Source organism: Elephas maximus, chromosome 20 (genome assembly GCF_024166365.1).
Source record: "Elephas maximus indicus isolate mEleMax1 chromosome 20, mEleMax1 primary haplotype, whole genome shotgun sequence".
NCBI classification, from domain to species: domain Eukaryota; kingdom Metazoa; phylum Chordata; class Mammalia; order Proboscidea; family Elephantidae; genus Elephas; species Elephas maximus.
Genome location: NC_064838.1, coordinates 44222119 through 44354203, shown reverse-complemented (window position 1 = coordinate 44354203; position 132085 = coordinate 44222119). Strand labels below are relative to the sequence as shown.

Here is a 132085-nt window from a genome sequence, read left to right as displayed (position 1 = left end):
AGTTTAAGAGATTAGACAGGAACCATAGGGGGCACTGAATTTATGTTACTGGGGGAGGGACAACTCAGAAAAGAAGGGTAAAAATGGTTGCACTACTCAAACAATGTGGGAACCTTGGTGGTATAGTGGTTAAGAGCTGTAGCTGCTAACCAAAAGGTTGGCAGTTCAGATCCACCAGGCGCTCCTTGGAAACCCTATGGGGCAGCTCTACTCGATGGTAACAGGTTTGTTTTTTGGTTTACTCAAAGAATGTAATCAATGTCACTGAACAGTACATGTAGAAACTGTTGAATTGGTGTATGTTTCGCTCTGTATGTTCTCAACAACAACTAACTAAATAATTTTTTTTTAATAAATAAGATAAAAAGGTGGGCAGTTCAAGTCCACCCAGAGATGCCTCAGAAGTAAGGCCTGGCGATCTGCTTCCAAAAGGTCACAGCCTTGAAAACTATGGCGTGCAGATCTACTCTGCACACGTTTGATCGATATCATCTCCACGGCAACTAACGACATCAACCTTCTCTTAAAGCCTCCTCCTGGCTCTGCACTGTTCTTCGGCCCTGCATGGTGCGGCCCTGCATGGTGCCCTGCATGGTGCGGCCCTGCCCCTCTCTGCCCTCACCTCCACCCTCTCCCTACAATCCCACTGCCCACCCTCCTCCAACAGACCAAGCTAGTTCCAGCCTCAGAGACTGGATAGCTGGTCTCTGCCTCATCTGGGAGGCCTCCACTAAGCTTTGTTGTAGGGCAAAAAACATTGCAAAGTTCAGTAAAACAAAAAGAAAATTTTATTCGGCATCTATTCAAAAAGACAAAAGTTGAGAAGCAGACAAGCGTGTTGCTAGAGCCATGTCTGCCCGAGTCCAAGGAAATACGACAGAATAAGCAAGAATGGGAAAATGGACAAACATTCTGCCACAGCCATGTCTGCCTGAGTCCAAAAAACATTACAGAGTCATCAGTATATATTAACACTACAAAATGGGTAAAACCATTGAAAGCTTCACCTTTTCACAGGCTGGCTAGCAACTGTGATCCTACATTTTGAATCATCTTTCTTAACAATCATTGGTGCAGGTTTCTGTAACAGACAGTCAGGAGGGTCTTCACTGGTCCAACAAATTTTCTATCCACTAAATGCTAATAGAAAAAGATAAGAGTGGAAAGTATTTTGTGTTCTGTTTGATTGGCTTTATGTGAAAAGCTCCCTAAAAAATATTTTTCTTCCCTAAAAGATAACTTCTTAAAGATTGTCTCCTCTATTGCCTTTATCTCAGGGCTCAGTTGATGTGTCCCTGTGAGTCCTTGTGAGCCCAGCTCTAGCTGGATCACATTCTTTATGCTCAAGGACAGGGAATAATGACTCCAATATTATCTTCTGATTCAAAGTAGACCCTTACAGAGCTCCCTTATTCTCCACCTCCTCTCTTGTATGTTTCCTTTTATAGCTCTCATCATGCAATTGTTTTATTTGCTCCTTTCCCCGATAATTCATTATCTGTCTCTCCCTCTAGTGTGTAGGCTCTTCAAGGAGAGGAATTGTGTCTGTCTCATTCACCACTGTATCCCCAGAGCCTAGCAGGAAAGACTTTCAATAAATATTTATTGAATAGATGAATGCTGTATTATTATTAAAATTATTTTTTAAAGAATAAGGTATATCAATAATATCAAATAGAACCAACCAACAACCAACTAGTTACCATCAAGTCTGACTCATGGTGACTCATGGTGACTTCATGTGTGCCAGAGTAGACCTGTGCTCCATAGGGTTTTCAATGGCTAATTTTTCAGAAGCAGATCACCAAGAACAGGATACGCCTATGACAGATAGATAGATGAATTTATGCCAAAAATATGTTGTTCCAATACCATTCAATGGAGAAAGAATAGTCTTTTCAACAAACTGTGCTGAGACAACTGTATATGTACATGCAAAAGAATGAAGTTGAATCCCTACCTCACACTATATATAAAAATTATCTCAAAATTGACCAAAGACCTAAATGTAAGAGTTAAAACTATTCGAAGAAAACATAAGGACAAACATTCACGACCTTGTATTTGGCAATGGTTTCTTAGGTATGACATTAAAACACAAGCAACAAAGGAAAAAATTGATAAACTGGACTTCATCAAAATTAAAACTTGTGTGTGTCAAAGGGCACTATCAAGAATGTGAAACTCAACTCACAGAATGGTAGAAAAATTTACAAATTAAATGTCCAATAAGGGTTTCGTATCCAAAATGTATATATGTTTAGAACTCTTAAAACGCAACAACAGCAAAAAAACCAGTTTAAAAATGGTCAAAGGACTTGAATAGATATTTCTCCAAATGATCAGTTTACAAATGATATACAAATGGCCAATGGGCGAATTAAAAGATTCTCAGCATCATTAGTCATTGTTGCTGTTGTTGCTGTGTGCCAACGAGTCAATTCTGATTCATAAGTCATCAAAAAAAAGAAGTTGCCATCGAGTCGATTATGACTCATAGCAACCACATAGAACAGAGCAGAACTGCCCCACAGGGTTTCCAAGGCTGTAATCTTTACAGAAGCAGACTGCCACATCTTTCTCCTGAGGAGCCACTGGTGGGGTCGAAACACCAACCTTTCGGTTAGCAGCCAAGCGCTTAACAACTACACCACCAGGGCTCCTCCATAAGTCATTAAAAACTCATCGCCGTCGGAGTTGATTCAGACTCATAATGACCCTATAGGACAGAATAGAACTGCCCCTTAGGGTTTCCAAGTAGTAGCTGGTGGATTTGAACTGCCAACCTTTGGGTTAGCAGTTGCGCTCTTAACTACTAAGTGACCAGAGCTCTTTATAAGTCGTTAAACCAAAAACCAAACCCATTGCCATCAAGTTGATTTTGACATTGTGACCCTATAGGTCAGAGTAGAACTGCCCCATACGGTTTCCAAGGAGCACCTGGTGGACTTGAACTCCCGTCCTTTTGGTTAGCAGCCTTAGCTCTTAACCTCTAGGCCACCAGGGTTTCCAACATAGTAGAACTGCCCTATAGGGTTTCCAAGGAGCAGCTGGTGGATTGGAACTGCTGACCTTTTGGCTTTAAGTTTCAAGTTGCCGAATCCAGGGATTGAATCCAGGGATTGAAACGGGGATCTTTAGATCTTCAGTCTAACGCTCTCCCAACTGAGCTATTTCGGCAACTGTATGTCATTGGGTAGTAGTTAAGTGCTTCGGCTGCTAACCAAAAGGTCGGCTGCTTGAATCCACCAGGCGCTCCTTGGAAACTCTGTGGGGCAGTTCTACTGTGTCCTACATGGTCGCTATGAGTGGGAATCAACTCGATGGCAGTGGGTTTGGTTTTTGGTTTATAAGTCATTAGGGAAATGCAAATCAAAACCACAATGAGATACCACTTCACACCCACTAATTTAAAAACAAACAAACAAACAGAAAATAACAAGCATCAGTGAAGATGCAGAGAAATTGGAACCCTCAGCCATTGCTAGTTGAGGAGTCCAGCTCCTGCTAAAAAACTGTGTGTGATTTTTCCGGCTCCACCATAGGAAATTATAGAGGCTCTGCCTGAAAAGCCTCAGGGGAAAAGCTGCCTTCCCCTCTCCCTACTTGGTGGCTAGCCAATGCACTGTAGTGTCTGAAGCGAATTGCAGTCAAGAACTAAGGTCTCGGGTCTAGGCCATGCTCTTATGCATATCTGCATTCCTAGCCCAGGCACCTCCATTTGGAGACCTCTTTATGGGGGGAAGAGGGGGTAATCTTTGGTAGCGGCCTTCCCCAGATACCTCTGCTGAAGCCTCATTATGGTGGGAAGGAAGGGGGAGGCCTTAAAGACACTTCTCCACTTTGACACAGTACTCAGTACTTTTCCACTCCTGCCCCTTCCCTTTCTCCTTCCCCCGCCCTCGTGGACTGATGAGGTGTAAGCACTTTTTCCCAGTCAGCCTCTTGCTTTTACCATGGTAGTTAAGTGACTAAAGACTTGGCTGTTGCTTTCATTTTGGCTGTTGTCTTAATTGACAGCTTAATTCTCAGCTCAGCTCAGCCCTTAACACTGTTGGGAATATAAAATGGTACCTCCGCTGTGGAAAACAATCTGGCAGTTCCTCAAAAAGTTAAACATAGAGTTACCACATGACCCACAATTCTACTCCTAGATATATACCCAAGAAAAACGAAAACATGTCCACACGAAAACTGGTAAACGAACGCTCACAGCAGCACTATTCATAATAGCCAAGAAGTGGGAACACCCCAGTGGCCACCAACTGATGAATGAATAACAAAATGTGGTATATATGTACAAAGGAAAATTATGTGGCCATAAAAAGGAATGCAGTACTGATACAGGCAACAACATGGATGAGCTTTGAAAACATACTGAGTAAAAGAAGCCAGGCACAAAAGTTCACATTTTGTATGAATCCATTTATATGAAATGGCCAGAATAGGCAAATCTATAGAGACATAAAGTAGATTAGTAGTTCCCAGGGACTGTGGGTAGGGGGAAATGCGGAATAATTGCTAATGGGTCCAGAGTTTCTTTTGGGGGATGGAAATGTTCTGGAATTAGATAGTGGTGATGGTGGCATGCCATATGAATACACTAAAAACTACTGAATTGTACATTTTAAAATGGTGAGTTTTATGTTATGCCATGTCTCAGTTACCGCCACATGTCTGTCAGTTTGTCGTACTGTGGGGGCTTTCGTGTTGCTATGATGCTGGAAGCTATACCACTGGTATTCAAATACCTGCAGGGTCACGCATGGTGGACAGGTTTCAGCTGAGCTTCCAGACTAAAACAGACTAGGAAGAAGGACCTGTTGGTCTACTTCTGAAAAACACTAGCCAGTGAATACCTTATTAATAGCAGCAGAACACTGTCTGATATAGTGCCAGAAGATGAGCCCCCACGTTGGAAGACATTCGAAATACGACTGGGGAAGAGCTGCCTCCTCAAAGTAGAGTTGACCTTAATGACATGGATGGACTCAAGCTTTTGGGACCTTCATTTGCTGATGTGGCATGACTCAAAATGTATAACACTATCAGTGATAGAGATAACACCCACAAGCCTACAGGAAAGACCACTTAATACGATTATTACTCATATTTACGCACCAACCACTAAGGCCACAGATGAAGAAATGGAAGATTTTTACCAACTTCTGCAGTCTGAAATTGATCAAACATGCAATCAGAATGCATCGATAATTATTGGTGATTGGAATGTGAAAGTTAGAAACGAAGAAGGATTGGTAATTGGAAAATATGGCCTTGTGATAAAAATGATGCCAGAGATAACATGATACAAATTTGTGAGACCAACGACTTCTTCATTGCAAATACCTTTTTTCACCCACATAAATGGTGACTATATATATTTTTTATACATATGGACCTCACCAGATGGAATACATAGGAATAAAGTCAAATACATCTGTGGAAAAAAGACTATGGAAAAGCTCAATATCATCAGTCAGAACAAGGCCAGGGGCCTACTGAGGAACAGACCATCAATTGCTCATATGCAAGTTAAAGTTGAAGCTGAAGAAAATTAGAACAAGTCCATGAGAGCCAAAGTATGACCTTGGGTATATCCCACCTAAATCTAAAGACCATCTCAAGAACAGATTTGACGCATTGAACACTAATGACCAAAGACCAGACAAGTTGTGGGATAACATCAAGGACATCACACATGAAGACGGCAAGAGGTTATTAAAGAGGCAGAAAAGAAAGAAAAGACCAAAACGAATGTCAGAAGAGACTCTGAAGCTTGCTCTTGAACATTGAGTAGCTATAGTGAGTGGAAGAGATGATGAAGTAAAAGAGTTGAACAGATTTCAAAGGGCAGCTCCAGAAAACAAGGTATTATAATGACATGTGCAAAGACCTGGAGTTCGAAAACCAAAAGGGAAGAACATGCTTGGCATTTCTCAAGCTGAAAGAACTGAAGAAAAAATTCAAGCCTTGAGTTGCAATAGTGAAGGATTCTATGGGCAAAATACTGAATGACGCAGGAAGCATCAAAAGAAGATGAAAGGAACACACAGAGTCACTGTACCAAAAAGAATTGGTCGACGTTCAATCATTTCAGGAGGTAGCATATGATCAAGAACCAATGATAGTAAAGGAAGAAGTCCAAGCTGCACTGAAGGCACTGGCAGAAAACAAGGCTCCAGGAATTGACAGAATACCAATTGAGATGTTTCAACAAATGGATGCAGTACTGAAAGTGCTCACTTGCCTAGGCCAAGAAATTTGAAAGACAGCTACCTGGCCTACCGACTGGAAGAGATCCATATTTATGCCCATTCCAAAGAAAGTGATCCCACCAAATACAGAAATTATTGAACAATATCATTAATATCACACTCAAACAAAATTTTGCTGAATATGATTCAAAAGAGGTTGCAGTGGTGCATCTACAGGGAACAGCAGGAAACTCAGACAGGATTTAGACGAGGACGTGGACCCATCTGGTGTCAGATGGGTCCTGGCTGAAAGCAGAGAATACCAGAAAGATGTTTACCTGTGATTAATTGGCTTTGCAAAGGCATTCGACTGTGTGGATCATAACAAATTACGGATAACATTGTGAAGAATCTGAATTCCAGAATACTTAATTGTGCTCACGAGGAGCCTGTACATGAATCAAGAGGCAGTTGTTCGAATAGAACAAGGAGATACTGCATGGCTTAATGCCAGCAAAGGTGTGTATCAGGGTTATTTAATCTGTATGCTGAGCAAATAATCCGAGAAGCTCCACTATATGAAGAAGAATGCATCATCAGGATTAGGAAGACTCGTTAACAACCTGCGATACATAGATGATACAACCTTGCTTGCTGACAGTGAAGAGTACTTGAAGCACTTACTACTGATGAAGATCAAAGATTACAGCCTTCAGTATGGATTGATTACACCGCAACATAAAGAAAACAGAAATCCTCACAACTAGACCAATAAGCAACATCATGATAGAGAAAAGATTGAAGTTGTCAAGGATTTCATTTTACTTGGATCCACAACACCACCCACAGAAGCAGCAGTCAAGAAATCAAAGGACTCGTTGAATTTGGCAAATCTGCTGTGAAAGACTTCTTTCAAGTGTTAAAAAGCAAAGATGTCACCTTGAAGACTAAGGTGTGCCTGATTCAAACCAAGGTGTTTTTAATAGCCTGATATACATGTGAAAGCTGGACAATGAATAAGGAAGACCAAAGAAGAATTGATGCCTTTCAATTATGGTGTTGGTGAAGAATATTGAATATACTATGAACTGCTAAAAGAAGGAACAAATCTGTCTTGGAAGAAATACAGCCCGAATGCTCCTTAGAGTCAAGAATGGGGAGACATAGTTAGGAACACTGGTGCTGTAGTGGTTAAGAGCTACGGTTGCTAACCAAAAGTTCCGCAGTTCGAATCCACCAGGCACTCCTTGGAAACCGTATGGGGCAGTTCTACTCTGTCCTATAGGGTTGCTATGAGTCGGAATCAACTCGACGGCAACAGATTTTCTCACATACTTTGGACATGTTATCAGGAGGGATCAATCCCTAGAGAAAGACATCGTACTTGGCGAAGTAGAGGATCGACGAAAAATACGAAGACCCTCAGGGAGGTGGATTGACACAGTGGCTGCAAAAATAGGCAAAGGCATAACAGCATCATGAGGATGGCACAGGACCCGGCAGTGTTTCATTCTGTTGTATACAGACAGGGTCACTATGAGTTGCAACCGACTCAACAGCACCTAACAACAAATATCTCAATTAAGAAAATATATTGTTAAAAAAATCAAACTGTAGAACTTTGTATAGGAGGATCCCATTTGTGTAAGAGGGAAAATAACACGTGTGCAAGTGTTTGCATATCCTTAGAAAATGTCTAGAAAGATACACAAGAAACTGTTAGTACCTGTGACTACTTCTGAAGTGGGGTAGAGAAAAGGACTTTCACTTCACACGTCACTCCCTTTGACACTATTTGATTTTGTTTTAAATCATGAGCAGGTGATTATTTTAATAATTAAAAATATTTTTTAAAAAAAGTTGGTGGCAGTATGGATGAGTTTCCCCTCTCCCGTTTTTCTGGCTTTTCAAAAATGACAGTGTTTTAAAAACATTTTAAAATGGGTAAAATAAACATTATTAAACTTTTTGAAAGGACTTTCCTCAGTCCTTTACAACAATCTACAGCCTCCTGTGGGGCTCCCTCTTCTTCCTGGGCTTTCTGAGTGCTTCAGCTCCAGGTTTTCCTCCCACTGCTGTCTAGCCTTCTCTGCCTCCAAGAAGCCATTCCTCCTCTGCCATCCCTCCCCTGTGGGGGTCCTTGGGCTCCAACCAAGGCCCTCTGCTCCCCAGCTGCACCTGTAGCTCACACATTCCTTCCTTCCAGGGTCTTAAGGGCATTCCAGAAACACATGGGCTCCTCAAAAGCAACACAAAGCCTAACTCTGACTCCCTGAACCCCTTCTTTCCTGATTACCTGCACCTCCTAAGCTGATGAATATCATCTCCAGGAACCTGGACACCATCCCAACTTCTCTCTCTCCCTCCTCCCAAGTGTGCAACCAGCCACCAAGTGCTGGAGAGTACAGCTCCCAGGTTGCTCCTATATCCATTCATGGTTGGCCTTCCCTGCTGGTATCTCTCTAATCCAAGCCCCTTGGAAGGGTTGCAGTGGCCTCCTGTGGTCCCCTCCTCCCTCTCACCCTTCCAATCTGTTCTCTGAGCAGCACGCAGTTTATCCATGTAAAACTGAAATACAATCCAGGATGCTTAGCCCTTCCTGATCTGGTCCTTGCTGGCATATCCAACTTCATCTCCTGTGGAGTCAGTAACCCACCCCCTCATTTTAGAGGTAGGAACATTAGGACTCACAGATAGAATTAGGACAGTTCCAGTCATAGGCCAGAGCCAAGCTGAGACTCAAACCTAGGTGTCTTAGTTATCTAGTGCTGCTGTAACAGAAACACCATAAGCAGATGGCTTTAACTAAGAGTAATTTATTCTTTCATAGTTTAGGAGGTTAGAAGTCCAAATTCAGGGTGCCAGCTCTAGGGAGGGCTCTCTCTCTCTCTCTGTCAGTTCTGGGGGAAGGTCCTGGTCATCAATCTTCCCCTGGTCTAGGAGCTTCTCAGCACAGGAACCTCAGGTCCAGAGGACACGCTCTGCTCCCAGTGCTGGTTTCTTGGTGGTATGAGGGCCCCTCCTCTCCATCTCTCTGTTCACTTCTCTCTTTTCTATCTCAAAAGAGATTGACTTAAAATCTAATCTTGTAGATTGAGTCCTGCCGCATAACTGCCTCTAATCCTGTCTCATTAACATCATAAAGGTAGGATTTACAACACATTGGAAAATCACATCAGATGACAAAATGGCAGACAATCACACAATACTTGTAATCACGGCCTAGCCAAGTTGACACACATTTTTGGGGGACACAATTCAATCCATGACACCATGCCTACTGCCTTCCAGGCCATACTCTGAAGAGGGTGGAGGAAGGCAGAGGCCTAGGCATCACCAGGACCTCAAAGTTGTTCATTTGAAACGAAACTCCTGACTGAAGCCTGTTTTGTCACTACTTGCCCCATTCCAAAATGGAGAAACAACAGCCAACCAGGCACTTGGTTTATCCCGGTATGTATGGTCCTTGTATGTCCTTACCTCTGCAGATTAACCATGAGTTTGGGTCTGGAAGCCAATTATTTCACCTCGTGGCTCTCACCCTCTGTACAGCCAGACACAGAAGGGGGCAGATGGAATCTCTTTGGCCCTGAAGAGATCCTTGTCTGACCATGAGCCAGCACAGGACAGGGGCGCGGGTGTTGGAAAGGAGGGGGCCCTGGAAGCCCTGTGCACAGTAGAGAGGACAGGAGGTTCTTAGGCAGAGGTGTGACATGCGTGTAGGTGGTCTCCCTCTGTGCAGAGCAGCAAGCAGAGAGAACTGGGATGAGAAGGAAGGCAGGGAGATTGGGTAGGAGGCCTGCACAGGAGTCTTGTGCTATCCATACTGAAAATGCCTAAAAAAGGGCTGTTTAATTAATTTTAGTTTAAGTTAAATTTATATTAAGTATAATTAAATTAAAATAAATTAAAAGTATTTTTAATTCAGTTACTCACTCTCACTAGCCACATGTCAAGTGCTGACTCTGCCACATGGGGCTGGTGGCTACCCTCCTGGACAGCACAAATATAGGACATTTCCACCTTCTCAGAAAGTCACGTAGCCGGCAGTTGCTGGGTATCGACAAGGGATCAGCTGGGGCTGTTGGCGGCACATCCTGGTTCTGCACACAGCTTACCCAGGTTTCTCCCAGCAGGAGCCAGGCTCTGAGAGGGAGCACTGGGAATGTGTGGCAGGAGACTGTGTGTCAGTTAGGGTCCTGGCACAGCATCCTTTCTGCCACATTCTACCAATCAAAGCGAGTCCCAAGACCAGGTCAGATCCATCTCTCAAAGGGGGTGTTGGAAAGAACCTGTAGCCATCTTTAATCTACCACAACCTCTCTGTGCCTCAGTTTCCCTATCTGTAAAATGAAGAGGGCTGAGAAAGAAGCAAGAGCAGCAGCCCCTGACATGGGAGGCTGCCTGGCGCTCACAGCTGGGCCCTGCTATTCTCTGGCGGAGCGTAAACAATCTCACAGAACACCAACCTCAGACAAGGTCACCCTGAGATTCATCATAAAGTGAGACAAAGCAAGGCCACTGCATAATTTTGTCCAAGCCCAGACAAAACAAGGTCCCTGTGCCACCACAAAACACCCATCACCCCTCTCTTGGCCAGAACCAGTGATCGAGCAACTTTACCAATCACACTCATCCTGGTGCCCATCTCCCTCACTATACACAAGATGTATGGAGACAGGAATCACCTCGCTTCCTGACAGCCTCGAATCCAGTGGACCTACTTCCTCTGACCTCCCCAGTCACCCAACCAAAGCCCCAGTCCTATTGAGGGCTCTTTCTAACACCCTCTACTGAGATGGTTTAAGTTCTCCCTGCTGCCATGAGTAAGGATTAAATGTGCTGAGTCATTCGATGCACCTGAATATTTGTTGTTGTTATCTTTCAGTTATCATCCAGGAGAGACATGAACTCAATATTCTAAAAAGATCTCATCAAAATTATGAAGATTAAAAAGCATTGCTGGTCCATCCTCAGTAACCCAGAACCTGCATTCTCCAAGCAGCTGCCGTATAGAAAGGTTGGAAGAGAAAGGGGAAGAGAAAAGGGTGATACATGTGAGCTTGGTAACGTTTTCTGCATTTGGAAAGAAACCCCACCCCCTCGGATATCTCTGGGTGCTTAGCACACTGGGCTGGCTGGAAGGCATCAGTGGGGACTTTGAGAAGGCCAGCATTAGTGTGCAGGACTTTTCAAGTTCTGGGAGGAGAGGGGGAATGGGCAAGGTTGGGAGTTAAAGGAAACTTCTACATCAAGGGTCACAAACTCAGATCACAACAGAGGCCATGAAGGTAACGTAATGAATGAAGCGCTCGGGTATAGGGAATACAGAAGCTCACACCCAAGGATAAACAACAAACATACGGCCTCCCTATTGGGGAGCCATAGGGATTGGTAGAAGGAGCCCTGGTGGCACAATGGTTAAGCACTTGGCTACTAACCAAAAGGTTTGCAGTTCGAACCTTTCCAGTGGCTCCTGGGGAGAAAGGCCTGGCTATCAGCTCCCATAAAGATTGTTGTTGTTGTTGTTAGGTGCTGTCGAGTCGGTTCCGACTCATAGCGACCCCATGCACAACAGAACGAAACACTGCCCGGTCCTGTGCCATCCTTACAATCGTTGTTATGCTCGAGCTCATTGTTGTAGCCACTTGTCAATCCACCTCGCTGAGGGTCTTCCTCTTTTCTGCTGACCCTGTACTCTGCCAAGCATGATGTCCTTCTCCAGGACTGATCCCTCCTGACAACATGTCCAAAGTATATAAGACGCAGTTTCGCCATCCTTGCCTCTAAGGAGCATTCTGGCCACACTTCTTCCAAGACAGATTTGTTCGTGCTTTTGGCAGTCCATGGTATATTCAATATTCTTCGCCAACACCACAATTCAAAGGCGTCAACTCTTCTTTGGTCTTCCTTATTCATTGTCCAGCTTTCACGTGCATATGATGTGATTGAAAATACCATGGCTTGGGTCAGGCACACCTTAGACTTCAGGGTGACATCTTTGCTCATCAACCCTTTGAAGAGGTCCTTTGCAACAGATTTACCCAATGTAATGCATCTTTTGATATCTTGACTGCTGCTTCCATGGCTGTTGATTGTGGATCCAAGTAAAATGAAATCCTTCACAACTTCAATCTTTTCTCTGTTTATCATGATGTTGCTCATTGGTCCAGTTGTGAGGATTTTTGTTTTCTTTATGTTGAGGTGTAATCCATACTGAAGACTGTGGTCTTTGATCTTCATTAATAAGTGCTTCAGGTCCTCTTCACTTTCAGCAAGCAAGGTTGTGTCATCTGCATAACGCAGGTTGTTAATGAGTCTTCCTCCAATCCTGATGCCCTGTTCTTCTTCATACAGTCCAGCTTCTCGTATTATCTGTTCAGCATACAGATTGAATAGGTATGGTGAAAGAATACAACGCTGACACACACCTTTCCTGACTTTAAACCAGTCAGTATCCCCTTGTTCTGTCCGAACAACTGCCTCTTGATATATGTAAAGGTTCCTTACGAGCACTATTAAGTGTTCTGGAATTCTCATTCTTTGCAGTGTTATCCATAGTTTGTTATGATCCACACAGCCGAATGCCTTTGCATAGTCAATAAAACAGAGGTAAACATCCTCCTGGTATTCTCTGCTTTCAGCCAGGATCCATCTGATATCAGCAATGATATCCCTGGTTCCACATCCTTTTCTGAAACCAGCCTGAATTTCTGGCAGTTCCTTGTCGATACACTGCTACAGCCGTTTTTGAACGATCTTCAGCAAAATTTTGCTTGCGTGTGATATTGATGATATTGTTCTATAATTTCTACATTCGGATGAATCACCTTTCTTGGGAATAGGCATAAATATGGATCTCTTCCAGTCAGTTGGCCAGGAAGCTGTCTTCCATATTTCTTGGTATAGACAAGTGAGCACCTCCAGCGCTGCATCTGTTTGTCGAAACATCTCAATTGTTATTCCATCAATTCCTGGAGGCTTGTTTTTCACCAAAGCCTTCAGAGCAGCTTGGACTTCTTCCCTCAGTAACATTGGTTCCTGATCATATGCCACCTCTTGAAATGGTTGAACACCGACTAATTCTTTTTGGTATAATAACTCTGTGTATTCCTTCCATCTTCTTTTTTTTTTTTTATAACTTTTATTAAGCTTCAAGTGAACGTTTACAAATCCAATCAGTCTGTCACATATAAGTTTACATACATCTCACTCCCTACTCCCACTTGCTCTCCCCCTCTTGAGTCAGCCCTTTCAGTTTCTCCTTCCTTGACAATTTTGCCGGCTTCCCTCTCTCTCTATCCTCCCATCCCCCCTCCAGACAAGAGTTGCCAACACACTCTCAAGTGTCCACCTGATATAATTAGTTCACTCTTTATCAGCATCTCTCTCCCCCCCGCTGACCAGTCCCTTTCATGTCTGATGAGTTGTCTTCGGGGATGGTTCCTGTCCTGTGCCAACAGAAGGTCTGGGGACCATGGCCACCAGGATTCCTCTAGTCTCAGTCAGACCATTAAGTTTGGTCTTTTTATGAGAATTTGGGGTCTGTATCCCACTGATCTCCTGCTCCCTCAGGGGTCCTCTGCTGTGCTCCCTGTCAGGGCAGTCATCGATTGTGGCCGGGCACCAACTAGTTCTTCTGGTCTCAGGATGATGTAGGTCTCTGGTTCATGTGGCCCTTTCTGTCTCTTGGGCTCTTAGTTATCATGTGGCCTTGGTGTTCTTCATTCTCCTTTGATCCAGGTGGGTTGAGACCAACTGAGGCATCTTAGATGGCCGCTTGTTAGCATTTAAGACCCCAGACGCCACATTTCAAAGTGGGATGCAGAATGATTTCATAATAGAATTATTTTGCCAGTTGACTTAGAAGTCCCCGCAAACCATGTTCCCCAGACCCCCGCGCTTGCTCCGCTGACCTTTGAAGCATTCATTTTATCCCGGAAACTTCTTTGCTTTTGGTCCAGTCCAATTGAGCTGACCTTCCATGTATTGAGTGTTGTCTTTCCCTTCACCTAAAGCAGTTCTTATCTACTGATTAATCAATAAAAAAACCCTCTCCCACCCTCCCTCCCTCCCCCCGTCGTAACCACAAAAGTATGTGTTCTTCTCAGGTTTACTATTTCTCACGATCTTATAATAGTGGTCTTATACAATATTTGTCCTTTTGCCTCTGACTAATTTCGCTCAGCATAATGCCTTCCAGGTTCCTCCATGTTATGAAATGTTTCACAGATTCGTCACTGTTCTTTATCGATGCGTAGTATTCCATTGTGTGAATATACCACAATTTATTTACCCATTCATCCGTTGATGGACACCTTGGTTGCTTCCAACTTTTTGCTATTGTATACAGAGTTGCAATAAACATGGGTGTGCATATATCTGTTTGTATGAAGGCTCTTGTATCTCTAGGGTATATTCCCAGGAGTGGGATTTCTGAGTTGTATGGTAGTTCTATTTCTAACTGTTTAAGATAACGCCAGATAGATTTCCAAAGTGGTTGTACCATTTTACATTCCCACCAGCAGTGTATGAGAGTTCCAATCTCTCCGCAGCCTCTCCAACATTTATTATTTTGTGTTTTTTGGATTAATGCCAGCCTTACTGGTGTGAGATGGAATCTCATCGTAGTTTTAATTTGCATTTCTCTAATGGCTAATGATCGAGAGCATTTTCTCATGTATCTGTTGGCTGCCTGAATATCTTCTTTAGTGAAATGTGTGTTCATATCCTTTGCCCACTTCTTGATTGGGTTGTTTGTCTTTTTGTGGTTGAGTTTTGACAGAATCATGTAGATTTTAGAGATCAGGTGCTGGTCTGAGATGTCATAGCTGAAAATTCTTTCCCAATCTGTAGATGGTCTTTTTACTCTTTCGGTGAAGTCTTTAGATGAGCATAGGTGTTTGATTTTTAGGAGCTCCCAGTTATCGGGTTTCTCTTCATCATTTTTGGTAATGTTTTGTATTCTGTTTATGCCTTGTATTAGGGCTCCTAGGGTTGTCCCAATTTTTTCTTCCATGATCTTTATCGTTTTAGTCTTTATGTTTAGGTCTTTGATCCACTTGGAGTTAGTTTTTGTGCATGGTGTGAGGAATGGGTCCTGTTTCATTTTTTTGCAAATGGATATCCAGTTATGCCAGCACCATTTGTTAAAAAGGCTATCTTTTCCCCAGTTAATTGACACTGGTCCTTTGTCAAATATCAGCTGCTCATACGTGGATGGATCTATGTCTGGGTTCTCAATTCTGTTCCATTGGTCTATGTGTCTGTTGTTGTACCAATACCAGGCTGTTTTGACTACTGTGGCTGTATAGTAGGTTCTGAAGTCAGGTAAGGTGAGGCCTCCCACTTTCTTCTTCTTTTTCAGTAGTGCTTTGCTTATCCGGGGCTTCTTTCCCTTCCATATGAAATTGGTGATTTGTTTCTCTATCCCCTTAAAATATGACATTGGAATTTGGATCGGAAGTGCGTTAAATGTATAGATGGCTTTTGGTAGAATAGACATTTTTACTATGTTAAGTCTTCCTATCCATGAGCAGGGTATGTTTTTCCACTTAAGTATGTCCTTTTGAATTTCTTGTAGTAGAGCTTTGTAGTTTTCTTTGTATAGGTCTTTTACATCCTTGGTAAGATTTACTCCTAAGTATCTTATCTTCCTGGGGGCTACTGTGAATGGTATTGATTTGGTGATTTCCTCTTCGGTGTTCTTTTTGTTGATGTAGAGGAATCCAAGTGATTTTTGTATGTTTATTTTATAACCTGAGACTCTGCCAAACTCTTCTATTAGTTTCAGTAGTTTTCTGGAGAATTCCTTAGGGTTTTCTGTGTATATAATCATGTCATCTGCAAACAGTGATAACTTTACTTCTTCCTTGCCAATCCGGATACCTTTTATTTCTTTGTCTAGCCTAATTGCCCTGGCTAGGACTTCTAGCACGATGTTGAATAAGAGCAGTGATAAAGAGCATCCTTGTCTGGTTCCCGTTCTCAAGGGAAATGCTTTGAGGTTCTCTCCATTTAGAGTGATATTGGCTGTTGGCTTTGCATAGATGCCCTTTATTATGTTGAGGAATTTTCCTTCAATTCCTATTTTGGTAAGAGTTTTTATCATGAATGGGTGTTGGACTTTGTCAAATGCCTTTTCTGCATCAATTGATAAGATCATGTGGTTTTTGTCTTTTGTTTTATTTATGTGATGGATTACATTAATGGTTTTTCTGATATTAAACCAGCCTTGCATACCTGGTATAAATCCCACTTGATCAGGGTGAATTATTTTTTTGATGTGTTGTTGGATTCTATTGGCTAGAATTTTGTTGAGGATTTTTGCATCAATGTTCGTGAGGGATATAGGTCTATAATTTTCTTTTTTTGTAATGTCTTTACCTGGTTTTGGTATCAGGGAGATGGTGGCTTCATAGAATGAGTTGGGTAGTATTCCGTCATTTTCTATGCTTTGGAATACCTTTAGTAGTAGTGGTGTTAACTCTTCTCTGAAAGTTTGGTAGAACTCTGCAGTGAAGCCATCTGGGTCAGGGCTTTTTTTTGTTGGGAGTTTTTTGATTACCGTTTCAATCTCTTTTTTTGTTATGGGTCTATTTAGTTGTTCTACTTCTGAATGTGTTAGTTTAGGTAGGTAGTGTTTTTCCAGGAATTCATCCATTTCTTCTAGGTTTTCAAATTTGTTAGAGTACAATTTTTCATAATAATCTGAAATGATTCTTTTAATTTCATTTGGTTCTGTTGTGATGTGGTCCTTCTCATTTCTTATTCGGGTTATTTGTTTCCTTTCCTGTATTTCTTTAGTCAGTCTAGCCAATGGTTTATCAATTTTGTTAATTTTTTCAAAGAACCAGCTTTTGGCTTTGTTAATTCTTTCAATTGTTTTTCTGTTCTCTAATTCATTTAGTTCAGCTCTAATTTTTATTATTTGTTTTCTTCTGGTGCCTGATGGGTTCTTTTGTTGCTCACTTTCTATTTGTTCAAGTTGGAGGGACAGTTCTCTGATTTTGGCTCTTTCTTCTTTTTGTATGTGTGCATTTATCGATACAAATTGGCCTCTGAGCACTGCTTTTGCTGTGTCCCAGAGGTTTTGATAGGAAGTATTTTCATTCTCGTTGCTTTCTACGAATTTCCTTATTCCCTCCTTGATGTCTTCTATAACCCAGTCTTTTTTCAGGAGGGTATTGTTCATTTTCCAAGTATTTGATTTTTTTCCCTAGTTTTTCTGTTATTGATCTCTAGTTTTATTGCCTTGTGGTCTGAGAAGATGCTTTGTAATATTTCGATGTTTTAGACTCTGCAAAGGTTTGTTTTATGACCTAATATGTGGTCTATTCTAGAGAATGTTCCATGTGCGCTAGAAAAAAAAGTATATTTTGCAGCAGTTGGGTGGAGAGTTCTGTATAAGTCAATGAGGTCAAGTTGGTTGATTGTTGTAATTAGATCTTCCGTGTCTCTGTTGAGCTTCTTACTGGATGTCCTGTCCTTCTCCGAAAGTGGTGTGTTGAAGTCTCCTACTACAATTGTGGAGGTATCTATCTCGCTTTTCAATTCTGTTACAATTTGATTTATGTATCTTGCAGCCCTGTCATTGGGTGCATAAATATTTAATATGGTTATGTCTTCCTGATCAATTGTCCCTTTTATCCTTATATAGTGTCCTTCTTTATCCTTTGTGGTGGATTTAAGTCTAAAGTCTATTTTGTCAGAAATTAATATTGCTACTCCTCTTCTTTTTTGCTTATTGTTTGCTTGATATACTTTGTTCCATCCTTTGAGTTTTAGTTTGTTTGTGTCTCTAAGTCTAAGGTGTGTCTCTTGTAGGCAGCATATAGATGGATCGTGTTTCTTTATCCAGTCTGTGACTCTCTGTCTCTTTATTGGTGCATTTAGTCCATTTACATTCAGGGTAATTATAGATAAATAAGTTTTTAGTGCTGTCATTTTGATGCCCTTTTATGTGTGTTGTTGACAATTTCATTTTCCACATACTTTTTTGTGCTGAGGCGTTTTTCTTAGTAAATTGTGAGATCCTCATTATCATAGTGTTTGACTTTATGTTAGTTGAGTCGTTACGTTTTTCTTGGCTTTTATCTTGAGTTATAGAGTTGTTATACCTTTTTGTGGTTACCTTATTATTTACCCCTATTTTTCTAAGTAAAAACCTAACTTGTATTGTTCTATATCGCCTTGTATCACTCTCCATATGGCAGTTCAATGCCTCCTGTATTTAGTCCCTCTTTTTGATTATTGTGATCTTTTACCTATTGAGTTCCATGATTCCCTGTTATGTGTATTTTTTTTTTTAATTAATCTTAATTTGTTTGTTTTTGTGATTTCCCTATTTGAGTTGATATCAGGACATTCTGTTTTGTGACCTTGTGTTGTGTTGATATCTGATATTATTGGTTCTCTGACCAAACAGTATCCTTCAGTATTTCCTGTAGCTTTGGTTTGGTTTTTGCAAATTCTCTAAACTTGTGTTTGTCTGTAAATATCTTAATTTCGCCTTCATATTTCAGAGAGAGTTTTGCTGGATATATGATCCTTGGCTGGCAGTTTTTCTCCTTCAGTGCTCTGTATACGTCGTCCCGTTCCCTTCTTGCCTGCATGGTTTCTGCTGAGTAGTCTAAACTTATTCTTATTGATTCTCCCTTGAAGGAAACCTTTCTTTTCTCCCTGGCTGCTTTTAAAATTTTCTCTTTATCTTTGGTTTTGGTGAGTTTGATGATAATATGTCTTGGTGTTTTTCTCTTTGGATCAATCTTAAATGGGGTTCGATGAGCATCTTGGATAGATATCCTTTCATCTTTCATGATGTCAGGGAAGTTTTCTGTCAGGAGTTCTTCAACTATTTTCTCTGTGTTTTCTGGGACTCCAATCACCCGCAGGTTATCCTTCTTGATAGAGTCCCACATAATTCTTAGGGTTTTTTCATTTTTTTTAATTCTTTTATCTGATTTTTTTTCAGCTATGTTGGTATTGATTCCCTGGTCCTCCAGATGTCCCAGTCTGCATTCTAATTGCTCAAGTCTGCTCCTCTGACTTCCTATTGCATTGTCTAATTCTGTAATTTTATTGTTAATCTTTTGGATTTCTACATGTTGTCTCTCTATGGATTCTTGCAACTTATTAATTTTTCCACTATGTTCTTGAATAATCTTTTTGAGTTCTTCAACAGTTTTATCAGTGTGTTCCTTGGCTTTTTCTGCAGTTATCCTAATTTCATTTGTGATATCTTTAAGCATTCTGTAAATTAGTTTTTTATATTCTGTATCTGATAATTCCAGGATTGTATCTTCATTTGGGAAAGATTTTGATTCTTTTGTTTGGGGGGTTGGAGAAGCTGTCATGGTCTGCTTCTTTAAGTGGTTTGATATGGATTGTTGTCTCCGAGCCATCATTGGGAAACTAGTTTTTCCAGAAAATCCGCTAAAAAAAAAATGCAGTCAGATCCCTATCAGAGTTCTCCCTCTGGCTCAGGCTATTCGGATGTTAATGAAGCCGCCTGGGGAGGGTGGGGGAGGGAACAGAGAGATAGGAGAGTAGCACCTCAGAATATAGCCAGAGTTGCTTGTCTTGCTTGGAATGACTATTATATCTGAGATTCCCGCGGGCGCGTTGCCTATGTGTACTGGCTGTGTGGAGATTGCCCCTGGGGGGTCTGGCCCCCTGGAGTCACGGTCAGATCCTCCGCTTCCAGCCGCACGCCCAGCGTCAAGGCTCCCCTACTGGGACGGTGCACTCTCGACTCCAAAATCAGTCGCTGCCTCCCGGGGACTTCTCGTCCCTCCAGCCGCGTGGCCGTGCCGCCTCCGCGAACCAGTTGGGCCGCCTCCCGGGGTTAGTTCAGATGGGTGGAGCAGCTCCCCGTGCTTGTGCCGTGACCGAGTGTCCCGGCTGGGACGCTGATCTCCCCGCTCCAATACCGGTCGCTGCCTCCCGGGGACTTCTCCTATGGGCTGCGTCCCACGCCGCCCACGCGACCCGGCTGGGCCCCTTCCCAGGGTTAGTTCAGGGGGGTGGAGCAGTTCTCCGTGTTTATGCCGTACCTGTGTCCAGTCCAAATCCCGGCGGGACGGTTGCCCGGCTGGGACACTGCTCTTCCTGCTCCGAGACCAGTCACTGCCTCCGGGGACTTCTCCTACCGGCTGCGTCCCCCTCCCGGGGTTAGTTCATGGGGGTGGAGCAGCTCTCTGTGCTCGTGCCATACCTGACTGGTGCGCTGGCTCCAGGCTCTGGAAACAATCGCTGCTTCCCCGTATTAGTTCGTTCTCCGTCTCTAAATCTGTGTTTGTTGTTCAGGGTTCGTAGATTGTTATGTATGTGATCGAGTCACTTGTTTTTCCGTGTCTTTGTTGTAAGAGGCGTCCGAGGTAGCGTCTGCCTAGTCCGCCATCTTGGCTCCGCCCCCTCCTTCCATCTTCTTTTGATGCTTCCTGGGTCATTTAATATTTTCCCCATGGAATCCTTCACTACCCATAAAGATTACAGCCTAGAAAACTCTATAGGGCAGTTCTGTCACATGGGGTCGCTATGAGTCACAATCAACTGGATGGTGCCTAACAACAGGGATTGGTGGGGACTGTGGCAAACTGGAAAGAACAAGCCCTGCCTGAAGGAGGCTCCAACTGGTTGTTGCCTTACGGACAGAGGGGGCACATTATTGTCTGATCTCTTGAGTTCTCTGAATAACCTCAAAATCTGGATTTTTTAAGTAAAAGCCCCCAATTTGTAAAAATTGGTGACTAAGTGAAAATTTTTTTTAAAACAGGGCAGGCCAAACAAAACACAACTGCCTCCAGTCAATTCCAGACCACTGGCCCTGAGTTGTGAAACTACTCTGGAAAAACCAAGGATGAGAGAGGAGATTACTCAGGCGGAACCCCTGTAACTGGCTGAGGCTCACCAGCAAGGCAAGGAATGGGTTCCCAGAGAGTGTCAGGTTCACAGAGAGCAGAGGCTGCCCACACAAAAGGCCCCAAGGCTAGAGTGCGAAGGTCTGCATCATTTCACAACCTTGAATTTTCAGGACAATGAAGCCTATATATCCTTAATGGCCAAATGGCCTCTATTTTAACTGTTTTGATGAAGATCTAAGTGGAGTACACTTCCCTGCCTCCTTAAACGGCAGGCTGAACTGAACATCTCAGCAGCCACACTGCTGCTGAACCTGTGCCCACTGCCCAGCTCTATAATGACTCCTTTGGTGCCCCCTCTCTTGATGTCAGCTGTCACCTCTCTCTGCTGGTGGCTGGCAGCAGGCTAGGGAAGTCACTTTGCTTACCAGCATTCTTGACATGGAGCCAAGAAGGGGCCTGAGGACCTTGCTGTGGCTGAAAGCCACCTGAGACCTTGGCCCAAGCTGACCATGGAAACTTTCCTGTCCTTGGAGATAGGAGGAGGGGAGGGCCTGGTCTTCAAACTGAACATACTTCCTTGTTGCTCCCTAGCCAGTTGCCATCAAATCAATTTTAACTCATGGCAACCTCAAGTGTCAGAGTATTAGTGTGCTCTGTAGAGTTTTCAGTGGCTGATTTTCTGGCAGTAGATGGCCAGGCCTCTCTCCGAGGCATCTCTGGATAGACTTGAACATCCCAACTTTTCAGCTGGCAGATGAGGGCATTAACTCTTTACACCACCCAAGGACCCCTTGTTTTTACCTAGGAGCAGGAAATGTCCACACAGATACATGGAGACTTGTTAATAGACCATTTATCAGTTAGTGCTTGCTGCATGGAACAGGACCCTGCTAGGGTGGCTTTAACAAGCAAGGACCGAGGAGCCAGAGATGGACACTGCAGGGCTGATATGGGTGCCGCTACTTCACCACTCCCATCTTCCATGTGCCCCTCTAGTCCTCCTGGTCACAAGATGGCTGCTGGACTTACAGGTGTCACATCTATGGTCTGGCAGGAAGTAGGGGGTAAGGCAAAAAGCAATCCAGCTGAGTCTGTCTGTTTTTATTAGAAAAACTGCAGCTTTCCCAGATGTCCTACCCAGTTGACTGCCACCTCATCTCATCGACCAGAACAAGATCACTAGTCAATGGGAGATCAAATATCTTTCTGGGTATACTGCTGCCCAGGACAAAATCAGGATTTGTTAGTCAAGATAAAGGGGAGGCTGGGTATTGGAGAGGAGACGAACAGTGTTGAGTGGTTGAGGACCCTGGACCCAGCCAGACTGGCCCTTCTCTAGTCTGCAGACATGGGTTGGGCGTCAAGTTTTCTGTGGCCCCTCAGAGACTCGGGAGAAGGAGGACTTCTGCTCCATCCCCCAATCTCTTTCCTACATCTTCGTTTAGAGGCACCAAAGTCAGTCATTTTAAGTCTGCCGTGGGCGGGGCCTGGGGCAGACTGAAGGCGCAGAATGATGAAAATGAGACGGGAGTCAAGGCTGCCCCTGCTTCTCACAGCTCACCTAGGGCAGTGAGGTCACGGTGGGCCAGGGCTCCACATGTAGACGGCCCAAGGCTCAGCCTCTGCCTGATCCCCTGAGTGCCCAGCACCTGGAACAGAGCCTGGCACAGAACAGGAGCTTGACACACACACCTGTTGGATGACAGCAGTGGGAGCATGTTCACAGGGCTGGCGTGGGGTGGAAAGGCTGGACACAGAAGAGGGCAGGGACTCTTCTTTCCATTCGGCCCTTGTTTACAATTGGGTAAGAATGAAGGAAACCATCTTCCCCTCTGGACTGTGATCCAGGTGTTATTATTCCATTATACAGGTTATAGAATGGAGACTCAGCGAGGCCAAGGCCCCCCAGGTTCTAGAAGGCAGAATTAGGAGAAAGTGATGACTGTCTGGCCTCAAATTCAGTCCTAATACAGAAGAAATTCTTATTTTGTAAGAAAATCACACTCTGACACACTGAGATTCCAGAAAGTAGGCTTTGGTCTCTCTAATTCTTCTCCATTAGTACATTAGTTACAAAGGGAAGGGCCTATCTCATTGGTTCTAAGGAAGGTGGGGCAGTGACCCCATCACCCATCCCCATCTCCCAGGCCTCGTCTCCTAACAGGCTGTTACCATGATCTCTCCTGTGTAGAGCAGGGCAGGCCATAGGTGGGCACCAGGCCCTTCTGAGTTGTCTGGAACTTGTCTTGACTCCCCAAAGGGGTCTGTTTTGGAGAAGGTGAAGGGTTTGGCCTGGCACCCCCAGTGTGAGCCAAACCAGACAAGTGTCCTCACCCAGCCACTCTGTCTTTGGGCCAGATGCCACTGCTCTCTTTGGGGTATCTTTCTCCCTACTCTCCCCCACTGCTGCCCTGTGTTTTCCTCCTATCCCTGGCTCAGCCCCAGATGATGGGTGGTCACATCCAAACCTGCAGCTCCCTGCCCCAGAGGGGCACAAAATGGAGGTGGGAGTGACACTGCACCTACAGGGCAGCCCAGTTCCCAAAAGGGCTTTGAAATGAACTTCTAAATGCCTTTGTAATGACTCAAGGTGCGTTGGCTCACGTTCCATGCTGTGCCAGCCCCCTGGATTGCCGTACGCTCTCCTTCTTTCCCATCAAATTATCAGTGACCTTTAGGGCAGAGCTAGGTTGCACCTGTTTTATGAAGACTTTCCTGCCCTCAGAAACACCGGTGGCATAGTGGTTAAGAGCTACATCTGCTAACCGAAAGGTCAGCAGTTTGAATCCATCAGGCGCTCCTTAGAAAATGTATGGGGCAGTTCTACTCTGTCCTATAGGGTTGCTATGAGTTGGAATTGACTTGATGGCAACATTTTTGATTTTCGTTGCCTGCCCTCATCCCACCTCCTGCTTCCCCTTCTGCCCCACAGCACCTTATACAGGCTCTACTTCAGCATGTGTTGCGTTGCATTTTATTTGCTTATTTCCCATCTATCTTACTCCCCAAACTCCCCCAGGGCAAGAGTGTGATGTCATGCATTTGTGTTCCCCCCACCAGCCTGGGGCACTGAGGTACAGGAAGCACTTGGATAAGCAAACACATGGACAAGCGAGTGGCTGGACGGATGCAGGAGGTATGGTGAGGCACTGAAACGCTGGAAGAAAGCCTGCCCGTGCATAGGAGGAGGAGGCGCAAGGCTCAGAGGAAACCTGTATACGATAGCTCAGTGATATCCATCCACATTAAACAGTACCACTGGAGTACGGGCCACGGTGGCCATGCAGTTATCACAAGTAGCTTCACCTAGCCATGCCTTGCTGGCCCTCCAGGGTGGCTGTGAGGCCAAGGAGAGACGACAGAACGCTACCTCAGGCTGGAGGTTTGTCCTTAGCCATAGATGACCTGCTTCTTTCCTGCTGCGTGCAAAGCAAGGGGAGGAAGGTGTGCAGCAGAAGGGGGAGGGCTGTGTGGCTCTGTGTTGAGGCCCAGGACCAAGGGTGAGGGTGACTGAAGGGGCCACGGCCAGCTCTCTGGCCACTCAGAGCTGCAGGGCCTTCTGGAGCAGGTGCTCATCAGGCACCTCGTGTGGGAGTGTCACCACCAAGCCCTTGTTCTCTCGCATCGTCTGGCAGATGATCTCATAGGCCTTCCGGTTTCCAGACCAGCAGCGCCGGGCCACCTAACAACACGGCCATGTTGGGAGAGAGAGAGAGTGGTGCAGCAGTTGGTGTCAGCGTCACTTCCCAGCAAGATACCTGGACACTGTAGCTGGGTCCCAAACTCCCTGCCCTTCTCCACTTCCAGGACCCTCTGTTGATATCTGTGGGGCCAGTGGTCTTTTGCACCTGCCCCCGCCCCCAGCTCAGATGTCCCCCTCTCTTCATTGGACTTTAAACTCATCTCAGATCTAAAACTGAGCCATCTTTCCACCCATCCTGAACTCCCCCACCTCCCCCACCTGCAAGAGTGATAGTACCTTCACCAGGTGCACCGGCCCCAACCAAGGAGTCATTCTCCACACTCCTCTCCATCCACGTGGAATCCACTTCCACCTGTCAGTTTTGCCTTCACAATCTGCCTCCAATCCCTTCCTTCTCTCTATCATCCTAACTAGGGTCCAGCCGCCATCATCTCTTCACTGGAGGATGGCCACAGCCTTCCTCACCCCCAGATCTCCCTGCTACCACCCCCAAGCACACCTCCCCTCATCTCTTCTCCCACCCATCCAGTCTCCACACCACAGCCAGTGATCTCCTAAAGGGAAAACTCAACCGTGGCTCTCCTGATCCTGACGGCCTGTACTGCCTATCAGTTCTAGGCAACCTCACCACACACGAAACCCTGGGCCATCTGCTTGGAGTCAACCTCTTCAACACCTCCCACTGCTCCGCTCACCCTCAGCACCCAGCCTGGCAGGCCCTTTTGTCACCAAACACCAAGCTTGCTCTCACCTCTGGAGCCTAGCGCTTGGTTGGATCCCCAAGCCCCCACACCTCCCCACTTCGCTGGCATCTACCCCCTGCCCTCCCGTGTGTGGTGCTTCCCCTTCTCCGTTGTCCATAATGTGGTCATGGAGAGGGACAAATCTCCCCACTCCCAACCCGCTCTGCAAAGAGAGGACTCAGTATTAGAGCAAAGGTGAACTACAGGTGCCAACCGAGGGCTGACATCTCTTAAGCGTCTGCATTCTTCTGACCTTAGTACGATAGGACCTTTAAAGATGTGGAAAGAGAATTCTTTACTATGGCAGCCCTCAATGCAGCAGTGGATGGGAGGACTGGGACTGCTAGGGGCCAGTCTGTATGGATACAGGATGGCCTGGAGGATCAGGCCAGATGCAGGAGACCAAAAGGGGGCAATCGGATGAGGAGGGCCACCCTGGCAGTAGGGATGCGGAGCTGGAGAGGGGATACGTGGATAAGTGTGAAGGGTGGGACTCACTCCAAAAGGTTCTGATGGGGAGGAAGAAGCAGTGCTCTGTCTCGGGTTTGCAGTATGAGGAAGCAGAGCTGCAGATAGAAATGAGAAGAGGGGTGACTCACCCCATTGGAGACATCCCAGCTGAGCATCGCCTTGGCTTTCTGCTCAGCCTCTTCGGTCCCGTCCAGCACGAGGCCAAACCCACCATTGATCACCTCACCCCTGCAAGAAGAGCAAGCACACACACAGTTGCAGAAGTGTTCCATGTTGAGGCACAGAGTGGCCACCTTCTCGGCAGCCTGGTGCTCTCTCCACACTCTACTTCTGAATGCAAGAGGTGCTTGGGGGTTGGCAAGTTGGTGGCCTACAGAGTCTGCCACATGTGCACTTCTCTGCCCATTGGTGCCTTGGGACTTTATACCCTGACCTCTCACTGCCTATGTGAAGACTGCTTTGACTTCCTGAGTGCAACATACCCCCTCTCTTCTCAGTTCACCAACTGCTTCCCTAGAAACTTCTTTGCACTTAAAAGTATACTTCATTGGGGTCTCTTGGACTACTGAATACCATTGTCATTATTTCCGATTCTATATTATTTTTACCTTCCTTATTCCTTCTTTCTACTTACCTTGATTTGAAGGCTGAGTTCCTTTATTTTCAATATTTCTTGTTTTCTAATGAATGTATTTCTCTGAGTATTGTTTTGACTACATCTAACAGATTTGTTCTTGTTCTCGCTCAGTTCTTTACAGGTGTAATTTGAATCTTATTTAATTGTAGTGCTATTTTAGGAGTGGCATAGCGGTTAAGAGCTATGACTCCTAACCAAAAGGTGGCGCAGTGGTTAAACAGCCTGAGCTATTAAGCACTGCGCCACCAGGGCTCAGTGGTTAAGGTTGGCGGTTCGAATCTACCAGCCTGTCCTTGGAAACCCTATGGGGCAGCTCTGCTCTGTCCTACAGGGTCGCTATGAGTCAGGCAGCAACGGGTTTTAGTGCTAGTTTACTTTCTGGGCATGTTTCCACTGTGGCTCTCATCCGTCAACGTCTGTGAGTGTCCTCCCTTTCCTGAAGCCCTTGGGTCTCTGTCCTCTTCCTCAGAAGTCATTATCAAATTTGACAAGTGCTCTGAGACATTGTTTAGTTAGAAAAAAAAAAGTCAGCATCCAGGTAAACATGGTCGGGTAAATGCATGCATTTATCCCTGCTCCCTCCCAAGATTCCACTAAAATGACTGTAACCAAATTTTTTACTTTTATTTTGTAACCAAAATTTTTAACCCACAAGGACAAAGAGAAAGGGAGAGGAGAATCAGCAATGCAATTTTGAAAGCTGGAGAAAAAAAAAAAAAAAATTTTTTTTTTTTTTTTTGGAGAGCAGACACAAGGAAGATGATATATGAGTCAACTGTGGGATAAAGCCTAAGGTAAACCCCTTAGCTGCCTCCCACCCCCAGGGCCCAGAATACCTCAGCAATTGGTGGCACAAGTACCTCTGGAAGTGGGAGAGACAGAACAAGCTAAACACAGGGAGACTGGTGGACGCCTGCTGAACACGCGGTGAGCCCCACATGCCTGCCTTGCAACAAGACGCCAAGAAGCTGCCTGTGCCAAGACCACAAGACGCCAGAGGCTGACCCCTACCATGCTGACTCAGGGCCCCTGGATCTGGGTGCAAGGACAGAGGCACATGAAGAAGAGACTGAGAGGGACTGACCCCTGAGCTCTCCTCTGCAGCCAGGTAGCCCCTGATCCAAAGATCCCACTGAACACACAGGGCCCCAGCCAGCCAGGTGGCACCCCTCTAAACATAAGCAGACAGCAAGGACCCCTGGACAGACAGCCAAAGACAGAGACCAAAACAAGGCATCAGAAAGAAGGGCTCCGAGGAGGCCGAGGCAACCAGCCGAGGGAGCAGAAGAAAGCAGCTGCTGTTGCTGGTCTCGGAAAGTAAGAACACCAACACAGGGAGCCAGTAGACGACAGAAGAAAAGGAGAAAAAAAACAGAAGTAGCACTATAAGCATATAACTTAAAGAGGTGGATTTAAGTACAAACAAAAAATGCAGCTAAAGAGTTGAACATGATTTCCTCTTGGAGTAGGAATGACTGAGGACAGATTTTTTTCCTGCTGGTTTTTGAAAAAAGCCTTAGAGAAGTATCTGATTTCTTAAGTTATATACACATAAGTTTATGGATTCCAAAGTGAATTTGAAGCACTGCCCAAAAGAGTCCTCAAGAAAAGCAGAATAAAGTTTCTTGGTTCTAGCATCTCGCCAGCCTACGTCCCTTTCCATAGAACCTGGGGGGCAGTTCTGGGGGTGGTCGCAACTCAGGAATTTGCAGGGGCATTCCTGAGAGATGGTGGGAGTTCTCTTGGGAAGCCCCTGCCTGAACTAATCCTCCTGTCCCCTGCCCCAGGCCCTTGTGTCATGGCTCTCTCAGGCCTGCTCTGCCCTGTCCCTTCTTGCCCTCTTTTGTTCTAAACACTGGGGCGGTGCATCCTAGGAGAGATGTGAGGGCAGACCTCAGCTCCACCACCAGCCCTGTGGCTCTGGGGCAAGTTACTTAACAGTGTTAGAGCCACTCTTTTTTCTCTTAATCAAGGGCAGAGATACCAGATACCCAATAACCAGTCATCCGTCCTAGCTTTCTCCAGCCTGCTTATCGGAAAGGACATGTGTGTGGGTCATATTTTCCACTAATTAAAGCCACCTGACGGGCTGCGGCCCTGAATTCTGAGCCAGCCCATGCGCATGCTCTGGAGAGCTTGGCTGCTAATGGACTTGGCTCCAAGGCCAAGGGACTACACGATCTGGCCAAACGGGCTCAGACGTCACTTCAGAGATAGCCCCTGGAGCCAGCCTGGGGGCTGTCCTCCTTCCCAATGCCACAGTCCCTCCAGCTGTTTCAAGTAGCCAGAAGCCAGCATTTCCCCCACCTTGGTTTTTTTTTTTTTGAGGTGGGTCTCAAAGGGCAGCTCCTGTGAGGTTACAGGGCTTGCATTCCAGGTGAGCTTCTTTGGTCTGAATCCTATCCCCAGGGCTTGCTGACTCTGTGACGTTGGGAAAAGCATTTGATCTCTCTGTGCCTCAGTTCCTCATCTGTAAAATGTACTTTCTTCCTAAGACTCAGTAAGATAGTGGATTCAAAGAGTTTAGCAAATGCTTGACATATGGTCAGTGTTCAGTAAAAAACAAAACAAAACAAAAAAACCAAACCCTGTTGCCATTCAGTTGATTCTGACTCATGGCAACCCCATGTGTGACAGAGTAGAACTGCTCTATAGGGTTTTCTTAGCTGCAATCTTTACAGAAACAGATCACCCAGGCCTTTCTTCGTGATGCGTCTGAGAGGCTTTGAACCACCAACCTTTGGTCAAAACCAAAACCGAACCCGTTGCCATCGAGTCGATTTTGGCTAGTAGTCAAGCACAAACCGTGTGCGCCATCCAGGGACCTTTGTGCATTCAAAGAGTTTAGCAAATGTTTGACATATGGTCAGTATTCAGTAAATGTTAGTAACTCATTATTCTTAGCAGTGACATCTTCATGATGGAACTGTGAATGCCAGCAGGAGTCTCCAACTAGAGCCTCCCATAGGCCTCCATCCCCGCATCTTGCAGATTGGGAACAGCCTGTGAGAGGCAGAGCTGTGGGTAAGTCAGGGACAGAGGTGAGGCCAGAGCCTAGGAATCCCAGTTCCTGGCTCCGGCCGCCTGGGAAGCCACTGCTCTCTCAAGTGAGACTATGAGATTTGGAATAAAAAGACCTTGGCCAGGAAAGCACTAGGAAAATTTCATGATAAACACCTGTGAGATCACTTGAAAACTGAAATGAAAATGGTGTTGCAGTTTATACTGAATACATATCCACACCAGGACTTAGTCTCCTGGATGATGGACGAGACCAAAGAGACAGAGTAGCTTGGTCAAGATCCTTCCCTACATATTCCTCCCAGCTCACATAAAGAGCACATTTACAACAAAGCCATTAGCAGAAGTGGTAGAGGCTGTACGGTGGGGCTGGTAGGCTCCTGGACTTCAGCTGCCCAAGCCTGGCCTGCCATGCAGGACTTCCACATCAGTCCACACCCCCGGTTTGAACATTCTCCAAAACCGTCTTACCAGCCCACGCCACCTCCGTTGTGAAGTGCTACCCAGGTGGCTCCTCGAAAGGCATCTCCCACGAAGTTCTGCACAGCCATGTCTGTGGAAACAGAGGCCACCCCCATTATTCCCTGAATGAGATGGGCCTGGAGGCCAGCCAAGCTTGGGCCAGGGGCAAAAATGGGGATCCCTAGGCTCCATCTCTGCTCAGGCCTGGAAGGATAGAGCAACAACTGGGCAAATTGGTGGCTGTTGTTGATGTGTGCCGTCAAGTCGATTCCAACTCAGAGATTCTATATGACAGAGCAGACCTGCCCCATAGGATTTCCTAGGCTGTAATCTTTATGAGAGCAGATCACCAGGTCTTTTCTCCCAAGAAGCCACTGGTTCAACCTTTCAGTTAGCAGCTGAGCACTTAACCATTGCCCCACCAGGGTTCCAGTAACAGCAATAATTTATATTTGAAGAGCCCATGCAGATGCAGAATAAATTGACAAATGCCTCCCCAATTACTCACTGTTGTTCCCTTCTATAGTTAGATAAAGTGCCTTAGAAACAGAAAGAGCAAAGAAATTAAAAGGGACATGGTACCAACTTTAGCTCAGAGATGTAGAAAGCCAAAGAGGATCACTCTCACCCTTAAAACAACAAATAAAGGAAAAACAAGCTGCAAATTAATGACTTTTCTTGACCCCATCAGAGAACTTAGGACCCAGGGCAATCAACTAACCTGTAATCTGGAGGTAAACAGGCACCTACATATAGAAATGAAACCCAAGCTTGTCACCTTGTAAGTCTCTAACAAATTGCCGTAGGATGAGCATGGGCTACTCTGAGGCTCACACCTTCTTGCAGGCTTTTCTTCCAAGAACCCCACTGAGTGCTCACAGGGACGATCAGGGAGAACCTGAGAAAGTATTCCTCCTGGGTCTGGGCTGGGGAAACTCTACCCAGACCCATCTCCCCTATCTCTCTTTTGGAGTGAAAGCCTTGATCTGCAGGGGGATGAGCAGAACAAAACAAAAACAAACAAAAAACCTATCACTTAGGGTGCTTACAGAAATGCACTGCATCTGGGGGAAGAGAACAGAAAAAAGAATGTACTTGCTCTGGGGAAGGACAGGAGCATTTGTGACTACCATACCCCTGGGACCCAGGGACACAGTGGCTGCCTAAGATGAAGGCTCAACTAGAACATCAGAGAACACCAAGCTAACAAGCATTGAGTAAAAATACAAGCGGAATACAGCTGGGAGAGATGTAAGGCCAGTTTTCTCTGTGGCACAGTGCAAAAGGAAGCTAATGGAGGAACAGACATTGAGAAAATAATTTCTGGTAAACCAGCCCACACCCTAAACACAAGGTATCACTAGAGGAATTTGAAGCCTGTGGCACACTAAGGGAAACTATAGCAACAACATACACCAAACCCAGCCCAACTCCTGATGTGATTAACTAAAGGCCTAGCAGAAAAAAAACCGGGCTCAATTCTAAGCATAAACATCCTTACCTCAGTAGAACCAGACTCAGTTATGACACAGATGTTGGAACAGAGAATTTTAAATAACAATGATTAATATGGTAAAGGCTCTGATGGACTAGGTAAACAACTACAAGATCAGATGGGTAGTATTTTGCAGAAATAATCAAATGGGAAGTCTACAAATAAAACATAATCATAGAGATAAAGTATGCCTTCAAGAGACTCATCAGTAGACTTGACATAGCAAGGAAAGAATCAGTGAACTTGAAGATTGGTCAGTAGAAATTACCCAAACTGAAACACAAAGAAAAGAAAAATAATAAATAAATAAAACCAGCATAGAGCAGCTAAGAGTTGTAGGACAATATCAAACAATTTAGCATGTGTGTAATTAGAATCCAGAAGGAGAAGAAAGAGAGAATGGGATGAAATAAATATTTGTAGAAATAATGACACAGAATCTTTGAAAATCAATGGCAGATGCCAAACCACAGATCCAAGAAGCTCAGAGACCATTAAGCAGGATAAATAGATAAGTTAAATAATCACACCTAGGTGTATCATATCAAATTGATGAAAGACAGACAAAGAGTAAATCTTAAAGGCAGCCAGAAAATAAGATGCATTACCCACAGAGGAACAAGGATAAAAATTACAGCTTTCTTCTCAACAAAAATGATGCAAGTAAGAAGATAATGGAATGACACCTTAAAAGTGCTTAAAGAAAAAAAAAACTGTGAACACAGAATTCTAGTGAAAATATCCTTTGAAAATGAAGCCAACATGAAAACTTTCCCTGACAAACAAAAACTGAAAAAATGCATTGCTAGCAGGCCTATTCTATAAGAAATATTAAAGGAAGTTTTCAGGCAGAAGGAATATATCACATGTAAATGTGGATCTACATAAAGAAATGAAGAGCATTTGAAATGGAATAAATGAAATTAAAATAAAATTAAAAAATATTTTTTCATATTTTAACTGCTCTAAAAAATGGCTGTCTAAAGCAAAAATGTTAACAATGTATTGTGTTTATAGCAAATATGAAAGTAAAATATATGAAAATAACACAGAGGATGGGAAGGAAGAATTAAGACTATACTGTTTTAAGTTCCTAATACTATATGAGAAGTGCTATAATGCTTTTTTTTTTTTGAAGGTATGCTCGGATTGTTTGAAAATGTATATTGTCAACACTAGAATGACCACCAAAATTTGTTTTAAAAAGAGGTACAAACAACAACTCAATAGAGGAGATAAAATTTACTCATAAGAAATGCTCAATTAATTCAAGAGAAGGCAGAAAAAGAGGAAAACATAAAAGAAGAGTAAACAAATAGAAAACAGCTAGCAAGATGGTATATTTTAATCCAACCATATCAATAATCACTTTAAATGTGTGTAGTCTGAATACATCAGTTAAAAGACAGAGCTTGTTAGATTTGACTGGAGAAAAAAAAAGCAAGATCTGACTAACGACGATATGCCATCTACAGGAAAGCTACTTTAAAAATAAAGACGTAGGTCAGAAGTCAAAGAATGGAAAATACGTACCATAAAAACACTAACCAAAAGAAAGTTGGAGCAGCTATATGGTAGGATGAATAATGGCCCCCAAAGATATCCAGGTCCTAATCCCTGGAACCTGTGAATGTTACCTTTTACGGCAAAAGGGACTTTGTAGATATGATTAAGTTAAGGATTTGGGGATGGGAAGATTATCATGGATTATCCAGGTGGACCCTAATGCAACCATAAACGTCCTCATAAAAGGCAAGCAGAGGGAGGAATAAGGCCACGTGACAGAAGCAACAGGAAGCAGAAGGAAGCAGAGTCAGAGAAAGATGTTACACCCCTGGCTTTGAAGCGGGAGGAAGGGGCCATTAGCCAAGAAGCGCAGCTCTAGAATCTGGAAAAGGCAAGGAAATGGATTCTCCCCTAGAGCCTCCTGAGGGAGCATGACCCTGTCAATACTTCGACTTTAGCTCAGCAAAGTTGATTTCAGATTTCTGAGCTTCAGACCTGTAACAGAACAAATTTTTGTTATTTTGAGTCACTAAAATTAATGGTAATTTTTTTACAGCAGCCATAGGAAATGAGCACAAGCCTTGTTAATATCAGATAAAGCAGATTTCAGAACAAGGAATATTACCAGGGATAAAGAGGAACATTACAATAATGATAAAGGGAACAATTCTCCAAGAAGACATAATAACCCTAAATGAGTATGTGCCTAATAATAGGGCTTCAAGATTGGAGGCGAAAATGGATAGAACTGAAAGGAGAAACAGAAAAATTCACAAAGACAGTTCGACACTTTAACACTTCTCTTTCAATAATTGATAGAACAAGTAAGCAGAAAATCAGTAAGAAACCAGATTACCTGAATAAAACCATCAACCAACTTGTCCAAATTGACAATTACGGACACTTGACCAAATAGTAACCGAAGAATACATATTCTTCTCATCTGCATATAGAACATTCACCAAGATAAATCATATTGTGGGCTATAAAACAAACTTTAACTAATTTAAAAGACTATAAATCAAACGAAGTAAGTTCTTAGACCATATGGAATTAAACCAGAAAAGGTAATAGAAAGTTATCTGGAAAAAAAACCCAAAACTTAGAAATTAAAATGCACTTCTAAATAACTCACGGGTGAAAGAGGAAACCTCAAGGGTCATTAAAAATATTTTGAACTGAATGAAAATACAACATATTAAAAATTATGGAATGCAGCTAAAGCAGTGCTTAGAGGCAAATTTATAACATTTAAGGCTTATATTAGAAAACCAGAAAGTAACTTCAACTCCTACCTATTTAAGAAACCAGAAAAAACAGAGCAAATTAAATCCAAAGCAGGAAGAAGGAAGGAAATTCTAAAGATTAGGGCAGAAATCAATGGATTCAAATACAGAAATTCAATAGGAAAAAAAAAAAATCAATGAAACTAAAAGTTTCTTCTTTGAAAAGCTCAATAAAATTGATAAACTTCTAGCCAGAGTGAGGAAACTCTGGTGGCATAGTGTTTAAGAGCTATGGCTGCCCACCAAGAGGTCGGCAGTTTGAATCCACCAGGCACTCCTTGGAAACCATATGGGGCAGTTCTACTCTGTCCTATAGGGTCGGTATGAGTCGGAATCGACTCAGTGGCGACGGGTCTGGTTTCAGGTTTAGCCAGAATGACCAAGCAAAAATAGAGAAGACACAAATTACTAATATAGGGAACATTAAAGCAGACATGAGGGCTGACCCCTCACAGACATTAAAAAGATAATAAGGGAATAACAGCTTTATACTCATAAATTACATAACTTAAAGGGAATGGACCTAAGTCCTTGAAAAAAATGATGCAGGTGGTATTTCTGAGTGTCCACCTTGTTCCCTTGGGGTCTCCTCCTTAATGTAAGGAGGCCTCAAGCGCTAGGAATGAGAGAGCTAATGAGAATTAGAATCCGGTAGCCTCTGTAATAATTATAATATTTATAGTGGTAGTAGCAGCAGCAGCAGCTAACACTCACACAGATCCAAGTGCTGCATACGTACTCACTCATTTACACCTTTGCAACAACCCTTAGAGGTAGTACTATTACTTGCATTTTACAGATGAGGAGATCGAGGCTCAGAAACTTGAAGCACCTCCTGATCACCTGGCAAGGCACACACCCAAGTCTAGGGTTTACCTGGCACTGACCCAGTTTTACAAGAGGAACCCTTCGGACCTGAGACAGTCACCCTACATTAAGTCTCTCGGACCCCAGAATATTTTCCACAACATCATGAATGACTGAATGAATCCACTGATTTTTAATTAAAATCCAAATACAATATTAAAACCCTTTTTAAAATGTTTTTGTCTTTCTCACCCGCACAGAAAGCAGAGCCGTCGTAAATGTTGGAAGTCTCCCTAAAAGGGCTGTCTGTGCCGCTCACGTCATGGTGGTCTCGGCTCAGGACCACCGGTGCCTGTAGCATGGAAGAATGTGAGATGTCAGCCAACACTATCCAGCTGCCCTGTGGAGGGTGGAGGTCAGGCGTCAGGCCAACCAGAGGCCCTTCAGGTCCCTCCCCCTGAAAATAGACCTCTGTCAGCAAGACACCAGAGTGCTGCCATCCGTGTGAGAAAGGGTCCACATAGCTATATGTTTATAGATGCACCCAAGGAAAGGGGGGCTGCCCGCTGTCTGTGGGGCAGGTGGGAATTCCCTGAATTTTCGTTTGTGCTTGGAACTTTTTATTAATCACATGAGGCATTATCTATTTAAAAGCACTAGATTAAAAGTCAGAGGATGGCTTCTAACACCAGGGAGTGAACACCCTGGCCCCTCACTTAAAAATCACAGGCACGGTTTCCAAGAACCTGTTGACTGATGGGCAAGACTTCAAATTGTTTTTCTTTTTTTCAAGAAATGAGGAAACATCAGATGAAACAGGCCTCTCCCAAGCTGGACGAGGGTTATTCTTTTGGAAGTTACCAGAATCTTCCAGACTACAGCCCCCCACACAAACCTTTACCATGCCATCCTGCAACTAATAATAGATTCAATCGATTTTGCAGCTTTCTATATGCCTGGCATCACTCATGTCCTTCACACCCAGGTGCTCATTCAATTTTCACAGCAACCCTGTCCAGGTAGGTACTACTATCATGGCCCACTTTCACACATGAGAAAACTGAGGCACAGAGAGTATAAGGAACTCGTCCAAAGTCATAGAGCAGGTGAATGGAGGAGCTGGGATTTAAACGCATGAGTGTGGGCTCCGCCGTTGTTCTACACACCCCAGGCAGCCTTGCTCCTGAGCCTGCACTATGTAAAAGGGGCCAGCAGGTCACCCCAGGAAGAGCAACTTGCTGTTGGTGGGCATGGCTGGCACTACCTCCCTATGTGACCTTGGGCATGACCTTGGGTTATGCAGTGTAAGCACTCATGTTGACTTTGGAACACATGCGTTGACAGCTCTCCTTGCTCCCCAGAGGACCTCAGGCAGCTTGGGGACCTGTGAGATGTGACAGGCAGCTTTGCCACTTTCCACCCACGTGGCGGGACACCACGCGGGAAGGTACAGTGAGCGAGATCTAAGGACAGGCAAACTCAGCTCCCTGTACTGGACCATGTACTGCTTTTTTAAAAGGAGATTACAGATCACTGTGAACTGGGAGGTTGCACTATAAAAATAAGTTCTACCTGGAACAACTGAAAGCCACAGCTGAAGGAATGGGCACGGTGGAACTTACGCTAGGAAGATGGCGGAAAGGAGAGTGTGGGCCATGAGGTTGCACCACCCTGAGAAAGGGAGAGCTCTGGTCTGGCTCTCCACCCCTCGGACAACAGGAGGGAAAAGCAGATCAGGGATGTGGGCCAGAGCCTACACTGAGAGCCACACTCCAATGCACAGCTATTCCCACCAAGAGCCATGCAGGCCTTTCCTCCCTACCACCGGGCCATGGGGTGGTCTTTCCAACCCTCCACAGGTGGTCACGGAGTGTCGCAGGCTGCCTCTTACCCCTCCCCACAAGGACTACGAGGATGTACCCTGCTGAAAGGCTGAAAGCCCCCAGTGTTCCTGAATTCAGAGGCCCTTTGGACCCTCCCCCTCAGCACCTACTACTCTATCTTGGCTGGCTACCTCCCTCGGGGCCCCCTCCCTCTCCTCAGACAGGTCAAGCTTGTCCATCCCTGCGCTCCTCCTCCACACACACACCTCCTCACCTTTGCACGTACAGGTCCCTCTGCCTGGAAGGGCCCCTCCCAGAAATTTTGGTACATTCTTGCCGTTCATCTTCAACTCCAAAAAGCCTGTCCTGACCACCCACTAAAGTCACAACTCCCTCACCTCTCCCCTCCTCATCGCCTGACTCAGTGCCCTCGCCATCTGAAATCATCTTCTCATTTGCGTATTAGTTGCGCCTCATCAGTCTGCCTTCATCAGACCATGATGGCAGGGCTGTGTCCCTATGCCCAGAACAGGGCCTGGTGCAGAGAGGAGGAGGCGCTCCGTCAAGTGTTGCTCAACGAGGGGATGATTAAAATGGCAGTCTCCTTGCTGACAGGATAACCCCAGCCTGGAAGTGAGTGAGCCTGGAGGGTGGCTGGGGTGCTCCCTGAGAAGGGTGGGGCCACATCTCTGCTGCCAAGGCCCCCAGGCTCCCACAGGTGGCCTTCATGCACCTGTGTCTTGATTTCTCTTTCATGGCTGACTGTCAATGCTCCAGGCTCTTCCAAGCAGAGAGGCACAGACAGAACCGAAGCACGAGCCCACGCAAGACAGGGACAAGGCCTCCACTTCATGCTGGGTTCTATACCCTGGAGGGTGTCAAGTGGACCCAAAGGAAGATGAAGAACGCCGGTGATGTTTGCCATGATTTATAAAAGGTAATTTTAAAAAGATGTATTGAAAGCTGGCACACTTAATCCTCATGGCCGCACTTTGAGGTTTAGATTTTTCCTTTCACGAAAGAGAAAGACTGAGGCTCAGAGGGGGCACCCAACTTGCCCAAGTGACAGTGTCAGGGCCTGGATTTGAGGTCGGGCCTCACCACCCGGAGAACACTAGTCCCACTCCCAGCCCCAGTCACCTACCCACATATGGACACACACGCAGAGCCAGGGGCCCCCAGGAGGACCTCTGCCCCTTCACTGTCTCCTTCCCACCTCCTCACAGGTCACCTCACACCCTTCCCAAGTAGAGCCTGGTACGAGATGGCTCATCTCTGAGTCGCTGTCAGGGGTGGTCCACAGGGACCAAAGCTGTAAGTGAAACCTGGATCCCTAAAATGGTGGGAGTTTAGTGCTCACCACTGGTCCTGAGGTGTGACGTGGGTAGGGACATGGGCAGGAGCCCCATGTCCTGAGTCAGGACAGGCTGTGCTGTGGGAAGAGCTGAGGGAAGCCTCTCAGGGCAGCACAGGACACCTCACCTTGATCTTCCCCTGGGAGATGGCATGGTTGATGGCCACAGCAATGGCCACGCGGCCCTTCTGGTCAGAGTACAGGATCCTCGCCTGTGAGCCCACCACCTGCCGAGAGAGGCCGAGAGTGGTGCCTGGGGAGAGGCGGGCAGCACCTGGGCCAGGCCCAGAGTCCCAATAGCAGCCAGATGGCCCTGAGGAGGGTCCTGGAGGATACCGCAGGGGCGTTATAGCTCTAAGACCTAGAGGCTTGAGACAGCCCTGGCACCAGCCCACCAGACAGCCTTACCAGCATCCCCGAGTGTCCATATGCAGTCTGGGTCCCCCAAGAACCCCAAAATCTGTCACCTACGGGTACACCCTGAAGGGGCCTCCAAGACCCTGACTCCGTCTGGCTGTGAGGATACCTCATATAACGAGCATTGCCCCAAGTCCTTCCCTCGATAATAGTATCAGTACCCAGCGCTACTTCTGGGTGGTGCTTAGCACAGCTTCCGGTGCCTTACAGGCAGCCCCTCGTCTGTGAGAGTGCTAGAGGGAGACGCTGTTGCTATCATCACAGCTCTACTTCACAGAGAGGCTGAGCAGGCCTCCCCCCAGTCACCCAGGGGCCGGTGGCACAGCTGGGACTCAGTGGCTGTCCTCAGAGCTCCACTCTTGGCCACTATCCTATAGTACCTCTAGGGGGTGACAGGTGGCTGTTGTTCCCAGGAAATGAAGGCTTCAGGAAAAGAAAATGAGTCACTGTTTAGCCCAGTGGTTCTCAACCAAGGATATTTGGCAATGGCTGAAGACACTTTGGGTCTGCTGTCATGGGTAGAGGCCAGGGGTGCTGCTAAACACCCTACAACGGCCCCACAAAGAAGAATGATTCGGCCCCAGATGTCAGCGGTGTCGAGGATGAGAAGCCCCGGTTTTCCCAAACAGGATGCAGAGTGCCCGCTCCTGCTGCCCAGCGAGCTCATCCCGGGAGAGAGAACAAGGTGGCAGGAGACCAACAATAGCACTGACCTCCCACCTCACCTTGAACAACACAGAGCTTGCCCTGGCCCGCCCTCAGTCTAGACAGCTGGTCTACTTGCTTCTTCCTTTCTCAAGGCTTCTGTCGAGCATCCTTATTTTACCCACGTCAGCTGCCTCAAATCCATCTCGGCAAAACTATAGTATAAATCAGTGTTGCAGATATTTTCAGATTTCTTGTATCCAGAAGAAAATTGGGGACGCGCTAATATAGGACTGCCAACTTTCTCAAGTGTGTACATTTGAAGGAGCTAAGTTGAATGTTTGAAAAGGGGCTACCTCCTGCGATGGCCATCATTTCACAGGCACCTGCTCCGTCAGGCTGGTGCCCCTCCCTCAAAGCTCTGCTACTCTCACCTCACACCTCACTCCCAGGGCCCCTCGTCCACTCAATGCTGACCCTGAATACGCCTGTACCTCCAGCCCCAGCCTTCCGCTGACCCAGTGGAGTTGGGCATCTTGACCTTGACACAGCCAGAGAGACCTATGTTGGCACAAGGGCTTTTGTGTCTAAACCTCACTTGTGAACCACTGCTCAAGGACAAGGCAGAAGTTTGAGTGCGTGGTGTGAGCACAGAAGCCTGCACAGGCGTGGGCAGTCCTCTCCTAGCCTCTGGCCACCAGAGTCTGGGGATGAAGTCCTGAGAATTACATATCCTCTCTTCTTTTTGTTCCTCTATACGTCCGTCCCCACCTCAGTGCCTTTCCATCTGCTGCTCCCTTTGCCTCCCCCCGATGGTCATGTGGCTGCCCCCTCAGCATCTAGAGCTTAACTCAAATGTCGACACCTCAGAGACCTGTCCTGGCCACCCTACATAAAGCAGCCCCCATGCCCACTTCTCCCTGACTGATTTTCCTCATCACACTCCTACAAAAATGAGGCAGGGACACACCCGTCTCTGCCACAGGACACTTGGCACAGTGCCTGGTGCACAGGAAGTGCCATCAAAGGCCCCATTCGATCCCGCCCAAAGCCTCTGGTGCAAGGACTGTCACATCGTCGCCTCCTCTCGGAGAACATGTGGGCTCAGAGGGGCTCAGCCACTTGTCCAAGGTCACACAGCTGGGAACATGGTAGAGCTGTCTGAGCACAGGCTGCCTGGCCCCAGAACCCCCTCCTCTCCCTGCACGAGGCTGCCTTTTGAGGGGCTATTTGCGGAATGACAGAACGAAGCACTACCTGGCTGGCCTAGCCTGCCCCAGAGCCCCATCACCTTCTGAGGGCCTTGGATGAGATGCTGCTACAGCTCTTTAGAGTGGCCACCATGGAAGGGGCCACTGTGAACAGTCACTTAAGGTCCAGCGTACAACCCTCTCAGGGCTTGGGACTCACATCTGCCAGCTTGGGTTGCTGGCAAGCTCAACTGAGAGTCAGATGCAGGCAGCAGTAACCAGGCAGCTGTGACCTCCTCCAGTCACCCGAAGCCCACCCCTGCCACCAGTCAGAACCCGAGCCCCTCACCAGCTGGTGCTTGGCGGCCTCACGGATCCAGCGGATGTTGTCCATATACTGCAGCTTCACGGACGAGTTCACTGCAGGTAGAGAAGGTGGGGACTCTCAGGGCCCCCCGAGCCCCTGTTCCCACCTCCACTCTCTCACGTAGGCTGAGTCCAGGACAGGGGTCAGCGGATGCCTATGCCCAGCGCTACACCAGGCCACCCCCGTCATCCTTCCCTAACTTCACCTGTGCAGGAGGAGAGGGCTTACAGGGGGACTTGAGGGGGGTGCTGCACCTCACCCCACAGGGCTGTAAGGCAAGCAGAGGGCTCCTGGGAGACCCCCTCAGAAGAGATGGGACTCATGCACCTTGGTGATGGCCCAGGGCTGGCTGGGGCCTCTGGTCCTGGGGTGTGCCTTGAGGAATCGCCAGCAGAGCATGGGGGGCTGGGCACTTAAGTGTGTGTGGGGGGTGGTGGGGAGGCAACAGCAGCTCTGCAGCAGGCCAGCTGCGGGCTCAGAAAAAAGAGAGAAGACATCAAGGCAGAAGCAGCAGGGGGGTGGCCCACACTGTGAGACCTGAAAAGTCACTCAGCACTGCGGTGGGCAGTAGGAAGACTGGGCCTTTCACATGCTTGGCTACAGGGTGGATCGGCCCCCTGAATCAGAGTTTGGGCACACTCTATTCCAGCCCTGCAGCAGAGATTCTGGGGGCGTAGGCCTGGGCAGTTGCAGGGGTCTACCTGTGGATCAGATCCCCTGCCTAAGGCTCTGCACAGTCCTCCCAACTCTGGGAACCAGCAAGGTCAGTGATCATAGGATAGAATGCACAGACCTGTGTAGCCCAGTGCCCAATACATTCGTTTCCTCAGCAAATGCTTAGGAAGAGCCAACTGTATGCAGACACCATGCTGGGCACTGGGAAGCAAAGAGTACTACGTGGTATGAGGACAATAAGAATGGGGTGAGACAATGACTAGGTGGGAGGTTCAGGGGACCAAGGAGGCCTCTCTGAGAGGGTGACACTCAAGCAGAATTCTAAATGCTAAGGAGGAACCAGCTATGTGAATGCCTGAGGGAACGGGGTTCTAGGCAGAACAAGTGCGAAGGCCCTGAGGTGGAACAGCTTGGTCCACCCAGTAATAGCAGAGACCAATGCGGAGGAGGTGGCTGCCGTGGTGCACCAGGGCGGACTGTGCTCATAAGAGCAGACGGCTAAATCATCAGGAATTTTATGAGCTGGTTGTTAAACACAGACACCATTAAACACTTAATTAAGTGAACTTAGAGCTAAATAAATTGTATTAAAAGCGAAGGCAATCCTTGCAGCCCTCGCCTCCTGACTGACTGCACTGTGCTATGTATATGCCCTCACAGCTGGTTCCATCTACGCGTGCGTAGTGGAGACGTGTGTGATGGTGGCCACACATGTCCCCTCCAGCTCCACATCCAGTGATATCACAGCGACATCATGCACACCAGCAAGCACAACAAACCAGGGCTTCTTTCTGAGAGCTGGCTATAAAATATCCACCAGCGCCCACTGGAGGCAGGAGCAGGGCCAGTAGGGCAGGGCTCACCCCCTGGAGGGGTGTGGAGCTATTCTTGAGCCAGAGGAGTCCTCAGAAGGCATCTGATGAGGTTCAAACAGAGAAGGCCCTCAACCTCGCCTATTCCTCCACCCTCAGCTTTGCCCCAGCCTGTGTCCTCCCACATAGGTGGTCCTCCAACACCTAGCCTGGTTCCCTGCCCTAGGTCCATGCACCTGGGACCAGTCACCTACACAGGATGCTGGCAGCAAGAGTAAAATGGCCCCTGGGAATTTAGAGCAACGAGCAAAGGCCCAACAACCCACACCAAGGTGCAGGAGATGTAAAAAAGGCCCGCCTGGACTTGCCAAAAACCTTCAGAGAAGCTTCGGGAGAAGAGCTGGACAGATGAGGATGTTTCATAAACTAACTGCCTCCTCCTCCCCAGGTAACAAACTACAACATCAAACCCATTCAACAAGAACAGACTGTGATGAGAAAAGGGGATGGGCATGCAGACATGGGGAGACCACAATCACCCTGGTAAAAGGGCAAGACCAACACTTTGTGTCAGCAAAATCAAAGATAAACCTGAGAAACTCTGACATAAAAACATGAGCGTGGAAGGTAGAACAGGGAAGCCCCTGCACTGGCAGGCGGTCTCACAAAAGCTTGCACCTGAGGTCCCAAGCTCATGTGCCTGCAGGGGCATAGTGGGGTGTGATGGGGACTGAATAGGGCTGTGATAGGGACATGACGGGGGTCGTGATGGGTCCCTAGTGGGGCTGTGATGGGGACCATGATGGGAGCGTGATGGGATGTGATGGGGCCATGATGAGACTGTGAATGGGGTCTGTGATGGGGCCCTGATAGGGGTATGATAGGGCCATGAAGGGGCTCTGATCAGAGCTGTGATGGGAGCGTGATGGAAGCTATGATGATGCCGTGATGGTGGGGTTGTGATGGGGGCAAGATGGGGCTATGGTGGGGCCATGAGGGGGGCATGATGGGGTTGTGATGGGTCTATGATGGGGCCATGAGGGGGACATGATGGCAGCCGTGATTGGGGTGTGATGAGGCCATGATGGGAGCATGATGTGGTGCGATGGGGCCATGATAAGACTGTGAATGGGGGCTGTGATGGGGCCATGATGGGACTGTGATAGGGCCATGAAAGGGCTCTGATTAGGGTTGTGATGGGGATATGATGAAAGCTAAGATGGCACCATGACGGTGGGGTGTGACAGGGGCAAGATGGGGCTATGATGGGATCATGAGGGGGGCATGTTGGGGCTGTGATGAGGCCATGATGGAGACATGATAGTCGTCGTGATTGGGGCTTGATGAGGCCATGATGGGAGCTGTAATGGGGCTGTGATGAGACCGTAACGAGGGCTGTGATGAGGACATGATGTGGGTTTGATGGGAACATAATTCGGGTTTGATGGTGGTGTAATGGGAGCGGTGATGGAGCCATGACGGGAGCATGATGCGGGCTGTGATGGGAGGGTGATGAGGGCCATGATGGGGGTGTGATGGCGGCATGATGGGGGAATGATGAGGTCTGTGATGGGGGCGTGATGTGAGCATTATGGGGGTTGTGATGGGATGGTGATGAGGGCTGTGATAGGGTGTGATGGGGATGTGATGGGAACGTGATGAAGGCTGTGATTGGGGCATGATGGGACCATGATGGGGGCATGATGGGGGGAGTGATGAGGCCTGCATGGAGGTATGATGAAGTATGATGGGGCCGTGAGAGGGCATGATGGGGGCCACGATGAAGGAAGTTGGGCCTGAGAGCAACCATGGCCAGGGAACACTGTATATTGGGTCTGTGACCACTCAGAGCCAGGTGTCCAGCAAGCCCTGCATGTGACTTCTCAGTAACCCGAGTCCGTAAGCTGCTCTGAGTGCTTTCTGTCCCTTGCAACCAAGGGTCCTGACTAGACAGAGCTGGGCACACAGAGGCTGGGCTGGAATGCGGGCCTGTGCTCCTCACAGCACCACAACACTGTGATAACAAAGAGGCCAGGGCCTGCTTCAGAATAATATTTGGGGATCAAGATCTTCCACACTTCCCTTACTATTATTACCGTTCTTTTGCATAGCCCACTGAGTGCCCCCCAGATGTTCAAAACCATCTGGGTCTGGGGTCCAGGGCAGAATCTGCCACAGCTGCCAGGCGGGTGTATGGTGAGAGTCTCACCCAACGGAGGCAGGACTAAGGGACCACCCCACCCATAAGTATCCCCGACTGCATTACCTCCACCAGCAATGGCCTCCTCCAGCACAGACGTGGCCAGCTGGTCTGTGACAGCCAGGTCCTGGGGGTCCCCCGACGTGCACACCCAGCGGAAAGGCCCGAAACCCTGGGAGAAGATGTCCCTGCAAGGGCAAATGGCCTATCACACTGGGCATGCCTGGCCGGCATCATGACCCCAGAGCTCAGGGTGAAGGCCGAGTACAGGCTGGGGTAGAGGACACAGCGTGTGAGCATCTGTAGTGAGGTGGGGCTTCCGCCTCTGGACTTCTTGCCGAAGACCCTTGCCCCTAAATTGGACAGGAAGCTTCAGAGCCACAGGTTAGGAACAAGAGGCCCAATTTAGCCCAGGGCAGCCTGGCTAGTGGGGCAGCTCTGTCCCTCCTCCCTCTCCTCCCGTTCTGTGCCCCTTCCAGGGGTCCTGAATCACCACACGAGCCCCTGCAGGTCCCCCAGGCCAGGCCTGGCTGCTCCACACCTGTTTCTGCCACCCTGCCCTGGACACCTGCCCTGCCCTCCCAGTGAGCCTGAGGCTAGGGATGGGAGCACCTACAGGACTGAGGAGGAATGGGTATGGGTGCTTGTCAATGTACTTTCTTTGGGACGTTCCTGCACGTTTTACATTCAAAGAAAGACTGCCTCATATATTTGCCCTCTCCTTATCCTTCCACCCCCTCAGTCCCCTCTCTCCTGCACCATCTCTAGCTGTAGCCACAGGGAGCTGCAGCACAGACAAGCAGAAATTTCCTTAAATTGCTTTACAAAGACAACCTGGAAATCTGACAACTAAACACAAATATTTGGGAGAAACAAGAAAATACAGGGACTTGGCCTTCTGCAAATTTGCTTTAGGTGAACTGACCTTCCTAGGTGACCAATCTTGATGTCCACTGTATGGCCTCTGTGACCTTCAGCCACCACTCTCCCCAGCACCAGTCAGTGCCTCCTCTCGTGGGCTACCCTTGGGTCCTTCTCCTCAGAGAGACCCCAGGTGTCTCCAGCCCACAGCCTGGTGGCCCACCCCACCCCTGGTCCTGCTCCCACACCACAAGGAACTCCAGAATGCAGAGTTTGGTCTTCTTACCTCCATCCTTCTCCATCCCCTCTCTCTGCACATCAAAGACTGGTGAATCTTCCAAAACATATTGACACCTCCCTTCCTCTCCACCCCCATCACTGGCTGGAAGTCTTCAGCAGCTCCCCCAGCCTACAGGAGAAGGTCCAACTCCCTCGTCTTGTCTTTCGAAGCCTCCACCTGTGACCCCACGTCACCTTTCCCGGTTACCTCCCCTCCTCCCTGCTTGTCCTGGTGTGTGCTTCAGAAGGTGCATGGACTGCTGGCACTCGTGCATCAGACCATCACTGCCATCACTGCCTTGTCCCAAGGCCCCAGGGGCGGGCACCTCCTCGAGGCCCCATTTAGGACTGGGATGTGCACCTCAGGAGTGGCCTTGCTGCTGACTCCTGTGGCCTTGTCCTGGAGGCCCTAGAAAGGTCTCTCACATGTTTCAGCCCCTCTTCCCCTGAGTTTTATGGTGGAAATCCTCTTGACTCCCTGAAGCCCCATGTAGGTCTCAGGGCATGCCCTTGGTGATGGTTAAAGGATTAGGCTTCCCAATCTAATGTCCAGAGCCCAGGCCTGGATGGGATGGAGTGGCACTGGGCACTGTAGACCTGGCAGCCCCCCTTCACCTACCCCATAATATGCTGGACATAGGAGGGGTAGCGAAATTCCATCCTATTGGCCTCTTTCTTCTCCACGTCAGCTCCTGCAGACAGAGCACCCCAGCTGACTCACCTGGGCGCTGTAGATGGCAGGCGGGGGCAGGGGCATCAGGAAGGGCACGGGGCTGTACACTGTGAGGACACACATGGTCATCATACAACCCCATAGGAGCCATATGTGAGAAACAGCTTCTGTATCCAACAGAGGGCAGAGGGGGCTGAGGAAGCTCTTCTGGTCCTGATAGGGAGGACCCTGCAGTCTTTTTCAAGTACAAGAAGAACCGCAGAACGCCAGTGCAGAACCCTGTGCAGTATGCTGCCATTTGCGTGTGACAGTGGGGGATCGGCGGTACATGCTTTCCCGAGATGCAAACCCATCTCACGATGGATGCTTGGGAGCCCTCTCAGAGGGAGCGGGGTGCAGGAGACAGGCTGAAGGGAGACTTCTCCCTGTGCATCTGTCTGTAACTTTTGAATGCTATACTCTGTGAACAAATCGTCTGTTTTACAGAAAGAAATTACTGTTGTAAAAAAACTTTTGCACACTGGAGCTTGGCCTGAGACTCGAACTTGCTCTCTTCAGGGTACCTTATGTTGTTCATGTAAACGAAGAAACTGAGGCCAGAGAGGCCAAGCCACCTGTCAGGACTGGCTTCTAGAAGACCTGGATAGAGGCATGTGAAGCCAGCAGGCTCGTCACCCTGGCCCTGGACATTGACAGGGCTTCCCTGACTGAGAGAGAGGAGGCCCAGAGCTGGTGTGTCTGTGACCCTGGCCGCCTGCCCCTCTCACCTGCTCGCTGGGCCTCCAAGAGGAAGGCATTGCCGTAGTCCCAAAAGAAGAAGCTCTCCTGTGCCAACCTGTTGATGGCTGTGACCTGCCTCCTCAGGCTGCAAGGAGAAACCTGTCAGCTCAATGCCCCCATGCCTTCCTGCCTCCTCCCTGGGCTTGCTCCTCCAAGCTCACTTCTGCCTCCATGCTCTCCCGTCCTGGCATCCCCTTAAATTCTCAATGGCTTTCCAGACCAGCTGGCAACCCCCAAGCACACATTTACTGACAAACGCCCTTCTCAAAAGCTTTCTCAGGCTGGTGGCTCACAACTTTACCAGTGTTCGCTGAGCACCAACTGTGTCAGAAGCGGCACTGGGCATTTTACAAATACCTTTCGTTTTGCTCCCAATATTCCCACGAGGCCTATATTTTCATGACTTCCCTCTGACATATGAGCAGACAGAGGCTCAGAGAGGTTAAGGGTTTTGCCCAAGACCACGCAGCTGTTGACTGGAGAACCAGGCTCACGCCAGAGCAAGACGAGAAAGGCTACCCCATCCCACTGCATGTGTATACACCATGCACATACGTGCACATGTGCACACACACAGACACACCTCTCCTGCACCAGGCCCTTGAATGCTTCAGGGTTGGAGGCCAGGAGGTTCTGGGCCTCCAAGAAGCCAAGCTGTACAGGGTAGTAGCCACCATTGAAGGGGTTGTGACAAGATGTCTGGTCTGACCCCAGGTCCACCAGGAGCTCCCCTGTTGTGTCCAGCTCATGTACCAGGCGCTCCCTGGGTAAGACATGGGCACTTAGTACAGGGCAGGGGACAGTCTGGGCCTCAGGTGAGGGGTTGGTGAAGAAAGGGCTGTAGCACATTTGCCAGCCAAAGGTCAATACCCAGGGATGGAGTCTAATTGGGCTTTCCCCCAGAAAGAGTGCTGGCAAGAAGGCAGCTGAGGCCGACAGAGAGGGCGGCTGTGAGCTCAGGCAAGAAGCCTTGGCTCTGAGAGGCAGGAGCACCTGGCCAGCATCAGGACCTGCACCGGAGAGGGTCACCTGGGGTCCCTGAGGCTGCCACTCCCTCTCCTTACCCCTGCTCACCAAAGATTCACCACGTTGCCATGGTAGCCAAGGCTGAGCACCTCCTTCTTTTTCTTTGCTTCCCTAAAAGGACACAAAGTTGGACCAAGATGGCCCTGTCACATCTGTCCACAACTGCCCTGTGACAAACCTCTACTTCCACCAATACGTGTTGAGCACAAAGTGACAAAAATATGAAAGGCCCAATCCAAAAACAAAAACCAAACCCACCACCATTGAGTTGGTTCCTATTCCTAGCAACCCTATGGGACAGAGTAGAACTGCTCCATAGGGTTTCCAAGGCTGTAAATCCTTATGGAAGCAGATTGCCACATCTTTTTCCCACAGAGCAGCTGGTGGGTTCAAACAGACCTTTCAGCTGGTGGCTGAGCGGTTTAACCACTGCACCACTAGGACTCCTTGAAAGGCCCATGTGACCCTCCAAAGTCTTGTGTGTGAGTGTAGGGCCTGTGTCAAGAGGCATAACACATATGGGGAGCATGGTGACAGTTGGGAGCATGAACATGACAATGGTATCGATTATCCCAAACATGACTTATGGAATTAGAGTTATTGCTACAAGAACTCAAGTGCGGGACTTTTCTAGAACTCACTAAAAGTGATCCTGAAAATTAGAGAATTCACTAAGATGATTTTAAAAATTATTTGGAAAAATAAAGGACAAGGAAAATCAAAGCATATTTTGGAGGAAGGAAGATTTGAATAAATAACAGCCCTTACAGGTATTAGAAGGTATCACAAAGCAACAATAAGTAGAACAGTGTGGCACCAGCTCAGAAATGGAGGTTTTGCCATCGAAAAATGCCATGCACAGCTGAGCAGGTACCAGAGGGGACCAATGTGCTCTTCTCTTCCCAGTGCTCAAAGTTAATAAAGCAGGAAAACAAACAAACAACACGTAATCACAAAGCAGTGAGGGAGGCCATTCTGAACCTTGAAGTGTTTGGGGGAAGGAGAATTGAATTCCCACTGCAGCACCAGGGAAGGAATCGCGAGCCCCTGGGAGGCTCATTCCATTCTCAGCTGTGTCTTCCCTAGCTCAGGGATAAGAAACTTGACAAGAGAGGTTGCTTAGGCAGTTGCTTAAATCGATTTGAACTGATTTTGTTCTCTCTCTGAGTGTATGTACACATGCAGGTGTGTGCATATTTATGTCTGTGAATGTATATGTATGTGTGCATGCATTATGTGTGTATGGTATGCACACCTGTGTGCATGCATACACATGTGTGCATATGTGTGTGAGTGTGCATATGCACGTGTGTGTGTGTCAGCAGGAATCAACATGGTCCAAACTTTATATGAGCAACAAGAGGAAGAGGCAGATAAAAGGGGATGACAAAAATATCCGAGTGGGTGGAAATGGGTGCATGCATGCCGGGGCGGGAGGAGTGCAGTCAGGATGCTAAACTGCCTGAATGCAAACAAAAGCCCACATGGCAAGGCCTTCAGTGCCACACACGGAGTCTGGAATTTCTCCTACAGTTAATGGAGCATTATCTGAGAGTTTTAAACAAGTTTTGGTGCGATGTGACCAAATTGATACTTTAGAAAGATCTATGTGAAAATAGTACCCAATCTGGGTAGTGGGGCTACTTGGGAGTTCATTGTATTATTTTCTCAACTATTGTGTATAATTGAAAATGTGCATATAAAACCAGGTTTAAGGCCCCTCGGTCATTCTAACCATAGGCGGGGTTGAGAACCATGGCGTTAACGCATGTTCCCCAAACAGGCTTCTGCTCTTCAAAATAAAGCAATTGTGAAAATGCTTCAAACACAGCATCAGATTAGCAGCACCCAGGGCTGTTTTTCCAAGTTTCCACTAAAATGCCCAGGAAGGTGTTAAATAGGAAGGGACACACTACCCTGAAGCCAAACAGACAACCTAAGAACCTAACTGGAGAGGAGGGACAACTTGTCTAAGCCTGGCAGGGGCACACTGAGGAAAAACGCCACGCTGAGCACCTCCTCTGTCCTAGGCTTGGGCTGGGCACTGAGCCCATAGCAGTGAGGAAAGGGGGCACATTCTTTGCAAAAGTTGGGGCTGACTCTCGGGAACACCAAGAAAACTGAGAATCTATTAGACCCAGTGTCTGACTACCAAATAAACAAAATCCAGTGGCTTTCTGCACACTAGCAATTATAAAGAACAAGAAATAGGATTTTTCAAAGATCCTTCCTGTGATATTTCTACTGTAGACCTCTGAGTCGCTTGGCTTGGGGCCTGCGATCAGGTGCCAGGCATCATTCAGGCCCCCTCAGAGCAGCCCGGCACCCAGCCCTCCTCCGGGATGGACACGCTCAGGTGTCTGTACTTTGGGTGGAGCCTGGCGCTGTACCTGAGCCTCTGGATGCAATGCTCCAGGCTGTCAGTCACCTCCATCAGCCAGCCTTGCTTGTGGCGCTTCTCGAGGGCTGCTTTATCCACCTGGGACCGCGAGACACACAGTGGCCGATTACACACCCCCTGGGAGTCTCCCTTTCACCTAAGAAGGTGACATCCCCCACATCCATAGCCCACTTTCATAGTACAGCGTCAGGGCGCACAATGAGCTGTCTTCACAGTTTTTATGCCCTCTCCTGCCTTCCTTATCAACAAAACCGAGATTTTGTCAGCAGACACTGTGCTAAGCCCCAGGAGATGAACCACACGGAAAAAAATCACAACAATTCTGCCCACTGCTTTCAGCCTTCCTTGCAGGTAAGACTCATAACAACCCTATAAGACAGAGTAGAACTGCCCCATAGGGTTACCAAGGAGCAGCTGGTGGATTCGAACTGCTGATCTTTTGGTCAGCAGCCAAATTTAACCACCGTGCCACTATACAGTTGCTATGATTCGGAATCAACTTGATAGCAAAGGGTTTGGTTTGGTTTTTGCAGATAAGAACATCCATTTGATCCAGTACTGATCAATAAGGTAAAAGAAGGTGTTGACTGAAGGAGTTTCTGAGACAGTTCCTTCCTGTCAATATAGAGCCAGTCATAGCTGGTCCTTCCCTTCTCCCTTCTTCCTGCGTTGAATGTGGATGGGATGGCTAGGGCTGGCGCAGCCATTTTGTTCCATGAGGAAAGCCCAACAGTCTCTAGAGATGTTGGCCCTGACACTGCTGGTTGCATAAGAAAAGTAGCACCCTGTTTGTGTAAGCCACTGGAATTAGGTGTTCTGTCACCTGCAACCAAATGCACGTCTAACAAATACAGGTAAGTAATGGCAGGCTTAGTGTCAACTAAGTACAAATCGCGCTGGTGTGCATCACTGTGGCTGGTCTCAAAGCTCCTCACCTCCTCTACCCTCTACTTCTGTTCCTTTCCTTGGGGAAAGCTCCCTGCCTCTGAAGAAGGTACATGTCTGCCTCCCTGACTTGACTGTGAGCCGTTTGAGTTGGGGTGGGGTGGGGTCACAAGTATTTATTATCTCCCTTCCACGTTCCAGGCACAGTGCTAGGTTTGGGGATAATGTGCGATACTGGGAAGTAGTCCAGCCCACAGAAGGTCACAGTTTGCTGGGAGACCAGCCAATGGGTATAGACAATCTCAGGTAATGGGAATTTTGAAAGCAAGAAGCTATGCTGCCAGGGGAATCCAGACAATGAAGTCAGGGAGGTTTTGTGGAGAAGGGGAGTGAGGGCCAGGAGAGAAGACAGTTGAGTGTGGTGGGTGGGGGCGGGGGGGGCGGGGGAAGAGGGGTAGGTGTGAGGGTGAGGGGCAGAGAGAAGAGGGGTAGGTGTGGGGGGGGAGAGAAGAGGGGTGGGTGTAAGGGTGAGGGGGGAGAGAAGAGGGGTGGGTGTGAGGGTGAGGGGGGAGAGAAGAGGGGTGGGTGTGAGGGTGAGGGGCAGAGAGAAGAGGGGTAGGTGTGGGGGGGAGAGAAGAGGGGTGGGTGTAAGGGTGAGGGGGGAGAGAAGAGGGGTGGGTGTGAGGGTGAGGGGGGAGAGAAGAGGGGTGGGTGTGAGGCTGAGAGGGGAGAGAAGAGAGGTGGGGGTGAGGGTGAGGGAGAGAAGAAAAGTGGGTGCACAGTGAGAGGGAGGACAGAAGTGAGAGGCAGGTGTAAGGTGCTGGGAGAGAAGAGAGGCAGATGTGGGGTGAATATGAGGGGAGAAGAGAGGCAGGTATGGGGATGAGTCGGGGGACAGAAGAGAGAGGCAGGGTATAGGGTGTTGGGAAAGACCAGAGAGGTGAGTGTGGGGGTGAGCATCCCTCACACAGAGGCAAGAGGGAGGCAGGCAAGGAACAAAGATCAGGAACTCTGGCCAGGCTTACCTCTGCTATCACCCCAATGCACCCCACGATGACTGCAGCCTTGGCCTGGGCCCCACTCATGCCACCGAGTCCAGAGGTGACGAAGACCTTCCCAGCCAAGTCCTCGATGCCCAGGTACCGGCGCCCGGCGTTCAACAGGGTGAGCTAAGGAAAGAGGAGGCTGGGGGTGCCCACCTCCCACCCCAGCGGCCAGGGCCCACCCTAGCAGCAAGGCGTGGCCCCTGCCTCTCACCACTGTGCCGTGGACGATTCCTTGGGGACCGATGTAGCAGTAGCTGCCTGCTGTCATCTGGCCATACCTGCTCCCCACAGAGAGGGCAAAGGGAAAGTGAGTGAGCCCTGCACCAAAGGCACCAAACCACAGCCACCCACTTTATGTTTTTACAATTAATTTTTAATCATCCAAAAACACATTACTATAGTCTCCTTTATTTAAAAAAAAAAAAAAAAAAGCCAGATAAAGCTATAGTCTCCCAGTCTCGTTTCCCACCAGACCTTTTACAAACAGATTGTTTTTTCTCTTAAACACTGTAGTATAATTGGTAAAAATCCATTTGGGAAATACTTGGCCCTAGCTTCTAAAGCTGAACATGTACAAACGCCCCAACACTGCAATTCCACGTTACACTTGTGTACTCATATAGGAAAAGAGATAAGTAAATGTGGTTTATAAACACAGTGTGTACTGTGAACATGGTACGCAGCCATGAAGACAGCAAGCTCCTGGTACATGTGATGCGGGTGGGGAATGAAGAAGCTAGGCATGAAGGAGTATGCTCTGTGTGATGTCGTCTGTATGACACACAAACACGCTCCATTTTTGGGTCTACCTACTGCAGGGGAGTCTCTGGTGGTGCAAAGTTAATATGCTTGCCTGCTAACCCAAAGGTTAGAGATTTGAGTCCACCCAGAGACACCTTGGAAGAAAGCCCTGGCGATCTACTTCCGGAAAACCAGCCACTGAAGACCCTGTGGAGCCCTGGTGGTGCAGTGGTTAAGAAGTCGGCTACTAACCAAAGGGTTGGCAGTTCAAATCCACCAGCCACTCCTTGGAAACCATATGGGGCAGTTCTACTGTGTCCTATAGGGTCGCTATGAGTCAGAATCAACTTAACAGCAACAGGTTTGGTTTTTGGCAACTCCTTGGCAACTGTATTTTTTTGCTTGTTTACCTACTGCAGGGGGTCAAGAGAGAGTATGGGAGACAGGGGAGGTAGGTGGTGGCTGCATGGGTGTACACAGTTGTCACAACTCACGGAGATGTACACTTAAGATCTGTGTATTTTGTGTATGTAGAGTCAGAATTCTGCTTCAGTGAACCAACTCTAGGGTATTGTTTTGTGATGGGGGTCCTTCTCCTTCTTCTTCTTCTTTACATAAACGTCCTCACACTTGAGGTACTGTTTCCACAGCCATTTTCCCCCTGAACATAATGTCTGTGGCGTCCTTTCCACCTCAGAACGTACAGATTCTACTCACTCCTGTCCCTGGCTACGCAGGATACAATGTCAAAAGCCACTCCTCCACCAACGACAAACAACACAACGCTCCTAACTGCTTCCCTTCAGGGCAGATGCCAAGAATGCAGGGCTCCGGAGACACCAGTGAAAACATTTTAAGTATTGATAGGTGTCATCAAATTCCAAAGTGACTGAAACCAGCAGTACCTGGCATGATTGTTTCCAGCACTCAGTACTGACCAAACACTCTAATTTTTGACAGTCTTGTGGGGAAACAAGACATTTTGCTGTTGCCTTAACTTTATTCTTCCCTAAGGACTATTGAGTTCAGGAGCTTCTCGGGGGTTTACTGCCTCTTGCTTTTCTCTCTTATAAATTTCAAATTCATATCCATTTTCCTTTGGGTTCCTGCCCCCGGCGGCTCTCCCAAGTCTCTCTCTTCTGGGTCAAGGGTGAACTCTGGATTCTCACAGACTGTGCCTGAATGCCAGTCCTATCCCATAACTTAAGCAAGGCACTGGACCACTAGGAGCCTCCGTTTGCTCCTGTAAAAAATGGGGACTCGCCTTTAACTTGAAAGGTTGTGTGACTATTATTCCATAACATAAGAGAATAGTGATAATTGCCATCTGCTCAGGCAGACAGGTGAACCCATTATACCCCACCAGGCAGGCAGGGACCCCCGTGGGGTATGTGCTTTCCTGGGGTATGCTCCCCGGTGGGGCCCACATCCATTCGAGAATACTGCCCAGTGGCTAACCTAACCCTTCCTGTGCCGGGGTGAGAAGGTCTTACCTCTATCATTTCACTTAATTCTCACACAGCTCTATGAGACAGGAACCAGTATTATCATCCCCTCTTCACAGACGAGGACGCTGAGGCCCCAGTTCCAAGGTTACACAAGGAATAAGTTGCAGAGCTGGGAACTGATTTTTAGTCTTTCTAACTCGGGTTCTCTGTGCTGAAACGATACGCCGCGTGCCACCCCCGTGATAACTCTTGGAAGTAAAAGTGTGGGGTCAAAAGTTCATACAGTAAAACCTGCAAAAGCCGGAACCTGTCCGAGAAGGAAACCTCAAATATTTTCCACTAAAATGAGTGACAGACAAGTGGTAAGACTGCACCCCATCAAAGGCATAACTCTTGTGAGACCTGGAAAAACAAGGCAGTCTTGTCAAGTTCCAGGTCTCACAGGTTTCACTATACATCTAAAACTTTGACACCAATTGCCAGGTCATACCTCTCCCAGCCACCCCCATCCTTGTCCTGACTGAGACCCCACCGATCATCTGTGACTGCCTGCCTCCCCATGTCCTCACCAGCATTTTCATTTTTATCAGCCTGAGAGCCAAAAGGTCTTGTTTTAATTAATATTTTTCAGACCGCTTATAAATCTAAACCTTTTCCTCTCTCCACTGGCAATTTGTATCTTCTCTTTAGTTGATTGCCACCCCCCCTCCCCCCAAAAAAAACCCTTGGGTTCTGCAGCCAGACTTGGTCTGATTCCTGCAGCTCCGCCCTCTTTAAACCCTCGTGATCCCTTATCTGGGAAACAGGAGCACTGAGTTGCAGTTAGGAGGTGGGTGCTGGAACTTAAACCACGTCCCTCTGACCCCATGGGTGCTCTCACTGCTGGACATACAGAAGAGGTCCCCAGGCTTCTTCTTTGTCATCATCATCATAGTAATAACAATAATAAATAATAACAGCAACAGTATCTACTTATCACCAACCAAAACAGTCATTGAGTTTCTGAGTCTCAGCTTCTTCCTCCACAAAATGGGTCAAGGGTACTATCTCAGAGGATTGTAGAGAGGAGTAAACAAGATGGCCTCTACGAATCCTAAAACAACAAACGGCGGTGACCATTATCATTATTACGTTATAAAGTATTATCCTAGTTAATTGGCCTGGTTAATTGGTTTCCAACACCACAACCTTGATCACATTTAAAATGGTTATTATCCTTGAGTTAGATGCCAAAGATGTGTGAATCAAAACATTGACTGCAGCGTTACTTATAATTGCAAAAAACTGGAAACAACCCAGATCAGTAGGTGAGTGGATTATATGATGCAATTGAACACTGCAGTAAGTTAGACCCGCGTTTTCTGAAATGGAACAATCTGCAAGCTATATTGTTAAAGTGGGAAAGGTAAGGTACAGAGGTGTTTATACTGGTCTACTCACATAGGCTCACATGCAGAAAAATGTTTGGATGGATACAGAAGACCATTAACTGGGGACCTACTCTGGGAGAGGGACTTCCTTTCCGTTGTAGCTCCTTTCATAATCTTTTTCAGTTTGGAGCTTGTATTAATTTTACAACAACTACAAATCGATAATATCCTGGGAAGGGGCATGATGGAACTTTCTGGGGCAATGGTAGTGCCCTGTATCTTGACAGAGGTTCTGATTACACAGGTTTGCATTTGTCAAAACCCCATCAGCTGGTACACTGAAGATTTGTGCATTTCATTACATGTCCCTTCTACCTCAAAAGACAAAAAAAAAAAAATTCTCCATAAACAAATTTTGAATTAAAGTCCATAATATTTGCAACGGACCTTCCAGTGCATCAAAAATAAGCTGTATCCATGGAAGAAAGTGGATGGATGGATGGATGGATGGATGGATGGATGGATGGATGGATGGATGGATGGATGGATGGATGGATGGATGGATGGGTGGGTGGGTGGGTAGACATGTGATAAAGCAAGTATAAGCCAAGCCAAAAACCAAACCCACTGCCATCGACTTAATTCCGACTCATAGCAACCTTACAGGAGAGGAGAACTGCCCCATAGGGTTTCCAAGGAGCCGCTGGTGGATTCGAACTGCCAACCTCTTGGTTAGCAGCCAAATACTTAACCACAGTTCCACCACGGCTCCGTAAAGCATGTATCAAACCAAAACCAAACTCATTGCCATCAAGTTGATTCTGACTCATAGCAACCCTATAGGATAGAGTAAAACTGCCCCATAGGGTTTCCAAGGAGAGGCTGGTGGATTCGAACTGCCGACCTTTGGTTAGCAGCCAAGCTCTTAACCACTGCATCACCAGGGCTCCAAAGCAAGTATACCAAACCAAACCCATTGCCATCGGGTAGATTTTAACTCATAGCAACCCAAAAGCAAGTATAAACCAAAAAAACCAAACCCATTGCCATCAAGTCGATTCCAACTCATAGCAATCCTACAGGCCAGAGCAGAACTGCCCCGTAGAGTTTCCAAGCAGCACCTGATGGATTCGAACTGCCAACTCTTTGTTAGCAGCCAGAGCTCTTAACCACTGCCCACTGGGGTTTCCAAAGCTAGTACAGTAGTGTGTTAATCACAGAGTCCTGGTGGTGAGTACACAGGTGTTCACTGCAAATTTTTTCAGTTTTCTGCTTGAAATTATTCATAATGTTGGAAAAAAAAGCAGGCTCCAAAATTGTATGTTCACTTGTTTACAAGTATACAAAAATTATAGGCATAAACATAAAAACCACTAGGGAATAAGTAAAAAAGAAATTAATTATGCTGCAGTGATACAACTGCAAGCATTTTTCAAAACTGTACTTAATATTGCTGCATTGCTGTTATAATAAAACATGATCAAGGAGAAAACACTACAATATAAATTGAAATAGTGACTTACATTGTGACCCCCAATGCAAAGAGCTTCTCATACACTGTCCTGGAGGAGTAGTTGGGAATGACCTGGAAAAGCGGGATGTGAGCAGGCAGGGGGTTGTGTGGGGGCAGCTGGCCCTCCTCCCTGCCCAAGCATCTCCTTGCTGCCAAGCCCAGCTACAGCCATAGGAGCCAGGTCAGCCCACTGCCTCTGGACCCACCATTCCATTGGTGATGACCAGCCGTGGGGCATCAGGGTTGCTAGGGAAGAGGCCCAGAGGATGTCCACTGTACATGACCAAGGTCTGCTCCTCTGTCATCTCTGACAAGTAGGACATGACTAGCCAGAACTAGAGGGGATCAAAGACGGAGCCTCTGTGAGTGTATGCACCAGGCCCAGGTCTCCCCAATAACCACTCCAGCCCAGCGAGCTCCTTGCAGGCCCCTCCCATGCCCCACCCCTCCAGCTCCCCAGAGACTTTCCATCAGCTCCTGGTGCCTCCAGTTACACGGCTCCCGCCCATTCTTATAACCTTGAGCATCCCAAAATACGCTCTAATGGTGGAACTTCAGGCAGCAGGGAGGTGGCGAGCCAGGTTGCAAAGCCATGGATAAGCTCCTTCTAGGCCAGAGGAATGGAGGAGAGGTAAGGCTGACAGAGCTGGGGGAGGCCACATAGTCACCTTACCTGAGCCCAGTTGTTGAACACCTGCCCGTTCCCTCCATAGGTCACGAGCTCCTGGGGAAACTGGAGAAGATACATGTCCTCTGAGATGGAGCCGTGGGAGGGGAGAGGATGGTCCAGTCTGTGACTGGGTGAAGGGCTCAGGTCAGGGTCAGGATTAGGGAGCTGGGGCTGGGGTCAGCTTGGGATCTCGGCCTGGGGTCAGAGCCAGGGGTCAGTCTGAGGATCTGGAGCCAGGGCCAGCACCAAGGAAGTTCTCACCAGTGGATGAAGTGGTCACAATCTCTGAACATATCACCCTCAAGGAACTTGGGGAGCTACCCCGCAAAGGTTCCCCTTTCTCCAATACTGGCATTTGATTTGTAGCTGGGCTTTCGAAGGATGCCTGTGGCAGGCCTGCAAGGGCAGACCTCACAGTTCAGCTTGGTGGCACTTGCCAGTGGGCCCACCAAGCTCATGGACCGAGGCTGGCCAAATCGAGCCTGTCTAAGTGTAAAGTACCCCCAGACTTTAGAGACGTAGTGTGAAAAAAGAATGTATGGTGTCTCATTAATAGTTTTTACATTACTACACGTTAAAACGATCATATTTTAGAAACACTGGGTTACATAAAATATATTTCTATGATTAATTTCATCTGTTTCATTTTACTTGCCATGTGGCTACTAGAAAATTTTCAGTTGCATCCATGGACCAATGTCAAGTTTCCGGTTTTTATGTTGTACCCTAATCACAGAACCTGTAACCATTGGGGAAACAGCAAGAAGGATGCACGGAAGCTCTCTGACCTATCTTTGCAACTTCCTGTGAATCCATCAATTTTTAAAAATAAAAAGCTAAGAAAAACAACATGTTTCTCATGTTTTTATCAGACAGTGCTGGGCTGGGTGCTGGCCCAGGGCCAGCCATAGGCTGGATTCAGGGCTGTTACCTGGGCCACTGCCGGGTCCAGGTTGTTCATGATCATGTGCATGATGGCTGCAGCCGCCTTGGTCCGGCACGGGTACCGCTCAATAGGGTAGGCCCTGGAATCAGAGTCCACCACAGGCATGACAGCAGGAAGGCTCCAAGCTCCTTCCTTCCTCACCCTCAGGGCCCACCCTGACCTCATCTTACCATGTGACCACAAAAGTGTGGGGGGAAGAACTCACTCAGGACCCCACGGCTGGAGGGATCTGGAGCCACTAAGGCCAACCCCACTGGTGCTCAGGTGATTTCTTTGAGCTCCAGCACTTCCAGGGGTGAGGAGCTAAGCCTGCCCCAGCCACCCCTCCCTCCCTCTCCATTGACAGGAGTCAACCACGAGAAACCTGATTTCAAGTATAGCTGAGGTCTGCTTTCCCAGAGCTTCTACGTCTGGATGGAAACCCTAGTGGCGCAATGGTTATGAGGTAAGGTTAACCAAAATGCAGGCAGTTCAAATCCACCAGGTGCTCCTTGGGAACCCTACGGGGCAGCTCTATAGGGTTGCTATGAATTGGAATCAACTTGACGTCAACGGGTTTGGGTTTTACGTCTGGATGGAGTTTATTCATTTGTTCTTTCACTCACTCAACAAACGCTTCTTAGGCACCAATTCTACAGCAGGTGCCAGGTGTGAAGCACAGACATGAATGAGAGGCATGGCTTCTCCTTTATTGGAAGAATAATGTTCTCCGGGACTCTCCAAAGCCATTCTGAGCTTCTAGCATATTCGAAGAAGAGAATTCACCAGGTGAGGTTCTGGGACCACCCACATCATCCAGGAACTGGTGGAAATGCAATCTCAAGCCCCACCCAGCCCTACTGAATCAGAAATGGTGGGACGTGGGGCGGCGGGTGGGGGGTACCCCGCAGTGCTGATGCAATGGGCAGATACTCGAAGACGCTGACAGAGGTCTCTAAAGCTTTCCTCTGCCTTGCCCAGGACTACAAAGCATTGGTGGTTAGAAATGGATTTTATATACAATTTGGCCTGATGATTGCATGAGACTGATTGCCCAGAAGAGGTGGGTCAGGCCAGAGAGATGCATCTGAGAAGGTTTACCCCCATCTTCTGGCCAGGCCTGAGGGCCACTGTCAGCTCTCAGCTCCAGAATCCAGCAACTGACAACATAACACTCCCTCCACCCCCGTGAGGGTTATCTACTCAGTACTCCACCTCCACACTCCTCCAGGGGCCGCCAAACTGGCTCTCCCTCTCGCTGCTGACCCTCCAGGCTCCCGGGCTGCCGCTGAGGGCTCTCCCAGCGGTTTTCCAATGCCCGCTCCAAAGCTGCACCCCCAGCACTCACCTCATTTCAATGCTGGGGCAGAACCGGTACATGTAGATGTGCCCATACAGACGCAGTTCCTGGGCGAACTCAGGGGCCAGCAGCTCCTGGACATCCACAGGGAAGTAGCGAAGGGCATTCCTCAGTGCCAGCTGGGGGAAGAGAGGGATGAGAGAAGCGGGGGCTCCCAAGTAAGCATGATGCCCCAAGCATCCTCCTTCCCAACCTGGATTTGCCTCTGCTCCATCCAGAACCCAATCTGCCCCACCCAGAGACCCCTGGTTCTCACCGCAGGCCCATCATCACAACCCGCCTACAGGAAGACTTCTCTGATTGCTCCTCCCTCTTTACTCATCTCCTGTCCCAGGCACCAGGCTGCTTAGCACCAGATGAGGACACAAGAGGCACAACCTGGTGGAGTGCGGGCTATAATGGGAGTGCCCTTGGGCTGCAAACCCAAGGGGAGAGGGAGCAGAAATGCCTCAAGACTACGTGGCACTTATGTGGAAATGCAGAGAAGCTTCCCTCCCTCCAGGCAAAAATAAGTATGCCAGGCAACAAGCTTGGCAAGTGGAGGGTAGGTTGCATTTCAGCTGGGCAGCCTCAGGCCTTGCCCACTGCACATTTGCACTGTTGGGAGAGAGATCCAACCAGATCTGGGGAGGCCTGGCACAGACCCTAAAGCCAGGGACAGGAGGCCAAGAGAAAGGAAAAACCTTCTGAGGGCTTCTTATCCAACTAGGACAAACAACTCGGACTTAAGCCTCTCTGGTCACTCTTCTCCAGACAATCTTTAATTTTCTGGACTGTGCCAAGCCTGGTCCTGCCTCAGGGCCTTTGCACTCATTCTTCCCTGTGCCTAAGCCCCCAACCCTTCTCTCGGAGGGCCCCTTCACCTTACTCAGGCCTCCTCTCAGACACCCATCCACAGCTCTGACCCCTCTTTCTAAAGTGGCAACAGCCCACTCACTCTCTCTCGATTTGTTTCCTTTCAGAGCTTGTCCCCTCTGATATTAAGTTATTTATTTCTGTCCTCTGAGCTCCAGGAGGGCAGGAGCCCTGGAGGATCTCTTGACAGTGGTCTTCCTTCCCAAACGCTGAATGAAGCCAGGAGTGGGGCAAGCAAGGTGGAGGAGGGGCCCAATGTGCTGCCTAGTTTTCTGGGAGGACATTGAGGTCATTTATCCAACCAAATAACCCTGGAGAACAAACCTCTTTGAGGGTCAAGGGTAATGAAGAGTTGAGTATGATGAATTCACTCATTTATTCAGTAAATGCTTATTGAGGGGAGAGCTGGTGTAAGGCTTGGAGGAGACATGTGGGCTGGGCCCTGAGGCCATAACACTTAATAGGGGGTCGGGGGGCACAGGTGCCAGCCAAGGACACAGAAACTCGGGAGCCCAACAGGGAGCAGAGGGAAAGGGGCCCTGGGAGAGGGAGGAAAAGGACACCCTAGAGGATCTACTGCACCCAGAAGCCAGCCAGCATGTGGACTAGGACAGGCCCCAGGGTTGAGTGACAAGGACATCACTCTCCAAGGGCATTGGCATGGTTCAATAGGGAGAGGTAAGAAAGTGAGCAGGCCTGCTCAGGATGAGGCCCTGAGTGTGATGTGGAAGTGGGATGAGATTTTGGAGACGCCCTGGTGGCACAGTGATTAAGTGCTCAATGGCTAACCAAAAAGTCAGTGGTTCGAACCCACCAGCCGCTCCGCTGGAGAAAGATGTGGCAGTCTGCTTCCATAAAGATTTACAGCCTTGGAAACCCTACGGGGCAGTTCTACTCAGTCCCATAGGGCCAGGATGAGTCGGAATTGACTTGATGGCAATGGGTTTGGTTTTGGTTTTTTGGTTTCTCTCATTTAATCTTCACACAATAGCACCACCAGGAAAGCAAAGCACATGATTCCTTCTCTCTTGGAAGAAAACTGGTCAGAAATATGAGTTTCTCTCTAAGAACGGTGGCCAGGAACCTGCCTCGGCAAGATCCTCAGACTCACAGGCATGGGCCAACCTGTCCCAGAAGGTCTGGGAGGCAAGAATGAGCTCTTCTCCCAAGCTCCCAGGCGATGCTGATGCTAAGGCCCTGGGCTGCTCCCTCCCCCGACCCCGGCCCCGCCTCTGAGAACTGCTGTACCCTGAGACCAGTGATAAGAAAGAACAACCCACAGCAACACGGAGCAACCCGCCAGCATTAAAACAGGATGACAGAAGCCAGACACCCAGGAGTTCAAAAGCAGAAGACTCAGGAGAGGCAGCAGGTGCCCTAATTGGGGGTTCACATCCCCGGGTGGTCAGGGAGCACGTACACGCATGTGCACCGTGTTTGTGCTGATTTCTCTGAATGGGCCATACCCCAAGGCGAAAGGCCTCCAAGGGTGTACAGCTGCTACTCGGAGCTTATAGCAAGACTGAACACTAAAGAGAAAAGTTTTGATGGTGAGCCACGGTAAGCAATACTTGTGGCAGCAAAGGACCCCAGGACACACATACAACTGCCCTCCACAGGTATAGATGTACAAGACTCAGCCTTTCTACCTGGGTTCTCATATAGTCTCTCTCCTATTCTCGCTTCAGAAGCCCTGGTGGCATCGTGGTTAGGAGCTACAGCTGCTAACCCAAAGGTCAGCAGTTTGAATCCACCAGGCGCTCCTTGCAAACCCTGTGGGGCAGTTCTACTCTGTCCTTTAGGGTCTCTATGAGCCAGAATCAACTCGACGGCAATGAGTTTGGTTTGGCTTTATTCTAGCTTCTTCTATTTCACTCTCTGATAAATACTGATCGCAACCCCTAAACGGATTTCACAACAGGCTAGAAGAGGGCAGCTGCAGTTTGAAAACCACTGTACTCACTGTTCCCAAAGGCAAGGCCTCTTCCATTACTGGTGCCAAGTTGACATCTCACTAATGGACTAGATAAGGAAGGCCTGGCTCATCACTCAGGTGTGTCAACTGCTTTTGAAACATTGTTCAGCTAATTACATAACTCAAAAAATACAACAGGTTGGTGTGAAAATTAAGAATTGTGAAATTGTGTCAGTTGATAGAAATGACTCTATTCTTAAAGGTGAAGTCTCTTCAAGGCTGTAATTAGCTCAATTTGATCCAAAACCAAGACTGAGCCTGTGCCAGAAACACAGAGAGGATTCTTGCCGCTTTTCTGAACCCCGAAGCTCCGTCTGCTGACTTGGATTCAATGCTCCAACTCTCTGATTGGGGCAGTTTTCATGACCGAGATGAGAAAGTGGTGCTCGGAGAGGTTGTGTCACGCTCCATATTTAAACACAGAAAGAAAAGCACAAAATTAAGCACATTTTAGTGCAGCCATTTTAGCATTTTAGTGCAGTGGGTTTTTTTTTTTTTTTTTTTTAAATAATGAAATACTATGTAACTCTAAAAAGATTGAGGCAACTCTAAATGCACCGATGAGGAACAATCTCAAAAAATCTACACGTAGAGAATGCATCCACTTGCTTCTTTACAAAGAAAAAACATGCTCACAAATGGCCAACAGACACATGAAAAGACACTCAACGTCATTAGCTATCAGAGAAATGCAAATCAAAACCACAATGAGATACCACTTCGCTCCCACTAGGATGGCCAAGATTCAAAACAAATAAGAAAAAAAAATTGAAAATAACAAGCATCAGAGGGCACATGGAGAAACTGGAACCCTCATTCATTGTTGGTGGGAATGCAAAATGGTATAGCCATTGTGGAAACCAGTCTGGTGGTTCCTCAAAAAACTAGAGGTAGAGCTGCCATATGACCCAGCAATTCCTCTCCTAGGTATATACCCTACTAGGGAGGTAACAGAGCTGACATGAACAGACATATGCACACCTAGGTTCACTACAGCACTATTCACGATAGCAAAAAGGAAACAACCTAAATGCCCATCCTTAATGGATAAGTAGAATGTGATACACATACACAATGAAATACTTCTCAGCAATAAAGAGAAATGAGTTTCCAAATCATGTTGGAACGTAGATGAACCTAGATGACGTTATGTTGAGTGAAATAAGTCAATCAAAAAAAACAAGTATTACATGTTCTCACTTTTATGAAACATTAACAAGTAAATATAAAGAAATTAATGTTCAATCATGGTTACCAGAGGTGGGGGCCAAGGGGGGTTCACTCTCTAGATAGTAGACACGTGTTATTTTTGGTGATGGGAAGGTAACATTAAATGAGGGTGAAGTACACAGCTTGACAAAGGTAAACTATGTCACTAAAAAGCACACGAGGAAAAAGGACCTGTTGGTAATTGCTATGGTATATATAATTTTGAAACAACAAAAACAACTAAAAAATATACATCCAAGTATATATACAGGCATATATGTGTATCCCCCCTCCCCACAGACTGCTGTCGAGTCATTCCTACTAATAGCGACCCCATAGGGTTTCCAAGGCTGCCAATCTCTAGGGAGGCAGACTGCCATATCTTTCTCCCGTGGAGTGGCTGGTGGGCTCGAACGACCAGCCTTTGGTAAGCAGCCAAGCTCTTTAACCACTGAGTCACCAGGGCTCCTTTTTTTTTAAACTTTTATTGCACTTTATGGGAAAGTTTACAAATCAAGTTAGTCTCTCATACAAAAATTTATATACACCTTTTGCTCTCCCCCTAATGAGACAGCACACTCCTCTCCACCTTCTATTTTTGTGTCCATTCAGCCAGCTTCTGACCCCCTCTGCCTTCTCATCTGCCCTCCAGGCAAGAGCTGCCCACATAGAAGCTCACCCCTCTCCAGTATCATTTTCTGTCCTATAGTCCAATCCAATCCCTGTCTGAAGAGTTGGCTTTGGGAATGGTTCCTGTCTTGGGCAAACAGAAGGTCTGGAGACCATGACCTCCAGGGTCCTTCTAGTCTCAGTCAGACCATTAAGTCTGGTCTTTTTATGAGAACTTGAGGTCTGCATCCCACTGCTCTCCTGCTCCCTCAGAGGTTCTCTGTTGTATTCACCAGAGCTCCCTTTTATCTTATAAAGTCACTTTCAAATTTTTGTGTCAAAAGTCAAAAAAGTATATTTAAATAAAGAGTGAAAAATGAGCCAAAGGAAAAGCAAGTCAGCCACCATTGGGTTTTGGGGACAGGCTGATGGTGGCTGACCCTGGCCCCCAGAGGGAGGAAGACTGAGCCTCTTCAGCAGCTCACACTCCCCAGACGCACAAGGGGGGACAATCTGCAAGGCAGGAGACCGTGGCCAGGACTTCGTGTACTTCAAGCAAATGGCTGCATCCACAAGCAAAGCACTTACTCCTGGGCACCCCTTCACAGCTCCAAACCCCATTGACACCATGACCTTTATGATGCAGCAAAAGGGTGTCAGGGGGCGGGGCGGGATGGCTCCAGAGCCTGTTGACACCCAGCAGGAAGGTTAGCCAAGGCAGAGAAAACATTAACTACTCTGACATCACCACGAGCCAGCCGGTAGATAAGCAGATACACTGAGCACTAGGGAGGAGGAATGACCCTCCTCCGCAGCCACCCTCAGCCCCTGCCACCCCCTCACCACAGCCGCCTTGCCCACCTCCCCCCTCCCCTCATGCCCTCTGTGGGGGCCCTCAAGGAAAAATCAAGGGGGGCAGCTGTGGGAAGACCAGAATCAGCGCAATCTGAGTATGGGGGTGGGAGTCCTCGTCTGTTCTTTGTGCTTATTTGTATTTTCTACCTTTCCTCCAATGCTCCTGAAATTCTTTAGTAATTTTTAGTACAGAAATCTCACTTGGTGGCCTCCAATCCCCAGTTTACGAATGAGTAGAGTGAGGTTCCCAGGTGGCATATGTCGTGTCTGGGGTGTTAAGGGGCTCAGGAGGGCACAGGCGCCTGTCTGCTCGTCTGTAAGGGGGCAGGAATGTGGTGTGAGGGCCTTCAGGGTTGTTCGCTCACACCGACAGCTCTCCCTAGCCCCACCATCCACAAGTACGGTTCTACCCAGCAGCACCAAACTCACTTGAAGGTTTCTGGGAAGGCACTCATAAACTGGAGTCCCTGGGTGGTGCAGATGGTTAAGAGCTCAGCTGCTAACCAAAAGGTTGGAGGTTCGAGTCCACCTGGAGGCACCTCAGAAGAAAGACCTAGTCATCTGCTTCCAAAAAACCAGTCACTGAAAACCCCATGGAGCACAGTTCTACTCTGACGCATATGGAGGCACCATGAGTCTCAGCTGACATGACGCTTGACGGCAACTGTTTTGTTATTATTATTATTACTCATAAAATAAAACAAGAGCTGCCCTATGATAGACCAGGAAACCAAAGTCATGTGTGCATTTAAGACAAAACCCAAATGCTGAACTTGGAGGTACATGCTTGCTTGGCTGTGCATTCGGGCGCTTCCCAAGCCCCCTGCCCCTTCGCCTGGGAGGCAGCTGCAGCTCCACCCCTTATTGAGTGGGTGACCTTGAGCCTTGGAGCCTTATCTGTAAATGGGGGCTGTAATTCCAACCCCAAGGTGGCTGTTGGGGTAATAATGAAAGACACCAGCAGTGACAAGACCCTGGCGCGTACCAGTGTCCCAAGAAGTAGGGGGCACTCACTATGGACCACCCAGAGGCACTCAGGGGCAAAGGCCCCCGGAGGAATGGGGCAGATGAGTCAGAGTACAACTTCTTACCTGCTCCTCTGCAGGGCTGCAGCCAGGGGTCCTGACTGGGGCATGGGGCACTCCAGCCCAGCGTCCCCGGTTCTCTGGGAGGGGCCGCAGGGGCAGGCCAGAGCACAGTGCCTGGAGGCTGGACATGTCTGGCTGAGATGGAGCAGAGGCTGGTACTGGGGGGGAGGCCAGGGAGACCCAGCCACCAGGGCCTGGCTGGGCGGGGACCTCAGACCCAAGGCCACCTCCCCCACCCCTCATTGGGCCAGGGTACTGGGGAAGGAGCCATTCAAAGGTCACAGAGTCCCTGGCCCCCAGGCTGGCCGCTGACAGTGTTGACTTAGGGGAAGGGCCATGCTCTGAGCAGTGGACAGGTCTGTGCACTGTGGAAGGCAGGGCTGGTGCTGAGAAGGCTGGGCTATATGGTGCTCCTTTGTCCTTTAAGTGGGGTACTAGTCTCCAGAGTTTGTGTTTTCTAGGCTATGACTTTGGGGAGGTGACAGGCTCTGATGTTGGGGGTTGCTCTGGCAGTCTTTTGGGGGAGTTACCCCAGGTGGCAGTGTCGGGGTTCATGGGTTCATGTCTTGATTATGGGGAACCAAGTGATGTTGAACTGGTAGGGAGTCGTATGCTCCTTGGGGGTGGTACAGGTGGTGCGGGGAGCACAGAGCGCTGGGGCCTGTGCAGAAAGCAGGCAGTGCCCTTTGGAGCCCCTCCTTCTACCATCTATGGAGAGAAGCACTCATGGGGAGGTGGGCAGAAACCCACCCAGCCACAGGTGTGTCCTCCTCTGGTGCCCATGGCCCTCATCTCCAATCCCATTAACAGCTCTGTAAGAAAGTACTCCTTATCAGCCTGGGAAACAGGTCCAGGTCTCACTCACCCAGCCTGGAAGTTGCCCATTCAACCAAGAGATTCCCATTGCCTTCGAGTAGATGGCAACATATAGCGACCCTGTAGGACAGAGTAAAACTGCCCCATAGGGTTTCCAAGGCTATAGATCTTTACAGAAGCAGACTGTCACATCTTTCTCCTGAACCAAGTGATAGGATTACCCTAATAGCTCACACCCTACCTCTCCTTCCTTCTACCCAAAGAGGAGGGTCTGCCTCCAGCAGAGGCAACAAACCCAGGAGTGAGTTCACCTCGGCTCTTGAGCAGCGGCAGTTTGGGCTTCTCCCAATTCATAAATGTGGGTGGCAATTAACTGCTCCAGCTGCCAAGGACAGAAAAAGATTATGTGAGTGCCCAGTCCAGGGACTTGCTGAGTCAGTCCTATGGGGGTTGTCTTAGCCACCTAGCACTGCTATAACAGAAATACCACAAGTGGATGGCTTTAACAAAGAGAAATTTATTCTCTCATAGTCTAGGACGCTAGAAGTCTGAGTTCAGGGTGCTAGCTCCAGGGGAAGGCTTTCTCTTTGATCAGCTCTGGAGGGAGGTCTTTGTCATCAATCTTCCCTGGTCGAGGGGCTTCTCAGCACAGGGACCTCGGGTCCAAAAGACGCACTATTCTCCTGGCTCTTGTTTCTTGTTGGTATGAGGTGACCTTGTCTCTCTGCTCACTTCTCTCTTTTGTATCTCAAAAGAACTTAACTTAAAACACAACCTAATCTTGTAGATTGAGTCCTGCCTCATTAACATAACTGTCTCTAACCCTGCCTCATTAACGTCATAGAGGCAGTATAGTATTTACAACACAGAAGAAAATCACATCGGATGACCAAATGGTGGACAATCACACAATACTGGGAATCATGGCCTAGCCAAGTTGATACATATTTTGGGGGGACACAATTCAATCTACGACAGAGACCAATGTCCCATCTTATGGATGAGAAAACTGAGGCCGAGAGAGGTGATGGGACGTGCTTGAGGTCACACACTGGTCATGGGTGGAGCTGGGATTTGAACCCCCAAACCCAGAGGTCTGGCTGCAGACACCCTTTTGGCCACGCCTGCTTTTCTGCTGGCTCAGTGAGGCACCGTCATCAAGGTCTGGGCAGCTCTGCCCCCATCGTCAGGGACTCAGTTGTGCCCTCTGCATTCACCCACCTTCCAAGCAGGACTGACTGTGCCCCTTCTTGTGCCAGGCCTTGTCCTAGGCCCTGGAGACCGAGCAGACAAGATAGAGACGTCTGGGTATTATCTCAAAATAAATAATTAAAAAAACTGTATAAGCAATTTAGAAGAATGAAGGTCTCATAGAGACTAAATATGGCAAAGTGCTGAGTTCAAACCATAGCTATCTCACTCATTAGCTGTGTGACTTTGGGTAAGTTACTTAACCAATCTATGCCTCAATTTCCTTATCTGTAAAATGAAGGCAGTAAGAGTGCCTATCTCACAGGATGAATCTGAGGATTAAGCGAGATAATGCATGTGGAAGGCTTAGAACAGCGCCTGGCACAAAATTAGTACTGCACGTTGTTGTCATATGCCATCAAGTCGATTTTTACTCAGAGTGACCCTACAGGGAGGGTTTCCTGCTGTAACCTTTATAGGAGATTGCCAGGTCTTTTCTTGTGCTGAGTGGCCGGTGAATTTGAATTACTGACCTTCTGGTTAGCAGCCGAGTGCTTAACCATTGTGCCGCCAGGGCTCTTTTAACATTATATAAGATATGGTTATCATTTTAATTTCTGCCTTTATGGAAAAGAGCAAACTACTCTGATATCAGGGAACAAAAAGGGTATGTACATATGGCGCTATACAGGTAGTCCCTGACTTAGCAGGTCTGCTCTACAATGTAGTCAGTGTTGCCAGTCCTACAGGACAGAAAGTTGGGCAATGCGCCACTCTAACAACATACGACAAGTGAACTATGCACACGCCCGACAGCCGTTAGGACTCCATCTTCATTGTTATGACACTGATGCTGACTTCATTGCAGAGTAGGCCTATAGCGTGACCCTCTTCAGCGTTTTGTACCGTATGAAGCATCGCTTGTTCATCTGAAACAAGGTATTCGACTTACATCAGAACTGACTGACTACAGAGTCGTTGAAACGGAGCTCCGTCCTAAGTCGGGGGACCACCTGAATGGAGCTATGTACACAGGCTCCCTGATGGAGACTCAGGAATGGGGTGAGAGGAATAGGCTGACTGGGGGCGGACTTTTCCCTATAAACCTCTCCGATGCTGTTTAAATTTGACCCCATGGGCATGTGGTAACTGGACAAACAAAATGACTAAATTGTTAAAACTAATAAGAGAGGCAGGCGGGCACAACAGGCCCTTAGGCTGCACCCTTCCTGCACCTCAGCCCTCAGATTCCTGATGCCTGGTGTTGCCTGCTGCTGTCTAGCCAGGAGGCGCCTGCCTTGGTGTCCCCTCCCGCCACCCCAGTAGCTGCTCCTGTCCTAACCCAGCCTCTCCTGCCAGCATAGCTAGCAGCTGGCTCCATATAGCACAGCCCGCCCAGGACGATCATTTCCAATGTGTCAGCAACCTTCCTGAGCAAGCAGCATCACTGTCCCCGTCCCAACTTCTCCTTCCTCTTCTCCAGCCACTCTGCCCCCTGGCCCCCACACGCCTCTCCAGAACTCCGACCCCTGGCCCCTCTACCTTTAAAATCCAGCCAGGACCCAGGACACAGTGGAGACACCCTGGTCCATGCTCCAGCCCCTCTCCAGCCACTACACTAGCTGCTTACAGCCACCTCCTCCCTGATGTCCTCCAACCACTTTCAACACAGCACCAGAAGGGTCTCACACAACACCCATCTGCTTCCAGCCCACCTCGGCGTCCCACTGTTCTTATAATCAACCCTAGCCACCGCCCATGCAGATAGACTACATGATCTGAGCCCCCCTGCCTACCTCTCTGACTTATCACCCACTCTAGAGTCTCCTTTCTGCTCCTGGAATAGCTTGTTCCCACCTGGCATGGTATGGTGACATAAGTTCCTTTACCTGGCCCTTTGTCTTGGTTTTTTTTGAAAAACAGCTTGAGAGATTTTTCCCCTAAGCCCTGAGGAGTTACCTTTGCCCTAGTCTTCTACCCAGAGGGTTTGTTACTTTTCTCCAGGTTGATTGACATTTCCCGGGTAAACTGTAAATAACTTGAGGTTTGATACTTTTTGTCTGGCCCTGGGCTGCAGCCTGCCCTGTGATTGGTATGCACCTTGCAGGGACTGGTTAATATATTTTATGCAAATGAAATGACTATAGCTTACTATGCAAATAAAACATCTGTGGCCTACCCAGTAGGGATTGGTCAGTTCTTGGCCCTGGTGGGAGGGCCATACCTTGAAACTGACCAGGAGTTGGCTTATACCTACTCCTTCTTATTGACTATCTCATTATCCAATATTTCACATTTACAATCGTAAAAAATCTACTATCTATTTTGCACATTAACAATGTAGATATATGTCTGGCAGTAGCAAACACTGAGGTGTGAGGTGAGAGTAACAATGGCTTTGATGGTTAAGGTTATGTGCCAACTTGGCTGGGCCATGATTCTCAGTGGTTTGGCAGTTATGCAATGCTGTAATTTGGCAGTTAGGTAATGATGCAGTTGTCCTCCATTTTGTGATCTGATATGTTATCATGTAACACTGATTTTCAAATAGTGGTCTGGTCTCTGGAACTTAACCATGTCGGTAAGTGAGGAGTGGCTGTATATGCAGCCAACCTCACAGAGATAGACAGAAACAGGCAGGAAGAAAGAAGAGAGAGGAGAGAAGAAGCAGAGAGAGGGAGGAGGCAAGGAACCTCCTAAAATAGCTGTAAAATGGGTTGAGGGCTGTAACACTGAAGACACTGAGAAGCCCAGAAGGGGCCCTGTGGCAGAGCTGGTGGTGAGAGCAGAAACCTGCTGCTAGGAACGCAGCTAAGAGAGCTGAACAAAACTGCTACACCGACTATGAGCTGCGTCAGTTAGCAGCGGGGAGGCCAAAGGCAGAGATGTCGGTCCTCAGAGGGCTGAGAAGAAGCCTGTCCTCAGGAGGCTGAGAGGAGCCTGTCCTGAGAAGGCCTGTGTGGCCAAGAGGGGGTATGCATGGCAGAGAGAAGGGTCTGTTTGCTTACACGGCTGAGAGAGGCTGAGAGCCATCCTGCAAGGAAGAAGGGACGGATGTGCTCTCTTCTCCGGGGGAGGCTTCCAGACTTTGCCTGCGTGCTTCCTGGTCCCAATCCTGAGCTGTTACCTGTTCCTTCCTTAATGAACCACTTAACTGTAATTACGGTCCGTGAGATCTGTGTGGCCATTGCAATGGCTCATGGAACCCAGAATACAAGTAGAGAGTGCCGTGGAAGGGACGGCTGGTGTCAGAATTGGTTAAAAAAAAAAAAAAAAGGGTTGGAGAGTGGAGGTATGTCTGACCTCCACCTCCCAGGAATGAGCTTTGGGCTGATCCTGGTCATTATCTCCCCTGAAGTTAGATGCTACTACTCCTGCCATTTTACAAGCAGTTTCAAAACATGTCACAAATCCTCTGGCACTTCCCCAAGGGAGTCTAGGGTAATTGACAGGAAGCCACAGATGTGTGGCTATGGGGCCTCTGTGGCCAGGCCAGAGGGAGGCCCTACAGCCAGGCTCCAGGGAGGAGTCTGCTGCTCTGGGACTTCCCCCCCACCACTCCGGGCTGCAGAGGGCCCCTGCAAGTGCTCTAGCTGAGCCAACATCCACTGCCCACCTCCTACGTGAGGGAGCAGCCGGGTCAATCGCAGTCCCAGATAAATGCTGCCCAGATGGCTGCAACCCCATGAGACCCCCAGTGAGAAGCATCCCACCGGGCCCTGTAAGTATTAAAAAATGGCTGTTTTAAACCACTACATTTTAGGGTGATATGTGACTTACTGGTAGCAACGGGAACATCATGTTATGGCCTGGGCTTGGAAGTTCCTCCTCAGATACCCAAGTGGCTCACTCCTCACTTCGCTCATGCCTCTCCAGGACCATTGCCTCTTCCCCAGGCCTGCCTTACAACACTTGTTACATGTGAACCGCACACTCCTCATCCCCTTACCTGTTTTATCTTCTTCATGGCACCACTGACTATTTGTTGCCATCGAGTCGATTCCAACTCACAGAGACCCTGTAGAACAGGGTAAAACTGCCCTATAGGGTTTCCAAGGCTATCATCGTTATGGAAGCAGATTGCCACATCTTTCTCCCACAGAGAGGCTGGTAAGTTGAACCACCCAACTTTCAGTTAGCAGCTACGCACTTAACCACTGCGCTGCGAGGGCTCCTTACCTGATCTCATAAAAAAATAAAACCTATTGCTTTCAGTTGATTCCGACTCATAGTCACCCTATAGGACAGGGTAGAACTGCCCCAAAGGGTTTCCAGGGAGTGACTGGTGGATTTGAACTGCCGGCCTTTTGGTTACCAGCCAAGCTCTTAACCACTGCTCCACCAGGGCTCCTTACCTGGCCTCATAAAAAAAAAAAAAAAAGGTCTCATAGTACACATTTATTCCTATTTCCTCCCCAGAGACAGAAGCTGCATCTGTCCTGTTCATCCCAAGAGAGCCTCAGCACAGAGTAGGTTGAATGAATGAATACGAGTCCCTGCGAGAGGACACAGGGGGGCAGAGGGCGTCTTTTCAGGAAAGGGAAAGGCCCTGGACCTCTGGCAAGCATCGCAACCTTCCACCTTCCCCTAACAAACTTTCCCCAGCAGCCTCCAGGGGCCAAGGCTCTAGCATCTCTGACCCATGGCCCGGGACAGGCTGGGATGTTATTTTAAACTTTGGTCACCAGATGGCAGCCCAAGGGCTAGGGCTGCATATAGGAAACTCAAATCTGGGGGAAACGCAAGTTTAGGTGAGACTTGGGGCTGCTAGGGGTGGGGGTGGTCCTGGTTCTAGAGTAGCAGCAGCCCTGCCTCTGGGCCAGGTGAGGCAGGGGGTGGTGACTTTTGAGCAAGAGGCTCGAGCTCCAGCAGAGTCAGGATAAGGAGGTTTCCCGCCCACGTTCCATTTGAGAGCTATCCATCACCACCTGGGGCGTATCTTTAAGCCAGTGGAACCATTATTTACTAAATAGTCTTCCTTAAATAACCCTTTTAAAATTTAAATAATGCGATAGAAAGAAATTTTTATATCACCACCATAACAGAAACCGGGGCCATGAATGGCAGTAACGATGAAATAACAATATCAAGTACTTATACCACTGAGTGCCAGGTGTCAAACATCTAATCTAGTCTCCCAACACCCTACGGGGTGAGTACCAGTATTACCCTGTCATACAGACAAGGGGACGGGACACAGCTAGTGAGTGGCACCAGCGGTATTTGGATTCACTCGGTGTTGTAAGAGCAAGTAGAAAACTGAAGTTTAACGCAGTGTCCTATGCCACACACTTGCAGTGCTAAATGTGGCCTCAAATAAACGCGCACACATGCTCATATGCATCATATACATGCATGTACATGCACACACACACGCCTGTGCACGCACACACATGAATACATGAACGTGTGCACATGTGCCAACTGCTGTTTGCACCCTCTGGTCACCTGACTCCTGGGCAACACAGCCATGTGCCCACAAGGGTCCTGGATGCCTTTATCTTTCAAAGGACCGACTGTACTCTCCCCCACCCTAACCCCTCCACACACACACAGGTGTCCTCAGGGAGTTCTGGGTACTCCCCTGGTGCCTGGGGCAGTTCTGGGTGAGAGGATGAGGTACAGTAGGCCTTAGGCCCTTAAAAGAGGGGCATGGGCTGAGACCCTACTTCTCCTCCTTGCAGGGCTCAGGATTCAGGTAGGATCTGGAGACTCAGGAAAGTAAGCGCTCCGGGGGCACTCTAATGCTGGATAGTGGGAGTTGGGCCGGGCTTCTTTGCCTATCCCAGACAAGTCCTTGGGCTCGGGCATGTAAGCGGCAAAAAGGCAAGGGAATACCGTGCCCATCCGGGAGGGGGCTGTGCCTGGAAGGGTATGCTTTCCCCAGCGCCCGTTCTGACAGGGCTTCTTAGCCGTGGGGGGTGCCCAGGGCAAACTGAAGAGGGCGGCCGGATTCGTCGCCCGGACCGCAAGGCGCACCCCCTCCGTCCACGCGCCGTCCCCTGCACCCAGTCTCCGCCCTTCGAGCCCAGGGCGACAGCCCCACTTGATCGGGCGGCTGAGCGCGCAGAGGACAAGGCCCGCCCGACCAGCCGTCGCTCACCGCCCCAGTTCCCAGCCGGCTCCACTCGCAAGAGTTCGTGGGCCGAGGTCCGTCCTTCGCGCCCCCTCCGCGCTCGGGCCGTCGCACCCCCGCGCCTTGGTACGCGCCGCGGGTCGGGCTGGGCCGGTCCCGGGGCGGGTCCCGGGGCGGATCCTGGGGCCCGCACCAGCCCGCGGTCCCGGACGGACGGCAGCCCGGCCCAGCATGAGGAGGCACTGCTGGCGGCGGCGCCTGCTGGCGGCCGCGTGTCTGGGCGCCGCGCTCCTGCTCCTGTGCTGCGCGCGCCGCGCCCTGCGCTCCGGTGAGTGTCTGGGGCGCCCTCGAACAGCTGAAATGAGCAAACAGGACCTCCCATCCCACCCTCGACTTAGACGGCCAGCGGCCTGCCCCTACGACCCGGCAGGAGGAGAGCCGGGGCTGGGGGTGGGGGCGGGGTCGCCGGTGCGGCCCAGGCAGGCTCCAGACGCCCCCGCAAGTACCCCAGCCCGGACTGGTAGAGGGAACCGTTCGGGTCTCGCAACCTGTGCCTGGAGACTCTGGTCAGATGTGGGTGGCAGGGGGCATTTGTCCAACCCTGGAAGGAGGCCCTATTTACCTTCGCCCCCACCCCCTCAGCTTCCCACGCCCCTCGTGTTAGCGCCGTGGGGTGGGGGGTGCTGGCCTCTCCTGTATCCTAGAGAACTGTCCATCTGCCGTTAGTGCAGCTGTCTCCCATCCTGCTTGCGTGCCTTGGAACTCCTGGCTCCACCCTGAAGTCCACATTGGGAAGGACTTGGGGCTCCCTTGCACCCTCTTCATAGTCTGATTGGGGAAACTGAGGTAGCCAAGCATGACTCCTTAGACCAGGCAGGCATGGTGCTGAATTGTCACTCAGGCCCTCCTCAAACCCTCCCACCAATCCTGTGTGTGGGAGATACTGTTACTAGTCTCTACCTTTCCCAGATGAGGAGCTGAGGCCAGCAGCGAGGGATGGTGTGGATGGCAAAAGTGCTGCCCACATGATCTGCCTGGGGCTCACGCCCAGCCCACCTCTGGATTCCTGACCTCTGGAGCTCCGTTTGCCTTTCCTTGTATGTGTGTGGGGTGGGGGTGGTTAGGAGGGGTGTCCTCGCTCTTCTCCTATCCCCAGCCTTGGGCAGTGTGTGCGCCTGGGCTCCTTGCAGACCTGTTGGGGGCAGTAAGCAACTAACCCTAGTGTGGGCAGGTACTGGGGAAGTGGTATGGGGGTGGCTGAAGAGATGAGGCTGTCTCAGGCTGTCTCTGCCCACACCCAACCCCCCTACTTGCCCACTGAAGGATCTGACTGGGTCCAGGTTGGTGGGTTGAGGGTGTCCTGGGCAGGGTTAGAGGCGTGGGTGGGACATAAGGGTCAATCTATAGACCTTGGGTTCAAATTTCAGCTGTACCATTTACCTGCTAGGTGTCCTCTTTCTTCCCCTCTCAGGGCCTCAGTACTCCCGTCTATAAAATGGGGATGCTTAAAAGTTCTTTCTCCCAGGGCTAAGGTGAAATTCAGTGAGGTAGTGGACAGAAAAAAGAGCCTTTTCATCATACTGGCAGTTGTGATTAGGAGTGATGCTGTGCCCACCCTAGGGTGAGGGGCTTCCTTCCCCTGCACCCAATCACACTCACCCTGGCTGCCTCTGGGATGGAGGCCAGGTTTGGGCCAAAGACCAGGTAAGCAGGCTTGGGGAGGCCTTGTCAGTGCTCACTCACCCTGCCACTCACACTGTCCCCTCCATGTCTGGACACAGCCGGCCTGACCTGGACACCTCCCCACGCCCACGGAGTGTGCTGCAGTCACCGTTTCCACCCTCACGACTCTGCCTGTGAGCTGAAGAGGGTGACGGGATGTGGCTCAGGGCCTCTGGCCTTGGCTTGAGAACTTGGGAAGAAATTTGAGCTGCTCTCCCAGGTGGTGGGTCCGGCACTGTCCCTGCCTTCTCCAAAGCAGGAGGTGTTGCCACAAGTTGGGTGTGGAAACCTTGAAGGGCTGCCAATTCAGGCCTGAGGCTCCTGCTGCCCCAAGGGGCTTAGGACCTTTACTAGTGGGGAGGTCTGGAGCAACCCACCTGGCACTTCTCAGCTGCCAGGACTCCATTGTCAATGCTGACTTAGTAGCCAGGGTTCTGAGGATGAGGAAGACCCCAGGGAGAGGCTGGACAGCTTCCTGGGACCCTCCTGCCCTTACACCTGACCTCAAGGTCCCAATACATGGTCACTGCCCTGCGCCCCTTCAACCTCTTTCCTCTCTCTCTATCCCTGCCTGGGGGTGGCAACTGCTCTTCCCTGGATCTGCGAACTTGCCCTTTCTAGGTTTGGGGTGATACCCTTGATCAAGTATCCACCTACCAGGGTCTACACAGGGAGGGCCAGGTGGTCGCCTCCACCAAGTACCCAGCTCCTAGGGTCTGTACACAGGGCTGGGTGGTACCTAGAACCAAGTACTGGCCTCCCAGAGTCTTGAACAGAGCGCCAGGTTGTTCCCTCAACCCAAGAGCTCACTGAATGCCTGCTTGTTGTACCAGACCTCTTTCCAGGCACTGGGAGACAACAGGGAACAAAATTCACATTTACCCCTCTCCTCGTGGAGCTTACATTTTATACTGAATACCAAACTCAACACTCTGAAATCTCTGCTTTCAGGGCACAGCCAGGGAGAGACAGGATGCTGCATTAAATCCCACACTGGTTCACAGGGACTTTGTGGAAAATACCCACCACACCCGCCCTAGAGACCTTTTGAGGGTCTGTTCCTGTCTGCAGGGGTTGAGCATCTTCCCTGATGTTTAGAAGTCATTGGTATTTCTTCAGAGCCAGTGGGTCCTAGAACTGGGGGTGGGATGGGCAGGTATGGAAGGAGGGTGAGTGGAGGGGGAGAGAAGGGAAGGCCTTTCCACTCCTGAAGCTTCACCACCTACTTCCCTTCCTGGCTGCAGGCTGCCCTCCCTTGTCTCCAGGCCACACTTCTTTCTTAGAGCCCAGCTCCTGCCCAAGGGTGTGTGCTAACCCAGCATCTTCTCCAGCATCACCCTTTCTAGAGAATCTCCACGGGAAAGATTCAGGAACCTTCGGTGGGGACCCTGGCTCACATGGTCTCTCTCTCCCTTTGACGCAATGGCATCTGGGCACCCAGGGCCACAGGGACACCTGTGCTGCTGTGCTCAGGGCCCGTGATGGCCAGTGTAGCAGCCCCGTGGGCACTCATGGTGCTTGATAAGACAGTATTTAGTCCTGGGAAGATCAGTGCAGAAGTGCCCAGTGACCACTGAGAAGCTGAGTTGCTAGGGCTGAGGCAGGTTGGTCAGGACTGATGGGCTTGGCCTTGGAGCTGAGCAGGGCCTCGTGAGGACTCCTCCAGTGCAGAGGCCAGAGGCCATGGCTGGGCGGCCAGAAAAGGCCTGAGCAGGTAGACTGTCCCAGTCCTGCTGTCCCGTGTCACTGTCTCCCACTCAGCCCCCTACAGGCCTAGCCTAAGCTGCTGACCCCACCCTGTAGCCTGCCCTTCAGTTCTCTTGCCCTGTGCTGCATACCCTTGTTCTCTCCCCAGTCCTGGCCCTTGGTCACTCACAGGCAAGTGAGGAGTCAGAACCTGGAAGGCATCCTGTCTCAGAGGACAAATCCAACTCAGACTCACTTAAGCCAGAAATGGAATTTATCTGGCTTTCCTGTGCATATAACTGAAAAGTCCAGGTGTAGCTGCTTTCAGGCATGGTTGCATTTTGGATCCAGGGCCACAAACCATGTCTCCCACTTGAGGTTCAGCTTTTGCCTGTGGTGGCTTCGCTCTTGGGCAGGCCACCAGTTTAGCAATCCCAGCCGTTACCATTAGTTCCAGCCAAAGTCCCAAGGATGCATTCCATTGGCCTGGATTAGGTCACATGGTACCTACCTCTGAGCCAGTTGCTGTGGCAGGAAGGGAAAGAATGCTTTGGTTGGCCAGGCCTGGGTCACATGCCTACCCCAGCAGCTCTGGGAGGGAGTAGGGCAACTACCAGAACCACATGACAGTGTAAGGCAGGTTTGCTGCTCAAGGGAAATCAAGAGTGGGGTTAGTGAAAGGAGGGGGAGTGGCTGCGGGGACAGAATCAATAAACATGCACCATGCCACTGTCCCATTGTGCAGAGGGAGAAACTGAAATCAAGAGAAAAAAAGTGACTTGCTCAAGGTCACCCACCTAGGAAGTGTGGGGATCAGGATTTAAATCCCAAACTCCTTATTCTTTCCACTCTACAGGGCAGGGGCATTTAGGCTGGGCTCTGAAGGCTACATAGGAGTTTACCAGGTGAGAAAATGAGGAAAGGTAGTTGCAAGACAGAGGGAATGGCGCAGACAAGGCATGAAGGAGTGAAATAGCCTGGTGTGTAAAGAGGTATACTATGGGCAGAGCTGGAGGTTCATTAGAGGGAGTGGTGGGGTGAAAGCTAGAAAGGTAGTATAAGTTGGGGACCATTCATGAATGGCTTTGAATCATAGGCTACAAGTTGGGGTGCTCTCCTGGTAGCTGTGGGCAGAACCAGTCTTTAAACATTTATTGACACTGGGTGAGGTACAGAGCTGCCCTTACAGACCATCAGTCTACAACACCTCCGGTGTATGATTTCAGCAGTCATTAGTGCTGTGGTAATTAAAGGGGACACTGGGAAAGATTGTGGTGTAGGGGCTGTTGGAGACTGTGATTGGGAAAGCTCTCTTTCGGGGGAGACTCTGTTTGAGATTTGAAGGCTAAGAAGCAGCTACTCAGGTAAAAGTTCCTGGTGGGGGCGTCCCAGGCAGAGGGAGCAGCCAGTGTAAAGGCTTGAGGTGGGAAGGCCAGATGCGGGCCTGGGGTGCCAAGAATGATTGATTCTGCTCTTCTGTTTCTGTGTGGGGTGGGAGTGTGGCTGGAGGAGCCCTGGGAAAGAATGGGAATGTGTTGTTAGCCGGTGGGAGCCATGTGGGTTTTAAGATCACCAAGCTGGGGGGATGGGCTCTCTGGGAGGAGGCGATTGGTTGGTTGGTTGGCCAGGCTTGGGTAAGAAGGTGCCTATGACTGTCCTGTGGGGAGCCTGGGGGAGGGGGCTTCCCCTGGGGGAGGCCATGGGGGACGCAGAGTGGTGGGTTCCTGACATGTATCGGAGGAAGAACTAACAGGGGTATACCCAGGAATGATCTGATCCCATCGTGGTTTCATTCCAGATGGCCTGTGGAGCTCAGGAAATAGAGTAGTGTGAATTCTAAATAAAAGTAGGAAGACCTCTGTTTCTCTCACAGAATTACTTCTTACTTCTGAAGGTCTTGCGCAACTTATTCTTCTGTTGGCCATAGCCTGAACACCTGGGAAAGCCCCTCAGGGCAGACCCCAGAAGCAAGGCCTGTGGTGGCTGTGTGGGGACCCGTGCCCACAGCCCACTGGTTGGGAGGCGGGGCCAGCAGGAGCAGGCTCACCGTGGGGCCCGGTGTCCTTCAGGCCTGGCTGCCCTGATTGTCTGGTCTCGCAACACCAACCAGGTAGAACTTATTAACCAGAAACTGTGTGTCGTAATCTTTGATCACTAGATGTGGCAGCCACCAAATGGTTTTCCACTAAATGGTGACGATTCAAACTGCCCACAACGTGATTAGTGGCCCTCACCCCTAAAACGGGCTGCAGTGGGCTGAGGATGCCAAGAAATGACTTGCTACCATCCTTTTGTTTCTTTGTGGGGGGTTTCACCTGATACCATATTTGGCACAGGAGGCCAAATGGTGTAATGTTTACAGGTGTCCAGTCCCTGCACTGCCATCCTGTGACCTTCAGCAACTCACTCCCCCTCCCTGACTCATGTCTTCGTTAGTCAATAAAACGAAGACCACCTGCCTGGGGGCTGCTGTACAGACACTGGGGGCCGTGGGCAGGGTGTGCTGGCAGCAAGCGTGGCTCCGAGTGCATGCCTGAGAGGCAGGACAGCATGGGTACTGAAGACACAGACACTGGCGCTGAGGGCCTGGGTTCAAATCTTGCTTCCGGCACTTGCTGGAAGACCTTGGGCAAGTGTCTTTGCCTCTCAGAGCCTCGGTTTCACTGTTAAATGGGGAAAATAATAGTTTCCACGTGATAAGAGCAAAATGTGCCAACGTATGCAAAGCACTTAACACAGTGCCGGGAGGTCAGGAAGCAGCTGGAAGGGCCCGTCCACCTCAGGAGCCCGTGAATCCTGGCTGGGCCACAGGTGGCTTCCTACACTGCACCTCCATGCCAGTTTGCTGACTGCTGGCTTCAGCTTAAGAGCTTCCCCTTCCCTTCAGGGCATCATGCACACCAGGGTCCTCATGCTGCCCACTGCTGGAGAGTCAGGGCTCAGGCGGTTTCCATGGCTGGACCCTGGGTGATGCTCAGGCAGGGCCCTGGGCTTTCCTAGATGGTGGGCAGGTCATCCCCTAGAGCAAACCCAGCCAGTTTATTTGGGCTATTTCAGAATCTTTGGTCGCCGTGTCTCTCTCTGATTCTGTGTCTGTCCATGTCACTCTGTGTGGCTCTCTGTCTCTATATTTCTTGGTCCCCAGTCCTTCCTACCCTGCCTCATGTCTCCCTTTCCCCCTTCTCTCTCCTTTTCTCTACAACCTTTTGCGGTTTTTCTTTTCCTTTTTAAACCAGAAGCCAATCCCTGAGTGGCTTTCTCACGGCCCCTCTGGGCTCTTCAGTTTGGGCCCAGGCCCCCTCACTGGCCTCACAGACTGGCTATCCCTGGCAAGAGGCTGGGAGTGAGGGGGGCGAGGATGCAGATCAAGGGGGGCTTGAAGAAGTAGCGTGGCCCTGTATTTGGGGCCAGCCCTTACCCCCAGAGCCTAGCCTCTGGCTGTCCAGAGTGGGGACTGTACCCAGGGGTCTTCCATTCTCTTCTCTTTTGACCCTCCCGAGCCCATACACCACCCTCCATGGCCAGCTGCCCCTCCTGCTGGGACAGGGTTTCTCTGGTCTGTGATTACTGGGTGAGGCCTGCAGTGGGCAGGGATGGGGCTGGGTGGAGGCGGCCCAGCCCTATAATTGCCAGCCACAAAGGGGCTGCTATTCTAGGCCTCTCTCTGGTACTTGCTTCCCCTCTCCCTCCATCATTGGGCCCTTGAGGTCTGCGGTGGGCACTCACTTTCCTGCAGGCTGTGGTCTGGCAGGAAATGAAAAGCCCTAAGCAAAGGCTGATATTTCCGGAAGGCTGGGTGCCTCAAGTCATGGCCCTGGGGTTAGAGCAGGCCCTAGTCACTCTGGGCTTCTCCTCCGATCCCTGCCCAGAATCCTGGACTGTTGGGCACCAGCCCTTCCTTAGCCCCCCAGCTGTGGCCCCCAAGAGAGCCCGCACTGGGTGACCTCCCACCCCTGGGCCAGCTGCGGAAACACCTCTCGGAGCCTCCCCTTCTCATCTGCAAAATGGTCAGAAGGATTCGTTCCCTTTCATGGCTGGGGTGGGGGCTGTGCTAAAACATGGTACCCATGCAGGAGAGTTGGCTGCTTCTATAACCAGACCAGCAGCAGGTCACCAGACCCACTACAACCCACCTGGGGCCTCACACATGCATCCAGGGGGCCGGCCAACATTTTTACACCTTCTTGGGAGCACATCTTTTAATGACAGTGGTGTCCCAGGAAGGTAGCCATGTGTGCCACAGAAAGCCCTGCACCCCGAGTTTGGGGTTGAGGTTTAAGTCCTGGGAGGTCCTCACCTTTGTCCAACTGCCCTGCTCATGAGAGCCCTGCCCCTTGTTCCAGCCCTGCCCTTGTTTCGGGTTGTCAGCCTGGAGTGTGGAGAGGCCTGAGGCAGGCAGAGGGGCCAAGGGCCCTGGAGTCCAGGGCAAGGACAACCTGGCTGTTAAACTCATTCTTTTATTCAACCATTCATTCATTCAATCAATCTCTATTTGTCAAGCACATACCATGGGCTAGGCGTTGCTGCCATGCAGCGATTCTTAGACTGGGGTTCCGGACCAGCAGCCTCACACTACCTGGGAACTGTTAGAAATGCAGATCCTTGGGTCCAGTCCAGCCAACTGGACCACCATCTGTGTTCTAACAGGCCCCATGCATGCTAGAGCTGGAGAACCACTGCACTAGGTCAACTTACCAACAGATCAGCTCATCAAATTTCCCAAGTTTGTTTACCAAAACTTGTCTTAAGGAAAATTCTTGAATCTTTTCAGTTCTTCTTAGCAGCACTTTAAAGACTCCTCATATTGTTGAAAGCCAAAGGTCATAGAAACGTTCAACTTTCTTATGACTATATTCTTTTTCTCACATATTCATGAATTATTGAATATATGCTTATGAATATTTAGTTATTACAAATTCAAGAATATGTTTAGAGAGTCACTGAATATATTTAAATTTCTAAATCAGATTTATGTTAAATGTTCTTGAATATATTTTTATAATCAATGTTTTTATTTTTTATTGAGATATAATTCTCATGTCAGAAAACTCACTCTTTTAAAGCATGTAATTCACTAATTTTTAACTTATTCACAAAGTTGTGCAACCATCACCACTATATATTAGCTTTAGAACATTAGTCTTTAACAACCGCCCCTCATTTTTCCCCTAATAGCCCCTGTTGCTGTTGTTATTAGGTACCGTCGCATCAGTTCGAACTCACAGCGACCCCATGTAGAACAGAATGAAATACTGTCAGGTCCTGCACCTTCCTCAAAATTTTTGCTGTGGGAAATCGATTTGGTGCTTCCTTAAAAAGCTAGAAATAGAACTACCGTACGATCCAACAATCCCACTCCTTGGAATATATCCTGGAGAAATAAGAGCCTTTACATGAATAGATGTATGCACCCCCATGTTCATTGCAGCACTGTTTATAATAGCAAAAAGATGGAATCAACCAAGGTGCCCATCAACAGATGAATGGATAAATAAATTATGGTATAGTCACACAATGGAATACTACGTTTGATAAAGAACAGTGATGAATCTGTGAAACATTTCATAACATGGAGGAATCTGGAAGGCATTATGCTGAGTGAAATTAGTCAGTTGCAAAAGGGCAAATATTGCATAAGACCACTATTATAAGAACTCGAGAAATAGTTTAAACAAAAAAGAAAATATTCTTTGATGGTTACAGGAGGGAGGGAGGGAGGGAGGGGGTATTCACTGGATAGTAGATAAGAACTACTTTAGGTGATGGGAAAGACAACACACAATACAGGCGAGGTCAGCACAACTGGACTAAACCAAAAGCAAAGAAGTTTCCTGAAGAAACTGAATGCTTCAAAGGCCAGTGTAGCAGGGGCAAGAGTTTGGGGACCGTGGTTTCAGGGGACATCTAAGTCAACTGGCATAATAAAATCTATTAAGAAAACATTCTGCATCCCACTTCGGAGAGTGGCGTCTGGGGTCCTAAATGCTAGCAAGCAGCCACCTGAGACGTATCAATTGGTCTCAACCCACCTGGATCAAAGGAGAAAGAAGAACGCCAAGGACACAAGGTAATTATGAGCCCAAGAGACAGAAAGGGCCACATAAACCAGAGACTACATCAGCCTGAGACCAGAAGAACTAGATGGTGCCTGGCTACAACCAATGACTGCCCTGACAGGGAGCACAACAGAGAACCCCTGAGGGAGCAGGAGAGCAGTGGGATAAAAAAAAATGCAGACCCTAAATTCTTGTAAAAAGACCAGACTTAATGGTCTGACCAAGACTGGAAGGACCCCGGTGATCACGGCTCCCAGACCTTCTGTTGGCCCAAGATAGGAACCATTCCCAAAGCCAACACTTCAGACAGGGATTGGACTGGACAATGCGGTAAAAAAAAAAATACTGGTGAAGAATGAGCTTCTTGGATCAAGTAGACACTTGAGACTATGTTGACATCTCCTATCTGGAGGAGAGATGAGAGGGCAGAGGGGGTCAAGTTGGTAGAATGAACACAAAAAGAGAGAGTGAAGGGAAGGAGCAGGCTGTCTCATTAGGGGGAGAGCAATTAGGAGTATATAGCAAGGTGTATACAACTTTTTATATGAGAGACTGACTTGATTTGTAAACTTTCACTTAAAGCACAATAAAAATTAAAAAAAAAAATTATTGCTGTGTTTGAGCCCATCGTCATAGCCATTGTGTCAGTCCATCTCCTTGAGGGTCTTCCTATTTTTTGCTGACCCTCTGCTTTACCAAGCATGATGTCCTTCTCCAAAGACCGGTCCTTCCTGATAACATGTCCAAAGTACATGAGACAAAGTCTTGCCAACCTTGCTTCTAAGGAACATTCTGGTTGTACTTCTTCCAAAACAAATGTGTTCATTCTTCTGGCAGTCCATGGTATATTCAGTATTCTTTGCCATCAACATAATTCAAATGCATCAATTTTTCTTTGGTCTTCCTTATTTATTGTCCAACTTCTGCATGCATATGAAGTGCTTGAAAATATGGTGGCTTGCTTAATATACCATGAAAATACCATGATGTTGTGTATTGGTCCAGTTGTGAGGATTTGCAGATGATACAACCTTAGTTGCTGAACGTAAAGAGGACTTGCAGCACTTACTGACGAAGATCAAAGACTACAGCCTTCGGTATGGATTACACCTCAACATAAAACAAAAATCCTCACAATTGTACCAATTAGCAACACCATGATAAACAGAAAAGATTGAAGTTGTCAAGAATTTCATTTTACTTGAATCCACAATCAACTCCCACGGAAGGAGCAGTCAAAAAATCAAACAACATATTGCATTGGGCAAATCTGTTGCAGAAGACCTCTTTGAAGTGTTAACAAGCAAAGATGTCACCTTGAGGACTAAGGTTCTCCTGACCCAAGCCATAGTATTTTTAAAAATAATTTTTATTGTGCTTTAAGTGAAAGTTTACAAATCAAGTCAGTCTCTCACATATAAACTTATATAAACCTTACTACGTACTCCCATTTACTCTCCCCCTCATGAGTCAGCCCGCTCCCTCCTTCCAGTCTCTCCTTTCGTGACCATTTTGCCAGTTTCTAACTAGCCACAGTATTTTCAATTGCTTCACATGCATGTGAAAGGAAGACAGAAGAAGAATTGATGCCTTTAAATTAAGGTGTTGGCAAAGAATACTGAATAACCATGGGCTGCCAGAAGAATGAACAAATCTGTCTTGGAAGAAGTACAGCCAGAATGCTCCTTAGAAGGGAGGATGGTGAGACTTTGTCACATGTACTTTGCATATGTTATCAGGAGGGATCAGTCCCTGTAGGAGGACATCATGCTTGGTAAAGTACAAGGTCAGTGAAAAAGAGGAAGACCCTTAAGGAGATGGACTGACACAGTGGCTTCAACAGTGGGCTCAAACATAGCAACAATAGTGAGGATGGCACAGGACCAGGCAGTGTTTCGTTTTGTTGTACGCAGGGTCGCTATGAGTCGGAACCAACACCACGGCTCCTGACAACAACAATAACATGGTAACTTTAACTTTTTGAGGAACTGCCAGAATGTTTTCCATAGCAACTGCGCTATTTTACATCCCCACCAGCAATGGATGAGGGTTCCAATTTCTCTACATCCTCTGCGTGTCTTTTTTATTATAGCCATCCTAGTGAGTGTAGTTGTATCTTATTGTGGTATCTCTGATTGTGAATGGTGTGGAGAATTTTTTCATGTACTTATTGCCCATTTGTGTATCTTCTTTGAAGAAATCTCTTCAAATCCTTTTCCCATTTTTAAATTGGGTTATTTGTCTTTTTATTGTTCAGTTATAAGAGGTCTTTATATTCTGGTTACTAGTCCCTTATCAGATATACGATTTGCAAATACTTTCTCCCAGTTTGCAGGCTGTGTCTTTACCTTTTTGATAGTATCCTTTGAAGCACAAAAGTTCTTAATTTTTATGAAGTCACGTTTACCTACTTTCTCCTTTTGCTGCTTGTGCTTTTGGTGTCATATCCAAGGACCATCCTCTAACCCAAGATAATGGAGATTTATGTCTGCGTTGTCCTCTAAGCGTTTTATAGTTTTAGCTCTTATATTTAGGTCTATGATCTGTTTTGAGTTACTTTTTAATGTGGTAGTTTCACTCTTTTACATGTGGATTTCCAGTTGTCTCGGCATTCTTTGTTCTAAAGACTGTTCTTTCCCCAAGGAGCCCTGGTGGTGCAACGTTAAATGCCTGACTGCTAATGGAAAGAGCTGGAACCCACTCGGTGGGTCCGTGGGAGAAAGAACTGGCAATTTGCTCCTGTAAAGATTATAAAGATTAAAAAAAAACCCTGCGGGGCAGTTCTGCTCTGTCACATGGGATCACTATGAGTCAAAACTGACTCCACGACACCCAACAGCAACATTCTTTCCCTATTGATTTGCCTTGGCATTCTCATTGAGAATCAGTTGACCATAAATGTAAGGGTTTATTTCTGAACTCAGTTCCATTTAACCTCTTGATCTATATGTCTGTCCTTCTGCTGGTCTTGATCACAGCTTGATTGCTGAAACTGTGAAGTAAGTTCTGAAACTCGTAAATGTGAGTCTTCTAACTCTGTTCTTTTTCAATATTGCTTTGTATATTCTGGATCTCTTAATTTCCGCATATATTTTAGGATCAGTTGTCAATTTCTGCAAAAAAAAAAAAAAAGGCAGCTGTGATTTTGATGTGGATTACACTGAATTGTTAGATCAATTTGGAGAGTATTGCCATCTTAATTGCAAGTCTTCTAATCCATGAACATGAATTGTATTTCTGCCTACTGCTTACTTCGGTCTTCTTTAATTCCTTTCAATGATTTCTTGTAGTTTTCAGTGTACATGTCTTGTACTTCTTTTGTTAAAGTTACTCTTTTTTTTTTTCTTTTTGTTGATGTTGTGAATAGAATTGTTTTCTTAATTTCATTTTTGGATCAATCTTTGCTGTTGCTGTGTGCCATTGAGTGGTTTCAACTCATATCAACCCTATAGGACAGTGTAGGTTACACAGAGTTTCCTAGGCTGTAATCTTTACAGGAGCAGATCAAAGGTCTTTCCTCTCACGGAGCAGCTGTCAGGTTGAAACCGCCAACCTTTCGGTTAGCAATTGAGCATTTAACCATTGCGTACCAGGGCTCCTTTACTCATTGTTAGTATATAGGAATATAATTGATATTTGTATACTCATCTTATATTATTGCCATCTTCAGGAACTTGTTTATTAATTTTAATAGCTTTCTTAGTGGATTTCTTAGGATTCTCTATACGCAAGATCATATCCTCTGTGAACAGAGATAATGTTCTCTCTTCCCTTCCAAACTGGACACCTTTTTTTTTTTCCTTGCCTAATTGCTCTAGCTAGAACCTCCATGAGGTTATAAAAAAAGATAAAATAAAAGTGGCATGAGCATTCTTCTTTTGATCCTGATCAAAGGGAAAGAACTTTCAGTCTTTCACGTTAAGTATCATAAAAAAAAAAAAAAAATTCTTTTTATGATGTTAGCTGTGAATTTTTTGTAGATACCCTTTATCAGTTGGATGAAATTCCCTTCTGTTCCTAGTTTGTTTAGTGTTTTTATCATGAAAGTGTGCTGGATTTTTGTGAAAAGCTTTTTCTGCAGCTATTGAAATGATCATATGATTTTTTTTTTCCTTTATTAATATGGTGCATTATATTGATTAGTTTTCATATGGTAAACCAACCTTGCATTCCTGGGATAAATCCCACTTGGCCCTGGTGTATAATCCTTTTTATATGTTGTTGAGTTTGGTTTGCAAGTACTTTGTTGAAGATTTTTGACTCCCTGTTCATACAGGGTATTGGTCTATAGTTTTATTTATTTATTTTATGATGTCTTTATTTGGGATGTCTTGAATTGGGAAGTTTTCTCTCCTGTTTTTTTGAAGAGTTTGTGAAGGATTGGTGTTAATTCTTCACGAAACACTCCCCCCTGAAGCTATCTGGTCCTGGGCTTTTCCTTGTTGGAAGTTTTTGTTTTGTTTTTCACAAATTCAATTTCTTTGTTATAGATCTATTCAGACTTTGTATTTCTTCTTGAGTCAATTTAGGCAATTTTTGTCTTTATAAAGGAGCCCTGCTGGCACAGTGAATAAGTGCTTAGCTGCAAACTGATAGGTCAGCAGTTCGAACCCACCAGCTGCTTCACAGTAGAGAGATGTGGCAGTCTGCTTCCGTAAAGACTACTGCCTTTGAAACTCTACGGGGCAGTTCTGCTCTGTCATATAGGGTCACTATGGGTTAGAATCAACTCAGCGGGAATGGGTTTTACAAGTGTCTTTATAGGAATGTGTCTATCGCATCTACGTTACCTAATTTGCTGGTTTACAATTGTTCACAGTATTCCCATATAATCTTTTGTTTTTGTAAGGTCAGTAGTAATGTCCCTTCTTTCATTCCTGAATCTAGAAATTTGAATCTTTTCTCTTTTTTTCTTGGTCAGTCTAGCTAAAGGTTTGTCAATTTTGATGATCTTTTCAAAGACTGAATTATAATTAGAATATTAATTTATTAATAGATATAATCATATTCAAGAAAAATATCCAGAAGCATTTGATCATGAACATATCCTTAACTATAGTGACTGTATTACTAAGAATATATTCATATTAATATGTTTAAGAAAATATTCCTTATAATACATTTTAGGTAAAAGAACAAATTTAGCAAACTATTTTTCAGTGTATTTAAAAAAAACTGGGGAATGCAGCAAGAAGACAGATAAATAGGTTCCCACCCCCAGAGGCTTCCAGTCTGGCAGAGAATTAAACCTGCACTTACCACGTGGCAGCATAGCACTGATAGGGTAAACACAGGCTGCCATAGGAACCCACCATAGGTCACTTAACCTGGGGAGCTGTCACCCCTGAAAGCTTGCAGCCTGACCACGCTGCCTCTACTGCCACCCAGCCCTTTCTGGATACCCACCCCAGATTCTGGGAAGATTGGACAGATAGCCAACCTGGGGAGCCCCTCAGGGCTCCATGGGGGCAAGGCTTAAGATGAGGGCAGGTGGAGGTGGGTGAGGTTGGGTGGTCAGGCTATCCCAGAGGTGCTGGTGGGCTAGGCACCACCTTCCTTCTCATCCCCCTCATCTGACACCCTCCAACTCTAGAGGGCAAGACATGAGGGAGGGGTAACACCAAGGATCCTTCCCTGGAGGATCAGGGGCCTTGCCAGTGCTACCCCCTATACTTTACCAAGGCCTCAGGAGGCAGGCAGGATATGTGATTTTTACACTTTACTCAATTAATATGGTGTCTACATTGATTAATTTTCATAAGATGAACCAACCTTACATTCTTGGGATAAATGGCCCTGGAGGTGGGTCAAATGTGCCCTAAGTGAGTTGGCCAGGCCCCCCACCTCCACAGCCAACCAGTCTGTGTGATATGGCAGTAACAGATCTCTTCTTGTGTCCCACAGCATTAGAAAATAGGGCCCTGGGATCTGGCTGGCTCGGTGGGAAAAGGAGGAGTCCCCTGCAGATGCTCTATGACCTGGACAAGGTAGGTGGACAGACTCCCCCCCACCCCAATGATGTCTTTCTCTACCCCCCAGCTATGGGAACCCTGCAGCCCCTGTGTAGACCTGCCAACATGGGACTGGAATCCACAATGGGGCATGGAGAGGCTTCCTCTGCAAATCCAGGCCCTGTCCAGAAAGGACCATGCCTGGGGCAGTGACAAGGGCAAATCTTGGGGGCAGGCTGAGAGACCTGGGATCTCCACTCATCCAGCTACCCATCCACCCATCCACCCATCTGACAATAGTTTAAGCCACACTCTGTGCCAAGCACTGTTCTAGATATTGCTTGCATTCAGTCTAGTGGAGACACAGTCATTAAATTAACCACCTGAATGTCTGGTTTGATAGGGAAGTGTTCAGGGAGCCACCACCCTGCATTACTCTCAAGCAAATGGACACCAGTGGTTGCTGGCTCATGCACTCAACTTCTGCCGTGGCCTGGCTGGGACCACACACGGCCCTAGCCACACGTACACCCATACGGGCATGCATAGAAGCACTCATTCAGATGGCATTTATTGAGCATTTTACTGTATGCCAGGCTTTGCTCCAGCAGGGAACCTGACGGCTGGGTCTCTGCCCTTGTGCAGCTGACAGTCCAGACATCGCTCAGATCATCACCCCCTGACATGTTGCTGAGGCGTGTCCTAATGGAGAAGCATGAGGTGCCATGACAGCTCGATAAACGTGTCCTAGTGTAGATGGGAAGAGGAGACTATCCTGAGAAAAAGATGCTGGAGCAGAGGCTTGAAGAGTTAAGGGGCAAAGAGTGAGGGCATAGCACTGCAGGTAGCAGGAACAGCCTATGCACAAGGCCTGGTGGGGAGCAGAAGGTCACAAGGAGGGTATTCCAGGTGAGCCTGGACAGATGGGCAGTGGCAAGGCAGGGCTCTACAGGTAAGGCCAGAACAAGAGGAGCAACAGGGTCAGACTTATGCCTTAGAAAGATCCCTCAGGCTGCTGCATGGGTAATGATTAGCAGAGGGTTGGGTAGATGCCTGCCTGCTTAATCCCCAAGGGCCGAGCCAAAGGGCCCACGGTGCTTATCTGGTCCATGCTCTCAGGTCGCAGATAGGGAGACCCTGTTTCAGAGAAAGCGACAGGCTGCCCTGGGCCACAAAGAAAGCTCAGGGCATTTCTGGAGTGTAACCTGGGCTGTGCCTCTTGGGGCCCCAAGGGGTGAATGAGGACAGCTTGACCAGAGTAAACAATGCCACTAAGAGAAAAGGACGTTTGTGCTAGAGAATATGACATATAATTTGGCAACGCCACCAACAATAGCCAAAAATCGGGTGTAGGTCACATATGTAGGTGTATGGGCATATATGTGTACAGATAGGTGCATGTGTACATATGTGTGCACAGAAGTATCTACATGTGTAAGTACAGATATGTGTACACACGTATATATATTCATAGAGGACACAGTTATAGCTACTTCTCAGACATAACTAAACACCTTGTGAGATTGGTTTTCTGAGTTTGAAGGCTTAGGACCTTAGTTTCATGGGACAACTCAGTCAATTGGCATAATATAGTTGACGAAGTTCATATTCTGCATCCTAGTGAGGTGAGTAGTGTCTGGGACCTTAAAAGTTTGCCAGTAGCCATCTACGGTACAACTATTGGTCTCTACTCCTCAGAAGTAGAAGAGAAAGAAGGAAACCAAAGTCTCAGAGAAGAAACTAGTCTGCAGGGCTAACAGACTACAGGAACCATGGCCTTATCTACCTTGAGACCAGAAGAACTAGATGGTGCCCGGCCACCACTAACAACTGTTCTGATGAGGGCCACAGTACAGACCCTGACAGAAGGAGGGAAAAATGCAGAACAGAACTCAAATTCTTAAAAAGTCCAGACTTACTGGACCAGTTGAGACTAGAGGACTCCCCAAGACTGTCACCCTGAGATACTCTTTAAACCTTTAACCGAAACTATTCCCTGAGGTCACCTTTTAGCAAAATAACAGATTGGTACACAAAATAAAGGATATTACCTGTCAGTATGGTGCTCCATTAAAAAAAACATCTGTATGAGACTAAAAGGTCAACAATTACTCTAAAGCAAAGATGAGAAGATGGGGGGCAGAGAAACTAGAGCCCTGGGAACAGAACACCCAGAACACAGTTAAAGAAAATGCTGACACATTGTGAAAAATGTAACTAATGTCACTGAACAATTTGTGTAGAAATTGTCAAATGGGAACTTACTCTGCTATGTAAACTTTCACCAAAACCACAGTAACATATTATTAAAAAAAATATATTATTATTAAAAAAAAAAAAGATTACAGCCAAGAAAACCCTATGGAGCAGTTCTACTCTGCACACATGGAGTTGCCATGAGTTGAAATCGATTCCACAGCAACTAACAATTACGTATCTTGGACACCTGCTGTATACTTTTAAAGGCATCAAAAGTGTATGTGCATAAACACACAATTCCTCCCTACTGATAGGGGTCTAGTGACCCACCATTTCAGATGCTACTTTGAGGTTCTCTGAAATGGAAACACTCTGAAGGCTCTTTTTTTAAAAATTGAGATATAATTCACATACCATAAAATTCACTCTTTTAAAGTGTACAATTTAGTGGTTTTAGTATATTCACAGGGTTGTGCAGTCATCACCACTAATTTAAGAACATTGTCATCACCCAAAAAAGAAACCCTGTACCCATTAGCAGTCACTCCCTATTCCCCCCATTCTCTCTCAGCCCCTAGCAACCTCTAATCTACTTTCTGTCTTTATGGATTTGCCTACCCTGGACATTTCATCTAAGTGGAATCATACAATATGTGTCCTTTTGGGTCTGACTTCTTTTACTTAGCATAATGTTTTAAGGCTTCATCCATGTACATGATGCATGTATCATTATCAATACTTTATTCCTTTTTATGATTGAATAATATTGGAATATATGGATATACATTGTATGGCTATCTGTCCATTCATCAATTGATGGACATTTGGGTTGCTTCCCCCGTGAATGATGCTGCTATGAACATTCATGTATAAATTGGCGGGGGGGACATTGGTTTTCATTTCTCTTCGGTATATACTTAGGACAGGAATTGCTGGGCCATATGGTAACTCTAAAGCTGTTTTCCACAGTGCCTGCACCATTTTACCTTCCCACCAGCAGTGTATGAGGGTTCCAGTTTCTCCACATCTTTGCCAACACTTGTGATTGTCTTTCTTCATTATATCTTGAAGACTTTCAATGAGATTTTGAGAAATGAAAACACTTCCTCCTAAGAACTCTTAGACAAAAAACAGGAGTAGGAGTAGGTGGGGGGTTAGTCTTGGAGGCGGGGACCTCGTGGGAGAAGCCTAGATGTCCTGGCCTGGGTCTTTGCATGGCTGAGGCAGGCTAGGAGGTTTCCCCCTAATAGTCCCTAATTCATAGAGTTGTACTGTGCTTAGCAAGGTGCCTGACACACAGTAAGTGCTAGATAAATAGCAGTTGTTACAGTTCCACGAGGAGGGATAGGCCCAAAGAGGGTAAGCTTCCTGCCCAAACTCAGATTAGAATCTCTTGGAGGCGGGGTGCAAAATTGAGACCCAAAGGAACATGTCAATTCATAAATATGGAATTAGCTAATGTTATTGAGCAAAACATACCCAGATTGCCTGCAAGTAGCTACAAAGCTGTGGTGGATTTCTCAGCTCTAACCATATGGAAAGGAGCCATAGTGATGCAGGGGTTGAAGCACTTGCCTACCAACCAAAAGGTTGGTGGTTGGAACCCACCAGCTGCTCCTTGGAAGAAAGACGTGGCAGTCCTACAGGTCGCTATGAGTTGGAATAGATTCTACGGCAGTGGGTTTGGGTTTGAATTGGATCCATACGGAAAAGGAGACCTCATGGTACAATGGTTAAAGCCCTGGGCTGCTATTGGAAAGGTCGCCTTCCAGGGAGAAGGGAGAAAGATGTGTCAGCTGCCTTCTGTAAAGATTAAAAAAAAAAAAACAAACAAAAAACAAAAAACCAAACCCACTGCCGTTGAGTTGATTCCGACTTATGGCGACCCTATAGGACAGATTATAACTGCCCGATAGAGTTTCCAAGGAGGAGCGCCTGGCGGATTCGAACTGCCGACCTCTTGGTTAGCAGCCGTAGCATTTAACCACTACGCCACCAGGGTTTCCTCTGTAAAGATTACAGCCTTGGAAATCCTATGGGGCAGTTCTACTTTGTCCTATAGGGTTGCTATGAGTCAAAGGCAACAGGGTTTGTGTTTGTTTGACTCTTGGAATTAAAGCTACAATTCTACATCATCCTTCTTTTAGTAACTGGTCAGCAAGTAAGGCCCGTCCTTCCTAGGGACCGCCTACGATTGCCCGACAGTATCTAGCACCCATGCTCAGTCACATGCCTTAGTGAGGTCAGATTAAGTTCCGTTTGCCGCAAACCCACGTCCAGCCTCTATCCCTAGGGCCCAAACCACACAGTGATTGGTGGCAGCGCAATCCCTTGCCCCCGCCGAGTCCCTGGGCACGCTGTGGCAGTACTAGGACGGGCCCTTCGGGGCGTGGGGCATGCCCTGACCCTCCTGTTGTCGCCCTCAGGGTCCTGGATCCCCGCTGGCCGAGCTGCACCGGCAGCGACGCGACTTGTTGCGCAGGGCCTGTGAGCGCCACACGCGGCGCCAGCGCCTGCTGCAGCCAGAGGACCTGCGGCACGTGCTGGTGGACGACGCGCACGGCCTGCTCTACTGCTACGTGCCCAAGGTGGCATGCACCAACTGGAAGCGCGTGTTGCTGGCGCTGAGGGGTTACGCCCACGGCGACCCCAGCGCTATCCCCGCGCACGAGGCGCACGCGCCTGGCCGGCTGCCCTCGCTGGCAGACTTCAGCCCCGCCGAGGTGAACCGTCGCCTGCGCGCCTACCTGGCCTTCCTCTTTGTGCGTGAGCCCTTCGAGCGGCTGGCGTCGGCCTACCGCAACAAGTTCACGCGGCCCTACCACGCGGCGTTCCAGAGGCGCTTTGGCACGCGCATCGTGCGCCGCCTGCGGCCCAGCGCGCACCCTGATGCGCTGGCCCGCGGCCACGACGTGAGCTTCGCCGAGTTCCTGGCCTACCTGCTGGATCCACGCACGCAGCGCGAGGAGCCCTTCAACGAGCACTGGGAGCGTGCCCACGCGCTCTGCCACCCGTGCCGCCTGCGCTATGATGTGGTGGGCAAGTTCGAGACGCTGGCGGAGGACTCAGCTTTCGTGCTGGGATTGGCGGGCGCGCCGGACCTGCGCTTCCCCCCGCCGCCCCCAAGGGCCCAGATGGCCGCCACACGCGAACATGCTGCTCGCCTCTTCCGGGACATCAGCCCATTCTACCAGCAGCGCCTCTTCGACCTTTACAAGATGGACTTCCTGCTTTTCAACTACTCTGCCCCCTCCTACCTTCGGCTGCACTAGCTGGCCAGCACCCTAGGGTACAGCCGGCTTGGAGGCTGGCCCAGGCTGGGCTGGGCAGAGCATGCGAGTTTCTGACCAACCTCTGGTGATGCCGATGCTTCTGGTCAGGGGACCTCACTTTGGGAACTACAGCGCTGGCCCCACCTGGGCCTACCTCACACCTGGTTGGGTTTAGGTGCACTACCCCCCTCAGGTGGCTTGATACCTGTGTGCCTGTTGCTTGGTGCCTGCTTGGTCTACCTATTACAGCTGGCGTGCACCTCCCCAGGGCCCCTGGGTAGACCAAGATTCCATAATCAGGTATTTAGGTTGTGAGGGAGGCCTTATTTTGGTCAACTCTGATCTGTCCTTGGTGTATCAGAGCTCAGTGCTGAGGCCTGGCTGAGTGTGGCCTGTGACCCTTCAAAGTGCCTGAGTCCACCTCCCCACCCTGGCAGGGACAGCATGGGCCAAGGAGAGAAGTTCTCTCTTGGCTGGACTCAGGGCACGGCTGTTCCCTTGGGCTGGGCCGGCTCAGGATCCAGCAGCCCTTCGCAGAGCAGCCTGCCTATCTCCGTTGTCTACCCTGGGTGTCCATCTGGCCTGGGTGCTAGATTGTTAGTGTGTGCTAGTGGAGCCCAGAGTGCAATATGGTGGCTCCCTGGGTGAGCTAGGGAAGTCATGTTTATTAAATAAATGCATTATTCTTGACTTTGTGGGTTTCTCTGCTTCATTGTGCCAACTGCTCTGGGCATGGGGCTGTGCCATCTTGGACAACTCACTGAATCTCTGAGCCTCATTTTCCCCTGCTGTCAGGTGGCCCAGGGTGGTTATGAAGATCTGAGAAGAGAATGGCTCACCTTCACAGCAGCCCAAAGATGTGAGGGCCTGTACAGGGAGTGTAAGGGGAGGGCAGCCTTGTAGGGTAGTAAATTCTGGCTCCAGGGGCAACAGTGACAACTTGGAGAAAATTTAACCTATGGCTCTGGCAGGGGCCAGAGAAGCTCAACCAGGCCTGTGCCTTTTGCTGCCTCCCTGCTTAGGTGTGTGTGTCTGTGTGTGTGTGTGAGAGAGAGAGAAAAATGCCAGAACTTTGGAAAGAACAGGGCAGGGCATGTTTTAGTTTTTGAAGTTACATCACCTGCTGTTATCGCTCAGCTCTTGCTACATTCACACACTTGTCCCACACACTCACACAGCATACGCTTCCTTGTAGGAAGCAGGGACCCCACTCTTCACCTGAATTGAGGTCCTGTGCACGCCGACTCACATGTGGGCAGGTCTGGCTGCTGCATCTGCACTGGAGGCTCTGCTGTTCCTCCTCAGGGAATGCCACCTGCTCTGGCAGTCCTCTGCGCCGGTTTCCTCTCAGGCTGGCACCAGATGTCTCTGTCCTCACATGTCACAGCCTGACCACCCAACCCTGGTCATCAGACTGCCTGAGAAAGGTCGGCTTGGACACTGTGATGGTTAAGGTTGTATGTCATCTTGGCTGGGCCATGATTCTCAGTGGTTTGGCAGTTATGTAATGATGTAATTTGGCAGGTATGTAATGATGTAGTCATCCTCCATAATGTGATCTGATGTTATTAGCCAATCAGTTGTAAGGGGCATTTCTTCAGGGATGTGGCCTACATCCAATATATATATATGGATGTTCTGGAAAAGCTCACTCACTTGCTGTGGATCCTACATCTGGCTCATCATCATCTGACCTCTGGTTCTTGGGACTTGAGTCAGTGGCCTGCCATCTGACCTGCTAATCTTGGGTTCATCAGCCCCTGCAGCTGTATGAGTCAGAAGAGGCCTCTAGCCTGATGTCTGACCCACGAACTTGGGGCTTGCCAGTCTCCACAACCGCATGAGCCATTTCCTTGAAATAAATCTCTCTCTCTCTATATATGTGTGTGTGTATAAAAAAAAAAATTATATATATATACACACACACAGACACACACACTTCACTGGTTTTACTTCTCTAGTGAATCCAGCCGAAGACAGACACGCAGAGCTGAACAAGATGAGAGGGCGCACCAGGCAGGCTCTGAACTTAGCACACCCTTCAGGCCAACATAAATATTTGTATAAAACTTTCTAGTGGGGGAATGAGAAGGCGATTTTCTGTCAAAACCAAATACCAATTTCTTGAGGGATTTATAGCAGGCACTGAATGTAACATGGCAATTGCCTTTTATGTCCCAGGCTTTCAGGTTCCCAGAACAGATGGTCAGCACCTTCTCCCAGACAGAGGGGACATTGAAGGATTGGGTTTAAAAGTTCTTTTGAGTTTTCTGGCTTTCATGGTCAGGAAAAATGTTTCCAAGTTTTTTTTGTAGTTGTGTTTTTGTGTTATTTTGTGTTTTATTTTGTGGCTTTGTCACCCAGGCAGCTTCCTGAGGGGTACATTTCAGGGTTTAAAATTTGGCTAAAATAAATCCCTGGTTCCCTGTGCACAGCACTATGTCAGACAGTCTTCAGTTTCAGAATTTCAGCTGGTTGTATCTGTCAGCTTCAGCAAGTGGCCAGGAGGCCTCGAGGTGATGGAAAGGCCCAAAGCTGCCCCTCCCAACCCTAACTGTGTCACCAGCACACTTCCAGAGACTACTGGGCAGCATTAGGATGAAGGTGTGGCTGTCTGTGATATGGCTCAATAGCAGTGGTTTAAACACCATGGTTTCTCTTGTCCAGGGGAAGGTGGTTCAGGACTGTTGGGCAGCTGAGGGCCAGTAAGGGCCCAGGCTCCTCCCCTCTTGTTGCTCCTCATCCCTAGGTATTGCCTTCTTCCACATGGTCCAGGAGAGAGCCATATATCCACCTTCTGAGCATCAGAATGTTGAAAGGGGAAAATAAGGGCACACAACCTCCGTTTAAAGACCAACTGTGACTTATATATTCTGTTCCCATTCATGGGCCAGAACCCAGTCTTACTGCTATACCCACTGCAAGTGGGGCTGGGAAGGACAATTCTAACCCTAACCCATTTCCCTCCAGCATTAGCTGTTTCTGGATGGGACACCCTGATGGGCTTCCCCCACAGGCGTCTGCAGGTCTCCTGAGGACTCCCTCTGACCACAGAGCCTGCCTGGCTTGAGCACAGGAGAGCTGGGTGTGCCAGGAAGCTAACACCCCCTGGGAGCAGGCCTCAACTCATGTCTGATGAAGTTGGTGATAAATACCCAACTCTTTTACCCTTCAGTTGGGATACACTGAGGTGTGGGCTGCCCTGTGGCCCTGACTTCCCCACTGGGACTGAGCTCTCGGTGCTCCAGGGGCAGCCAGCTCCACGGCACACTCCTCATTGGTTTCTTCTCTTCCCTATCTCCTTTCCCACTTCTCTACTGTGCTCCCTGGGATCACCTCCCAAATAAGTGGCTTCCCTCACATCCTTGTCTCCAGATCTGTTCCTGAGAACCCAGCCAAGGACAGAAGATCTACCAGAATCCCATTACGGACATGCTGCTTTTATTTCACTAGTCCCCAAATGATAGGCAATTAGGTTCCTTTGATCCTTTACTACTACAGTGTTGCAGGGAATACTCGTGTACACACATCATCCTGCACATGTGGATGACTGTAGGATAAATTCCTAGACGAGGAATTGTTGATTCAGAAGTTGTAAACTTTTTAAATTATTAGATATTGTCACATTGTTCTACAAAGAGTTTGTACTAATTTTCACTCCCATCTACATCTCATGGGACTGCCTGGTGCAAAGGAAGATTTCTGTTTCTAACAAAAACAAGAAGTCATACACAGCACCCCCCCCCCCCCCCCCGTAACACCCACTTGACACACAGCTGCATGTTCCTTTGAAAGCTTAAGGCTGACACTGAAATGTACTTCACTGTAACTGAGCTCAGAGCCTGGGACCAAGCAAAGTCTCCTGATGGCCAACATAACCATTTTTAGTGTTAATGACATAATTTTTCATAGAGGATGTTGCTACACTGCTGCTGTATTGTCATACACTTACATGGTTGCCTAGCTTTCTAAAAGAATTTTGCAAAGTGTAGCTTAGCTTCCTGAAGCTGGAGTATATGAAGAAGAACCGGGCATCATTAACAACCTGCGTTATGCAGATGACACAACCTTGCTTGCTGAAAGTGAAGAGGACTTGAAGCACTTACTGATGAAGATCAAAGACTATAGCCTTCAGTGTGGACTACACATCAACATAAAGAAAACAAAAATCCTCACAACTGGACCAATAAGCAACATCATGATAAACGGAGAAAAGATCGAGGTTGTCAAGAATTTCATTTTACTTGGATCCACAATCAACACCCATGAAGCAGCAGTCAAGAAATCAAAAGATGCGTTGCATTGGGCAAATTGGCCGCAAAAGCCCTCTTTAAAGTGTGGGAAAGCAAAGATGTCAACTTGAAGACTAAGGTGCACCTGACCCAAGCCATGACGTTTTCAATCGCCTCATATGCACGGGAAAGCTGGACAATGAATAAGGAAGACTGAAGAAGAATTGACGCCTTTGAATTGTGGTGTTGGTGAAGAATATTGAATATACCATAGACTGCCAAAACAATGAACAAATCTGTCTTAGAAGAAGTACAACCAGAATGCTCCTTAAGAGCAAGGATGGCACGACTATGTCTCACATACTTCAGACATGTTATCAGGAGGGATCAGTTCCTGGAGAAGGACATCATGCTTGGTAGAGGGTCAGCAAAAATGAGGAAGACCCTCAATGAGATGGACTGACACAGTGGCTGCATCAGTGGGCTCAAGCATAGCAACAATTGTGAGGATCGTGCAGGACCAGGCAGTGTTTCATTCTGTTGTGCATAGGGTCACTATGAGTTGGAACTGACTGGACGGTGCCTAGAAACCACAACAGTTCATTAAATGCATGTTCTACATCCCAATTGGTGAGTAGTGTCTGGGATTAAAAGCTTGCAAGCAGCCATCTAAGATACGACTATTGGTCTCTAATTAAGCTGAAACAAAAAAGAAGGAAGAAAACCAAAGATTCAGAGAAGAAAGTAGTCTACAGGACTAGTAGTCTACACAAACCATGGCCTCATCTACCCTGAGACCAGAAGAACTAGGTGGTGCCTGGCTATCACTACCAACTCTTCTGATAAGGGCTACATTAGATGGATCCTGATAGAATGAGAGAAAAATGTGAAACAGAACTTAAATTCTTAGAAAGTTCAGACTGGACTGGTTGAGACTAGAGGACTCCCCAAAACTGTCACCCTGAGATAATCTTTAAGCCTTAAACCAAAAATATTCCTTGAGGTCACCTTTTAGCTAAATAAAAGATTAACTCATAAAATAAAGAGTAATCACCCATAAATAAGTAATGAACTCCTTTAAAAAAATATCTATATGAGACCAAATGGTCAGAAATTTCTCTAAAGCAAAGATGAGAAGGTAATGGGGTAGGGAAACTAGCATAATGGAAATGTTATAACCAGAATGGAATGATTGAGAATGATGACACATTGTAGAAAATGTAACCAATATCACTGAATAATGTGTAGAAATTGTTAAATGGGAAACTAATATGCTGTGTAGACTTTCACCTCAAACACAATAAAATAATTATTTTTTTAAAAAGTCATTTCTATATGATAGCAATGAGCAATCTAGAAAGGAAATTAAGAAAACAGTTTTGTTTATAATAACATCTAAAGGAATAAAATACCTAGGAATAAACTTAACCAGGAAGGAAAAAGACTTGTAAATAGAAAACAGTAAAACATCACTTAAGGAAATTAAAGGAGGCCTAAGTAAATGGAAAGACATACCATGTTCATAGACTGGAAGACTTAATATTGTTAAAATGTAATGCTCCCCAATAAAACAGTACACAATACTGGGGAAGTCAGCACAACTTAACCAGGGCAGAGTCATAGAAGCTTCACAGACACATCCAAACACCCTGAGAGACTGAGCTACTGGGCTGAGAGCTGGGGACCATGGTCTTGGGGGGCATCTAACTTAATTGGCATAACATAGTCTATTAAAAAAATGTTCTATATCTAACTGTGGTGAGTAGTGACTAGGGTCTTTAAAAGCCTGTGAGCAGTCATCTAAGATTCATCTACTGGTCCCATTCTGGCTGGAGCAAAGGAGAATGAAGAAGGCTAAAGACATAAGGGAAAGATTGACCCAAAGGGCTAATGGACTACAACTACCACAACCTCCACCAGACCAAGCCCAGAACAACTAGATGGTGCCTGGTTACCCCCACTTACTGCTCTGGCAGGGATCACAATACAGGGTCCTGGACAGAGCAGGAGAAAAATGTAGAACAAAGCTCAAATTCACACACACACAAAAAAGACCAGGCTTGCTGGTCTGACAGAGACTGGAGAAACCCTGAGTATGGCCCCTAGGCACTCTTTTAATTCAGTACTGAAGTCACTGCTTAGGTTCACCCTTCAGTCAAAGATTAGACGGGTCTAAAGGGCCAACAATAACACATGGGAGGGACATGCTTTATAGTAATCATGTATATGAGACTAATGGGCACACCAGCCCAAAAGCAAAGAAGGTAGGAAGGAACAGGAAAACTGGATGAATGGAAATAAGGAACCTGGGGTGGGGAAGGTGAGAGTGCTGACACATCACGGGGTTGGCAACCAACATCACAAAATGATTTGTGTATTATGTAATGAGAAACTAATTCGCTCTGTAAACTTTCACCTAAATCACAGTTTAGAAAAAAAAAATACTACCCAACCTATAGATTCAACGCAATTCTCATCAAAATTCCAACACCCTTCTTTACAGAAATGGGAAAGCCAATCCTCAGATTCATATGGAACTGCAAGGGGTCTCAAATAGCTAAAGCAATCTTGAAAAAGAAGAACAAAGTAAGAGGACTCCTATTTCCTTTTTTCAAAGCATACTATAAAACTACAGTAACCAAAACGATCTAGTACTGATATAATGATAGACCTATAGACTAACGGAATAGAATTGAGAGTGCATAAATAAACCCATACATCTGTGGTCAGTTGATTTTCGACAAGGGTGCTAAGTCCATTCAATGAGAGAAAGAATAGTCTTTTTAGTAAACGATGCTAGGACAAAAGGATTTCCCAAGCGAAAGAATAAACCTGGACCCATACTTCACACCACTTATGAAAACTTAAAATGGATGAAAGAGTTGAATGTAAGAACTGAAACCATAAAACTCTTAGAAGAAAACACAGGGGTAATGCTTCTGGATCTAGTTTTTAACAGTGGATTCTTTGATACGACACTGAAAGCACAAGCAGTGAAAGACAAAATAGATAAACGGGCCCTCATCAAAATAAAAAATTTTTGTTCACCAAAGGACTTTATCAACAAAGTGAAGAGACAACCTACAGATTGAGAGAAAATTTGGGGGAACCGTGTATCTGATGAGGGTTTAATATTCAGAATATATTTTAAAAATCCCTACAATTTAACAACAAAAGACAAACAACCCAATCAAAAAATAGCCAAAGGCCTTGAATAGACATTTAACCGAATGAAGAAATACAAATGGTCAATAGCACCTGAAAAGATGCTCAACATATTGTCATTAAAAACCAAAAACGAAACCCATTGCCGTTGAGTTGGTTCCAACTCATAGTGACCCTATAGGACAGAGTAGAAGTGCCCCATTGAGTTTCTGAGGAGCGCCTGGTGGATTCAAACTGCCGATCTTTTAGTCAGCAGCTGTAGCACCTAACTACTATGCCACCAGGACTTCCTATTAGTCATTAGGGAAACGTAAATCAAAAGTACAGTGAGATATTTTGTCATGCTCACTAAGACACTCATGATTTAAAAAAAGGAAAACAACAGGTGTTAGCGAGGATGTAGGAAAATAGGATCTCTCATCCGTCGCTGGTAGGATTGAAAAATGACACAGCCACTGTGGACAACGGTCTGACAGTTCCTCAAAAAGTTAAGCATAGAATTACCATACAATCCAGCAATTCTACTCGTAGGTATATACCCAAAAGAATTGAAAGCAGGAATACAAACAGATACATGTATACCAATATTCATTGCAGCACAATTCACAATAGCCAAAAAGTAGAAACAACTTAACTGCTCATCGACAGCTGAATGGGTAAACAAAATGTAGTACATACATAATGGAATATTACTCAGCCATAAAGAGAAATGAAATCCTAATACATGCTACAACATGGCTGAACCTTGAAAATATCATGCTGAGTGAAGTCAATCATAAAAGGACAAATACTGTATAATTTCCCTTAAATGAAATATCTAGAATAGGCAAGCATTATGGATTGGGCTATGTCCCCCCAAATATATGTTGTAAATCCTAACCCCTCTACCTGTGGTTATAATCCCATTTGGGAATGAGTTCTCTTGGTTATGTTAATGAGGCAGTATTAGTGTAGGGTCTGTCTTAAGTCAATCTCTTTAGAGATAGAAAAGAGCAGACTAAGCAAACAAGCACAAATGGAGGGAAAGATACATGCCACATGATCGCAAAGGACTTCCCCCAGAGTGGACAGAGACAGAAAGCCTTCCCCTAGAGCTGGCATCCTGAATTGAGACTTCTAGCCCCCTAAATTTTAAGAAAATAAATCTCTCTTCATTAAAACATCCACTTGTGGTATTTCTGTTATGGCAGCACTAGATCACTAAGACAGCAAGTATACAGAGACCAAAGTTTATTAGTGGTTACCAGGAGTGGATGGGAGGGAGGGGAAACAGGGACTCATTATAAGACAGGGAACAGAGGGCCCCCCAAATCTGCAAACAAAGTACAGGAGATGGGCCAGGGTGCAGAAACAAAGCCATTCCCCAGAACAAACAGCCCACAAACTTCTTTAAAGTTGTCTTACAAAAGCAGCTGGATAAAACCAGCCCCAGGGACATGCGCAGAACATCCACCTGTGACCAGCGTGTGACCTTCCACCAGGGGCGGTGAAGGGCAGCAGCAGCAGCTGGGAATCAAACTTGGGGAGCGAGAGACTGAGCAGGTGTGACACCCCATAATAAGTCCTGCTACGAATCCCAGAGGCCTCCAGGACAGGAGACATCTTAGAAAGCTGCTGTGTGCGCATTGTAGTTAACATATCCCCGCCTATTCCTGTGAATAAACATGAATCTTTTCCCGCCCCAGAACCTTTAAAAACCCAGGCCCGTCTTTTGTTCTGTGAGACAGGGGTAAGCATTGCTTTAGGCAGCCCCTGGTCTCCGCTTGCAAGCCTTTTCAATGAAGTGCTTACCTGCTCATTCTTCACCAGTGAGAGGCAAGAACCTTTCTCTGGTAACAATTTCTTAGGGGACACTGGGCTTCCAATAAGGGTGATAAGAATTTGGAAACAGATAATGGTGATGGTTGCACAACATGATGAACATAACGTCACTAGGTTGTACACGTGAAGAATGTTGAAATGGCAAATGTTTTGTTACACACATATTTACCACAATAAGATAAAAGAGCTGCTGCTTCATTTTATTGGCTGCCTAGTACTTCAGGATGTCAATGTAGTATAATTTAACAGTCCCCTATTAATGGCGATTTAGGTGACTTCCAATCTTTTTTCTATTTCCAACAGTGTTGGAATGAATATCTTTGTTCAAATATCTTAACGTGTGAGTATATCCTTGGGATAAATTCCTAGAATAACATTCATGCTCTTTTAATCCTCACACCAACCCATCACACCAGTTTTCTAGAGGAGAAAATGTGGGTTCAGGAAGGCAAAATGATTAGTCCATTGGAATCTGTGTCTTGAGCCAGTGAAGTTTATTTGTATGACAAGGTTTCCCAGGATGCAAATAGTTCCTGGTTTGGGATGGCCATAAAGCCTGCTCCCCTCACTAAAGGACACTTCTGCCTGGAAGAGGAGCCTCTGTCACCAGGGAGCCCAAAGGAGAAGGCTGCTATGATGTTCTAGGAGAGGCCTCTGGATGCTCCTGACACGAGCCACTCCGGGGATGGTCCACATTGGTGCCCAGGAGGGACAGCACACGGGCTCCTTGTCCGGGAAATCGTTCGATTAGGAGCTTGATCTCCCAAAGGTGTCTCTGGGGCAGCAGCCATGGCTGCAGTGGGGAGGAGCACGGCAGTGAGGGGTAATCTGGAACCTGGAGCCTAGGGGAGAGCCACACAGCCCTCAGTGGCTGGCCGCAGCAGTGCGGCCTTAGGGCGGTCCTCCACCCAGTGCCACCCTGACCCTCCCGGGCACTGTCCTTGCTCTTCCTACCTGCTCCTCTGGATTTCTTGATTGGTGGTGCTTGCTTCCATCCACCCAGACTTCCAAAGCCAGAAACCTAGGAGGCCCCTTTCCTGTGCCCCCAGCTCCATACCCATGTGGTTCCTGAGCACTGTCACTCCCTGACTGACCAGGTGTTATCTCAGTGCATGCCAGCTGGCATGCCTTTCCCCATATCAGCCCACGCCTCCTCACCTCACCCGGGCCTGCGGACCACCGCACCTCCTAATCCACCTTCTGTCTCATCTAAATACAGGTCTGGTCAGGCTGCCCTCCTGCTTCCTAGTCTTCAATGGCTCCCATTGCCCCTCAGTATAAATTTGGCACCCTCAGCGACCTAGCTCCTGCCTGTGTCTAAGCTCTCCGGGACAAGAGCACCTCATAGCCTCTAAGTGGGGCACTCTCTCCCACAGCAGGGCATGAACTTCTGCTGCCCCACTGCCTGGAGCTCCTTCCCTTTCACCAGGCCTGCTTCTCACCAGCCACTTTCTCCTTTCTGCCCTGTGCTGGGTTTCCCGTGCCTCACTTCATGCATCCATTCCCCACCCTCTCTGCCAAGCTCCATGTCATGGGAGGCTGTTTCCGGTGTCACCCAGCCCTGGGCCCTTGGTTAAAAAAAAAAAACATTGCCATTGAGTCAACGCTGACTAATAGCGATCCTATGGAAACCCTGGTGGCGTAGTGGTTAAGTGCTGTGGCTGCTAACCAAAGGGTCGGCAGTTCGAATCTGCCAGGCGCTCCTTGGAAACTCTATGAGGCAGTTCTACTCCATCCTAAAAGGTCACTATGAGTCAGAATCAACTCGAGGGCACTGGGTCTGGGTTGGATAGGACACAGTAGAACTGTCCCACAGGGTTTCCAAGGAGCAGCTGGTGAATTCAAACTGCTGACCTTTTAGTTAGCAGATGATGGCTTAAACCTCTGTGCCACTAGGGCTCCAAGCCCCTGGTTAGAGCTGACCAGTCACAGACCCTGAGGAGAACTCAGACGGCTGGAGGAGGGGATGGGGCTTCTCCCTTGACATCCACTGCAGAGCTCATGGGTAGTGGGGCTGGGGGCCCAGTGGAGGCTGGTTCCCTGCTGTGGCTGGGCTCCGAATCTGTGCCACTCTTGGCAGGCTCCCCTACTGGCCCTCCTCTTTGCACCTGGCAAGTTCTCTGGTTATAGCCCTTTGAGTGGCCCTTGACACATTAGCTCACCACTGGGTTCATCCTTTGGAGAGCTCTTCACTGATCCTGCCTTTGCCACACCCCTCAAAAACCTTCCAGTTCAGAGATTTGGAGCAAGATCCTGGGCTGGGATGTTGCTGCCCACCCAGCGAGGCAGATGGCAAGCCTTGGAGCACATGGCCAGTGCTGACTCGTGCTAGGCATGGCTCTGTGTCCGCTTTTCTGTCTAGGTGTCTGTGCACGTGTGTATATTGTCCTTCTGGGCGTCCAGTCAGGGGAGTGTGGCATCTTTGGGACTTGTCAGAGGTGACATACAAAGTATTGAACAATGGGCATCAGACCAAGGCCGTTGGAGCGGGGCTGGGGGGCTCAGAGGCTGGGCAGAGCTGGGTCCCATGCCCTGTGACATCTGAGTCTCCTCTCTCTGCTTAGGAGTGAGGCTGTGCACCTGTGGGTCTAGTTCTCCATGTGAGCGTCTTTTCCAGGGTGTCCAGCTTTGTTCCTGCAGTGTTGCCTCTGCAGGGGGTGGGGAAGAGGCGGTGACTGTACGTAGGTGCATCTGTGTGCATGTGGCCACGTGGGGGGCAGCACCCACGCTCTCACCTGTCAGCATCCCCACCACCGTGCCACCATGCTGCCAGAGGCTACACTGGGTCCAGGAGCTGGCTGGCTCCCCTTCCACCTTTGCCTTGAACATGTGGAAGGACTTCAGCCGAGCTCTGCCCTCTCAGGCCGTGCCCCTGCTGCCACTCCAGGAAGACCAGGGCCCTCTCTGCCTCCAAGGTCCTGAAGCTGCCTTGCTGTGGGAAGAACCACTGGAATTTGGTGTGCCCTTTCTCAGCCCCAGTGTCCTCAGCAGCAGGGGGATAGGAGACTTTGTGTGTAAACCAGGGCCCTAGGCTGGGTGTGTACGTGGTCGGGGTGGTGTGACTGTCCTTGCTGAGTGCAGGTGACTCACCCTCTGTCTGGAATGGACCTTGTTGGTACCAACCCCCTCTGCAGGGGCAGCTGCTCCCTCGGCCTGTTGTTAATCTTCATGACCTCCGAGGTCTGCAGGGACTCTGGGCCAGGTTCTGTCAGCCAGCTGAACCTGCGACACCCGGGGGCATCTTTAGGCCACCTGTAGCTGCCAGCCACATACAAGCAGCTCCTGCTCATCTGGCACTTTCTACTTGCCAGGCAACGTTCTAAGCACTTCACAAACATCAACATATACAGTACTAGCTCACAACCATGCTACAAGGTGGTATTGTTAGCCCATTTTATGGAGGAGGAAACTGAGGCACAGAGAAGTTAAGTGACCTGCCCAGGGTCCCATGGCTCAAGTGGCAAAGCCAGGATGTGGGCCCAGGGAGCTGGCTCCAGAGCCACGTTCTCAGCTGCTGCAGCCAAATGGGCTGAGTACCCCAATCCCCCAAATCTTAACCTCCTTTAGCTTTAATCCAAGGCCCAGATACTGCATGGCACGTATGTACTACTTTCAGCCTCAGGTGACAGCGGCTGGGGCAGGGTCTCCTGAAGTGAGAAAGAGGACAGGTGTTCAGCTTGACCTGCCACAGGTACCCAGCGTGGAGATGACAGTCTCCATGGCCTCAGAGCCACTATGCCCCTCCCTCTGCAGGCTCAGCTCGGAGGTTGAGGGAGTCCTGGGGTCTAAAAGGAGAGGGATGGGGTCTTTCAGACTCAGGCTTTCCAGAGGCCTCCCTAGGAGGGTCAGGTACCCAGAGCATTCACTCGGTGTCCAAAGATGACCCAAGGGCTCCCAGTTGATACCACACCCACCAAAGCCAGGGCTGAGGCCACAAAGAGATGCAGGCTGGGTGGAGTCCTTGTGAGCTGATCACAGCTGTGCATCTGTTCTAGTATGGGCCGCCTAGTTATCCTCCAGGTGGCCCTCATGAGCAGCAGGCCAAGCAGCCCCAGCTCATCTCCCAGGCACACAGCAGGGAGGGGATGTGAGGGAGCAACACCAGGAGGACAGCTGTGAAGTCAAAGGACATTCATGTCCAAACAATGCCCAGTGGGCCCCAGGACAGTGAACGCCGGGCACTCTCCCAGTAGTGTAGCAAGTATTGCCAGAACCTTCCATCTGGCCCATCTGATAGGTGTATGGTGGTTTTACTCTGCATTTACCTGAAGACTGACAAGGCTTGTGCCTTCCAGCATGTTTGCTGTGGGACCGCTTGTTAAGTGGAGTGCTGGTCCAGGGCCATCCCCTGGGCTGTCTGTCTCTTTCTCACTGGCCTACAGTATTCGTCCGGGTACAAGCCTTTTGTCAGATGTGCCTTCAGCATCTCTCCACTCTGTGCCCTGCCTTTCGCTCTGTGGTATCTTTTGATAAACTGGTACCTGCATCCCTGGAGCTTCATGCACTACTGCCACCCACTCCAGACCAGCAACCTCAGATTTGGGGAGGGGCAGGTGCCTATAAAAATGCCCCTCTAATGACTCCAGATGAGAGATACAGGCCCAGTGGATGCAGGCTGCAAGGGGCCTGGCCTCAGAGCTCTGGGACAGGGCTCTGGAATGGCCCCAGCTGTCCTGGCATCTATCTACAGCCCTCAGTTCAGGCTCAGGTAGGGGTGGAGAAGGGACACCCCAGACTACCAGGAAGTTCCCCAGCAGAGCCCAGAGCTGCCAGGGGACTCCCTGAGGCCGAGAAGCCCTCTCCCCACCCTAGCCTGTGCCCTGCAGAATGCCCTCCTGTGTCCTTGGGGGTTCTGGAGCCCCAGTCACACAAGGGAGGCAGAACTTGGCCATAGGGGTCTCGGATTCCTGTACCTGTATGGAAACTTCTTGGCAAATCTCTCCTGGGTCTTCATCCTACACTTCTTAAACTGGTGGCTCTTCCTGTGGGCCCACGAGTCCATCGTGGGAGGGCTTAAGCTCTGCAGCAGCTCTCAGCCATGGCTAGAAGATAAAAGGACCTGTCAGAGTCTGAGGACTTTGCTTCCAGAGGAGCTGGAGGTGCTGATGGGAGGAAACAGGTCCAGCCAGGACCTTGGGCAGATGGCAGCCCTCCTCTAAGCCACAGCATCCTTATTTGCAAAATGGACAGAGGAATGTGGCCCTACTCCTTCACGGGGCTGTGTGAGAGCTGGTGATACTGTACTGTCACCAAGAGCCCAAAGCCTGACTGCCCTGTGCACTTGTCTACGTGCATACACAATGTGTGTGTGCTTATGTACATGTTTTGCTTGTGTATGTGTATGCACATGTATGTGCATGCATGTGCTCGTGTATGCTCGTGTGTACATGTGTATACACGTGTGTTGTGTCGTGTGTGCACGTGCACTGTATTGTGTTTGCATGTGTGCACACATGTTTGTGCATATATGTGTTTATGTGTGCATGGCATGTGCGCTTATATGTGCGTTGTGTGTGCGTGTGTTATGCTCATGCTCGTGTGTGCACGTGTGTATGTGCTGTGTGTGCACACTCGTGTATATATGCACACATATGTGCTTGTGTGTGCATGTGTGCTTATATGCATGCATGTGCAGTGTGTGTTTTGCATGTGTGCACTGTATGCATGTGTGCTCACCTGTATGTGTGCACATTTGGGCACACTTGTGTGCATGTGTGTGTACACATGTGGTTCTGTATGATTTTACCCCATGTGTTCATCATACACAGGTGTTTATCCTTCCCTTTTATACACAAATTAGGGTGGCACTACCTCCACCCCCCATCAGCATAAGCAGTGGGTACCCTTCCAAAGTGTTGCCCAGTAATTTACGGAGCCTCCAAAGAGGTGGCTCCCATACACCCCAGCCTCATTGGTGTGCCCTGCCCTCTGCAGATGCTTCTCCCTGGACTGTGTCCACTGCATGTCACACCAGAAGGCTAGGCCCACCACCACCATGGCACGTCCTGAGGACACTCATCTCAGCTCTTCGTGAGGCCACAGCCACACCTACCCCTCCCAACAGGACCCAGCCCTCCCCAAGCTTGAGTCAAGGGCATCTTAATTCTCTCCAGTGAGGTGCCTTCCCCAGCTCTCCTCAGAGGCAGCAGAGGCCCAACTGTGGGAGATTCCCTCCCAACCAGCTGGCCACAGTGTCCTCCTGTGGCATGAGAGCTTCCTGGGGTCTCAGCTCACACAGACCCTGGGTCTGCTCCAGAGACCCCACATGTGTGGGAAGCCAGAGCAGAGAGTTTGCGTGGGCCCCAATGTCACCCTTCATCATGAGGCCAAAATGTGCGACACACACTGCCCATTCACCCCCTGCAGCGTGGGGACAGTGGGCAGAGGCACCAGGCAAGGGCAAGGCCTGCCTCTCAGGTTGGTGGAGGTGGCTTCTTTGCTACGTAAGGCAGCAGCGGTCCTTAAGCCTGGCTGCAGCCTGGTAGAAGCTCTAAAAACACAGCACAGGTGCCGCAGGATTGCAGAAGTGAACGGAGGTGTACCTGGCTGCGGCTTAAACCCAGTCCCTGTTTAAGGGTGTGGACCTGCAGCATGGCTCCTGGCTCGGAGCCTGTGGCTTCATCCTCCCCTCTTCCTCACTTCCTGCCTACTGTGCTGAGAAGACTGAGGACCCTGAGTCGTGGGTGCTAATTCAGAATTACCCATGTTTGCCACTGTGGAAGAGGCGTGGCCATCCCTACAACAATAAAAATAATAGCTGAGAATTATACCTATTTTTTTTTAGATCAATAGATCGATAGAAAAATGGCAAAAATGACCCCAAATTCTTCAACCCTTCCTATCTTCATCCCCTTCCAATGTAACTATGAGGCTCCTCCCATCAAGATCCTGCTCTTGAGTCTGGGCTGGCTTACGACTTGCTGGGCCAGTAGAATGAGGTGGAGGTGATATGGGGCCGGGTCTGAGCCTAGGCCTTAAATGGTCTTGCAGCTTCCACTCTTTCTTGGAACCCTGCCCAGCCACCATGGAGACAGGCCCACGCTAGCCTGCTGGAGCAGGAGAGTGCTCAAGGAGCAAGCCCACTCCACACCCACGTGCCCAAGCCTCCTAAGCCACTGGCCTGGCCTGACTGGGCTGGATCTGGTTCCCTGAGTGAGCCTGGAGCAGACCCTGATGTCATGAGCCCCAGGCTCATCTCTGCCACCAACCTACTGCTGCTTCCCAGACTGACTTGGGACTGTCCTCCCAGCCACACAGGCTAAGAGGGGCTCGCTAGTCCCCTACCCCCAATCTGGCTGTGCCGATTATCAGGGCTTGGCCCAGAGCACCCTGGGATTCTCCCTGCCCAGAAGGGTGCTGGGTGGGCCAGCTCCTCTGGCCCCAAGGCTGGTCCCTGCAGGAGGGAGATTCAGCAACAGTGAAGGCAGGTGTCTGATGGTCACTGGTCGGCTCAGTCAGGTAGGGAGGCACAGACCCAGGATGCCCTAGGGAGCCTCTGGCCAGAAAGGAGGGAGGAAGTGAACCATGCACACCTCAGGCTACTCACGTACTGGTTTATGTGATGCCAGGGAAGTTGAAGCTGGCCATGGTCCCAGCCACCATGCCACCACTGGAGAACTGTTCCCAAGGCCCAGGCTATGCCCTTAGTCTCATTGTGACATCAGAAGCCCCTGAAGTCAAAATCAGCAACATTACAGATGTGACCCACATGGCCAGAGAGCTGCCACACAGACAGAAGTGTGTGTCCAGGGCTGGCTGGTACTTGTAGCTCCAAGTATCCCAGACTGGGGCACCCACAGCTACACATTTTATATCCAAGACTTCTTCCCATTGAGATTCTGGAAATGGAAAAAATAGCCCATGGCGGCTACAGGAATAACTCCATTTCCGGCTGCCTCGACCTGTGCCCAGCCAAAGCCCAGACCTCAGCGGGTGGTGAATCTGAGCCCAGTGCAGTCTGCTGGTTTGGAGCACAGCTCAGAGGGCAGACTTCCTGCCTCTTCCCGCCACTTCCTTCTGGGTAGCCTCAGGCGAGTGACTCAGCCTCTATGCCTCAGTGTTCCCAGCTGTTAGAGGACACAATTAGTGCCACCTTAGGGGTTGTTGGGAGCATCAGGTGTGGCCATGCAGCCCTGTGTTCTGCAAAGTCTGGGAGCCCGATGAAGGCCCGACAGGGCAGGAGCTGGCTGGGGTGTGGGCTGCCTTGCCAGGCTCTACAACTTGGAGAAGTGGTTTAGCCATGCGACTGAGAGCCCCCACAGCCCTTGAAGTAGGGCACTGGATGGAGAGGAGAGGAGAGAAGAGGAGGAACCTGAGTAGAAAGCAAGACCTGTCTACCTCAGGCCTTTCTTGCTCTGATGTCCTAGGACTTTACTCACAAGTGCAAACATCAGGGGACACCTTGTGTTAGACTTGGGTCCCTAGAAGTAAAGCCTAAGGCATGGGTTCTTGCGCAAGTGATTCATTGATGGGGAGCTCTCAGGAAAGGGAGGGGGGAGCAGAACAGGGCAGGGGAAGAAGCTAACAAGGCTGTGGTCTTGGCTGGAGCCTGGCTTGCCTGACCCTGGCACCTCTGGTCCAGGAGGTACATCACAGAGCTGTTGAAAACTCTCAGCCATCTCTCCCAGCAGCTGCGGCTGGCTGCACCCGCCAGGTGAAAGGGGTCTGGGCAGGCCAGAGAGCTTGAGCTGCCCATTAGGATTCCCCAGTACTCACTGATGAAGTAAAGGAGAGGTACCTATGAACAGGACAGAGGCATAACCCAAGGAGTGGAGGGAGTGGCAACACCAAGCCTAGGGAGGACCATACCTCAAGAAGCATTGAGGGGTCAGCAGTGCTAGTGCTGCCCATGGGGACTGAAATAACCGCTGGCTTTAGGGCTTTTTTTTTTTTAGGGCTATTTAGTTGACTCAGCTGTTTCCAGGGAGGGATGGAAGCCAGACTGCAGGGGGTTGAGGAAGGGCAGGAGGAGAGGAGTTGAGGTGGTGGCTGGGCCTGTGTCACAGGCCTCTCGGCCTCTTGGGGTTCCAGTTACAGCACAACAAATCACCCCAAAATGTAGTGGCTTAAAACCAAACCAATGATTTTATTGTTATCTCCGTGGTTCTGGGGCTTGAGAGGCTTGTCTGGCTGCGTCTGGCCTGTGGCTGCAGTCAGCCTGTGGCTGAGGCCTGAGCTGTCCGGACAGCTTCCTTATTCACACTGGGGGTGGGACCAGGGGTTCCCTCCACGTGGCTCTCCGGCTTGTGGCTTCCGCATGGCCAGAATTCTTACTGCTGACTCAGGCGGTGTTTCACTTTGTGACCTCACTTTGGAAGTCATTTAGCAGTCACAGAGGCCCTTGATGGGGGTTGACTAGGCTCTAGAAGAGCTTGTGGGTTGGGAAATCTTGTTGCCGTTAGTTGAGAAATAGAGTCTGCTACACAGGAGCTTAAGGAAGAGACGGGTTGAAGTCTACTTGGAAACCCTGGTGGCACAGTAGTTAAGAGCTACAGCTGCTAACCAAAAGGCCGGCAGTTAGAATCTACCATGTGCTCCTTGGAAACTCTACGGGGTAGTTCTCCTCTGTCCTATAGAGTTGATATGAGTCAGATATGAGTACTGTTCTATTGCCAATACGCAGTTGCAGTCGAGTCTACTCGGACTCATGGCAACCCCTGTGTGTCAGAGGGGAACTATGATCTGGCGGATTTTCAGTGGCCGATTCTTCAGAAGCAGATCATCAGGCCCTTCTCCTGAGGGACCTCTGAGCGAACCCAAACCTCCTTATCAGACAAGCACGTTAGCCATCTATACCACCCAGGTAACTTCTTATCACTTACCAAAAAATCTAAAGCAAAGATAGAGGAAATAGTAAGGTTAGAATATAGGCTTCATGAATCCATTTCTAGAATTTTCTCTATGATTGACCTATTTTTTTCTTTTAAGATTAAAAAAATAACTTTTTTAATTCAATGAGCATTTGGCATATTAGGTTTTGTAGTATTACTTTTTAACTTTTATAAGTTTAATATAAATGTTCATTATGAAAAATGAAGACTAAGAAAAAAGGAAAAAAAAATCTTTAACATCAGGGATAAAAAAAAATAGCCACTGTTAAATCTTAGTGTATATACTTTCAGACTTTTCTCTATTTACACTTATACACATTATATGTATGTATGTATGGAGCCCTGGTGGCACAGCAGTTAAGAGCTACAGCTGCTAACCAAAAGGTCAGCAGTTTGAATTCACCAACTGCTCTTTGGAAACCCTATGGGGCAGTTCTACTCTGTCTTATAGAGTCATTATCAGTCAGAATTGACTCAACAGCAACAGGTTTGGTTTTCGTTTTTGGTATATATATATACATATATTTTTTTATATAATTATTATTATTTTATATATATATATGCCACCGCAAATCGCGGGTTTGAGCCGCCAGCCGCAGAGCCAATACGGAGACAGGAGGAGGTAAGGATTAAGAGGGCTTTGTTGAATACCGGTATTCAAGAGACAGAGGGGGTTAAATTTCTCCCAAATTCTGTCTAATTCCAAAGAGCTAGTGGGAGGGTTTTATAGGGGGAAGGTCAGGGTTACTTAATGTTTTGATTGCGCAGTCCACAGATGGTCTCATATATCACAAAACAACTAAAAGAAACTCTTCATTAAACTGTAGATATGCATGTGAAACATTTGGACTCTAATCAGTATATTTGTAACAGGCTAAAAAAACTCACATAAGAATCGCTCGGCTAGTGGAACTGCCCTGCCAAATCCACTCTGGCTGAGATAGGGAGCAAGAAAGAAAGTTGTAGATTAAAAATGTCAGGCATCTTTTCTAGCTGCTGTCTTATAGGCTGAAGGCCATTTCTCAAGAGAACAAAGAAGAGAAGAGAGACCAAGGCCACAGGAGGTGAGAGAGCTCCGCACCCCTTTGGAAGAGACCGGTGCAGCTGGTGCAATAAAAAATGTTTTCAAATCAAACACTATGCTCATCCAAAGACTTCACCAAAAGAGTAAAAAGACTACCTACAGACTGGGAAAAAGCTTTTAGCTATGATGTTTCTGATCAGCGCCTGATCTCTAAAATCTACATGATACTGCAAAAACTCAACTGCAAAAAGACAAATAACCCAATTAAAAAATAGGCAAAAGATATAAATAGACACTTCACTAAAGAAGACATTCAGGTAGCTAACACATACATGAGGAAATGTTCACGATCATTAGCCATTAGAGAAATACAGATCAAAACTACAATGAGATTTCATCTCACTCCAACAAGGTTGGCATTAATCCAAAAAACACAAAATAATAAATGTTGGAGAGGCTGTGGAGAGATTGGAACACTTCTACACTGCTGGTGGGAATGTCAAATGGTACAACCACTTTGGAAATCGATTTGGCGCTTCCTTAAAAAGCTAGGAATAGAACTACCGTAGGATCCAGCAATCCCACTCCTTGGAATATATCCTAGAGAAATAAGAGCCTTTACATGAACAGATATATGCACACCCATGTTTATTGCAGCACTGTTTACAACAGTAAAAAGATGGAAGCAACCAAGGTGCCCATCAACGGATGAACAGATAAATAAATTATGGTATATTCACACAATGGAATACTACACATGGATAAAGAACAGTGAGGAATCTGTGAAACATTTCATAACATGGAGGAACCTGGAAGGCATTATGCTGAGTGAAATTCGTCAGTTGCAAAAGGACAAATATTGTATAAGACCACTATTATAAGAACTTGAGAAATAGTTTAAACTGAGAAGAAAACATTCTTTTGTGGTTACGAGAGGGGAGAGGGTGAGAGAGGGGTATTCACTAATTAGATAGTAGATAAGAACTACTTTAGGTGAAGGGAAAGACAGCACACAATACAGGGGAGGTCAGCACAATTGCACTAAACCAAAAGCAAAGAAGTTTCCTGAACAAACTGAATGCTTCAAAGGCCAGCGTAGCAGGGGCAGGGGCCTGGGGACCATGGTTTCAGGGGACATCTAAGTCAATTGGCATAATAAAATCTATTAAGAAAACATTCTGCATTCCACTTTGAAGAGTGGCGTCTGGGGTCTTAAACGCTAGCAAGCAGCCATCTAAGATGCATCAATTGGTCTCAGCCCACCTGGATCAAAGGAGAATGAAGAAAGCCAAGGACACAAGGCAATTACGAGCCCAAGAGACAGAAAGGGCCACATGAACCAGCGACTACATCATCCTGAGGCCAGAAGAACTAGATGGTGCCTGGCTACAACCAGTGACTGCCCTGACAGGGAACACAACAGAGAACCCCTGAGGGAGCAGGAGAGCAGTGGGATGCAGACCCCAAATTCTCATAAGACCAGACTTAATGGTCTGACTGAGACTAGAAGGACCCCGGTGATCATGGCCCCCAGACCTTCTGTTGGCCTAGGACAGGAACCATTCCCGAAGCCAACTCTTCAGACGTGGATTGGACTGGACAATGGATTGGAGAGGGATGCTGGTGAGGAGTGAGCTTCTTGGATCAGGTGGACACTTGAGACTATGTTGGCATCTCCTTCCTGGAGGGGAGATGAGAGGGTGGAAGGGGTTAGAAGCTGGCAAAATGGACACAAAAAGAGAGAGTAGAGTGAGAGAGTGGACTGTCTCATTAGGGGGAGAGTAATTGGGAGTATGTAGCAAGGTGTATATGGGTTTTTGTATGAGAGACTGACTTGATTTGTAAACCTTCACTTAAAGCCCAATAAAAATTATTAAAAAAAATGTTTTCAGAGATTACTTAGAGCACCATTATGGCAGTAGTTATGTCAAGTTCTCAATCACCCGATGTGAACAGGAGAAAACATGTTGTAAGGTATCAGGGTGTTTGTTAAGAGTGGAACAGGCTGCTCAGCCATATCTTGAACAGAACCTGTGCCATTTTCTAAAGACTAGAGATTAATCACAGCTTGTACAGTTATACTTGATTTCTTGACTGCTGCAGCAGTCAAGAAATCAAAAGATGCATTGCATTGGGTAAATCTGCTGCAAAGGACCTCTTCAAAGTGTTGAAGAGCAAAGATGTCACCCTGAAGACTAAAGTGCGCCTGACCCAAGCCATGGTATTTTCAATCGCATGATATGCATGTGAAAGCTGGACAATGAATAAGGAAGACCGAAGAAGAGTTGACGCCTTTGAATTGTGGTGTTGGCGAAGAATATTGAATATACCATGGACTGCCAAAGGAATGAGCAAATCTGTCTTGGAAGAAGTACAACCAGAATGCTCCTTAGAAGCAAGGATGGGGAGACTGCATCTTACATACTTTGGACCTGTTGCCAGGAGGGATAAGTCCCTGGAGAAGGACATCATGCTTGGCAAAGTACAGGGTCAGCGGAAAAGAGGAAGACCCTCAACGAGGTGGATTGACACAGTAGCTGCAACAATGAGCTCAAGCATAACGATTGTGAGGATGGTGCGGGACCAGGCAGTGTTTCGTTCTGTTGTGCATAGGGTCGCTTTGAGTCGGAACCGACTCGACGGCACCTAACAACAACAACAACAATACAATTATACTGAAACAAACAAGAAAATATATTCTCTCTACTTTAATATTAAAACACTGGAGAAAAATTATTTTCTCTACTTCATATATATATACATATACATACACACACATATATATGATCAGTCTATATATACCTTACTATAACCTGAATTTTTTTTCTTAACAATATATTATAAAAATATTTCTCCATGTTACTAAATATAACATAGTCATTTTTGATTGTATAGTATTCTTATCACTAGTTGCCATCCTGAATTGTTATATTTTTTTAAATGTTCAGGTCTCAAACTTGCTGTCAGAGGGGCAGACTGGGCTCACAGGTGGGCTCCATTGGTCCATGGGGGGTAGTTTCTATTTTAAAAAAGTTAGTTACCAGCATTTCAAAGAGACTTCTTATGGAAGAAGGAACTCCTCATTTCTCTTGACTATTTGGGAGATCTGGCAGCTACTGGAAACCCTGGTGGCGTAGTGGTTAAGTGCTACGGCTGCTAACTAAAGGGTCAGCAATTGGAATCCACCAGGCGCTCCTTGGAAACTCTATGGGGCAGTTCTACTCTGTCCTATAGGGTCGCTATGAGTCGGAATCGACTCGATGGCACTGGGTGTTTGGCACCTATTGTCCCACATTACCAGCGACAGCAGTGGGCAGTCGAGTGGAGACAGCCCTGTATGCAGGGCAGGTGCTCCAGGTTTTTTTCTGCACCTGATCTGCTGGCCTCGAAGTCATACAAGTTTGAGACCTGGGATTTAAAAAGAAATGGAGTCTGAGTCCTAAACGGATTACAGGGCAGAAAGGAGCAAGGAGGGGCTGGGTTTCAGGGCTGAGTCCTCGGAGTGCAAGTGAGGGGCAGCCTGCAGAGTCTGCAGGAAGAGTCTTCACCCGTTTTCTAGAAACCTCAGCGGCCCAGCGCCTTTCGCCAGTCTGAGTGGAAACTGCCCTCCATGGCGCCATCGTGTGGTAGCAAGAGGGGCAGCAGCAGTGGACTGATGGGCTCCAAAGCGTCCCCAGGTTCACTGGAAGACTTTCCTCTGTTTGGGAACCACCCTGCCCCCTGAGATTTGGCACATCAGAGGGAGGGGCAGTCCCAGGAGGGACCTCTATGTTAATAGAGCACTTATGGGGCAGAGTGACAGACTGGGTGAAAAAAGAGCTGACACCACATTTGCCTCATATTTTCTGGCGCCTCATGCCAACCACAGGCACGGAGGCTCACAATGTTGTATGTTCAGTGTGGACTGTGCAAAACAAACAAAAAACCCTCTCTTTGTCCTGCTCAATGTTTTTTTACTTTAAATTCTTTTTTCTGACATTACTAGTGTGACCTATGCTGTTTTCCGTGGGTGATGGGGTTTGTTCTGGGAAGAGCAAGAAACTATGCATGCAGGTGGGGGAAGGGTGGGAGATTTTTTTCTCACCCTTCCCCCACCTGCAAGGCTGCTAGAGGGGCCAGGATCTCAGATGTGGGGACCTGGAATCCTGCCTGAAGTTTTTCTGAGACTTGCGAGTCCTTTGAAGAGAAAATTCTAATTGGTAAACACAGTGACCCAAATTCAACTGTTTGGGGAGGGAGACAACACAGACAGCAAGCTAGGGCCAGGACAGAACCACCCCTACTGGGGTTTGACTGTGACCACAGGAGCAGGGCAATTTGATATTGCCGAATTTTTTTACTTGTGCGAAGTCCTCTTGTAACCTCAAAAATTTGGCCTGTATTCCCAGTGTTTTAGTGCCAGCCATGAGGCCTGGGGTGACAGCTGTGTCAGCTGAAGGAGGAGGCTGGTCCTGAGTCCCTGGCCTCATCATGATGGAGTGACCTGGCAGCAGAGACAGCCCACCTTGTGACAAGCAGCCATCATTTGATGTCTTTTCCCCAAACATACCAGTGGAAGGTGTCTAAGAGAACCATAGGAGAGGAACTCTGAAGTCCTATACCCACCAGGCTTTATACTCCAGGGATCAAATGACTCACTTGAGTTAAGCGGCTGCACATTTTCTGGCTAACAACCAGAGGTACTTGAATTTAAGCACAGCTGCAGGCCCTCCAGCTCAACAACCCAAGGAAATCCATGGCCCTTGATAGGATCTCAGCCAGAGATTCCTCGGTCCTGGATGAATCTTTATCCTCCCAGCACTGCTGCTTATCTGGGCAGAACACCAGGCCTCAGGACAATCTGCAATTTGTTCCTAAAGCCTAGTGACACTAGCAGGAGGAGGGATGGGGGGAACGATGGTCTTTAGGCTGTCCAAGGGCTGACTTCTTTCAGTGCATGATGGTGGGGATTGAGTGCAAGAGCCTGGCCTCCCCTCCCCTCCCCAGCCATACACAGAGCCCTCCAGTGCACAGTTCTCATAGCCTCAGTCACCCAACGCTTGGGTACTCCTGCTTTCCTGTCACCACGCCTGCCTCTTTGCCTCATAAGGTCATGCTTCCACCTCCCCATCTTGCCAAAAGCCTCCCTTAGCTGAGCGGTGTTCTCCCAGCTGACCAAGAAAGATTAAGGACACTTGACTACCCAAGAGTCCCTAGATGGTGCTGGCAGAGCTGGGGGTTGGGTTAGGCACTAGGAGTACAGGTGCCTGGATCCTGCATCCAGGGATGTTTTAACTTCTAGTGTTCAGTGTTGTCCAAAAGTTCTACAGAGTTTAAATAACTTCATTTTTTAGTCTTCCCTTTCATTTCAATGGGCTGGTGCATTAATCTGCTATGACCTGAATCTGCATAAAGAATGTTTTTGCGATGATAAAAATGTCCTAAAATTGATTGTGGTTATGGTTGTACAGCTTTGTAAATTTATGTTTAAAAAATTGAATATGTGCAAGAGTTCTAAAACAGGTGCCTGGCATGCCTAGTGTGGCTGGTTCAGGTGTAGGCCTGACTTCATTTTTGTGACTTCTGCTTCTGCATCCCTAAGAATGTAACCTTGACTTCTTTCTGTTCATATGCTTATAGTCTTAGGCCTCTGGCTGGATGGAACCAGCAGACTGACTCCTTCCCATTCATATGTATATGGCCTTGGGCCTCTGGCTGGGTGGAACCAGCAGACTGACTCCTTCCCATTCACATGTATATGGCCTTGGGCCTCTGGCTGGGTGGAACCAGCAGACCCTGGCCCCTTATCAATCATCTCGTGACCACCTTGAGACCTCCTTGCAAGCACACACTTCCACAATTATATGAGTGTACCCAATCCTCTTAACCCATATATACTCTGTTAACCTATCCCAACCAAATCCCCACTTCAAGATATCCCGCTTCCTACTTGTGTTAGTTATCTAACGCTGCTATAACAGAAACACCACAAGTGGATAGCTTTAACAAAAAGAAATTTATTTCCTCACAGTAAAGTAGGCTGAAAGTCCAAAATCAGGGTGTCAGCTCTAGGCGAAGGCTTTCTCTCTCTGTCAACCTTCTCATCAATCTTCCCCTGGACTAGGAGCTTCTCTGTGCAGGAACCCCGGGTCCGAGGGATGTGCTGTGCTCCCAGCACTGCTTCCTTAGTGGTATGAGGTCCCCAACTCTCTGTTCTGCTTTCTTAGTGGTATGAGATCCCCAAATCTCTGTTCGCTTTCCTTTCCTTTTATCTTTTGTGAGATAAAAGGTGGTGCTGGCCACATCCCAGGGAAACTCCCTTTACATTGGATCAGGGATGTGACCTTAGTAAGGGTGTTACAGTCCCACCCTAATCCTTTTTAACATAAAATTACAATTACAAAATGGAAGGCAATCACACAATACCAGGAATCATGGCCCAGCCAAACTGATACGTTTTCTGGGGGACATAATTCAATCCATGACACCACTTTACCGATTTCTCACCTACCAATCAGAATATTGTAAGCTAAGTTTCTGATTCAACCCTATATACCTCATAACTGCAACTTTTTGGAGCAATGATTTTCACTTTGTGAGATCATATGTGTCCCTGGATCAAGCTGCCTTTGCTCTCAAATAAATCTATTTTAAACACAGTACACACTGTCATTCAACAACATTTCTTAGCGTAGTCAGCAGGATTCGAAGATAATTTATCTTCTGCATTCCCAAGAAGCCATAGATCCAGCACTCTGGTACCAGCACAAGCCCCTTGTGCTCAAACTGTCTCCTTGGGCTCTTGGGGGTCACCTAAAGTAAGCCCTCCTGAACCGAACCTCCACTTTATTGAGAAGATGGCTCTTTGAGAGATTTTATTTTCAGTCCTTTGTCTTTAATTTCTGCTCATTTTTTGAGTGTCATGCTGAGTTTATTGTCATCTAGCAGTCGAATCTGAACTCTCTCTTCTCTGGTGCACCTGAGAAGTTTCAGCATGCATTCAAGCAGGTTAGAGGAAACCATAAAGTTTTCATGCCCATCCAGGTGCAAAATTTCTTAGTGAGATGGGGAAGACCACATCTAAGGCTAAGGCAGGATCTCCCTCAGGGACTCCTGCTACTTATATGAGCAAACATTATGGGCCCAGTACCATCATATATCTTGACTACTGACATGTACTCACTTACGGAAATTTAGAAGTTCAGTGGCTATTTTGGGGCTCATTTGACTTAACTAATCTTTTTTGTGCAGTAAATTAAATGCCAAACCAAAAACCAAGCCAAACTGATTGCCGTCAATTTGATTCTAACTCATAGCGACCCTAAAGCACAGAGAAGACATGCCCATAGGGTTTCCAAAGAACAGCCGGTGAATTCAAACTGCCAACCTTTTTGTTAGCAGCCAAGCTCTTAACCACTGCCATGGATTGAATTATGTCCCCCCAAAAATGTGTGTATCAACTTGGTTAGGCCATGATTCCCAGTATTGTGTTGTTGTCCTCCATTTTGTGATTGTAATTTTATGTTGAGAGGATTAGGGTGGTGTCTTAGTCATCTAGTGCTACCATAAGAGAAATACCACAAGAGTATGGCTTTTACAAAGAGAAATTTATTTTCTCACAGTCTAGGAGGTTACAAGTCCAAATTCAGGGCACTGGCTCCAGGGGAAGGCTTTCTTTCTCTGTCAGCCTTCTCATCAATGTTTCCCCACACAAGGAACTTCACGCAGGGACCCTGGGTCTAAAGGATGCACTCTGCTCCTGGTGCTCCTTTCTTGGTATGAAGCCCCCCACTCTCTGCTTGCTTCCCTTTCCTTTTATCTCTTAAGAGATAAAAGGTGGTGCAGGCCACACCCCAGGGAAACTCCCTTTACCTTGGATCATGGAGGTGACCTGAGTCATCAGTACCTAAAAGCCCATAGGCCACGACACTTACTGATCTTGGCAAAGTTCTATCAGCAGAATCTATTAAAGTTCAAATAGATATCTCTAAACCTTTGCCTAGAATTTCCCAATACCCCTTAAAATGGGAGGCCAAAGAAGAACTTGTTCCTATCATTCAAGATGTTTTTTGCTAAAGGCTTAATTATTCCTTGCATTAGTCCATACAATACTCTAGTCTTCCCTGTTAAGACACCTGGCAATCAAGAATGGACATTTGTGCAGGGCTTACATGCTAAGATTCCCCATGGTTACTAATCCTCACCTATTTCTTTCTAATGCACCTGCTGAAGTGATTCACTTAACAGTGGTCAATTTATGCAGTGCTTTCTTTAGCATACTTGTGCATCCAGACAGTCAGTACTTATTTGCCTTCACTTGGAGTGACTAACAATATATTTGGACTGTGATACCTTAGGGATTTACTGAATCCCCCACCTATTTTTCTCAGACCTTTCATACTGATTTACAACCATTACAATTTACTCAAAATTCTACACTATTACAATATGTGGATGAGTTTTTCGTATGCTTTAAGTCTCAATAAGCCTGCCTTACAGACAGTATTCTGTTTTTACAACACTTAGCCAACAGAGGGCACAGAGCCTCTAAGGAAAATTACAGTTAGCCCAACTTCCTGTTAAATATTTAGAGCATGTAATTACAACTGATCCCAAAAGAACAGAAACGATCCTGGCTTATCTTGTTCCCACCACTAAGAAATAAAATGATTCCTAGGGGTTGGTGGTTATTGCAGAACCTGGATACCAATTTTTTCTTTATTAGCTCAACTTTTATACCAATATTTTAAAACTTCAGAACCTGATCCCTTTCAGCTCTCTGAAGAGGGCCAGAAGGCAATCACCAAGCTGAAAGAAGCACTAAGTAATACCCCTGCTTTAGGATTTCCTAATTACAATCTAGACTTTTCACTGTTTGTATATGAAATATCCAGCAATGCATTAGGAGTCCTCGCTCAAAAACATGGAAGACAACAAAGACCAATTGAGTATTACAGTATTCAGTTAGATCCTGTAGCTAGGGACTACACCCCTTGCCTCAAGGCAGTTGCCATGACTGCTAAACTGCTTGAAAGTAGAGCAGACATAGTTTTGGAAAATTTTGTTGATGTCTATGCTCCCCATGAGTGTCAACCATTTTAAATTCAACTTTGACCCAGAATGTACAGCTAATAGACTTATGAAGTTCTTCTTTTAGCTGCTTCTAATATTTGCAAACCCTGGTAGCATAATGGTTAAGAGCTATGGTGGCTAACCAAAAGGTCAGCCATTTGAATCCACCAGGCACTCCTTGGAAACTCTATGGGGCAGTTCTACTCTGTTCTATAGGGTTGCTCTAAGTTGGAATCAACTCAACGACAATTTTTTTTTTATATATTCAGTTGCATACTGTAACCTTATTAAACCAAGCTACTTTATTCCCCCACTTAATGAAGATGATTACCCTACCCATGACTGTTTAAATCTTACTGAACAACCACTGTCCCCCAGATAAGATTTATAAGAGTCCCCACTTTTAAATCCTTACTTGGTTTTATTTGTCGATGGATCATATTTAAAACCTGAACCTACTAGCTCTTATTATCAAGGAGGTTATGCTGTGACCACATCCACTGAAGTCCTCAAAAGCAGCACCCTTCCTGAAGTCACTTCAGCTCAACAAGGTGAACTGACTGTACTCACGAGGGCTTGCAAATTGGCTTCTGAACAGTCAATGTTTACACAGACTTGAGATATGGATTTGAGGGGGTTCATGATTTTAGTACTTTATGAAAATAGAGAGGGTTCTTAACCTCTTCTGGGACCCCAATTAAAAATGGCCCCTTAGTAGTAGACCTCTTAGAAGCTCTTTTGCTCTCCTCTGAGATCACTGTAATTAAAATCCCGGCCCACCAAGCAAAAGGTATTCCTCAAACAGGAGAAACTAAAGGGAGTGACTTAGCTGATAGAGCAGCTAAGCAAGTTGCTTCCTGGCCACCCTCTAATAATAATAATAATAATGACCTCATTCATTATTGTGACGGTCTTACTAGTGATTAAGATGAAAAGGAGGGAATAAATGTTGGTAGAATACTTATGACATCCACATTACAGAACCTTGGAAAATGCCTACCGAGATTCGATCCTCATGAAATTTCAAAGTTCCTTTTTAAACACCAACAGTTAACTCCAAAAGGAGAAATTAGAGAATGAGAGCAGGCCGGATGTCATCAAGATCTAATCACTGAATTGTGGACTAGTCCTAACAACAAACCTGTTTTACCTGAGTGCCTGCATGTACCTAGGTTCAGACTCTTTTACATGATAATATCAGATCAAAGCAGATGACTTAATCTGGGCTTTGGAAAATTAAAGGTGGGGGATTTTTCTGCCACAGTGGACTATGTTCTTTTTCATCGTTTTTATTGTCCTCCTACTGTATTATCTTCCATAATGTTTGATCCCATGCAGTAGTGCACTGTTTTAGATGATAACCAACCTTTCAACATTCCTATAGAGAATTTTTCTTTCCCCAAAGGATTTACTTGAGCATCACTAATCAACCCCATACAAAGAAACAGAGAAATGGAAAAGACTGGGATGCTCACAGTGTTCCATCCCTAGAATATGGATAAGTCCCAATGAGAACTTAGTTCTCACCAAATCTTTACAACTTCCCATGCTAGAAGCTTTGCATGCAAACATTCATTTGGGAACAGACAACAGGATAGAAATATTTTTAAAAAGTACTGGTGCTGGCATTATTATGAGGCTGCTGATTACGTGGCATCCCATTGCCCTATTTGTGTCCAGTTTAATATAGGTAAACCTTATAAACCTCCACCTAGAAAGTACCCCCTGCCTTCAAGACCTATCTTTGAATGGCAAATTGATTTTATTCAACTCTCACCATTCAATGGATATAAATTTGTATTAGTGATGATTTATAGATTTTCTCACTAGGTAAAAGCTCTTCTCAGTCATCAAGCTACTATTACCTTTGTGGCTAAGAAACTCCTTGAAAATATCATCCCCATTTGGGGAGCCCCCAGAGTCCTTTGTAGTGACCAGAGTACACATTTTACTGGAAAACTAATTAAAGAAATATACAATTTTTTTCTATCTTCCAGAGGCTTCGCCGTCCTTATCATCCTCAATCCTCTGGCCTATTTGAAAGAACTAATGGTATACTAAAAACTCAACTAGTCAAACTTTCCAAATCTTCACAATTATCCTGGACTAAAATGTTACCTCTTATCCTCTTAAATTTGAGAACTACTCCACTTAGGTCCCACAAATTAGCTCCTCATGAGATTATTACTGGGTGGCTTATGGTCCTCCTTTATTGGGCAACCTGCCTTTAATCAAATTTAACTCAATCCAACCTGTTCCAATGTTGCAAGTCTTTAACTCAGTATTCTAAGGAATACTCCTCACAAGTTACAGATGCTTTTGATAATTAGGAACAAGAAGTGTCCAGCCTGCCCACTATTAAGCCTGGAGCCTATGTTTATTGGAACAGACACCAGTTAAAAGATTGTCTTGAACACCAATGGAAATGACCTAACCTGGTCCTTCTCACTAATTCTTGTGCTGCTAAATTACAGGGAGTTAAAACTTGTATTCATCTCTCCCAACTGAAGTAGACAAACGACCCTGCCTAGACAATTCAATCAACTGAGAGACTTAAGCTGAAATTTAAACTTGTGATGGCCAGAAGCAGATGACTGCACCTGAAGTGGACAGCATTCCCAAGATTGTGGAACAAGACCCCTCACCCATTCAATCAAATAAAAGTCCCAGAGGTCCTCAGACTTTGTTTAATCCTTATTGTTTCTGAGCTTGCTTTGTGTCACCAAATCGAGTTTATTGACTAATAAGAATTTTCCATAGGCTTTTTTTTTTTCTTGATATATTTGCTGTTTCATATTCATTGCTATCCTTAGGCTAGTTGTTGTATTACACTCTGTTGGTATTATCCTGTTTTTCATACTACCTTTTTCAGTTTAGTGTCTTTAGCTGCTATTTTGTTGTTACTTACCCTGTTATTTTACTGGAGTTGTTATTGGCCTGTTATTTAAACACTTGTTGATGCCTTAACCCTCATCTCTTCCCTTGTCACAATTCTTTGCTCATCGGATTATTGTCTACCCGTAGTGCCAAACCCTGTTTTGAGACCTTACTTTCAAATGGTAGTGGATGGAAACATTTATTTTACCATAATCATCATTTTTATCACCTTTCCCTTATTGTTTTTGCTTTGTGTTTTTCCACTAAGAGGCTCTTCTCAAGTGTTCTGTTATTAGCTTTCACCACTCCAACTAAAACCTGGCGTGAAAATGCCTTTGTCAAGCTAGCTCAGTCAGTAGCTAGCACTGGTAATCTGACTGATTGCTAGATTTGTCATCAAATTCTGAACACTGGACGTGATAACTCTGACCTGCTGGCCTTGCCAGTATGCAGTTATAGTTTTATACCCAGTGCTATGGTAAACGCCAGTGCTATTGCCAGAAGAGCTATCAGTGTTAGACAATGGCATCCATCTAACTTCCCTACTTACACCTTGGTACCCTGTTTTTTCCCTTCTGCTGTTTGGACAAACCCTTAAGTTACTTATAGTGAAGGATGCCCTATTCCCTGATTATTATGTAGCCTGAATAAATTTTTGTAATTATGAGAATTCATACACCCCAGCTTGCCCCCATTTAAAGGAGAAATCAGAGTTCGGTGGCTTGTCCATTTGTAGCAGCTCTCTTACTGAAAAATGGCTTAAACAAGCAAACCAGATTATCCCTTTCCCCAACACTCAAACTGGAACAGGAACAATGTTTGTGCCCCCAGGGCATGTATCTTTATGTGGAAGATCCACTTATTTAAAGGAAAATGACCATATTGAACCTTATACTTGGGCACTTCCCTGCCTAGAGAGATGGGGTATATATGGTCAACGTACTTTAGAGACCCCTGGGGTTTCTCTAAACTTCCATTCCTGTGATGAAAGTATGCATTGGACTAATGATTTAAAACTTCTCACCAGAAACAAGAGAGAAGCTAGTAACAATCCTGTAACAGATAAACCCAGAGATGGATGGGCATTCCTCTGAGGCCTTTTTCTACTTGTTGAACTTGGAAAATCTATATGTAATTTATCCACTACAATGTTGCAGATAACTAATGACCTTGCTGATAACATAGATGCTCAACAGTCCTTAAATTCTCTTGTTAAATTAGTATTAGACAATAGAATTTCCCTTGATTTCCTTTAGCCCAACAAGGAGGTACATGTGCAGTTGTTAATACCTCCTGTTGCACTTGGATAAACCCTTAAGGAGAAGTAGAACCAGACCTTAAACAGGTGTGCCAAAAGGCAACCTGGTATCATGTACCCCCTATGTCTGATTCACCCTTCCTTTAGCTGGTTACCTAAAGGTGCTGGATCATCGATTTGATCCATATTATTTACTGGTTTACTAATACTTCTTGCTGTAATAATCGTTATTAGACTAATCAGATGTTTAAATGTATAATGTATTACTCAGAACACCAATTTAATACTATGAAAAGAATAATGTACATCAAAAGTGTTTTTGTTCCAAATTAATTCACACTTACCTCTGAAACAGAGCCCTTAGATGCCAGGTTATTCCTCCAATGTGGCCAAGCCCCACAAAGACTCTAATGACTAGACCACAAGAGGCAAGAGGCTAAAATTTTAGAATTGTGAAGACATCAGATGGTGCCAGGCTACTTTTCTCATCCCTAGTGTCTGAGGTCTTAAGGGCTTGTTAACCCAGCAGCTATCCAAAACAACTACCTGAAGCCCACGCAGAAAAAGGTACTCCTTTTTATTAGAGTTCAACGAAGTGATCACAGAAATTCTTGATCAGAAAGAGAGAATGTACAAGGGTTCCAAAACTGAGGTGCCTGGCATGCCTAGGGTTGCTGGTTCAGGTGTAGGCCTGATTTCATTTTTGTGACTTTTGTTTCTGCATTCCGAAGAATGTAACCTTGACTTCTTTCCATTCATATGCATACGGCCTTGGGCCTCTGGCTGGGTGGAACCAGCATACCCTGGCCCCCTATCAATTATCTTGTGACCACCTTGCAATCCCCTTATGAGCATACACTTCCACAATTATGTGAGTGTACCCAATCCCCTTAACTCACATATACTGTTAACCTATCCCAACCAAATCCCTGGTTCAAGATGTCCCTCCTCTTACTTTACCAACTGCTCACGTACCAATGGGAATATTGTACGCTAAGTTTCTGATTCAACCCTATAACTACCCACATAACTGAAGCTTTTTGGAGCCCTGGTTTTCACTTTGTGAGATCCTACATGTCCCCGGCTCTAGCTGCCTTTATTCTTGACAAATCTCTGCTTTCATTTTAAACAGGGTATGCGTTATCACGCGAGGACAAATTGTTCACTTAAAAGGGGTGAATGTTATAACATGTAAATTATACTTCAGTAAAGCTGTTAAAATTTTTGTTTGGTTTGAAAATATCACCTTGGGTATAAATTTAATCATACCTAAAGTAAAAGGTCTGTTTTGATTATAACAATGCCCTGGAAATTCATATTTAGCTGTGTTTAAGGGTATATGAGGAAGACTGAGGGAAGGGTCAGGTCATAGTCAATTAATATGCCAGGTGGTACCATATCAAAATTGAAGGAGAAACTAAAAACCGAGATTATTTAAACTCTATATAAAGTAACACACATTCAGTGTACAACTTTTGGACAACAAAGAACACTAAAAGATAAAACATCTCTTAATCTCCCATCCTAAGCAAACCAGCAGCAGCATAGTCACACAAGGAGGAGGGAGGGCCCAGAATCAGAAGGGCTTCATTCTAACCCCAGCCTGGCTGTGTGGCCTTGGGAAAGTTCCTGAACTCCTCACATTCCAGGCACTTCCTCTATAAAAACTACAGTCATAAGAGAGCCTCCCGCACAGGTTGCCGGGAGGGTTCAACTAGGGAGCTCAGGTGGAATACCTAGGGAAGGCCTGGATCCACCAACTGCTCGATGAACGGTAGATGGTATTATAATTATCAACATGGTGCATTTATTTAATATGCATTCACTAGAGCAGCAATTATGCTGTATATAACGGCTTTTTTACTTAACATTATGAGTATTTCTGCTTGTTACTAAGTATTATCCAATGTTGTTGTTACCAGCTGCAATTGAGTCAACCCCCGGCTCATGGTGACCCTATGTGTTACACAGTAGAATTACTCCACAGGATCTTCTTGACTGTAATCTCTCTCTTTCTCGTCTCTAGTTATCTTCATTGTTACAGTTCTTGACCCATATTACAGCATTTTTAGCTCCACTGGCAAGCCTTCCGCCCAAAGACACTCAGCCCTCTATCTCTGCTTCTTCTCTTCTTGCCTCTGATCATCTTTGTGGGGTTGGCTCCTTATATAGGCAACTGGCTCAATCTTATTGGGCAGATTTTCAAGCCACTATTTGCATAATGGAAACCATGTTGACATAGTGGTTAAGAGCTGCAGCTGCTAACCAAAATGTTGGCAGTTTGAATCCACCAGATGTTCCTCAGAAACTCTATGGGGTAGGACTACGAGTTGGTCTTAGACATACAGAATCTGGGGTGTTGAGTGCTGAGTGAGGGGGCAGGGAGAGACCAAGGAGACCTGGAGCTCTTGGTTCAGCTCGGGACTGGATGTATATCCGGGGGAGTGTTGGAAGCTGTGGGCACTTATGACGAGTCATCCTTTTTTGTACACCTTACCATTTAGTGATATGTACTACTACACAGTGTTACAGTGCATAACTTGCTGTTATCATTCTCAGATGTTCAATTTTATGATTTACTGTTCAAAACACTGCCATATAGCGGGCTACAGGC

At 47.5% G+C, this 132085-nt stretch overlaps 3 protein-coding genes across 3 annotated transcripts; 1 reads left to right on the top strand and 2 right to left on the bottom strand.

Annotated features, from left to right (window-relative positions):
• Nucleotides 1-24022: 24022 nt before the first annotated feature.
• UROC1 (urocanate hydratase 1) lies at nucleotides 24023-75540 on the bottom strand (the record flags this gene model as incomplete). The annotated part of the gene is made up of 20 exons (XM_049863420.1): nucleotides 24023-24743; nucleotides 26107-26206; nucleotides 30108-30189; nucleotides 35445-35544; nucleotides 38498-38596; nucleotides 40971-41041; nucleotides 44742-44863; nucleotides 46435-46507; nucleotides 47256-47353; nucleotides 47852-48031; nucleotides 48343-48405; nucleotides 50685-50773; nucleotides 52606-52749; nucleotides 52838-52904; nucleotides 57709-57770; nucleotides 57905-58033; nucleotides 58372-58431; nucleotides 59300-59393; nucleotides 60642-60772; nucleotides 75355-75540. Coding segments are annotated over 20 exons (2091 nt in total), but the record flags the coding sequence as incomplete, so codon positions are not given.
• CHST13 (carbohydrate sulfotransferase 13) lies at nucleotides 75298-96985 on the top strand. Its single transcript, XM_049862546.1, has 3 exons — nucleotides 75298-75655; nucleotides 90696-90778; nucleotides 95368-96985. Exons 1-3 carry the CDS (start codon nucleotides 75559-75561, stop codon nucleotides 96211-96213), a joined length of 1026 nt encoding a protein of 341 aa, XP_049718503.1. The 5' UTR covers nucleotides 75298-75558; the 3' UTR covers nucleotides 96214-96985.
• A 9077-nt stretch (nucleotides 96986-106062) lies between these two features.
• On the bottom strand, nucleotides 106063-110433 carry C20H3orf22 (chromosome 20 C3orf22 homolog). Its single transcript, XM_049863419.1, has 3 exons — nucleotides 110345-110433; nucleotides 108522-108653; nucleotides 106063-106273 (listed from the first exon to the last, which is right to left on the bottom strand). The coding sequence occupies exons 1-3, from the start codon at nucleotides 110431-110433 to the stop codon at nucleotides 106063-106065; spliced, it is 432 nt and encodes a 143-aa protein (XP_049719376.1).
• Nucleotides 110434-132085: the final 21652 nt, after the last annotated feature.

Excerpts from the sequence above, each read along its gene's own strand:
- CHST13 (XM_049862546.1), top strand. The coding sequence starts at position 75,559 with ATGAGGAGGCACTGCTGGCGGCGGCGCCTGCTGGCGGCCGCGTGTCTG. Across the intron at positions 75,656-90,695 it reads GCGCCGCGCCCTGCGCTCCG|CATTAGAAAATAGGGCCCTG; the intron begins GTGAGTGTCTGG and ends TGTGTCCCACAG. Across the intron at positions 90,779-95,367 it reads TGCTCTATGACCTGGACAAG|GGTCCTGGATCCCCGCTGGC; the intron begins GTAGGTGGACAG and ends TGTCGCCCTCAG.
- C20H3orf22 (XM_049863419.1), bottom strand. The coding sequence starts at position 110,433 with ATGGACTCGTGGGCCCACAGGAAGAGCCACCAGTTTAAGAAGTGTAGG. Across the intron at positions 108,654-110,344 it reads GCCAAGAAGTTTCCATACAG|GTTCAGCTGGCTGACAGAAC; the intron begins GTACAGGAATCC and ends CGGGTGTCGCAG. Across the intron at positions 106,274-108,521 it reads AGGTCCATTCCAGACAGAGG|GCTCCAGGTTCCAGATTACC; the intron begins GTGAGTCACCTG and ends GCTCTCCCCTAG.